General features: G+C 42.6%; 1 protein-coding gene and 2 non-coding genes across 3 annotated transcripts; 1 reads left to right on the top strand and 2 right to left on the bottom strand.

The window, feature by feature from the left end:
* Nucleotides 1–10,997: 10,997 nt before the first annotated feature.
* TRNAV-AAC (transfer RNA valine (anticodon AAC)) lies at nt 10,998–11,070 on the bottom strand. Its single transcript has one exon. It is a non-coding gene; the product is annotated as a tRNA-Val (tRNA).
* Nucleotides 11,071–13,953: 2,883 nt separating this feature from the next.
* Nucleotides 13,954–95,027, bottom strand: LOC149448675 (LIM homeobox transcription factor 1-alpha-like). The gene is made up of 9 exons (XM_089651749.1): nt 94,882–95,027; nt 92,097–92,185; nt 70,304–70,484; nt 34,688–34,920; nt 29,723–29,880; nt 28,088–28,165; nt 18,908–19,025; nt 18,172–18,324; nt 13,954–14,689 (listed from the first exon to the last, which is right to left on the bottom strand). Exons 2-9 carry the CDS (start codon nt 92,152–92,154, stop codon nt 14,538–14,540), a joined length of 1,131 nt encoding a protein of 376 aa, XP_089507875.1. The 5' UTR covers nt 92,155–92,185; nt 94,882–95,027; the 3' UTR covers nt 13,954–14,537.
* Nucleotides 95,028–112,348: 17,321 nt separating this feature from the next.
* Nucleotides 112,349–112,420, top strand: TRNAE-UUC (transfer RNA glutamic acid (anticodon UUC)). The gene has a single exon. It is a non-coding gene; the product is annotated as a tRNA-Glu (tRNA).
* Nucleotides 112,421–121,896: the final 9,476 nt, after the last annotated feature.

The raw sequence follows: 121,896 nt of genomic DNA, 5'->3' as shown, positions 1-121,896 counted from the left end.
ACCGAGTCCACACGATGGTCCGGCGGCCATCTTTGTAAGTGATTTGTTGCCTGCAATTTTGTTTTATGCTCCAAGTGGTTTTGATTACTTTTAAATAAAATACTACTCTATATTTCACTGTCTCTGGGCTGTGTGTGTGAGCTCTTTCCCCAGGAGGTACCTCACCCTGGATGGATCACTGACTGGTGAAGGGGAGGTTAGTTTGCAAGTATGCACACATAGGACCCCATAATACAGTGTAGGTCGTCAGGTCATTTCCCTTTTTCTCCTGCAGTGGATGGATACAAAGAACCAGCAAACACAAATGCTCCTGCGCTTGGGGATGGACTCGATACAGGCTACAACCACATAAGGAATGTCCTGGAACATGCACACCTTGCTGCCCTCAAATGGACCAGGGAAATCCAAATATACTGAATGAGGAAAGAAAAAACAGAGGGCGCACAGGCCTAGTGCATTACCATAAAAAATGTTTAATAAAAAATAAAGTATGTGTTGTACTCACAAACGACAATATAGTCAAGGCACATCATAAAGAACAGCTGGGTCAACACCGCGCTAACAGTCCGCAATAGGGAGTATAGACATCCAAAAGACTGACGCGTTTCGAAGACTTGCCTCTTCCTCAGAGCTCTGAGGTGTTGACCCAGCTGTTCTTTATGATGTGCCTTGACTATATTGTCGTTTGTGAGTACAACACATACTTTATTTTTTATTAAACATTTTATATGGTAATGCACTAGATCTGTGCGCCCTCTGTTTTTTCTTTCCTCATTCAGTGGATGGATACATCCTGAGGAGCGATTTCCATACAAGGCCTTTTTGCTTCTTGCTTCGGGTGAGTGCATAGTGCAGGAGGATTGTCACAGAAGCCACAGAAGTTACTTTTTATCATTGATCACTATTGGTTCACACAGTATGTTGGAAATTTGTATTGCTAGTCATTATTGATACACAAAGTATTGTTGGACACTGCAATACTGGACTTTATGAAAGTGAGTAATATTCAAATATTTGTTGTTTGGTTTTTGTTCACTTACCAGCGCTGCACTTTTATTTAAGAGGTAGGATTCAGCCTGTGTGTCTTCTCCAGGGTCTCCCTCAGCAGCGCAGGGGGTGGGAGGAGCTGAAAATCTGGACGGATAGTGAGAGCTGCCCAACTTATCATATTAACAAGCAGGTGACTACCAGCTTGTTAATATCAAAAGACTCCCACTCATCGGCAGCGGAGACAGTCATGGTCATATAGTGGCAGTTGACCGGCGACTGTGTTCGCTGGTTACCTCCCGCTGTGGGGCCTGGTCATTAACAGGACACATATCGGTACTGGTCTGCTGTCAGGGCTCCCGGGTATGACCAGAGGTGTGTGACTGACGCAGGGAAACGCAGACTTCAGATAAGTTATAAACAATTTATTAACACTAACAATACAAACATAAACGCAGTGCAATACTAAAACATAACACAGTGCAAACGAACCAAACCAAACCAACCACAGATAACAGTACATACAGTGCAAGCGTCAGGCAGGTCGGGTCAATATCAATCGGGCAGGTAGGTACAGGGGGAGCAAGCGGAGAATAGTCAGGTCACGAGAATGGTACAGCAACTAACAAGCAGGTAGGTACAGGGGGTCAGGCAGAGAATGGTCGGGGGCACAAGCCAGGGATCAGAACAGGAGAAATCAGCAGAGGTCAGAATCAAGCCGGGTCAGCAACAAGACAGGAACAGGAGCAGGAGCAGGAGCAGGATGCAGGATGCAGGAACAAGATACAGGGCCCAGGAAAAACACAACACCAAGGCAGAGTCTGCAGGTCTGAATGTCCCTTAAATACACCAGTATAATTAGTTCCAGGTGTTTGACTGGCTGCAAGGTTGAGTCTCTGATTGCTGGGAGCACCCGCTGGCCAGCCCTGGTACTGCAGCTCACAAGGCAGGTGAGTCCCACTATTGCTGGCCAGTCCATTCCTGACAGTACCCCCCCCTCAAGGAGCGGCCTCAGGACGCTCCAAACAGTCCTAACTGGGCAAAATGTTCCACCGCCCGGGTCTGGTAACTGGCGGGATATCAAAGACTGGCACTCCGGGCAGCGGCACACCGGGCAGAGGCACATCGGGCTGGACTCCGGGCAGAGGCCCATCGGGCTGGACTCCGGGCAGAGGCCCATCGGGCTGGACTCCGGGCAGAGGCCCATCGGGCTGGACTCCGGGCAGAGGCACATCGGATTACCAGGTGAAGCAGCAGGCACCGGGCCCCCAGGCGGGGTGACAGGCACCGGGCCCCCAGGCGGGGCAACAGGCACCGGGCCCCCAGGCGGGGCGACAGGCACCGGGCCCCCAGGCGGGGCGACAGGCATCGGGCCCCCAAGCGGAGGGGCGACAGGCATCGGGCCCCCAGGCGAGGCGACAGGCATCGGGCCCCCAGGCGGGGCGACAGGCATCGGGCCCCCAGGCGGGGCGACAGGCATCGGGCCCCCAAGCGGAGCGGCGGGCGCCGGGCACCCAGGAGGGGCGACGGGCATCGGGCCCCCAGGAGGGGCGACGGGCATCGGGCCCCCAGGAGGGGCGACGGGCATCGGGCCCCCAGGCGGAGCGGCGGGCACCGGACCCCCAGGCGGAGCGGCGGGCACCGGACCCCCAGGCGGAGCAACAGGTCTCGGGCCCCCAGGCGGAGCGACAGGTCTCGGGCCCCCAGGCGGAGCGGCGGGCACCGAGTCGTCTGGCAAGACTGCGGGCACCGAGTCGTCTGGCAAGACTGCAGGCACCGAGTCGTCTGGCAAGACTGCGGGCACCGAGTCGTCTGGCGGAACAGCGGGCACCGAGTCGTCTGGGAAGACTGCGGGCACCGAGTCGTCTGGCAAGACTGCGGGCACCGAGTCGTCTGGCAAGACTGCGGGCACCGAGTCAACTGGCGGAACAGCGGGCACCGAGTCGTCTGGCAAGACTGCGGGCACCGAGTCGTCTGGCAAGACTGCGGGCACCGAGTCAACTGGCGGAACTGCGGGCACCGAGTCGTCTGGCAAGACTGCGGGCACCGAGTCGTCTGGCAAGACTGCGGGCACCGAGTCGTCTGGCAAGACTGCGGGCACCGAGTCGTCTGGCAAGACTGCGGGCACCGAGTCGTCTGGCAAGACTGCGGGCATCGAGTCAACTGGCGGAACTGCGGGCACCGAGTCGTCTGGCAAGACTGCGGGCACCGAGTCGTCTGGCAAGACTGCGGGCACCGAGTCGTCTGGCAAGACTGCGGGCACCGAGTCGTCTGGCAAGACTGCGGGCATCGAGTCCACTGGCGGAACTGCGGGCACCGAGTCGTCTGGCAAGACTGCGGGCACCGAGTCGTCTGGCAAGACTGCGGGCACAGAGTCGTCTGGCAAGACTGCGGGCACCGAGTCGTCTGGCAAGACTGCGGGCACCGAGTCAACTGGCGGAACTGCGGGCACCGAGTCGTCTGGCAAGACTGCGGGCACCGAGTCGTCTGGCAAGACTGCGGGCACCGAGTCATCTGGCAAGACTGCGGGCACCGAGTCGTCTGGCAAGACTGCGGGCACCGAGTCAACTGGCGGAACAGCGGGCACCGAGTCGTCTGGCAAGACTGCGGGCACCGAGTCGTCTGGCAAGACTGCGGGCACCGAGTCGTCTGGCAAGACTGCGGGCACCGAGTCGTCTGGCATTGGATCGTCTGGCTCGACAGCGGGCATCGGGTCACCAGGTATGACAGCGGGCACTGGGTCACCAGGCATCAGGTCATTTGGCTCGCCAGCGGGCACCGCGTCATCTGGCAAGGCAGTGGGCACCGAGTCACCAGGTACGACAGCGGGCTCTGAGTCAATTGGCACGACAGCGGGCACCGGATCAGGTACCGGATTATCTGGATCAACAGCGGGCATCGAGTCAACTGGCCTAATAGGATCATCATGCTGGATCAGTTCATTATGCTGGGTAGAAGCATCCGGCTGAGTAGAGGCATCCGGCTGAGTAGAGGCTTCAGGCTGAAGAGAGGCATCAGGCTGAGTAGAGGCTTCAGGCTGAGTAGAGGCTTCAGGCTGAGTAGAGGCTTCAGGCTGAGTACAGGCATCAGGCTGAGTAGAGGCATCAGGCTGAAGAGAGGCATCAGGCTGAACCACGGAAGGCAGGTTCTCAGACGGTAGGCTCTCCGGTTTGGATACTGGCAGGATGGTACTGGTTGGAAAGAATTTTCGCTTTTTTCTGGTTTTAACTACTGGAGCACTGCAAGTAAACGCAGGTCTGCAAATGAATGGAGCAGCTGGAGACAGAGAAGAGCTGGAGGATGGAACAGGGGAAGGAACAGTCGCTACAGAGGGCTTCTTTACAGGGTTAAAGGCAGGATAGGTGTAGCGAGTGGGAACAGGGTACTGACATGCGGTAGATAGCAGGGCAGGAGGAGCTGTTGGGAATACAGGAGTAGAGCTTTGAGGAAATAGATTAGAAGCAGGACTGGGTTTTTGTAAGCTGACTGAGGCTGGGTGCAACAAATCTGTCCATGTCTGCAGTATGGGTTGAACAAAGCTGAGCTTACACAAAGCCTGTCTGACCAAAGACTGCACTGCGTTTATACAATCTCTTAGTGTCTGTGGTGAACATGTGGAATAACGCTCCAGAAAGTAACCCACATCATCCTCTAATAATCATACCAGGGACTCTACCTGGTCTGCACTAAATGGTGGCAAAAATTCATCCCTGCATTCGGGGGTACCAGATGAAACCAACTCAGCACAAACCTCAATCAATGGCTGCACCTCAGAGAACTCTGTGCCCTGATCTACTAGAACATGAGCGAGCCGTATACATTCTAGCAGTTCATCCCGGGGATACTCCCTCAGAGTTTGATAAGCATACTCCCTGTCATCAAACACTAGCAGATATAAATACGCAACCTCATCCAGATCCATCCTTCCCATCAACAAACCAAGATGGCTTCCCTGTGCAGCCACTTCTGGTCAGGATTGGCCTTGGTGTAATGTCAGGGCTCCCGGGTATGACCAGAGGTGTGTGACTGACGCAGGGAAACGCAGACTTCAGATAAGTTATAAACAATTTATTAACACTAACAATACAAACATAAACGCAGTGCAATACTAAAACATAACACAGTGCAAACGAACCAAACCAAACCACCCACAGATAACAGTACATACAGTGCAAGCGTCAGGCAGGTCGGGTCAATATCAATCGGGCAGGTAGGTACAGGGGGAGCAAGCGGAGAATAGTCAGGTCACGAGCAGGGTACAGCAACTAACAGGCAGGTAGGTACAGGGGGTCAGGCAGAGAATGGTCGGGGTCACAAGCCAGGGATCAGAACAGGAGAAGTCAGCAGAGGTCAGAATCAAGCCGGGTCAGCAACAAGACAGGAGCAGGAGCAGGATGCAGGATGCAGGATGCAGGGCCCAGGAAAAACACAACACCAAGGCAGAGTCTGCAGGTCTGAATGTCCCTTAAATACACCAGTATAATTAGTTCCAGGTGTTTGACTGGCTGCAAGGTTGAGTCTCTGATTGCTGGGAGCACCCGCTGGCCAGCCCTGGTACTGCAGCTCACAAGGCAGGTGAGTCCCACTATTGCTGGCCAGTCCATTCCTGACATCTGCGGCTCGGGGGTTGGGACCCCTGGTTTAGATTGTCTACAGTTCTTGTTTTGGCAATTCAAGGAATGGCTGCAAAGACCATCATATAATGGAGGCTGCTTAACTGGTTCAAAGCTTTTTTGGCTGAGCGTGAGAGTGGGATTAATGGTGATCTAGTTAATAAAACAAGTGATTTTGTGATTGTGATTAACATCCAATTTGGTAAACATCCAATGGGAATTGGTCCCACAAAAATTGAGGATCCTGATAGTTGTTTAAATTCTTCATTATGCTATTAAAAATAAAAAAAAAAAAAATTCTGAGCCATTTCTGTCTCTTGCTGGATATTGCGGATGTCTCTTGCTGGATATCTTTGCTGGATATGGGAGATGTCTCTTGCTAGATATGGGGCTGTCTCTTACTGGATATGAGACTGTTTCTTGCTGGATATTGGGAATGTCTCTTGCTGGATATTGTGGATGTCTCTCTCTGGATATGGGAGATGTCTCTTGCTAGATATGGGGCTGTCTCTTACTGGATATGAGACTGTTTCTTGCTGGATATTGGGAATGTCTCTTGCTGAATATGGGGACTGTCTCTTGCTGGATATTGTGGATGTCTCTCTCTGGATATTGGGGATTTCTCTTGCTAGATATGGGGCTGTCTCTTGCTGGATATGAGCCTGTCTATTTGCTGGATATGGGGATGTCTCTTTACTGGATATTAGGGATGTCTCTTGCTGGATATTGGGGATGTTCCTTGCTGGATATGGGACTGTCTCTTGCTGGATATTGGGGACTGTCTCTTTGCTGGAGATGGGCTGAAAGTGCCTCTGAGCTTACTTTGTTAAGTGCTGAATATTTCAAATTTTTTGTACATTTTACTATATTGTTTTTTATTAACAAATTTATTACAAATTACTTGTATAGCCCCGTAAATTACACTTGGTTCTCGGTTTTATAAAGGGGGTGGTGCTAGAAGGTGTGTAGCGGTGGAGACAAGGGGCAGTCCCAGGGGGCGGTTCTAGGGGTCGGTAGGAGGAGGAAATAGGCGTGACCTAGGGGTGGGGGGTGATTTCCTGCACCTTTTCTCTGAGAAAAAAAGCTCTGCTACTAATATTTATTCATATAGGGTTCCAATTAAAATGTCCCTAAAAAAGTAAAAATTATTTAGGTAGACAGATTAGTCATACAGTCATTGTCTCGCTAACCTGGGCATCTATGCTTTAACCACTTGCCGACCGCGCATAGCCGAATGACGGCTTCACCGCGGCCGGCCAGTTCTGAGTGGACGTCATATGACGTCCTCCCAGAACGCGCTCTCCTGCGCGCCCCAGGGGGCGCGCACCCGGCGATCTCCGTGATCGCTGTGTCCTACGGACACAGCTGATCACGAGATGTGGTGAAAGGCCGATCCCACCGGCCTTTTACCACGTGATCAGCGGTGTCCAATGACACGCTGATCACAGGAAAATGCAAGTGCCGGTTCTTGGCTGCACTTTCCTCACGCTGTCAGATCGTGAGGAAAGTACTGCCGAGAACCGGCAGTTGTCAGAGCGGGGATCGGCACCGATCATCAGGGCACTGATGATCAGTGCCCTGATGATCGGTGCCCAGCAGTGACCCCCGCAAGTTCCGATCAGCTGTGCGCCCACTAGCCCCGCCCACCCATTCCCAGCAGTGCCCCCACCTGTGCCCAGCAGTGCCCCCACCTGTGCCCAGCAGTGCCCCCACCTGTGCCACTCTGCAGTGCCACCTACATGTGCCCAGCAGTGCCACCCACCTGTGCCCACCCACCTGTGCCCACCAGCGCCACCCACCTGTGCCCACCAGTGCCGCCCACCTGTGCCCACCCACCAGTGCTGTCCACCAGTGCCACCCACCAGTGCCACCCACCAGTGCTGCCAGTCAGTGCCACCAGTCAGTGCCCAGGGGTTGTGCCAGTCAGTGCCGCCAGTCAGTGCCCAGAAGTGATGTCAGTCAGTGCCGTCTATCAGTACCCATCATCAGTGTCACCTATCAGTGCCGCCTATCAGTGCTGCATATCAGTGCCGCCTATCCGTGACCCCTAATTAGTGCTGTCTATCAGTGCCGCCTATCCGTGCCACCTCATTAGTACTGCCTATCAGTGCCCTTTAGTGCTGCCTATCAGTGCCCATCAGTGCCGCCTATCAGTGCCCATCAGTGCCGCCTCATCAACGCAAATCAGTGAAGGAGAAAAAATACCTGTTTGAAAAATTTTATAAAAGAAACAAATAAACTTTTTTTTTTTTTTCAAATTTTTTGCACTTTTTTTAATTTATAGCGCAAAAAGTAAAGTGCCCAGTGGCGATTAAATACCACCAAAAGAAAGCTCTATTTGTGAGAAAAAAATGATCAAAATTTCATATGGGTACAATGTTGCATGACCGCGCAATTGTCAATCAAAGTGCGGCAGCGCTGAAAGCTGAAAATTGGCCTGGTAAGGAAGGGGGTATAAGTGCCTGGTAGGCAAGTGGTTAATGACCCCTCGCCAGGAAAGGGTTAACTAAACATAATAGTAATGCAGGTTATATTGTTTTCAGAGTCAAGGAAAAAGTGGAAAGGTTCACAGCTCTAACCCTCCAAGTGCTTTCCTCCTATGTTGGAGTCAGGCGCTGGCTTGAGACCCTTAATTCCTTCACACATGGCTCAGTATCATCCAAAAAAAAGCTGCAGTCCAATGATATCTATCACAGACAAAACTTTAATCAGTCAACAAGATTCACCACAAGTCTGCCTTTTGCAAGAAAATAATAAATGCGCCAGTATGGGCATTTCATTTTTTTGCATAGGAGCCTGGCAGGCATTGCAACTGCGATCAGTGGATGACGGGTACAATGTTCTGGCTCCTGCAGACTCTGCAGACACTGGTTCTTACCAAGGTACGGATCTTCAGTTATGGAGCTAGAAGAAGTGTCATTGGGCTGCAAGTGCAGTGAAGTCTCCGCATTGTGCTCCTTGGAGAATTCCGAGTCAATCTGCTGCAGTGAAAGACGGAACTCCTAGTCTCTTTATTCACAGATTCCTATGAAGGAATGATGTGGCTGTATGGTCCACATTGATTGTAAACTTGACATTAGCAAGTGAGGAGCAGCACCCCAGACTTCTGTAGGAGAGCGTGGCCCTTTGATGGTGGAGGATGCAGATTCTGACTATACTTCATGTCACATCCAGGGGTGGACTGACCATTTGGAAACTCGGGCACTACCCCAGGGTCAGTAGGGGGCCCCATGAGATGCCCCTGGTACCTTTTTCATAGGCTTTTTTGAGTTTGGCTAAGGACACAGGGGCCCCATGATCCCCTATTGCCCAGGGGCCCCATGAGTTGTCAGTCCACCCCTGGTCACATCCTCAATATGGGTGTAATATGAAACATGCTCAGGTAGATGGAATTGTCCTTCAGGCCTCATGCACACTGGATGTTTTTAACACTGCTGTTAGGGATGCCTGGCTTTTTCCTTTCTGCCTCTAAATGCCCCTGCATGTTAGCCTTTGTGTCAATGTCTGCAGGCAAGGGCATGTAGGAGGGTGTAGTATGGCCTCCCTGCACTGTGACAGCCGCCGCCATGCAGAGAAGGCAGAGGACAGGAGGAAGTCTTGTTCCTCTGAAGCCTCCATAGGTGCTGTCAGGAGAGAAGCTGCCTGATTGGCAGCTGCTGTCCTGGATGATCATGGTGGCCATCATTAGTGTGGGCAGTAATAAATAGCACTGTCCCACAGCAATTGGTGAGCATTTGTGAAGTGGCTAGGATATGGATAGGAACCTGCTGGTTAGGGACAGGATGTCTAGCATAGGGAAAGGTTCCACTGGAGGAGGGACAGAATAGGGACTGCATGACTGTGTTTCCAGCAGGAGCTCTCCCCATCTTCAGGTGCCTTGTTGCCTGTAGACTGCCTTGCAGTTGCCTCCTTCATCAGATGTTGCTGGGCATCATAAGCCAATAAGATTGTCCTCTGTAATACTGAGATCTTCTGTAAAGTGCTGCTGTGTTACACACAGGGGCGGACTGACCATTTGGAAATTTGGGCACTGCCCGAGGGCCCGGGGTCAGTAGGGGGCCCTATGAGATGCCCCTGGAAACTTTTTTCATAGGCTTTTTTGAGTTTGGGCAAGGACACAGGGGCCCCATGATCCCCTATTGCCCGGGGGCCCCAAGAGTTGCCAGTCCACCCCTGGTTACACAGATCCTGGTACCACATTGTTGGAACATGTGACCATGTGCATACACTTTGCTGCATTCATAAGTCTCCGTGTATTTGCGCCACTCCAGGTACCAACCTTCTGGCCCCACCTACAGGCATTTAGAGGCAGAACAAAAACCACTGCCATTGTGTCCTGGAGTAGCTGTGTTTTGGCAGAAAAAAACACATGTAAACAAGTTTAAGCGTGCGTCAACGCTAGGTGCATTAAACACTTGAGTTTTCATTAATTTCAATGGCCAGAATAAATTATTTTTATTATCATTTCATTTAAATAAATCACGCCCCATCGCTTGATACACCTAAACACATTACAAAACCTAAAATCTAAACGCATTTCCAAGTGTCAAGTGTTTTTTCTGCCAAAACGCTGCTGCCAGGAGGAAAGATGTTGTAGGAAAGATGGCCAAACGTCCATGGAGACTTCAAATTGTGAAATACATTTTGAGATATCTCAGTCTCTGTTCACATCTAGTGACATGTGATTGCCACAATTCTGTCCATGATTCCAAATCGCACTGCAAAGCTAGACAACTGCACTATGCGTGTTTGTGTGCCATTCATTTTCATTGCACCAAAAATGCGGTGCGGTTTTGCCATGGTTGTAAATAAATCATGGCAAACCCCAACTGCTTTTTAGGTGCCATGAAAAATGAATGGCACACAAGCATGCTTGGTGCATTTTACACAGACATGCATGGTGCATTTTACACAAGCATGCATGGTGCATTTTACACAAGCATGCATGGTGCATTTTGCCAGCATTGCAGTGCGATTTGGAATTGCGGGCAAGAATTGCGGCAATACCACCCATGATCCCAAATCATTGGATGTTAACGGGGCCTCAATGTCTTGCACCTTCTGTTGATAGGACAGCCAGTGAAAATAATGCCTAAACTTTCATCCTGTCTGGGACTTCCCATGAAGGAGGAAGGTGAAAATAATATGCACTAGGTAGGACATCCCCTTACAATTGTACATTTATTTTAGATAAATCAAAAAAAGTAATTTAAAGCTCATAGACATTCTAAATGAGAACATGTCATGGTCCTTTCTGACTTATCGTGTGTGAAAATTGAGAATTGCAGCTGTCGTCTTGGGTGTCACTTGATCCTAATCCTTTTTGGCTGTTAGTTGATGGTAGCAGGTGCAGCATTGCCTTGGATCCCAATACTATGAGAATGAAAAAAAAAAAAGTGTTTCCGCCCGGTTTCGAACCGGGGACCTTTCGCGTGTTAGGCGAACGTGATAACCACTACACTACGGAAACTTCTGGTTAGGGTCTTTAGGGGAAAATAAAGGTATTTTTAACTCTATAGTAAAGCTCAATACATTAAAATGACACTAAATAATATCATTATTCTCCTAAAATAATACATATACATCTACTATTTATAGGCCCTGTAATCTATTTTTCATTAAATTGTTCCTTACTGTGTTTTTCTGCTTTCTTGTAACTTCCTCTCTGAGCACCGGAACCTCTCCTTCCCCCCCTCACTTCCGTTTGTTTGGAATGGGCAGTGCACGTTAGTTGTGGTCATGTGCACTGCTGTATGCCCACTATGTGATGGAAGTCACTTTGGGTGGGGGGGGCCCATGAAACCCAGCTCACTTTAGAGAGGTGGGGAGAACCCTGTCTCAGCTCCCCATATCCCTCATGTGTAAGTCACCCTGTGCCTGTTAGGGGTGCAGGGTGTCCTGATTTTGTGTAGACATGTCTAGGAGATCAGTGAGGTGGGGGGTTGTTGATTGTTAATGCCATGTGGTTGCATCCCATTGTTCTATTGTGTGTCTTCCTTGGGAACAAACTATTATGGGATATATGTGTTTGTGTGTATTGGCTTGGTGGGGGGTGTTTCCAGCAACCCTCCCCCCTGATGGGACTGTCTGCTGATGTGTCTCTTGTTACTGGGTGTGGATGGCCCCGCCCTGTGTATATATCTTGTATCTGTGTTAAAATAAAAGTAGTCTATTTCCTGGTTTTCCTTCAAGAGTGGTGTCCGTGGTTGGTGTTCGGACAGGGAAGCGGGAGTCTAACGGAAATACCCTAGTGCAGTCGGGGTCCGGTTCCGTTACACACTACAAACCCCATAGTTCATAATCCATGTCAGAGAACGTAGCCACCCTCTAACATGAAGTCAGATCACAGCAGCAAGAAAAAAGAAGGGATCTGGAGATTTAGAGGAGGCTGAGAGCAATAGAAGGGACTTTTTTGAGTTAAGAATACATAAGGGGTCTCCAAATTTTTCAATCCACAACATATATTTAACAAATAGAAATATAAAGTCATACCATAGCCATATCCATGCGTTGGATCAACTCTAGGCACCAAGTACGACACTGAAATGACACTTACTGAATTGTATGTAAATAGCCGGGAAGGAATTTTTTTTTTCTTTCATGAGCACAAGCATCATGGTGTAGTCGATGTACATAGGCTTTGAAAACACTGAGTGACATTTAGTTGGTTAAAGCTCTGTGTATCATAAACAATAATATGACTTCCTGCTCTTAGGTGTGGTGTTTAAGGGTGTAGTCCACCTGTCTGGCCTGTAGGTATGCAGCTGAAGGTCTTGCCGCCCTCTCAGGAATGTGGGTGTCCTTGCTTAACTGAAAATAATGATAAAAGACAGAGGGCGCACCGACCTAGTGCATTACCAAAAACACATGTTAAAGACAGGTATGCCATGGGATACATACGAGACTGCCTCTAGGGTCCACGGTACCAAATCAGTGGTATGTGAAGTCAGCGCAGCATCTTGAGGCTTATGCATTTCGAGGGATGGACCCTCTTCTTTAGAGCCAAAGCCATACCACTGACTAGAGGCAGTCTCGTCTGTAACCCATTACATGCCTGTCTTTAACATGTGTTTGAGAGTAGATGACCTACATTTAATCCTTAAATAAATGGGGTTTTTGCTAATGCACAAGGACAGTGCGCCCGCTTTCTTTTATCATTATTATCATAAACAACTGCCTATATTTAAATACAATGCTTGTCTTCACATTTTTCCATTCCTTTGTTAAACCTTGTTGCTGCCGATCACCTGCAGCCTCCTTGTCAGGTAAAAAGATTAGGAAGCCGGGGCAAATGCGCACAAAAGCGCACCGGCACATGCAGGGCGTGATAATTGCTGACACTCAATGGCCTTTATAAGGACTGCAGCGCCTCACAATAATTGCTGAATTATCATCAGCCCGTTCCCATGTTCCTGTGTGTTACTCTACTGCCGATTATCCGTTACCGACCCAGTTTGACCCCGATCTGCTTTGGTTCTCTTCCTGGCTCTCCACCCTGGCTTGATCCTGACCTTGCTCCTGTCTGCTGCTCTGTGTAAGACCCTGGGCTTGATCCTGACCTTGCTCCTGTCTGCTGCTCTGTGTAAGACCCTGGGCTTAATCCTGACCTTGCTCCTGTCTGCTGCTCTGTGTATGACCCCGGCTTGATCCTGACCTTGCTCCTACCTGATGCTCCGTGTTGACCCTGGCTTGATCCTGACCTTGCTCCTGTCTGCTGCTCTGTGTATGACCCTGGCTTAATCCTGACCTTGCTCCCGTCTGCTGCTCTGTGTATGACCCTGGATTGATCCTGACCTTGCTCCTGTCTGCTGCTCTGTGTATGACCCCGGCTTGATCCTGACCTTGCTCCTACCTGATGCTCCGTGTTGACCCTGGCTCTGGCTACTGACTTTGTTTCCTTCTCTACCCATCTACCTGGATCCACGTGTCCTCTGGAGGACCTCCTCCTGCATCTGGTCCACCCACGGGTACCATCTCACCAGGCACCACCAAGCATCCATACCATTGGCAACCCGTGCTTCTTTGGGCACTGCACCTTCTGTTACCACCTTCAGGGGTGCACTCCACTTAGCCATAAGACGAGCCCTCTCTCCATTCCAGCCTTCAGTCAGGTACATGACACTCCTACAACCACTTCCTGTCCTTATGCAATCCAGTGATGGCTGCATGGCATTTTGCATGGTGGGTTTCCTGATGGTGACAAGAGTGACCCATTCCTGTGTAATGTGCTTTAAAATAGCCACTTGTAACCTTCATTGGAAGCCTGTATGACTGCGTAATCAGGCAGGAACACAACTGGGACACAAGGACAGAGCATTGGCACCATATAAGAGGAAAAATCTGAACAAGGATCTTTGTGACTGGATCATCATTTACATAATTTTAATGAAAGCTGCAGATTTAAATTTACATTTCAAATTACTTTAACATTGCTACAGCTTGTATGAGATTTTAGTCATTGGGTTTACATCAACTTCAAGATAAATTTGAGATCAGTTTGTGCTTCTTCTATTATTTCTCTATTCAAATCACTGTGAATGCATGGTGAGTTAATATTATGGAAAATGCATCTCAAATGCATCAAAAAAGCCCCTACATACTCCACTACTCCACATTCAGGATTCTAGAAGTTCCGCATGTTATGCCTTTGCGTTTTGGAGATCAACTTCTGCAAACACAGGATTATGAATAAAGGCTTCCAATGATCTTTATCCAGGGCTACATCACAGGTGCACCATGGTAATGTTGTTGCTTTTTCTAGTGATTTTATCTTTGCACCATGCAATATAGGTACAGTATTTTCTTGGGCTTTATAGAAATTATTACTAAAACTAAAACAGACAACTCTATTTATAGTATTGTTCATACATATGTCAAATTTGAAAATATTTTCCAGTACACCATCTGAAGCATCCACAATCCATGTCATTTATCGTGTCAGGAGGCAAAATAGGAGTTCTGCATGGAGTACAGGCGGTCAATGGGTCCAATGCGGGCTTGTATGTTGTTGCTTTCTGAAGATGTCAGCAAAGATCCTCCAAGATAATTCAAACCTTCACTGTCCATGTCGTGGAAAACACTATCTGTGTCTGTTGGAATAAAGCAATTCATTTATTTAGAAGACTGTAGGCACATTCTGATGGCTAGTTCATTAGTGGGCCCGATGGTCTCACTCCTCCCAGGACATCTTATTCTCTAGCTCCCTTGTAACCTCCCCCATGCTCGCCTCCAGGACTTTTCCAGAACCTCTCCCATGCTCTAGAAGTCCCTACCCCAGTATGTCCAATAAGCCTCTACTTTGTCCATCTTTAGGCGATCCTTGAAAACTCATTTATTCATGGAAGCCTACCCCACATCCATGTTTAAAATCTGTACTTGAGTCACATCCATCAGATCATCCCCTGCAGAGTCACATCCATCAGATCATCCCCTGCAGCTATTACCTTTGTTCAACCTCCCCCTCCCTATAGATTGTAAGCTCCATAAGCAGAGCCCACAATACCTTCTGTATTGAGCTGTATTATAAATGTATTGTCCCCCTTTATATTGTAAAGTGCTGCACAAACGGTTAACTCTATATAAACCTGTATAATAATAATAATAATAACAACAATAATCATTCTTTGATAACATTATCATTACTTAAGGTAGGAACCCTGTGTCAGGAACTGGATCACCTGCTGGTGGCACTGTGGTTCCTGGACCTGAAAGGTGTAGTCCCAGTGTCCACCATCGGGTGTCTCTCAGCAGCCAGCAGATCCCAGCAATTAGTCTTCACTCGATACTGGCTGATGGGAGGTTATTAAGTCCCTCCTCTACTATTCCATAATGCCACAGTGTTTTACCTGTGTGTAAGCAGGTGCTTACAATGTGGGGCAAAATTAAAAATGTTTTTTAATTTTGAAAGACTTTGTACCAAGCTAATGTTTATTGCTGACTCATGATCACTTTGAGTTATGTGTATTGTATTAAGTCTAGCATGCTGCCAGGGAGTCAAGAATTTGCATTTTTCTGGGTTCTGCCCTCCACTCTGTGTTGCATATAAGAAGAGGGAGGGCCCTGCTCTATGGAGTTCCTGAACACATAGGAAGGAGTGCAAGCTGGGCTATGGTCTAATGAAGCCATCGCCTCTGAGGAGAACAAACACTTTGTAGGCACCTGAGCGGGGTGATCAAGTGGATTGTCTGAGCCAATGGACTTTATCATATGGAGAGGTATGAACTGGCAGCCTGGTGTAAGAGGAGAGGGTTATGCTGCAAGATATCTATGAGAGACTGTTTGAACTGACTGTATTTGAGTTCTTCAGAGAAAGCCATTAACTATCTGAAGTTCTTACCCAAAAGGGCATGCAGAGCACATCACGAACAGGGCTACAAAAAAGGATGAAGAGAAGATGTAACAGTGCCACCATGCAAGGGCTAAATATGGAGAAAGTTGGCGGAAGATGGGGCCATATTGCCGTTGTAACCAGTGCAGTGATGCAGAATGCTATAGCAGCAAGCAAGAGGTCGGTATCTGGCATGGCAGATGGATATCCCAGTAGTGAGGGGGCTGGTGAGCTTGATTCCCTCCCTAGTGATCGGTATCCCATACATGGGACTGATACTGGGGCACGGGGGACCCAGAGACCTCGTCTGGAGGTACAGGAGACAGAAGGGAAGTGGATCCAAGTCAAGTGTAAATCTCGTCAGCAACAGAGTTCTGCACCGAGTCTGGAGGGAACTCATATCACTGGGATGGAGGTGCCTGCGCTGATGAGCAGACACAGGCTCTGCGGTGTCCCCTCGGTACTCCTGCATTCGTGAGAGGAAGTGTACGGTGATATGGTATACATGCTTAACCATAAGGTGTTTGAGTCCAAAGAGTAGAACTGTGCAGTGGTGATAGGCTTGCTGCTGAGTTGGGGTGCCACTTTAATGCTTACTCCTCATTACCGCAGTCCCCATGCCCATGTTCCCAGGGCATTAGCAAGCACATTCGCGAGAGTCCCCATATGAGGTGCTAAGCCCTGCCTACATGTGCGCCCCAGGTACTTTGCTCCCTGCGACCTGTGACTTTGTTCCTGCCTCTTTTACTAATCCCGCTCCTGTCTGCTTGTACCTTCCCCCATTTTGGTGTATCCCTTGCTCCTCAACCTAATCCTGCTCTGCCCTGTTTTATCCTGCCATCTGTACATAGTCTAGTTTTGTTTAGTTGGTTAGTTTACGTAGGTTTCCTTAGTTCTCACTTTCACTCATTAGGTACACTTTATTTAGGTTTACTGGATTTTGTATTGTCAGGTGTATTGAATGTTTGGATGAAGCCCCAGTTCACATATATGTGAATTGGATGCGTTTTGAACAACATCCAGTTTGCATGACATGTGAACCAAACCAGCTTTCTATGGACTCGGTTCAAATATGTGCAGGCCGGCTGCAGTGCGATTTTCAGTCCAGTTCTGGTGCGATTTCCAGTGTCATACAGTTTAAACATTTGCACCTGAATCACACCTGAACCGCTAAATCTAACCACATCGGACTCTTTTTACAACTAACCCTGCACCTACTGTATGTGAACCTGGCCATATTGTGGTATTCACCATTTTTGCTGTTTTCTTAATAAACCACATTTACTTTCATTCAGTGTGGAGTCTGGGGATCTCTGTGCAGATCCATACACATCTGGTCACATCTGTTTTACAGAATACAAGCACTTGGTTTCTTGACACCCTGCCGTAAGCAATGGTGCCCTTAGTTTATTTTGTCTGCTTGAAACAGTTAGGCTGTAGTCAGCCAAAGCTCCTGCAAAATTGCAGATGATCAAGTTAAAGATTATTTCTGACTGCTGCTGTTCAGTAGTCTGACTTCTGGTTACACCAATGCATTTTTTTGTGATTTTTGCAGAAATGCACTACAGTCCATTTAACATGGTTTCCTACGGAACATGTTCACATCTATGCTTTTTTGAGCTGATGAGTTTTTGGAAAGGTTCAGGGACTTTTTTAAACGCAAAAAAACAGCGTTTTTGCTACAGTAAAGTTCAATGGAGAAGTTGAAATGCATGTAGTGCGTTTATGCCAAGTTTTGTACCGTGTTTTGCATTTTTTAACGCAGTAAAAATGCGGCAGAATGCGTAAAAACACAAAGCACAATGCAAAAAGCATTATAAAATGGATCAAAAGCAAAAAAGCATATATGTGAACCAAGCCTGAGAAAGAAGGATTAATAGCTTGGGTTATGAATATTTATACCACCAGTCTATTCCTGGTGAGTTAAGCTGGCCATACACTGATCGAAATTCGAATGGTTCAGCAAGGAGCCAATTTTAATCAGTGTGTGGCTGTCCCTGCTCCACAGAAGTAAGTCTTTTGGTCGATTTCTGTCAAAGGAACATGTTGAGAAACTTTCCTTAACCAGCGACTGCAGCCAATCAGAGTGCCGCAGTCAAAATACAATGTCCCTGCAGGGGGGATTTCTCCATCCACCTTGTTTGTGTGGATGGAGGAATCTAAACCTAACTGCGTAAGCAGGTGTATAAATATCATTGCTGTCTACAGAATTCTGTAAAATAACTGCCACTTCAAATTACTCACCATATGGATGAAGGTGGTCCCCTGGCATTTGTGGAGGTGTGAGGCCCTGTCTGTACAGGTCTGTATTGTAGACACTCTGATCCAATGGAAGAAGAGACTGCTGGGCCATTCTGGAGTATGGCAAAATTACACCTTCTATACCACTGCCACCATCTAGTAAATTTAGCAGAGAACAGGAGATGGGAAAAGAAAGGGAAACATAGTCTGCCTCTGCAAGCTAAAGTAAGGTCCCACACAAAGACAATTAATAGTAATATCTACAGCTACTCATCAAAAAAATATAGCATGCACAATGTCCCTTTGTCAGGCTGATAAAAATTAGAAATCAGAAATGTTATTTAAAGACCAACTCTGGGAAATTTGAACTTTGTAAGGATTACTGCTTGTTTAGCCTAGAAGACAGTAAAGGTTCTTTTACTTACCAGATTATCTACTCCCCTGGCAGATGGCACTCCCCCATGCTCCAGCAAAGGGCTATCCCTCTGCATCCTCACATGCAGTGCCAGGCTATGGACCCATCTTGATGAACTCAGGACTTTAGACCATCAGATCATGGGGGAGAAGATGCTGTGGGGACTGGTCTAGTATAATGAAGGAGTGGAGGATTGGGTATCGGGTACAGCTTTTCACTAGTCTGGCAGGCTGTACATGAAGTGCCAGGAAATTTACACTAGGCTTATAAATTACCTACAAATCTCAGTGTTCATGAACTTTCTAGTGTATTGACTTTTCTCACCTTCACTGTCTTCATTGCTTTGCCTGCTGTTCCTACGGTTTCTGCAGGCAGATCCCAGGCGTTGTGTTGCCAGCTGCTCATGATCTTGTTGTTGCTGCCTCCGTGCTATCTTCTTCATCTAAAAAGAAGTGGTTGCACAAACAGTGTATGGAGATGAGCAGCATAATCAGAAGGGTAATAAAAATATTTTTTGGCTTGTATAGGCAAGGATAATTTAAGAATCTAAAGTTAACATTTTTTAAAATCTATTTTGGATAAAAAAATTGTTGAAACTCGTTAGTTTTTTTTTGCCCTCTGTGTCCAACTGAGGAAATATCCCTTCATTTCTTGTCCTTTTAGTCTCTAAAGTGAATGCCTTTTTCAGACTTTTGTCCCCATGGTAAAATTTCCTGCTTTTTCTGTGTTAGTGAAAGCTCAAAATTGTGGATTTTCTATCACTTTCAGTCACAATGGCAGTTGTCACCAGGTATAATAGAGTGTGGATCACACTGGCAGTGATCCAGACAACAATTCAAGAACTGCCAGGGTTTGTAACTTCTCACCACTCTATCCAAACTAAAGACAAGGATTGGTTTTAGACACACTCTAAGTTTGGTCCATTGTAAGTTGGAAGTGCGAGTTTTGATGTTTAATAGAACTGGGTTTCCTAGTGTAAATTTTGCTATCACAAGTTAGCCTGCAGTTTTTTTGTGTATTCTTGCCTCCTTGCTGCAATGCTGTTCCTGATCCCTTTCACATGTGATTGTCTGTGCTCCCCTATGGGCATCATCTGCTATTCTCTGGGTTTTATTTCCTTCCCTTCCATCACTTCCTGGCCCGCCTCCTCATTTGCTTGCCTATACAAGACATGCTCAGTCTAGGCCACTTCGCCTGAGCAACTTCCTAGTTGTCTGAGCTCCTGTGTGTTGCTATCTCCTGTATCCTGCATTGGCTACTCGTGTACCGACCTCAGCTTCGTTCTCTGACTGTGCTTGTTTTCTGCCTGTCCTGACCTTGGCTAGTCTTTCAGATAGTCTCCTCCCATTGTACTCTGCTCCCATGAGCGGCCTCCTCATCCTCAGCTGGGCGTACCCGGGGGCCGAGACCTGGTCCCAGCTTGCTGCTAGTCCATCCTCACCATCAGGGGCTCTGGTGAAGAAGCAGGCTGGGGCTTAGACTCTGCGCCCTGGGGAACACTAGTTGACCATCTACAAAGGCTCACTACCACAGGTGCTGACATTTGCCTTTTCTTGGACCAAAAACAATGTGTGTCTGAGTAATTCATTACATGGACTTCAAAAACTTAGCACTGGATCCCAGTTGGGTCTTGACTCTCAGAAGGTTCCTCTCTTGTCTAATGCACCAGTATTAGAGTTATGATTAGAGATGAGCGAATCGAACTAGGCGAAGTGGAATTCGTTTCGAATATTAGGAAAATTTCGATTCGCGTCGAATCCGAAAATAAGCAGACTTCGGATGCGCGAATCGAAATTTTTCCTAAAATGACGGCGACATGTGCGGCGACGGAGCGGGGATGTCTGGGAAGGCGCGCAGACAAGGCGCGCTGACCCATAATGCATTCATTCATGACATGTGATCGCATTAGCCAATCAGCAGCCAGCCAGCCAGCACAGTGTAATGGTCGAGCTATAAATGGCGGCCATTTTAGAATTCTCCATTTGCCTCCAGTCATTCAACAGAGGCAGACCTGGCTGTATTCAGGGAGAGAGTTAGGGACACAGAAACATTACTTAGGGACACAGAAACGTTAGTTAGGGCCACAGAATCGTTACTTAGGGCCACAGAAACGTTACTTAGGGACACAGAAACGTTACTTAGGGACACAGAATTGTTACTTAGGGACAGACACAGAATTGTTACTGAGGGACACAGATTTGTTACTGAGGGCTACAGAACTGTTACTTAGGGCCACAGAAACGTTACTCAGGGACACAGAATTGTTACTCAGGGACAGACACAGAATTGTTACTGAGGGACACAGAATTGTTACTGAGGGACACAGAATTGTTACTGAGGGACACAGAATTGTTACTGAGGGACACAGAATTGTTACTGAGGGACACAGAATTGTTACTCAGGGACAGACACAGAATTGTTACTGAGGGACACAGAATTGTTACTGAGGGCCACAGAACTGTTACTTAGGGCCACAGAAACGTTACTCAGGGACACAGAATTGTTACTCAGGGACAGACACAGAATTGTTACTCAGGGACACAGAATCGTTTAATTAAAGAGTATGTCAGACAACATGCAGAGGAGTGGCAGAGGAGGCAATGTTTTAGGAGCGAGCAGACGTGGCAGCAGAGGAAGGGGTCGAGGCAGCACTAGTCGCAGCCAGAGGCCAGTGCTCCCGGTGTCATCCAGCGGTCGTGTCTCCACCGACAACCCTGCCGTCATCGATTGGTTGGCTCGGTCGTCTTCCTCTTCCCAGGTCACCTCTGACACCTACAGCCAACGGTCGGTGGGTACGTCAGACACAACCGTTAGTTGGCATGGCCCGGGAGCAAGCCCACTGAAATCACGTGTCCTCTACCTGCCCCTGTCCTTTGGTGTTCCCTCACCAAGCGAAGTATCGCATGCTGTGGGCTCAGCCCCACTGTACAGTGAGGAAGAGCTAACAGAGGGCGGTCAGGAACGGGGGGAGACATCCGCCTCTTCAGCAGCCAGGCGAAGAAGTAGTGGCGAGGAGAGTGGCTCGGTAGCCGGTCTAGAGACAGGTCTGTCTCCTGACCCACACGCAGCCGAGGGGGCTAGTAGTGAGGCGGAGACCCTAATTGATGATGATGAGTCTGATCGCACTTGGCAGCCTCGTCGTCATCAGGCTATTGCTTCCGCATCATCAGGAGAAGAGGGTGGCAGCTTGGCAGCGAGCAAAACAGTCGGTGGGTTGCCCAGGAGGCAGCAGGGTCGCAGCAGTGTCAGTGGAGGCAAACGGCCACGGAGTACAGCACCAGCTCCACTGCAGCCTACCACCACGGCCAGTAGTGGTGCCGGTGTGCACGGAGGAAGCAGCAGTCAGCCAGTGAGGAGTATCGGGGGCAAAGTTTCCTACTCGGCGGTGTGGCAATTTTTCGTCAAGCCGCCCGAGGAAGTAAACGTAGCCGTATGTCGACTATGTGGCCAGAAAGTCAAGCGTGGCCAGGGGGCCCATGTTGGGACTACAGCGTTGCGTCAGCATATGCAGCGTCGCCATTTGGTGGCCTGGGAAAACCGTGATAAAGATACGGCGGTTCTGCCTGCCCCAGCCCCCGCTCCATCACCCGCTCCGTTACTTGCTCCGTCACCCGACGTCAATCGCCCTCTATCAGCCAGTCAAGGCTCCAACACCTCTGCTGAGGGGAGTTGTCACTCGTTGGCATCTTCCGCTCGTTCAGATGCTCCTTCTCCTGCTACTCCTCTTCACGGATTCTGTCAGCAGTCTTTCTTGGAATCCGTTTCCAAGAGACAACAGTTTGCGAGCACGCACCCGACGGTGCAAAAGCTGAACGTCCTCCTGTCCAAGTTGCTGGTGCTGCAGTCCCTCCCTTTCCAAGTGGTGGACTCAGCACCTTTCCGAGAAATGATTGCTTGTGCCGCGCCGCGGTGGAGAGTGCCAAGCCATCATTTCTTCGCCAAAAAGGCAGTGCCAGCCCTGCATTCACATGTAGAAGAGATGGTGGGCCAGTCTTTGAGCATGTCGGTCTCTGCCAAAGTGCACGGCAGCGCCGACGTGTGGAGCTGTAACTACAGTCAGGGACAGTACATGTCATTTACGGCCCACTGGGTGAACGTGGTGCCGTCACAGCCGCACCAGCAACTTGGACAGGTCACGCCGCTTTTGCCTCCACGTTTGCACGTCCTTGGTCCACAAAAGATGTCCGCCTCTACCACCTCTTCTTCCGCCGTGTCCTCAGCCGCCACCCCCGTGCCAAGTCCCATTACCCGACCGGCATATCACATGTGCAGGGCGCAACGGTGTCACGCTGTGCTGCACCTGGTATGCCTTGGCGAACGTAGTCACACAGGGGAGGAACTTCTCAGTGTAATGAACAGAGAAATCGACAGATGGCTGTCTCCGCGCAAACTGAAAATCGGAACCATGTTGACCGACAACGGAAAGAACATGGTGTCTGCTCTGCGTCAAGGAAGGTTGTGCCATGCGCCATGCATGGCTCACGTCTTCAATCTGGTTGTCAAGCGGTTCCTAAAATCCACCATCCCACTGCAAGACATCCTTAAAATGTCACGTAAACTTTGCATGCATTTCAGCCATTCCTACACCGCAAAGCACACCCTCCTTGAGCTGCAGCGGCAGAACAGAATTCCACAGCATCGCCTGATCTGCGACGTTGCAACAAGGTGGAATTCAACCCTACACATGTTAGACCGCCTTTACGAACAGCGAAAGGCCATCACCGATTTCCTGATGTTACAAGCGGATAAAGGTACTCCCCTGTGTAACTTCGATGTCAGCCATTGGCAGCTCATGCGTGACACCTGCCGCTTGCTGAGGCCCTTTGAGGAGGCCACGCTATTCGTGAGTCGGCAGGACTATGGGATGAACGACGTCATTCCTCTGTTGCACGTCCTGGAACAAATGCTGTTAACAATGGCTGGTCAGGGTGCGGTAGACGTGGCGCACAGATCTCAACGCCACATGACCCCTGTGGGGGCAGGACAGGAAGAAGAGGAGGAGGTAGAGGAGGACATTTGTGCTCAGGAATTGAGTGAAATGGGTGGTTTTTCCACTCAGCGGACAGGAGTGGAGGAGCAGGAGCATCTGGTAGAGGAGGAGGAGGAGGAGACAGAGGACCCAGACGCACCGTGGCAGTATGCTGTGGAGATGGAGGCAGGGAGTCCCTCGCATTCCTTGGCACAAATGGCCCATAGCATGCTCGCTTGCTTGCGTAGCGACAGCCGAATAATAACCATCAGACAGAGGGATGACTTTTGGCTGTCCACCTTGTTGGACCCTCGCTACCGTTCAAAAATGGTGGCCTTTTTCACACCTCCTGAGAGGGAGGCCAAAATAACGTACTATAAAAACCACCTATGTAGTCAGCTGGTCTCTGCCTTTCTGCGCCAACGTCCATCCTCAGACACTGTGGGCCCTGTGCGCTCGCGTTCCGCTGCCATGGCAGCAGGGGAGGGGTGGGGTGGTAGGAGCAGTGGCAGCTCCACCAGCAGCGGCTGCCTCAGTCTGCAGTCGATGATTATTATTATTATTATTATTATTCAGTATTTATAAAGCGCCAATAGTTCGCTCAGCGCTGTACATTACAAAGGGGGACAGAACATGTGACAGAACAATACCAATACAATGCAAAACATGAGGGGATCGAGGGCCCTGATGATGAGTAGCTTTCTTCACCAGCGCAGTGAGGAAACTACTAACCAGCCGCAGCAGCAGCAGCATCAGGTGGACCTGGAGCAGGACCTCAAACAACAGGCTTAGGCCTACTTGGACAGCACCCTGCTAACCGAGGTAGACAATCCCCTTGACTACTGGGCAACGAAACTTGACCTTTGGCCCCAACTAGCTGAATTTGCCCTTGAAAGGCTGTCATGCCCGGCCAGTAGCGTGGCATCGGAGCGCGTGTTTAGTGCGGCAGGAGGTATTGTAACTCCGCGGAGGACACGACTGTCCACCCAAAGTGTGGAGAGACTCACGTTTGTGAAAATGAATCAGGCGTGGATTAGTCTGGATTTCAAACCACCAGTTCCTGACACAACTGACTAAATCCGCCATGAATCATGCCCCAAACATGTGCCACTTTCAGGTCTCCTCACACTGCTGGTGTGTTCCATTTTTTGTCATAGGGTGCTGGCAGATTACGGGCCTCCCATTGCTGCTGCCAGGCCCCTAATCTGCCATGGGCCCCTGTACCGCCTCCTCATGCTGCTGCCAGGTCCACAGTCTCTCATGGGTCCCTGTACGGCCTCCCATTGCTGCTGTCTCCATTGCCACACTCTGCCATGTGCCACTTTCAGGTCTCCTCACACACTGCTGGTGTGTTCCATTTTTTGTCATAGGGTGCTGGCAGATTACGGGCCTCCCATAGCTGCTGCCAGGCCCCTAATCTGCCATGGGCCCCTGTACCGCCTCCTCATGCTGCTGCCAGGTCCACAGTGTCTCATGCCATGTGCCACTTTCAGGTCTCCTCACACTGCTGGTGTGTTCCATTTTTTGTCATAGGGTGCTGGCAGATTACGGGCCTCCCATTGCTGCTGCCAGGCCCCTAATCTGCCATGGGCCCCTGTACCGCCTCCTCATGCTGCTGCCAGGTCCAGAGTCTCTCATGGGTCCCTGTACGGCCTCCCATTGCTGCTGTCTCCATCGCCACACTCTGCCATGTGCCACTTTCAGGTCTCCTCACACACTGCTGGTGTGTTCCATTTTTTGTCATAGGGTGCTGGCAGATTACGGGCCTCCCATAGCTGCTGCCAGGCCCCTAATCTGCCATGGGCCCCTGTACCGCCTCCTCATGCTGCTTCCAGGTCCACAGTGTCTCATGCCATGTGCCACTTTCAGGTCTCCTCACACTGCTGGTATGTTCCATTTTTTGTCATAGGGTGCTGGCAAATTACGGGCCTCCCATTGCTGCTGCCAGGCCCCTAATCTGCCATGGGCCCCTGTACCGCCTCCTCATGCTGCTGCCAGGTCCAGAGTGTGTCATGGGTCCCTGTACGGCCTCCCATTGCTGCTGTCTCCATCGCCACACTCTGCCATGTGTCACTTTCAGGTCTCCTCACACACTGCTGGTGTGTTCCATTTTTTGTCATAGGGTGCTGGCAGATTACGGGCCTCCCATTGCTGCTGCCAGGCCCGTAATCTGCCATGGGCCCCCGTACCGACTCCTCATGCTGCTGCCAGGCCCGTAATCTGTCATGGGCCCCTGTTGTCGCTTGTTGGCATATTCCGCTCGTTCAGATGCTCCTTCTCCTGCTACTCCTCTTCACGGATTCCGTCAGCAGTCTTTCTTGGAATCCGTTTCCAAGAGACAACAGTTTGCGAGCACGCACCCGACGGTGCAGAAGCTGAACGTCCTCCTGTCCAAGTTGCTGATGCCAGGCTCGTAATCTGTCATGCGCCCCTGTACCGCCTCCTCATGCTGCTGCCAGGTCCAGAGTGTGTCATGGGCCCCCCGTATCGACTCCTCATGCTGCTGCCAGGCCCGTAATCTGTCATGGGCCCCTGTACCGCCTCCTCATGCTGCTGCCAGGTCCAGAGTGTGTCATGGGTCCCTGTACGGCCTCCCATTGCTGCTGCCAGGCCCGTAATCTGCCATGGGCCCCCGTACCGACTCCTCATGCTGCTGCCAGGCCCGTAATCTGTCATGGGCCCCTGTACCGCCTCCTCATGCTGCTGCCAGGTCCAGAGTGTGTCATGGGTCCCTGTACGGCCTCCCATTGCTGCTGTCTCCATCGCCACACTCTGCCATGTGCCACTTTCAGGTCTCCTCACACTGCTGGTGGTTTCCATTTTTGTCATAGGGTGCTGTATGGCCTCCCATTGCTGCTGCCTCCACTGCCACACTGTGGCTCCACACTCTGGTTTTGGCCCCGTGACTGCCCAAATGAGTGAAGTGTGCGGTGATTCTAAGATCGACGGCACTCATCTGCATGTCATACTGACTGACAGTATTATTTCTCTTCCCCAGCAGACTCCAAGGGCATTTAAATTAAAGGTACAGTGTTCTGCACTATTATAAAGGCTCTCTGAAGCCTAGAAACACCCTTTTATAAGTTAAATTCGCAGCGAATATATTCGCATCGAATCGAAATTTTTTCACGAATTCGCTGAATCAGTCGAATCGAATTTTTGAATACTTCGCTCATCTCTAGTTATGATCACAGGTACTTTGCCTTTTGGTCTACTTTTCAAGAACATTACAAATCTTCCATGCTCTGATTGATGCAAAGCTGCAACAAACTTTGAGAATATTAAAGAATACACAGCTAAGGAAAGGTAGATCTGGAATTACTTTCTCTAGCTGCTGCCTCCTCAGTCCCCACTTAGAGAAGCAAAGGGATGCCACAATGATGGTGGTGAGGATGAAAAACTGGTGATAGTAGCTATAAGATTCCTGCAGTGACAGGCCTGTTGGGTTTTTTGGTGGTATGACTACATTCAGATCAAAATGCTAATGATGTGTGGAGCGTAGCTAAACAATGCACAGCGTTCAGTGCCAGCATACAGTATTTAGGTGAAAAATGTCAGTCCACCAAAAAGTGATCTTTCAGTAATAAGTGGTGGGTTAAGCCAGCTCCTGGTTCCTATATGTAATTGATACTTTGATACAGTAGTGAGATTTTCCTACCACAATTCCTGACTCTATTCCTGTCTACCTGGGAGTTTTAGATTTTGTTCCAGGTCCTCCTGCTTCATTCTCTGAAATATAACATGAATACAAAAGTCAACTGGAGAGTGTAAGCCTCTTATAATGGCCACAGCAGGTGTTCCGATCCAGGAACTTTAAGTGGAGAGACGTCACCACTGGAGTCCCACAAAAGATATAAAAAAAATTGGGCAGGGGATTTAGTTTTCCAGCATCAACCAAAAAACAGAGATTTTAATTTTTGGTGGACTATTCCTTTAAAGGGACTCTAATGAAAGCAGTCATATCCTGACTCAGTAGATCTAGGATAGCAAGCCAATGAGTAGGCAGCCAAAGTCAATGTAAAATATTTTGAAACAATTGATGCACTATATAGTACACCAGATACAAACAAATTTAACATGTTTCATTCCTACGTGCAGCTTATTTGTAAAAAATCAAGAACCTCTATGTAGGACTGTACGTGTTAGGGTTGTTTGTGTTTGGTGGACTACATGCATTGGTTGTTTCAATACATTTTACATTGGCTTTAACGTGAGAAGCTTCCTTTCCCCTGTTCTAGGGACTGGAGTATTGAATGTGAAGCAATTCACAGCCATGGGCAGCCTGCTCCTGATACCCGTGGAGTGTAGAGAAGGGTTAAGCCTGTAGTGGAACAGTACGTCCTTGGTGCACAAGCCAATTAATTGGTTTAACTTTACTGCCTCACTAACTATTACCTAGTAAATTATAAATGAGTTCTGGAATACTTGGTTCCATCTGGGCTAGATTACACATTTTGATTTGATACATTTCCTTATATAAAAGGAGAAGTGGAATTTTAGGCTTAGACTTTGGTCCATTGTACCCGTGGCTGTACCTTGGCTCTCTGGTTCTGGAACCAAACCTGAACAACGCGAACGGTCAGCCCTGTCTCTGCTGCCAGTGTCTCCCTCACCTGCACAGAAAAAAAAGAAGTATTTTGGTATCAATAATAGATACAATTATGTATATTGATATATATAAAACACAAGATTGTGTATAATATATAGGAGCATGCAGGGGTGGACTGACAACTCATGGGGCCCCCGAGCAATAGGGGATCATGGGGCCCCTGTGTCCTTGCCCAAACTCAAAAAAGCCTATGAAAAAGGTACCAGGGGCTTCTCATGGGGCCCCCTACTGACCCTGGGCCCTCAGGCAGTGCCCGAGTTTCCAAATGGTCAGTCCGCCCCTGGAAGCATGTGGTCAACATGTTTGCTAAGCACTAAATACAAACAGGAGAGCCAGTATTTCTGATGGCAAAAAAACAAATAGGCTGATCTTCATTGATTAGATAGAGGTAGACATGTTATAAAGGTCTTGTAAACAAGGCTTCATAAAAGGTAAATTCTTTCTGGTTTTTCTGTTCTTTGTTAATATATACCAGCAGCTGATAGTGGCACTGTGATCTCAGAATTAAGATCATACACAGGTGCATGCTCCTAGTTTTAAAATGGAAGATTGACATTCTTTCTGCACAGAAAGTGTCTCAATGCTTAAAATTGAAAGTTATATTTGCTGTGGAGCTCTCCCTGCACTGCGAAGGTTTGTCGGTGTGAACATCTACAGGAAGAGGGAGAAATTGGGCGCACCAGCCTAGTGCATTATCTTAAGGATCTTTATTGTAAAATAACTAGAGTTACTACTCACAAGCATAAAAGAGAAGCACACTTCAAGCCACACATCCGTGGCCGAATACAACAGTCTTCTAGACCAAGGGGGGACCTCACCAGGGTCCCTGAAGGCTGACCTTTGTGACCCTTGCGACCATCTTGGGTTAAGCAGAGTCTATTTAATACTCTGACCCTGGGTTTTGGAATGCTTTGTGTGAGTGACTAGTGTAAGAACCGGTTACCCGTCTGTCAGGGGCAGCACTAGTGGTAGGGAGAGAGACGTCTACCGTCTCAGGAAGCTTCACCTTTGGGTTGGACTGGCCAGGCCGCACTCCTCTCCTCTTGGCAGATACTGTCAATAACTCCGAGTCTACAAAATGCTGTCTCTACACTGTTGTAAGTGTTCCTGTTCGGGTGAACCTACCCGCCTGGCCTGTTTGTGCTGTTGAACTATTTTTCCAACAGATTTTTTCTGGCAATTGGGGCTTCATGTGCATACTGCCCGCCACACCACGCTACACCTACCCAACACACAGGGACTTTGGAGGAGCCTCTGCAGGTCAAACAGGGGAGTGAGTGAAGGTGTTGACAGTAGAGGGGCCAGCTATTCAAGAACCCCATCACTTTTCCCTGAATGGAGAAGCACAGTTGTGCATGAAGCATACTCTACTTGTATTTGTGATTCTCATAGATACCAAATTCTTTAAATCTTCTGAAGAAAGTTATATAATAAAACAAAAATTTGATGGATTGCTAAGGATCTCAGTATATTTTCTCTTGTATTATGCTCTAAAAATAATTGGATCATTTGAAGTGTGACAAAAAATGTATTGCAATATGAGGTAGGTTGCAACGTCTACCTTTCTGCATGGCTTGGAAGACACTTCGAATGATGCTTTGAATGCCCTTCTTTGCTGTGTGGTCAGTATTGTCCTTGGTCTTTTGGAGCGTTTAACATCTTTTGCATCGTCGCTTCCTTTACTATGGGTGTGACATCCATCTTCATCCTCACTTTTAACTAAGAGAAAAAAAAAAAATCACAGATGGCATGGAACATTTGTTGCCTAGTCATGTCTTTCTTTTGTTGTTTTTTTTATCTTACTGGTTATCTTCTCATTCTCTACATTAAGATTCCCGTACATCTAGGTTATGGTTAAAAATGCGTCCCTCTCCCTGTGCTCCCCTGATGCAGGATTAGGCACCCAAGCAGACAATGGCCTTGTCCAAGTAATGACATGAGGAGTAATCTTTTGCAAAGCGTCTTTTTGAATTGCTGAGGTGGAAAACCACACTTCTAGTAAGTTAATACATATGTCAAGGCTAGAAAACATTTAATACATCTGCAGATTACACATTTTCCCATGTGTTATTCCTTTAAACACACTGCATGTACAGAAAAGTAAATGTTGATGTATCAGAAATATAATATGTTCTTAAGCACGTGGTGTCAGCCCTGCCTACTTAATTTCTGATCAGGGGTGGACTGACAACGCATGGGGCCCCTGAGTAATCGGGGATCATGGAGCCCCTGTGTCCTTGCCCACACTCAAAGCACACCCAAAAAAGCCAATAAAAAAAAAAGGGTACCAGGGGCATTTCATGGGGCCCCCCACTGACCCTGGGCCCTCGGGCAGTGCCCGAGTGCTCGAATGGTCAGTCCGCCCCTGTTTCTGATTAATTACAAATAATACAGACCCCTTCTCATCTCCACCCCTTCCTGTTTCCATAACCCCTCCTTGTTCACAAGTAGAGAGCACTGACATTATCAGCTTCAGGGCTAGACTGAGGGGTAGGCAAAAAGGGCAACCACCTTGGGCACTTCAGCAGGACAAGAGTGCATAATGGGCAGGGCCTGCAACCTATACTGTTGAAGTAGTTCCCAGCTCCTTGGTGAGGATGCTGTTTTGCTTTTTCACTTTGGGTGCTAAAAGGACTTTGCCCCATCACTCATCAGCTCATATGTTTTCAAGAAATCAACAGGTAAATTGTGCACTTATCTAGTATATATAACAAAACAATATCAAAAGAATCTTCATTAGACCAAAAGGGAGAAAGTAAGTGAAGTTCATTGTTAGGGTTTGCATACACTAAGGGGAGTATTTTTAAAAAGTTATTCATCCTGTGAAGCTGTATGTACATTTGTTCTGTTCAAATCAAGGCAAAATCAAATGTTATTAGACTACTAGGCTGTCTTCTCCTGAATTTGAATGTTTTTCATTCATTCAGAATGAGGTGAATCATAAAAATACAGCATTAGGGCCACATGGAGCTGATGATCATAGGAAACAAATATTTATTTCCTAATATTGAATTCTATAGGAATGAAAAATATTTGACCTGGAGAAAAAATAGCCAAGGGACCCATGCAAAGAGGTGTCTTCTCTAGTACTGTGTAAACAAACTAGTGTATTTTGGTGCCCAGGAGACCCTAGTGCTGCGTACTGCTGTTCATAGACAAATGGTTGCCAGCTGCTGTACAGGCGTATATTGGATCATGCTTTGCTGAGGTTATTTTTTGCCTTCCTCTGGATCAATTGTGGGTATAGGATTATAACTTTTCTTTTTTTTTTAATTTGTTGAACTGGATGGACTTTTGTCTTTTTTCAGCCAAACTAACTATGTAACGTTTTGCCCCCATTCGGACAGAATAAATTAACATGCCGTTTCACACTAGATCTCCAATTTTTTGGGAAATGCACCTATAAGGGTGCATTTTTTTAATCTTTTGGATATACCTGTAATTGAATACAACTAAATCCACCAGTAGGTGGTGCTGCAGATGAAGTAAAACGGTTTCTCAATACCCTAGTGCAGTGGTGGGCAACCTTTTTTTTCAACTGAGCCAAATCTCGCCAAAACCACGATTGAAATTTATTTTGAGAGCCACATTTTTAAAACTGAAAATACATCCCCCATATAGTAATTCATCCCCCATAGTAATTCATCCCCCATATAGTAATTCATCCCCCATATAGTAATTCATCCCCCATAGTAATTCATCCCCCATATAGTAATTCATCCCCCATATAGTAATTCATCCCCCATATAGCAATTCATCCCCCATATAGCAATTCATCCCCCATATAGCAATTCATCCCCCATAGCAATTCATCCCCCATATAGTAATTCATCCCCCATAGTAATTCATCCCCCATATAGTAATTCATCCCCCATATTAATTCATCCCCCATAGTAATTCATCCCCCATAGTAATTCATCCCCCATATTAATTCATCCCCCATAGTAATTCATCCCCCATAGTAATTCATCCCCCATAGTAATTCATCCCCCCATAGTAATTCATCCCCCATATAGTAATTCATCCCCCATATAGTAATTCATCCCCCCCATAGTAATTCATCCCCCATATAGTAATTCATCCCCCATATAGTAATTCACCCCCCATAGTAATTCATCCCCCATATAGTAATTCATCCCCCATATAGTAATTCATCCCCCATAGTAATTCATCCCCCATAGTAATTCATCCCCCATATAGTAATTCATCCCCCATATTAATTCATCCCCCATAGTAATTCATCCCCCATAGTAATTCATCCCCCATATTAATTCATCCCCCATAGTAATTCATCCCCCATAGTAATTCATCCCCCATAGTAATTCATCCCCCCATAGTAATTCATCCCCCATATAGTAATTCATCCCCCATATAGTAATTCATCCCCCCCATAGTAATTCATCCCCCATATAGTAATTCATCCCCCATATAGTAATTCATCCCCCATATAGTAATTCATCCCCCATATAGTAATTCACCCCCCATAGTAATTCATCCCCCATATAGTAATTCATCCCCCATATAGTAATTCATCCCCCATATAGTAATTCATCCCCCATAGTAATTCATCCCCCATAGTAATTCATCCTCCATATAGTAATTCATCCCCCATATAGTAATTCATCCCCCATAGTAATTCATCCCCCATAGTAATTCATCCTCCATATAGTAATTCATCCTCCATATAGTAATTCATCCCCCATATAGTAATTCATCCCCCATATAGTAAGTCCCCCATATAGTAAGTCCCCCCCCCATATAGTAAGTCCCCCCCCCATATAGTAATTCATCCCCCATATAGTAAGTCCCCCATATAGTAATTCATCCCCCATATAGTAAGTCCTCCCCCATATAGTAAGTCCCCCCCATATAGTAAGTCCCCCATATAGTAATTCATCCCCCATATAGTAAGTCCCCCCCTGTGTCAATTCACTTACCTTTGCTCCGCGCGTTCCTCTCGCCGTGCTTCCCGCGCCGTTCTGGTCTTCAGGGCGGACTGTGAGAGGAGAGGAGTTCGTCACGCTGCCCCGCCTACATCCTGGCTGCCCCGCCTACATCCTGACAGCTGCAGAGTCCTGACTTTTGGGGCGGCCGCCCGAGAGGAGGGAGGGGAGCGGGCGGCCGTCCGAGAGGAGGGAGGGGAGGTGAGGGGGCGGCCGCCCGGCACACGCCCGTCCGAGAGGAGGGAGAGGAGGGAGAGGAGGGAGGGGAGCGGGCGCCCGGCACACAGAAGAGCCGCATTTAAGCTTGTAAAGAGCCGCATGTGGCTCGCGAGCCGCGGCTTGCCGACCACTGCCCTAGTGCAGTGGTCTCCAAACTGCAGCTTGGGGACAGATGTGGCCCTTTGTTTTCTTTTATCTGGCCCTTGGGGCACTTTTCCTCCCACTGATACCAACAATGAGGCATAATTCCTACTACTGACATCAACAACCGGGCACTATTCCTCTCATTGACACCAACGATGAGGCACTTTTCCTCTCACTGACAACAATGATATGATGGGGCTCTATTCCTCCCATTGACACCAGTCATGAAGCACCATTTCTTCAAATGACACCAACAATAAAGCACTATTCCTCCCACTGACACCAATGATGGGGCACTATTCCTCTCACTGATACCAACAATGGGGTATAATTCCTACTACTGACATAAACAACCAGGCACTATTCCTCTCATTGACACAATGATGGGGCACTTTTCCTCCCACTGACAACAATGATGGGGCTCTATTCCTCCCATTGACACCAATCATGAAGCACTATTCCTTCCACTGACACCAACAACAGAGCACTATTCCTTCCACTGACACCAACAATGGGGCACCATTCCTCCCACTGACACCAACAATGGGGCACCATTCCTCCCACTGACACCAACAATGGGGCACTATTCCTCCCACTGATACCAATGATGAGGCACTATTACTCCCAGTGACACCAACGATCGGGTGCTATTCTGCACCCTAATACCAAAGATGCATTGTTTACTCCCTTTGATGCCAGGACAATTTCTATTCCCGATGACCACAGTATGGCCCCCCTAAAACCTTAAGGACAGTAAATTGGCCCTTTGTTTAAAAAGTTTGCAGACCCTTGCCCAAGTGAAAGTGCAGCTGCAGAGAAGGAACCCCTTTGATGTTGCCACCTTCTAAATTTTTATAGGTTTTTAACCTCTTGCTGACTGAGTAATGCATATGTGCGGCAAGAAAGATGGATTTTAATGCCCAGGCGCTGCACATATGCAATCACGGCAGCAGGAGGTTGTGTGCTGAAAGTGCATTCCCAGCATAGTGATCGAGCTGTCACCGACAGCTCTTGGTCAAGGCTTCTGATTTGGAGCCAGTGGGACAGGCTGGTGATCATGTGACCGCTGTGAGAGCCAATCATAGCAGTCACGCTATTCACAAGGCACACTACCTCCTGGGCATTAAAGCCCACTTAAAGGTCCACCGGAAGGCAGCTTTAAGGGGTATTAACTCTCTTGGTTCTGTGATATTGTAAATATATGTATCTGCTGACTTTACCTGATCCAGCGGGCGTTAAACTAAACGCACTGAGCATCTCTCTCTCCCTCTCATAGTCACTGCGACATAACAGCTGTCCTTCTTTTAAGACGAACTCGTCTCCTCGCTCCAGTTTCTTCTCACACTCACAGCAGTAGAAGCAAGCCACATGGTAGACATTGTCAAGGACACGCATGATGAGTTCCGATGGCATTACCGCTTTCAAGCAACTGTTACATTTAGTGGTGAACAACCTGAAAAGAAGAGGATCTTATGAGTCTTTAACGGCCAGTTAAACCTGAGTCATACTTTACAATGGAGTCACAATGAAATACTATGGCATTAACCTCCCTAACGGTCTAAATATCTCCATATTTCTGTGCTCAAAGTGGTACTTTTTTGCATGGAAAATTTAGTTTTTTTTTTATTGTAGGCTGTAATATTTAGGAATAACTCACTGAAATCTGTCCGAACAAGAGTCTAGTAAACATCCCGGGTAGGATAAAACTTGAAACACGAAATCATAAATTATAATATAATAAATAATAATATAATAATAATAAATTTAATTCAAGAATATAATCAAACCAAAAACACTGAAATTTGAAATAGAGCGCCAAGTTTGCACATCACTGAGCAAAGTCGCAAAATCGTATTCAGCGTCTAATGATGAATTTCCCCCACGAATCATTATCACTCAATTCTGCAAGTGGTTCTGATTTACTATCGCTGTTCTCTAGCCGGTCTAAAACCGCATTTGACCTAAAAGGGATGGTTTTTGGACACCATGGACGTTTCTAAGTTTCCAGGCAGAAAGGACAGTAAAAATGCAGGCAGGGCACAGGACAAAGCACTCGGGACAAAATGTATGTGAAATGCTTTGATACAGTAATGTTATACTATTTGATTTTAGTGTATTGAGTGAATGTTACTTTTAAAATTTTTGTATTTCCTCCCGGTTCTGTTCCCCGTGCGTCCGGACGCTCGAAGGGACCGGAACCCGGAAGACGGATGTGGCATCGGCCGGAGGAGATGGCCGGGAACACTGCAGGGGGAACATCGCGGGAGCGCAGGACAAGGTAAGTGAAACAGAGATTCCGGAGCAACGCTGCAGGGTATTCCCGAGTGTAGCTCGGGGTTGCTGCTTTTGGTACTGAATGTTTACCTCGAGCTACAAACAGGAATACCGCCAGGGGGGTTAATACCATGGCCAAGTCACTGCAGACTACACTGCACCCTTAAGCTGGGTACACACTATAAGAAAATCGGGCGACCGATCGTTTCACAGAAAGTCGAACCCGAAGATGGTACAAATTGTATGAAAATTCTCGGACGACAAAGGCTTTTTTTTTTGTGACATAGAAACGTTGTAGCGTAGCTTATTGTTTATGATCATGCACAGTCTTTCGAAACCAGATTTTTCTCAGTACACATTAAACAAAAACTGTTAGTTCTGTTCACATACAAGAAAAATTATGGCATTTGTCCCTTTGGGAATTTTTGTTTGGAGAGTCTGAATCAGATGTCAAAAGTTGTGTACACTACGAAAATCAAATGATCGGTCCTCGCATGGAATTTTTCTTCCAATTTTCTCATAGTGCGTATCCCATTTTACATTGACCATCTGGGCAATAAAGGCATTATTCCTGTAGGGGGTCTGGACATAGATCACTCCGCAAGGAGTTCCCATACAGAATGAAGAATCATCAATGCAAAGAGTTGCTTATAAGGTGGAAGAAAGTTTTCAGGAAGCAAAAAAGTTATCTTAGGCTGTCAATTTGCAAAATAATCTGACCTTTAGATTACCAGAAAGAGCCTCTTAAATTTGCCATGAACAGAGCCAGAGAATTCCAACCAGTTCCTGATATATTTGCTGACATTCGAGCCAAAAAAGGTCCTGTTAACCTCCTCCTGCCTGATATCCTTTGATCTGAAAGTCAAAGGAGCTGGGTGGAAAATTGTCAGCTGAACAGTGGCTGCATCCAATCAAATTCAGGCAATGTTTGGGTATTCTGACAGCCATAAGTACTGGCAATCTAAATATAATAGCCTTCAGGAAAGGTTTGTCCATCCATACATATAGCCAGCTAAAGTTTTAAAACGTACAAGAAAGTTTTAATTAATACACTAGGTGGCGCCATCCACACCTACAAAATCATGTGAAAAAAGTGTAAATGAGTGCAAAATAAATACATATATATATATACATACATACACACACACATACACAATATATACATACACACATATACACAGTGCATCCAGAAAGTATTCACAGTGCTTAACTTTTGCCAAATTTGTTATGTTACAGCCTTTTTCCAAAATGGATTAAATTAATTTTTTTCCTCAACACTCTACAAACAATACCCCATAATCACAATGTGGAAGAAGTTAGTTTTGAAATCTTTGCAATTTATTAAAAATAAAAAACGAAAAAAAAAAACACATGTACATAAGTATTCACAGCCTTTGCCATGACACTCAAAATTGAGCTCTGGTGCACCCTGTTCCCACTGATCATCCTTGAGATGTTTCCACAACTTGATTGGAGTCCACCTGTGGGAAATTCAGTTGATTGGACATGATTAGGAAAGGCATAAACCTGTCTATATAAGGTCCCACAGTTAATAGAGCATGTCAGAGCACAAACCAAGCCATGAAGTCCAGTGGCCTCCATCATCTGTAAATGGAAGAGGTTTGGAGCCACCTGGAATCTTTCTAGAACGGGCCGCCTGGCCAAAATGAGCGATCAAGGGAGAAGTACCTTAGCCAGGGAGGTAACCAAGCACCCGATGGTCACTCTGAAAGAGCTCCAGCATTTCTCTGTGGAGAGAGGAGAATCTTCCTTCTGAAGAACCATCTCTGCAGTACTCCACTACTCAGGCTTGTATGGCAACGTGGCCAGATGGAAGCCACTCCTCTGTAAAAGGAAAATGGCAGCCCACCTGGAGTTTGCCAAAAGGTACCTGAGGGACTCTCAGACCATGAGAAACAAAACTCTCTGGTCTGATGAAACAAAGATTGAACTCTTTGGCCTGAATTCCAAGCATCATGTCTGGAAGAAACGAGGTGCCACTCACCACCTGGCCAATACCATCCCTACAGTGAAGCATGGTGGTGGCAGCATCATGCTGTGGGGATGTTTTTCAGCGGCAGGAACTGGGAGACTAGTCAGGATTGAAGGAAAGATGAAGGCAGCAATGTACAGAGACATCCTTGATGAAAACCTGTTCCAGAGCGCTCTGGACCTTAGACTGGGGCAACCGGTTCATCTTTCAACAGGACAATGACCCTAAGCACACAGCCCACATAACAAAGGAGTGTCTACGAGTCAACTCTGTGAATGTCCTGAAGTGGCCCAGCCAGAGCCCAGACTTGAACATCTCTGGAGAGATCTGAAAATGGCTGTGCACCGACGCTCCCTATCCAACCTGATGGAGCTTGAGAGGTACTGCAATGAAGAATGGGAGAAATTACCCAAAAATGGTATGCCAAGCTTGTAGCATCATACTCCAAATGACTTGAGGCTGGAATTGGTGCTAAAGGGGCTTCAACAAAGTATTGAGCAAAGGCTGGGAATACTTATGTACATGTGTTTTTTTTTGTTTTTTTTTCTATTTTTAATAAATTTCCAAAACAAACTTCTTTCACGTTGTGATTACGGGGCATTGTTTGTAGAATGTGGAGGAAAAAATGTATTTAATCCATTTTGGAATAAGGCTGTAACATAAAATGTGGCAAAAGTTAAGCGCTGTGAATACTTTCTGAATGCACTGTATATACGTATATAGGGAAGCAGCTCTTAACAGAGTTTAGATGTCCTTTTTTTTTTTCTCAAAGCTCAAATACACGAAGAGTATATATATTCATATAAAGATAGTTTTCCTGTACAGTGAAGGAAATAAGTATTTGATCCCCTGCTGATTTTGAATGTTTGCCCACTCACAAAGAAATGATCAGTCCAAAAATCGAATGGTAGGTGTATTGTAACACAGAGACAGAATAGCAACAAAAAATTCTAAAGAAATGCATGTCTAACAAATGATGCACTGATTTGCATGTTCATGAGGGAAATAGGTATTTAATCCTCTGTCATTCAGCAGGATTTCTGGCTACCAGGTGTCTTTCATACAGGTAACAAGCTGAGAGTAGAAGCAGTCTCTTAAAGGGAGTGCTGCTAATCTCATTTTGTTACCTGTATAAAAGACACCTGACCACAGAAGCAATCAAACAGATTCCAAACTCTCCACCATGGCAAAGACCAAAGAGCTGTCAAAGGATGCCAGGGACAGGATTGTAGACCTACATAAGGCTGGACTGGGCTACCAAACAATCGCCAAGCAGCTTGGTGAGAAGGTGACAACAGTTAGTGCAATCATTCGCAAATGGAAGAAACACAAAACAACTGTCAGTCTCCCTAGGTTTGGTGCACCATGCAAGATCTCACCTCGTGGAGTGTCAATGATCATGAGAACAGTAAGGAATCATCCCAGAACTACACGTGAGGATCTTGTCAATGATCTCCAGGCAGCTGGGACCACAGTCACCAAGAAAACAATTGGTAACACACTACGCCAACAAGGACTGAAATCCTGCAGTGCCCGCAAGGTCCCTCTGCTCAAGAAAGCACATGTCCAGGCCCATCCAAAGTTTGCCACAGAACATCTGAATGATGCAGAGGAGGACTGGTTGAAATTGTGGGCAGATTTTTCAGTAATAAAAATAAATAACCCAAATTAGTTTCTAACCAAAAGTTATATTTTTTCAACATTTGTTTTTACATTTTCATATTATTATTTATGTTTTTTTTTTAACATACTGTCACCCTAGCAGTACAGTGTCACCACAGTGACACTACTACTTGTGGAAGGTGATGAAGATTTTTTTTTCTTTTTTTACACTGATTGCTTTTACACAGATAAAGGCTGTAAAAGCAATCATTTCTCCTTCTCTCTGGCTGCATTCTTGCAGCCATTGAGAAATACTGTGAGAGCTGTGATTGGTCACAGCTTGTCACATGGTACAAGGCTGTTGTGAATAACCTTGTACCATGTGACCTATGTGATCATTCACAGATTTCACTAGTAGCACGCAATGATGTCAGCAAGTGACATCTTGTTTACTACTATTCATGTGATCACTGTGCGCACAGGCAAAGGATGCAGGGGGACATTTAGAAACGGCCACTTGCTTCGGCATTGCTTCCATCTGGCCGTTTATGTACATGGGCTGGACGGGAAGTGGTTAATAGCCTTAAGGGTTTAGCGCTTTTATATAATTATTGGTAAAAAGAGTATCTAAACTCTGTTAAGAGCTGCTTCCCTAATGTATACATATATACATATATACACACACACAGTTAGGTCCATATATATTTGGACACAGGCACAATTTTAGATTTTTTCAGGTATTTACCAAAACATATTCAATCTATGGTTACATAATGGATATGGTCTGAAAGTGCACACTCTCAGGTTTAATTTGAGGGTATGTACATTCAAATTAGAGGAAGGGTTTAGGAATTACAGCTCTTAAGAGAAGCCATCCCCCCTTTTTCAAGGGACCAAAAGTAATTGGACAATTGAAGCAAAAGCTGTTTCATGGCCAGGAGTGGGCTACTCCTTCATTATTTCTTCATCAATTAAGCAGGTGAAAAGTCTGGAGTTGATTCAAAGTGTGGTATTTGCATTTGGAATCTATTGCTGTGAACCTACATCATGCGTTCAAAGGAGCTGTCCATGCAAGTGAAACAGGCCATTGTAAGGCTTCAGAAATGAAACAAATCCATCAGAGATAGCAGCAACATTAGGAGTGGCCAAAACAACAGTTTTGCAAGAGGTGGGCGGTATCATTGTCAAAGTCTACAATCAAGAGAAGACTTCATGAGAGCAAATACAGAGGGTTCACCACAAGGTGCAAACCATTCATAAGCCTGAAGAATAGAAAAGCCAAATTAGACTTTGCCAAAAAACATCTAAAAAAGCCAGACCAGTTCTGGAAAAGCATTCTTTGGACGGAAACTAAGATGAATCTGTACCAGAATGCCGTGAAGAAAAAGGTTTGGAGAAGGCTTGGAACAGCTCATGATCCAAAGCACACAACGTCATCTGTAAAACATGGTGGAGGCAGTATGATGGCATGGGCATGCATGGCTTCCAGTGGCACTGGGTCAATGGTGTTTATTGATGTGACAGAAGACAGAAGCAGCCGAATGAATGCTGCAATGTTTACAGATATACTGTCAGCCCAGATTCAGCCAAATGCAGCAAAGTTGATTGGACAGCGCTTCACAGTACAGATGGACAATGATCTAAAACACACTGCAACAAGACATATATGGAAGAATAAAAAACCTAGAACATCCTATAAATTAAGTAGAAATAAAGAGAAGGGTGGATTCTGATTGCCAGATATTAAGAGATACTACAGGGCAGTTGTTTTAGCGAGAATTTTTGATTGGACGCATAATCCAAAAGGGAAAAGTTGGGTCAAAATTGAAAATGTATTTAGTGGAACTAATTTGAGTAAAATTATATGGGTGCCAACACAATATAGAGGATTAAAAGATAGCACAAATGTATATACTTTAAATGTCTTAAGTGTGTGGGTTATATTGCACAAACAAATGAAGTGGGATTTTAATTCTTTATTAATGCCACTAAGGAACACAGAGTTTTTCCCTCCAGGTAGGGAGGAGATTACAGGAAAATGGTTTAAGAAGGAGGATATCCAGTTGAGAGGCATAATGGTGGGGGGGGGGGGGAATTGAGAACACTAAAGGATTTGGAAAAGGAAAAGGGGGAAATTTTCACTAAGGTAGATGAGTGGCGGTATCACCAATTAAAACATTTTGTCGGGAATCTTCCGAAACCCTTGAGAATTAGAAAGGATTGGAACTTGTTTGAGAGGTTGTTGGAATCACGGGGAGATGGGAAACACGGCACTGTAAAAATATATGAGATTCTCACTGAATTAGACACAAACACAAAGTCAATGTATATAGCAAAATGGGAAAGAGATTTGGGGGTTGGGATAGAAGAGGATAAACAGAAGAAAATATACAGATTAACTCACAAAAATATAAGTATGCGAGAGGTGGAAATAAATTATAAGTGTTTGATAAGATGGCACATTACACCGAATGTTGAACACAAGATGAGTTGGGAGAATTCACCGTGGTGTGGAGAGATAGGCACTTTATATCACATATGGTGGGAGTGTCCAAAAAAAAGTATTTTGGAAGATAATAGTTCATTTAATTGGGATGATTACTGGGATGAATATGGGATTGGATCCAGAGATTTTCCTATTACATAGTACAGAGTTATCAGTGAATAAATACAAGGAATCGGGTATATGGTACTATCTAAATGCAGCAAAAGGTTTGATACCCAAGTTTTGGCGTAAGATAGAGGTGCCGAAGGAAGTAGATTGGGTAGATAGAGTGAACCAGATTTGTAGGATGGAGAAACTTTATCATATGCAGGAAGACAAGATGGAGTTATATTATGTGAAATGGAAAAAATGGGAAGAATTTGTACTGAAGGCAAAAGATATGAAGCTTTAGGGTGTGATATGTGAAAGAGCCTCTTACTTTTGTAGGGAAGACGTTGAGAAATGCAGGGTGGGTAGTATGGAGGAGGGGGCGGGGGGAGGAAGGGATGTAAGGGAATTTAGTTGGGAGGGGGTGGGAAATAGATATAGGAAGGGAAAAAGAAAGAAAAATAATGGTTTTGTATGTTTTATGAGAATATGATGGAAATATGTAATTTTTTTTATCTGGAAAACTAATAAATAAATAAAAAAAAAAATAAAACACTGCAAAAGCAACCCAGGAACTTTTGAAGGAAAAGAAGTGGAATATTCTACAATGGCCGAGTCAATCACCTGATCTCAACCCAACTGAGCATGCATTTCACTTGCTGAAGGCAAAACTAAAAGGTAGAATGGCCCACAAACAGAGAACAACTGAAGACAGCTGCAGTTAGAGCCCGGCAAAGCATCAGAAAGGAGGAAACCCAGTTTTTGGTAATGTCCATAGGTTCCAGACTTCAGGCAGTCATTGCCAGTAAAGGATTCTCAACATTAAAAATTAAAATTTCATTTATGATTATATTCATTTGTCCAATTACATTTCAGCCCCTGAAAATGGAGGAACGATGTATAAATGGTTGCAGTTCCTAAAATGTGCACTTGATATATATGTTCAACCCCTTGAATTAAAGCTGAAAGTCTGCACTTCAAATTCATTTGGATTGTTTCATTGTAATTTATTCTGGTGGCATACAGAGCCAACAGAATGAACATTGTGCCTGTGTACAAATATATATGGACCTAACTATATATATATATATATATATATATATATATATATATATATATATATATATATATATATATATACACACACACATACACACACACATACACACATACCTACACAGTATCTCACAGAGGCGAGTCCACCCCTCACATTTTTGTAAATAATTGATTCTATCTTTTCATGTGAACACTGAAGAAATGACACTTTGCTACAATGTGACGTAGTGAGTGTACAGCTTGTATAACATGGAAATTTGCTGTCCCCTCAAAATAACTCAACACAGCCATTAATGTCTAAATCGCTGGCAACAAAAGTGAGTACACCCCTAAGTGACAATGTCCAAATTGAGCCCAATTAGCCATTTTCCCTCCCCAGTGTATCTATGAGATACTGTGTGTGTGTGTGTGTGTGTATATATATATATATATATATATATATATATATATATATATATATATATAGTAAAAATATGGCAACCATATTTGCTAATTCTGCTAAAATATGTTTTCTTTTATCCTCTCATCTCAATGAGGGTCTACCAGACATGAGTTGCCTGGTGGAAAGCAGTAGATTCTGTGTCTCTGAAGTTTGGAAGAAATGAGGTTCTGCACATGATTTAGGTAGGAACAACTTTATTAGCCTTTGTTTATTACTCAAGACTGTATTTGGAATTTACAAATGCATTATAAGTGGAAAAAGTGACTCTGTCAACACTGGTCTGACTGACTGGTCTGGCTGACAAATGGTTAACAGATGAAAAGGCCTTTTCTTGGATGTCTGCAATGCATAGCTGCCTTCCCAAGCTATAATTAGACAACACAGGCAGCTTCCAGCTAATAAACACCATGTCAGCCTACATTATGCCATGAGGCCTCTGCACTGGCTATGGTGTCACAAGCGCCTGAACAGCCTCTCTTTTTAATATTGCTGGAATCCAGTTAAGGCGATGTAATAATGTCTGGATTACCGGAGCCTGCACATAATAAATCTCTACGGTGTAACCCTGTATCAACAGGAGAGCACAATGACATTATTGCTGGATTAAACACTAACGGGAATCTGACAGCAATATATTTACTAGGTGTGGATTTTTTTGTATATATGATTCCAAGCAAGCCATATAAAAATAGACAAATGAGAGAGAGAGAAAACATAGAGAGGGAAAGAAAAAGCCAAAAGGAAAGGAAGCAAAAAGGATGAAAGCTAAAAAAAAGGGTAAAGGGAAAAAGAAAATGAAAAGAAAGGAAAGGATGAGGGAAGAAGAAAATAAAAAGAAAGGAAAGGATGAAGAAAGGATATGAAAAGAAAGGAAAAGGTGAATGAAGACGGAAAAGATGAAGAAAAGGAAAGGATGAAATAAAAAAGGATGAGGGAAAGGAAAAAAGAAAGGGAAAGGAGAAGGAAAAGGGAGAAGGAAAGGAAAGGGCATTTGATTCCATCAGGCACAGACTATTCAGCTAGATTCCACTGGTGGCTTCATAGGGATTCATGGATATGCACTCTCTGCTTACTTTTGAATGCATTAAATCCTTTCAATATTTCCAGGAAACTCATGAAGCTCCTAATTGTGAGCTTTATTAATATATACAATTTCAACATTTTCTTCTCGTGGACTACAATTCCACTTGTGTTGACAGCCTTTGAAAGTAAGTGCTGCTCTGACCGGATCCTGTGGGTCTTCTCTATTTAATACAGGCCCCCATTCATTCTCCTAAATCCTATCCTAAAACACAATCCCTGGAATTCATAAAGATTGGTGAAGGCAGATTTTGTGAAAGTGTCTTTCGTGCATGCTAAAAGTGGTGAACGCTCCAAATTCATGTACCTGTCTGGAACTTGACCTATACTGCGCCATTTTTAAAATGCATGTGAGACACTTTTGCAAAATCTGTCTGAGCCAGTTTTTCTCTCTGTTCTCCAAATGATAGTTGGTTTTAATTAGATTCACTTTTACATTTGGTGCATTCAATACGACACAATGTAAAAGTGGCCCATTCAATGCAAAAGTGGTGCATTTTAGTACTATCTGAATTTGGTGCACGAATTGCTGTCAGAACCAAAAATGTCACAAATGCTTCATGAATTTGGTGCAATACATTAACAAGAGGGATTAACTCCAGAAAAGTGGTGCAACACCTTTATTGAATGTGCTGTTGAGAGAAGGAACTTGGTAAATCTGTGGGATTGAAGTGAGATATAGGCTTCCTCAACCAAAGGCTCATCCAATATTTTAGCCTTGAGAACTTATACAATGTTTTCTTTCACTGCCTTACTACCCCCTTTAGAATCTCCAAATTGTGCGCCAACATTCACCCTTATGCTTTTGTACTTGTAGACAGAAGGATACAATTTTACATGTATGGTGGACGTGTCCTAAAGCTTGCAAATTATGGATTCGAGCTTACGCATTGATATACACAGTTCTTGGCTGTAATTTCTGTGAGGATCCAGAAGAATCTTTATTGAATATTTTTATATATAGCACCTTAAAAGGTAGCTTCTCAAAGTGCTTTACAAAGAAAACAAATAAGAAACATACAAGATAAAACAAAGGAAAAAAGGACCATTAAGTGAAAGCTTGTGTAAAGAAAAACGTTTTTAGATTTGATTTGAATGAGTTTAAAGAAGTTGACTCTCTGATGATCCTTGGAAGATAATTCCAGAGTTTTGGGGTATAGGAGGAGAAGGCCCTGTCTCTCATTGAGTGTAGGTGAGTAGGGGACACACACGGAAGGCCCAAATCTGAAGAGCAGAGGTTACAAGGGGTGGAGTAAGTTGATAAAAGGTCAGAGAGATAATGGGGTGCCAAGCCATGAAGCGCCTTTTAGGTGAGCAAGAGGATCTTAAAGTCTATGTGAAAACCGATGGGTAGCCAGTGCAAAGACTCCAGGATAGGAGTAATATGGTCACTTGTACCAGATCTAGTCAGGATTCTGGCTGCGGAATTTTGTATATATTGTAGTTGATCAATAATGGATTTAGGTACACCAGTGAGTAAAGCATTGCAATAGTCAGCACGGGGCGCAGCCAAGCTATGTTTCTCAAGTAGAAAAAAAGATGTTCTGACAACATTTTGTACATGTGGATCAAAAGGTCAAGCTAGCATCAAGTATCACCCCTAGATTTTTCAATTTAGACTGAAGCTCAAGTAAAGTGCCATTGATAGGCTACCAGGACTGGCCTTACACAATTGATAGGGAAGGGGGGGGGGGGGGGGGGCAATAAGCATGACTTCAGTCTTCTCACAGTTTAATTGAGGGAAATTATGGGCCATCCAAGTTTTTATATCACAAATACAGTTAGATAGGAGAGAAGCAGCCAAAGTAGGATTCAGTTTATTGTGGATGTATATTTGAGCGTCATCAGCATACAAGTGCTAATTGAACCCATGTGATCTAAGCAGTTGGCCAAGTGGAAACATGTAATTGCTAAAAAGTAAGAGACCCAAGATTGAGCCCTGAGGAACACCGTACTTGACTGGACCAACTTCAGACTGAAATCCGCCAAGAGAAACAAAGTGACAGCGATCAGTAAGATATGACTTAATTCATTTCAAAGCCAATTCTGAGACTCCAAATATGGTTTCAAGGCGAAAGAGTAAAAGATTGTGGTCTACAGTATCAAAGGCAGAACTGGAAGATCCAGTAGAATGTTATGTTTCATATTCATATAAAATCAAAAGCCTGTGGATCCTGATGAAGCACTGGAATTATGCGAAACGTGTTGATCCACTAGGCTTTTTCATTGTATCAGCTTAAATATATCTTTTAGGATATGGATCACTTTTAACTTATGAATGTATTTTATGGCATTGTATAAATTAAGGTATATTTTTCTTTTATATTTTGTGTTAAGTGACACTTTATACATCTTCCCCACTCCAGTCTCCGTTGTTGGAGAATTGAAGTTCTTCTTTTACTTTTAAGCTTTATTGAATAATTCTCTCCAAAATGTCCCATGATTAGTTGTAAAATTAATTACTTTCATCTTTGATGCCACTAAGCAATCTATAGCCTGCTACTGGAAGTCCAATACAAAATTCCTCAAAACTTGCTCCCCATGGAAATCCTTCTCCATACAAGATCATAGGGCGTTAAATCTATGGAACATGTAGGTACTTGGACTGCACAAAGGGGAGGGAACTAATTGCCCCTGTCTTTATTACCCTTACCTCCCCACCTCCCTTTCCCAGCTCCGTTCTTTTCTGACTGCTTCTTTTTCTCTCTTCTCTGATTCATTCTGCTGTCCTGGTCTTCCTTTTTCTGCTTTTTTTTTTATACTCATACTTCGATTTGTGGTTTTGTGTACTCACTTATTTCTGAAGTCCTTCCGAAACAATGTCTGAAATACTCACCTTAGGTCCTATCCTGAACTATCACCTTATATTGCACACCACAGATGATTATACACACATCAACCGCTTGGTGTAATATTAACTATAGTAATAATATATAACCTAATGATTAGATCTCTGTTCATCTTTGTTTCCTTATAAATTCATATGACACTGTTGCTTTATAGTTTAATGGCAGATGTATTGTCTCTGTCAGAGGATGAAGAACTGGCATAGTTGCCAACACTCAACATGATGGTTCTAGTGTGCACAGAAATGCAAGCAGATGTACAGATGCTTGGGCGCATGCCTGTGTGCATTCACATGTGCATGCAATTGCACACACCTGTGCACTATGGCGGACGCAAACGTGACAGATTCTGATGCCCAGTGGCCTATTTAAAGACAGCAGAATGGCTCACAAGTTGTTGGATGATTATCAGCCCTCTGTTTCCAATGCTTCTGTGTTGCTGTTTTCTTGGATTTCCTGTTGCTGACCTGGCTTGCCCTTGGACCTGTCTTGGCTTCTCTCCTGGCTCACCTTGGCTTGTTCACACGGACTTCACTTGCTGCCTGTCTACTGTGTATGACCCTAGTTTGATCTTGAGTATGCTTCTGTTCCTGGCTGACTTCATATGCATGACCCCTCTGCTGGCTCCTGACTCAGCTTCCTATTCCATTCATCTGTCAAAATCTGCCTGTACAGCTAGTGCGTCACCTGCCCTGCTGATATCTCTGCAGAGTCAAGAAGTCACCTGCACCTCTAAAGTGCCATTTACTTCGCTGACATCGCTGTTTGGTTAAGTCTCCCTCTGGTGCCTCATCTACTCTGATATTCAGGCAACTACACAGCTGGCAACCTGTGCTTCTTTGATGCAGCAGTCCCTGTGCTCCCCTCACTTCTCGGGGTGCTCTGCAACAAAGGGAGCCCTCTCATCACCTCGCCTCCAACCACGCACGTGACAGTCTCTAACTTTAGTGTATGTTGTATTTGCGATAACTTGTGTTGTGCATTTGTATGTATAACTGTTTCTTCATGTGTCTGTCTTTTGTATTGTATATAGGATAAAGGATGCAGGAAGGAAAGAAAAAGTGGGGAAATGAGAGGAAATGAAATAATGAAGGAAGGAAAGGCAAGGTTGAAGGAAGAAAATTGAGGAAATGAGAGAAAAGGAGATGATGATGGAAGGAATGGATGAAGGATGCAGGAAGGATAGAAATTGAGAAAATAAGAAAAAAGAAAATCATGACTGAAGAAAAGGATGAAGGATGCAGGAAGGATAAACATTGAGAAAATGAGAGGAAAGAAAATGATGAAGGAATTAAAGATTGAAAGCTGGAGGAAGGTATCAAAAAGAGAATAAATGATGAAGAAAGTAAAGGGTAAAAAATGAAGGAAGGAAAGAAAAAGAGATTAAATGAGAAGAAAGAAAATAATGATGGAATGAAAAGCATGGGTAAAGGATGCAGGAAGGACAGAAAATGAAAGAAATGAGAGGAATAAAATTGATGCAGGATGTAAAAGGATAAAAGGCTGGAGGAAGGAAAGAAAAATAGAGGAAATGAGAGGAAAGGAAATAATGAAGGAAGGAAAGGCAAGGTTGAAGGAAGAAAATTGAGAAAATTAGAGAAAAGGAGATGATGATGATGGAAGGAATGGATGAAGGATGAAGGAAGGATAGAAAATTGAGAAAATAAGAGAAAGGAAAATCATGATGGAAGAAAAGGATGAAGGATGCAGAAAGGACAAAATTTAGAAAATGAGAGGAAAGAAAATGATGAAGGAATTAAAGAATAAATGTTGGAGGAAGGTATCAAAAGAGAGGAACTGATGAAGAAAGTAAAGGAAACGGAATGCAGGAAGGAAAGAAAAAAAGAGAAAATGAAAAGAAAGAAAATAAATGATGGAGTGAAAAGCATGGGTAAAGGATGCAGGAAGGACAGAAAATGAAAGAAATGAGAGGAAAAACAATTGATGAAACAGGTAAAAGAATGAAGAGTGGAGGAAGGAAAAAAAATAGAGGAAATGAGAAGAAAGGAAATGATAAAGGAAGGAAATAAATATGGATACAGTAACAAAAGAAAAAAAAAGAGGAAATTATATAGAATGAAGTCATGAAGGAAGGAAAAGCAAGGATGAAGGAAGGACAAAAAATGAAAGGAATGATGAAGAAAGTAAAGGATGATGCGTCAACGAAGGAATGAAAAAGAGAGGAAATTAGACAAATGGAAATCATGAAAGAATTATAGGATAAAGGATGCAGGGAGGAAAGAAAGAGAAATGAGAGGAAAGAAAGTAAAGGATGAAGGGTGGAAGAAGGAAAGAGAAATAGAGGAAACGAGGAAAAAAATGATGAAGGAAGTATAGGATGAAGGGTGGAAGAAGGAAAGTAAAAGAGAGATAAAGAGAGGAAAGGAAATGTTAAAGTAAGTAAAGGATGAAGAAAGCCGGAAGGAAAGAAAAAAAAAAGAGCTATTGACAGCAAAGGAAATGATGAATAAATTAAAGGATGAAGGGTGGAGGAAGGAAAGAAAGAGAGGGGAAATGAAAGAAATTGTAATAGTGAAGCAAGAAAAGGCAAGGGTGAATGATGAAGAAAGGAAAGAAAAAAAAGAGAGAGCTAATCATACATATGGAAATGATGATGAAAGTACAGAATGAAGGATTCAGGAAGGAAAAAAAGATAGAAAATGAGAAGAAAGATACAATTAGAGAAAATAAATTTATAAAGGGAGCAAAGAAGAAAGAGTGTAGGAAAGAAAAAAAAAAGCAGAAATGAGAGAAAAGGAAACGATGAAGGAAATAAAGGATGAAACATGCAGGACGAAAGTAAAAAGATAAAAGATGAGAAGAAAGGAAATAATTAAGGAAATACTGTAAATGCAAGAATGAAGGATGCAGGAAGGACGGTAAATGGAGGAAATGAGAGGCAAGAAAATGATAAAGGGAGTAAATGAGGAAGAGTGGAAGAAGGAAAGAAAAAGAGAGGAAATGAGAAGAAAGGAAAAATGAAGGCAGGAAGGAGGGGCAACGATAAAGAAAAGGAAAAGAATAGAACACTGCAGAGGTTCAGACTGCAGAGCTGCCTCCATCCGGTATTGGATTCAGTTGCAGAGCTGCCTCAACCCTGCATTGGTTTTTAGTACTAAAACAAAGAATTAAAAAGTTGTAGTGACATATGACATACATTTAATAGATACATCATTTATTACTTTCCATTTTCCTCCTCTCTTTCCTTCCCCCCCTACCCATCCTTCTTTTCCCATCCTCTCCTCTTGTTTTTTTCATCTCTCCTCTCTCCTCTTGTTCCTTCTTTTCGTTTCTCTCTCTTCTCCTCTGAGCTGGGAACGATTTCAATGAATCCATGAAGCCCCCAGATTTTCCTAAGGGAACAACACTATCTCTGAAGTGGGCAATTCTATTCAGAGAGCCAGGCCTCACTTCCTTGTTGGGTGTTTGAGTAGGTGACGTCCCTGCAATTTTTATGAGATCTGTGACTCTGAGGCATCAGGTAATCTGATCAGACATTTGATTACATTTCACAGCCTTGTCTCCTTTATTAAAATTTCCCAGAATCCTCGGCGGCTGTCTTATTGCTGCTCAATGCTAATAAAAGTCTCTCCCCCTGGGACAAACAATAAATGAAAAAGCTCTACTACCAAAACATACCACCCTCGGCTTATACCTCCACATGGATTCAATGCTTTCTGAGTCCCGCTCTAATGAAAAACACTAGTAATGGTTTAATAATAACAACAAATATTTTACATTTCTCTTTTCCGTTATATAGACAGATTAAACCAAATATAGCTTGTATTCATAGAATGTATATATTTTTTATGTAATAAGTGGTAAAATGCACAAACAATGTAAAATAGGATTTATATTTCAACATCAAAACGGTTTGTTGTCAAAGTATGCATTTTATGATCAAATCCGAAGCAGATTTCTGAAGGTACAGTGTGCAGCTTGGATTAAAGTGGAAATGAACTAACAAAATGACGGTTTGCTATGCTATGCACTGAAAGGGAAAAGCACAGTTTTGCAATAAAGTGGAACTGTGAGCAAATTAAGAAAGGACATTAATTAATTATCTGGTGACCTGGCCTGTAATTTTTCAACTTCCCTTAACAGACCAAGAGGGGAATATACAGTGCCTTGAAAAAGTATTCATACCCCTTGAAATTTTCCACATTTTGTCATGTTACAACCAAAAACGTAAACGTATTTTATTGGGATTTTATGTGATAGACCAACACAAAGTGGCACATAATTGTGAAGTGGAAGGAAAATGATAAATGGTTTTCAAATTATTTTACAAATAAATCTGTGAAACATGTGGTGTGCATTTGTATTCAGCCCCCCGGAGTCAATACTTTGTAGAACCTTTCACTGCAATTACAGCTGCAAGTCTTTTTGGGGATGTCTCTACCAGGTTTACCACATCTAGAGAGTGACATTTTTGCCCATTCTTTTTTGCAGAATAGCTCAATTTCTGTCAGATTGGATGGAGAGCGTCTGTGAACAGCAATTTTCAAGTCTTACCACAGATTCTCAATTGGATTTAGGTCTGGGCTAAAGTCTTAAAAGGAGAAGTAGGTCCAAAGATCTTTTGGCTGTACTTCTACGGGTCACAGGAGTGCACTTTGTTCTGCACTCCTGTCACCCGCTAAAGCCCGCTGTCGGCTTATGTCACTAAGCCTGTCCAGGCTCTGTAGAGATCCCAACTTTAAAGTCATGATCTACCCAGCTTCCTGACCTGCAGCTGGCTCAGCCTCTCAGTGTGCCTGCTGACAGCCTGAGCCAACCGCTCCAACCCCCTTCACAATCTGGAGCTCCAGTGAGTGCTGGAAGGGCAAAGCAGAGAGCTGGTCACTTACAGTCACTATTCTCTGCTCACTGAAGACTGAGACCTAAGCAATCAGTGGTCTTTGATTGCTTTTTTCTCAGTTTTAAATTTGGCAGGGACATCCAACTAGGAGAGCATGTATGCTTGCTTTTTTTTTTTTTTTTTTTAATTCCCGAACTTCTATTTTAAAAAAAAAACTGCAAGTTGGCAGGCAGGCTGTATATTGCAGAAGAGACATGCAATTTCTGTTCTGCAATACACTTTATTTACCTTTCTGTTTGCATTCTTCTTAAGAATGTACACTGAGCTGAGCATGTGCAGTTCAGTTTACATTCAGGCACAATGCTTGTGTGCCAAGATGGCCATACTGCTGAGCATGCTTGGAGGTGATGTCATCCCATGCTGGCCAATCAAGATGGCTGAAAACCTGCACCTGGAAGAAGCTGTGGAGAAGATGCCAACAACAGCAAGGACCTCAGGCCATTGAAGCAGCGGTAAGTATTGTGACTTTAGTTAAATCACTCTTCATGGTGCTTAAGTCTTAAATGGCTATTCTTGGTTTCTTAAAGTCTTGGTGCTCTATAGACAGAAATAAATATATATTTTTTTAGCATAGTAGATTGAATTCTTGTCAGATTTATGGTGTAGTTTGAGTCTCCATTGCAGATCATATCTGTCCTGTCTGGTTACCATGACAATAATTGAGGTGAAATCTCACTAACAAACCCTGGAGAGCAGTAAAAATCTGGCATGGTCTCTAATCTGTCTCCAACAACAAATAAAAATTGGTTGGACTTTAAATTGGTAATTAAGTAGTCTTAATCAGTAAAATTTCTTCTGCTACTGAACTGGTACTGGAACTTTGGGGAAACTCAATCAACCCAGGTTCCAGCTCCAGGTATTATATAGTTCCCAATAGCCATCAATGCCCAGAAACCTAAAGATAGGTTGCCCAAGCCCCCAAATTGAACTGGATGTATTTTTATGGGATTACCAATAAAAACTAGAAATCAAGTTTTATGACTCTTTGTACACCTCACCCAACAAATACCAATGTAAGTTTGCCTAGGAACCAGAATCTAGAGTAGGTTTTCAAGGATTTGTTGAACGAGGTCCTAGGTGAGGCTTTGCTTTGCATGTGTCCAAAATAACAAAGTTTTATTACAATGTTGGAGTTTTTGGTGTGCAACTGGTTTTCTGTTGTGGGCTTCCTGAAGTTGAACAGCAAGGGTCCAGTACATGTGTAAGACATGGCTGCTATTCAACAACTAACTTTGGATTCAAGATATCAGTATGACATAGACTGGCTCTTAAGCACACCACAGGCTTCCAAATTTATACACTTTAAATAAACCCAAGAAATATTTTACTTTTTCGTAAGATTTCAACCTGCTACATTTTTCAGAGATACAGGATTAGAAGTAAACCCAATATCCTGTGCACTAGGTGTGATCTACTGAAATGCCAGGGGCTATTGCCACAAGGAATGAATGATTCCCATGGGGCCAGTCTCAAAATTGTCTTTTATTACAGCTGTAATATAGTGAGCGGGAAATGGAAGACATTAAACATGTATGAGGAGACTTTAATTACATTTTGAGGCTATGGATTAATATTATGAAAAAGGGTTACATAGCAAGTCAAACAAAAATTAAGTCAGATGAAAGGCGATATTTAAATATGAAGCCCGAGAAAAAGAAATGCTGCAAATTTATGAAAGTAATTAGCAGGTGGGAGCGGGAAAAACACACACACGAGAACAAAGAATAAATGTACTTTTAGTGCGGTTATCCTTTAAAAGTCCCTCAGAACCCGTCTCAAGATTAACACATCCCCATTTCACCGAGATACCCCCATACCTAGAAGATTCAGATATTAGCAGGGGAGTGGCCCCACAGGGGTTGGGGGGGGGGGGGTTGACACCAGTGGCAGGGGAGCTAAAGAAAAGAGTATATGTTGGGGGGACAGGGGACTTGGGAGGGGGGTATTAGTTAAACTTTTTAAATCACCATAGACAAAACAAAGCTTTTTAAATTGGAAATAAAAAGGATGAGTGGGCAGACAGACAGGTCTGCAGCATTCCAAGGTTCTCCTTTAAAATGTGTATGCCCAGGCATTACCCAAGTTACCCCAAAATTTCATGCACAATTTCATTGGTCACATTTAGGGCAGTCCATTTAAAGCGTACCTTACCTGTAAAATATGCAGAGAAAAAAGTGGAAGAACCATTTTATTAATTGTACTGCACTAAAATACTAAAATGGTGCTAACATGTAAGGTAAAGTCTACGGGCTTGGAAAAATCAGTATATAAATGGATAGAAAACTGGCTAAAAGATTGTATTCAGAGAGTAATGGTTAATGATTCATACTCTGAATGGTCTAGGATTGTCAGTGGTGTACCCCAAGGTTCAGTGTTGGGACTCTTACTTTTTAATATATTTATAAACGATATAGGGTCTGAGATTAAAAATCCCATTTCAGTCTTTGCAGATGACACCAAGCTGTGCAGTGGAATAACGTCCTTACAGGATGTCTCCAATTTACAAGCCGACCTCAATGCTCTGTTTAATTGGGCAACTATGTGGCAAATGAGGTTTAATGTTAATAAATGTAAGGTTCTGCACTGGGGGGCTAAGAATATGCATGCATCATACATACTAGGGGGGGTACAACTGGGGGAATCAATGGTGGAGAAGGATCTGAGGGTTATGGTAGATCACAAGCTGAATAATGGCATGCAATGCCAAGCTGCAGTTTCTAAAGCGAGCAAAATCCTCTCTTGTAATAAAAGAGGTATAGACTCCAGAGAGAGAGATATCATATTACCCCCGGTACAAATCATTAGTAAGACCTCATCTGGAATATGCAGTTCAGTTTTGGGTACCAATTTGGAAAAAGAAGATTGGGGACCTGAGAAAGTACAGAGAAGGGCAACTAAACTGATAAGAGTCATGGAGGAGCTCAGCTATGAGGAAAGATTAGAGGAACTGAATTTATTCTCTCTTGAGAAGAGGAGATTAAGGGGGGATATGATCTCCATGTATAATACATAAGGGGGGATATGATCTCCATGTATAAATACATCAGTGGTTCATATAGTGAACTCAGTGTAGAGCTATTCACCCTGAGGTCATCAGAGAGGACAAGGGGGCACTCTTTACGTCTGAAAGAAAAGAAATTTAATCTCCAAAACACGGAAAGGTTTCTTCACAGTGAGAGCTGTGAAAATGTGGAATAAACTCCCTCAAGAGTTGGTTCTGGCCAGCTCATTGGATTGCTTCAAAAAAGGCCTGGATTGTTTTTTAGATACACAGAATATAAACTGGAAACTAACATTTATAGGTAAAGCTGATCCAGGGAATATCAGATTGCCTCTCGGGGGATCAGGCAGGAGCAAATTGGATCATGCTTTGCTGGGTTTTTTTGCCTTTCTCTGAATCAACTGTAGGTGTAGGATTATAACTTTTTTTTTTGCTATGGTTGAACTGGATGGACTTTTGTCTTTTTTCAGCCAGACTAACTACGTAACCATGCGTTTTGGTGCATGTGTTAATAAGGTGTGTTGTGGTGTCATGAAATATTAATATCACCTGCACACCTACACAAGCGATGCAGGTTTTTCTGTGTAATGAGGGGACCATTTGTGATTTTGTACACACTCCTACAACGAATAAATGTGAACCTAGCCTAATTACTCCATGTGATATCAGCCCAAGGCTAATGGAATTGTAGCAGGAGCTACTGCACAGAGGCTAGATTCTATTGCAGGCATGTTTCCCAGAACTACATCTTCCAAGACTCCTTTCCTTACACACAGATAGGAGAACTCAGTAAAGCTGTTTTTTGTTGGTAGCTCCCTTTAGAACTACCTGCACCTAATTTAAGGCAAGCATTTACGTCTGTGTTGGTAACATTGTCAGATGCACGGAATTCAGCTAGTTCTAACTGCTGCCACTTTAGGAACCTGTCGCTATGGCAGTGACAGATTCTGAAAAAATTACCACCAGTTTGCAGATTGGGAAACTGTCAATAATTAACACAAGCTCCAACCTGGCATTTCTGTGCTGGGAAGCGGTCATGAAGGTGACAGCTTTCTGCACAGGGCCTTATACCCAGTCCCATTTGTGACGGGCGCTGCGCCAGACCCCAGCCCTTCTAACCAAACTCGTGACCGAAGGACTAGCCAATCTAAAAGCGCGATGTCACGTGCGTAACAATGCCACACCCAGCTGCACCCTGCACACAGATTTTCCAGCTAATTGGACCACAATTGACGTACCAGCAGCCTGAATGCGATTGTTACTGGGTCAGGTTAATTACACGATTAACCCTTCACACTGCCACCACCTCCTTTTTATACAGAGAAAGAGGAAACTCAGCAATACACTAGGATGATTGTTTAACCGTCAGCATCCCGCTATCTCCACAGACAGGTTATACAGAGGGTTAAACACTCATAGTAGCGCTCTTCAGCAGCAGGGATTCATAAGTTACATTCAAGAACTATAGAAACAGTTCAACACTTTCAGAAAGTAAGATTTATTACTAAAAGGTCAAAAAGGGTGCAGTAGAAATATTTACAGAAAAAGATGTAACCAATATATATATAAATATACAGAGCACAACAGCACAGCAAACAGATAACAGAAAGAAGTTTAGGTAAATAAGTACTTGCCAAATAAATGCCTGGGGTTAAGCAGTTTCAAGTCTGATGAGCTAAAAAGGGATTTCTGGTCTCGCACTCAGTTTTGTTGGTACCGCACGATTCCCCTTTCTCTAGGTCTGCTAGATGTTAAAACGCAGACGGTCCGCACTTCTCTGACTACACACCAAGTATAACAGCTTCTTTTCTACAAAAAGCAATTGGTATCTTCTTACAACAGACAAGCCTAATGCCTTATTTGGGAAAAGGATGGCATAGACAGCTACACTGAATGCATTCCTGAGGCAGGGGGAATGAGGGGATACATGAAGACTTCTTAATACAGTGAGAGCCGTGCCTGGCTCTTGTATGCACGATTACTACACCTCCCCCCCCCTCAGGTGATGGCATATGAGTTTAAGAGCAATACCAAAATGTAGAAGTTTGGAGCAAAATGGAGAACCGCACCTCTCCCTGTGGGCATGATTGTGACACCATTCAGCTGTCAACTGGGTCATTCCCAGGCTGAAAGCTAAATGTAATTAAAGGGGGCTAGGGATAGTGATGATGTCATGACTCAGACTTGCCAATGGTCACATTTGGGAATCAACTTGTGTCACTGGGTGGAAGTAGCCTGATGGGGAACTGAGAGACTAGTTCCCATTCAGGTCGGCCCTACTTTTGATTGACAGTGGATGGCAGTAAGCAATTCGAAATCCACTACTGGATGGAATAGCGGCTATGGATCTGCCAACTGCCATGCTCTGTCAATCAATAGCAACTTGATGAGAACTAGTCTCTTAGCTTCCCAACAGGCTCTGTCCACCCCATACTGCAAAACTGCTCCTGTTAGTGTGATGGGCACAGTGGCTGGAGAGCAGGGTTGGGCTGGGGCATTACCAGGCTGAAAGATAAATGTAATAAAAGGGGCTGGGGATAGTGATGATGCCATGACTCAGATTTGCCAATGGCCATATTTGGGAATCAACTTGAGTCACTGGGTGGATGTAGCCTGATGGGGATCTGAGAGACTAGTTACCATTTAGGCCCACCCTACTTTTGATTGACAATGGATAGTAGTGAGCAAGTTTGAAATCTGCTACTGGATGGAATAGCCAACTGGATCTGCCAACTGACATGCACTGTCAATCAACAACCTGATGGGAACTAGTCTTAGTTCCCCATCAGGCTCTGCCCACCCCATACTACAGAACTGCTCCTGTTAGTGTAATGGGCACAGTGACTGGAGAGCAGGGTTGCCAATCATCAGTAACTTTACTGACAGTTTGTAAAAACCAGCAATTTTTACAGCTGTCAGTATATATCCGTTAGAGAAATTTTATGTCAGTAAAAATCAGTCAGGTTAGTGTTAGCTCAGCAAGTGTAAGACAGAACCTTCTGACAGGTTGATGCAGCACCCACAGCCACTTATCTAGGCAGAGTTTGGAGCTAGTTGGGATTATCTCTAAAGAGAAGCGGGCTGGAACCAGCTACGGAAGGAGCAGGTGGCCACATTTGCTGATCCCACTCCTCTAATTACAGTTGCGGAGTGATCTCAGCTGTGCTCTGCCTGCTGCCTCTCTGCATAGATAGGTAGTTGGAACCCAGTGCTTGTTTGGCAGCAGCAGCTCCTGAATTACGATTTGGGAGAAAAGGGGGCACCCCTGTACTCTGCACTGTGTACATAGTGCTCACCTGAACCCTGCACTTTGTATGCAGCGCACCCCTGAACCCTGCACTCTGTATACAGCGCACCCCTGGAACCTACAATCTTTATGTAGCACACACTTGAACCCTGTATTCTGTATGTAGCACAAACTTGAACCCTGTACTCTGTACTTAATGCAACCTGAACCCTGTACTTATTAATGCACACTCCTGGTAATGTATGCCCCATTCAGACCCTCCCACTGTTAGATTAAAAAGTGATACTGCTGCCTCCTAAATGTGTTTTTTTCCAGCCGAATGGGAATTTTGCATTGAAAAGTTGTGTCACAACTACAAGCCAAGCATTTGGTTTGTGGCTGCTGCGTAGTCCCATTGAGCTTAACGGGCAAGCTTGAGAGACGATGCTGCCTGTGAAACTTGACATGCTGAGTGAAAATTGCTGCACTATGTAGCCAAGCATCGAGGCCATGGCAATGTGTACTCACCCAAGCAGCTGCTAAGTTCATTTAAAGGCAGGTGGTCCGGGAGTGGTTCTGTTTAATCCTTTAGGCCAAACCCACTATTAGACACTCCCACTATTAGATACAATCTGGTCATGCTTATTGCTTTCTTTGGCATGCATAACAGAACTTATAAAAAAATGTAAAAAAAATCAAAGTTCATCATAAATTAAGGCCAAAATGTATTCTGCTACGTTTGCTAAAAAAAAAAAACCCAATACGTGTAAATTAATTGGTTTACGTGAAAGTTATAGCGTCTAAAAAATGGGGGTGGGGGGAGGACTAACTGTCACTGACATCCCCAGTGACACCAATAGAGTGATCAGTGCTAATAAAAAGCACTGACACTGTACTAATGACACTGAGCAGGATCTGGGCAATCAAAGGATTAAGTGTGTGCTTTACACTGTAAGCACACTGCTTTGTATGGCTCTGCATAGCAAAGCCATACAAAGCAGTGTGCAGGAGCTGACTGGGGAGAGATCTGTATCGTTTACATACAGGTCTCTCCCCCCGTCGGTGATACACGGTGAATGTCGGGTGCTGGTGGGGAATCACCAGGCAGGACCCAATGATCACCAGGTGAGGCCGCCAATGGTGCAAAATCACATATATATACACACACACACACGTGATTTTGTGCACCCCTGCTGCCCTGTAGCAATATTTCTGCTTTAGTGTGGCTGGAAAGATTCATTTAGTTTCTAATAGGAGTTCTGTAATTTTTCAGGTTGTCAGTAAAAATTTTATGTCAGTAATTTCCCCAAGTTCTGTCAGTAAAAAAAGTTCAGGGAGGTTTGCAGCCCTGTTTCTTACAGGTAAATGAATCAGGAGCAAGCACCTACAATTTTAATATGGTGCCCCGACAGAATTTTAGAGTGCAAATTTCCTCAGTGCTTAGGCAGGCTGCCTTGGAATCTAAGGCAGTAGAAAAATAGCAAAATAATTGCTAGTGGGCCGGGAAATTACTTTTATTGCAGAACAGACAGAGTTTATCCTGCCATAAATCCTTACCTGCTAGCAATTATTTTAAAGTTTCAATTATAGTTTAAAACAAAAAGCCATTCTGAATGTGCCTAACCTTTGCAACGTCTAATAAATGTTCATCTGAAACCAGAAATGTAAGTAAATAAGAAATAACTTGGCATATATAAATAAGAAACTTGTTGGCTCAACACTGCAAATAGTTTGGCAAAAGAAACCCCAAGGAGTTTGATTGCCTCTAATATTTATTATCATTGCAATTACCATAGTGTATTTATAAATCACCAACCTCTCACATCTAATTATATGCATTAGCGGATACAATATATTCTATAGATACGCTAGAACAAAAATATGATTATAGTTACTTTGTGTGATCTGATCTGATCAAAAAGTAGTGTTCAAAGTTTGTGTATGTGGAGGAGGGCTGGACAGTCCAGGGTTTTCTGACAGTCCACCATCCCTTCCTCCTTTGAGATAAGGCCAGTCTGTGCCTTCAAGGATCTCGCTCTTTATATCACATGCCAAGAAAAGTCTGTGGACTGAGAGAGGAGGAGAGGAAGGGGGTATGAGTATGGGATTAAAGGATTTCATCACCCTGTGTTACATGCAACGTCCTATGGCCCTACTGCAGCTGTGAGATTATCTTCCCAGTCCTCCTCCTACATGTCTTCATTCAACCACAGCTTGGGAATAACAAGACACTGCTGCTGTGAGTGCCATGGGCCCATTAAACTTTTCATGTGTCAGTGCATAATGGATAGCAAATACATTTTGCTGTAAAATAATGCTAAAGTTTAAAGCATTATTATTCATATACTAAGTACACAGTGTAAAACAACTAGCATCATAAAGGGTATATAATATCTAACAATGATTTTCTCCAATTTCCTCCTTTTTGGTCTGTTAAAATTTATCATTTAAATTTTTTTTATATCTGTCAATAAGTGCAAAAATATATGTCTGGGGGAACGGGGTTTAGAGGAGGGTGGAATAGGGGGAGAAGTGGGGCATAAACTAGACGTCATAGAAATAGCATCACCTAAGATCTATAGAATCAAGTTATAGCTCATAAATTAGTACTAATATACATACAAAATGAAAATGTTTGTTCATGAATATAAGATGCCTGGGAAACACAGAGGATGACTAAAATTTCTGTTATTCAAGGAGCACTTTGATTTTATAGGAATATTGGAAACCTGGTTGGACTCACAAGACTAAGCAGCTAATATCGAGGGGTAAACTCTATTTCAGAAGGACAAAATTGGCAGAAGAGGTGGGGGGGTATGTATGTATGTATGTGAACAGCAATCAAAAAATCAGTTTGAAGGATGATATCACTAACAAGAACTGTGATGGTGCAGAGCCAAGATGGCTGGCACTCCGTAAGAGTGCAACACATGTGGAAGAGTTTAGAGACTGAAATGGCTGGGAAGCAGGGTGATATTATTTGGCCGATTTTCATTTTTCCTGATATTGATGGGGCAAATGATACTGCACACTCAACAAAGGGTTGCCATTTCTTAAACTTATTGCAGAACAATTTTATTAAAAAACAGATGGTGGAAGCCCCTATGAGGAAAAATGCTCTGATGGGTCTATTCATTTAAAACAACACAGGGTTTATTACAGATGTGCAATTTAGGGATAACCTGGGTAATAGTGATCATGTAATCACGTTTGCCATAAGTTACAGGAAAGCAAAGTATGGAGAAGAGCTCGATTAAAAAAAAAAAAAAAAAAAAAAAAAAAACTAACTCCAGTAAGCTGAGATCTTTACTGCACACTACTCAATGGGACCAAATATTTGCAACAAAGAGCACACAAGGCAAGTGGAAATATTTTATAGACAAAATAAACAAGAGCAGGAGTCATTGTATTCTGCTGGGTAACAAATACAAAATTAAAATCTATGTGGCTAAATTGTAGTGTAAAAAAATACAAATAAATAAAAAAAAAAACTACTTTAAAAAGTACAAAGTAGAATGGACATCCTTGTCATTCCAGACTTACAAGGAATATAACAAGAAATGCAAGTCAACAATCAGGGTGGCTCAAATAGAGTATGAGAAACACATTGCTAAAACAAGAAGACAATCCAATACATTATATCAATTAGATCAGTGGCAGAATTGTTGAAATTACAAATAGGCCCCATTACAGATGAACATGGGAATTGGACACAAATGACAGATGAAAATAATGGGTTTGTAGTTGTATACTAATGATGTTTGACCGAAGGTACTGTATCTCTGTGGTTGACTGGAAAGCAGGTACAAAAGAGACTAAAGAAACTTATGTGAACAAATCACCAGGTCCAGATGGCTTACATCAGGGGGTCTCCAAACTTTTGAAACAAAGGGCCTGTTTACTGCCCTTCAAACTTTAGGGGGGCTGGATTGTGGCCAGTGGGAGTAGAAAATGCCCTGGCATCAGTGGGAGTAAACAATACCCTAGGCTTGGTGGTCAATGAGAGGAACAGTGCCCCATTGTTGGTGTCAGTGGGAAAATCAGTTCCCCATTTCTGGTATCAGTGGGAAGAACAGTGCCCTATCACTTGTGTCAGTGGGAGTAATGGTGCCCCGGCACTGGTGTCAGTGGGAGTAACAGTGCCCTATCGCTGGTGTCAGTGGGAGGTACAGTGCCCCGTCGTTGGGGTCAGTTGGAAGAACAGTGCCCCATTATTGGGGTCAGTGGGAGGAACAGTGCCCCATCATTGGGGTCAGTGGGAGGAACAGCACCCAATTGTTTGTGTCAGTGGGAGGAATAGCACCCCATCATTGGTGTAAGTGGGAGGAATAGTGCCCCTATCATTGGTGTCAGTGGGTGGAATAACGCCCCATAGTTTGTGTCAGTGGGAGGAATAGTGCCCAATCATTGGTGTCAGTGGGAGGAATAACGTTCCACCATTGGTGTCTGGGAAGAATAGCGCCCCATCGTTGATGTCAATGAAAAGAATAGTGCTTTGTGTCAGTGGAAGGAAAAGTGCCCCAAGGCCAGGTAAAAAACAAGCAAAGGGTCACATTAAGCCCTTGGACTGCAGTTTGGAGACCCCTGTCTTACATCATTGAGTCCTTAGAGAACTTAGCTCTGTTATAGCAAAGCTGCTATTTCTCATTTTTAAAGACACCTTACCGACTGGAATGGTACCAGCTGCATGGTGTAGAGCAAATATGGTACCAGTTTACAAAAAATGATCACAATGTATACCAGGAAGCTATAACAGTCAGCCTAACATTAACAGTATGTAAGGTATTTCAGGGAATGGAATAAGACTCTATACAGACATTTGTCTGGGGTAAGGTATCATAAGTTGGGCAACTACATCGCAGATAAGGTTCAATAGTGAGAAATGTAAAGTTATGTAGGTGCCAAAAATACACATTAGGAGGGGCTCGCCTGGGAGAATCATTGATGGAAAAGGGTTCTAGGGTGCTTGTAAAAGACAGACTTAGCAATAGCTTGCAATGCCAAGCCACAGCTAACAAGGCTAGAAAAGTGCCGTCAGATGCTAAAAAGGCCATACCTTCCAGAGATATATTGCTAATTCTACCCCTTTACATCACACTGGATAGATCTCATCTTGAATATGCAGTTCAGTTTTGGTCACCAATCCTCAGGAAAGACATTGTTGAAATAGAAAGAGTTCAGTGAAGGGCAACAAAGTTATTAAGGAGGTTGGAGGACCTCAGCTATGAGGATTGATTACATAGATTACAGTTATTCACTCTAGAGTAGAGGTGGTTACAAAGGGATAGGATTATGTACAAATATATCAAACATGACTTCAGTAACTGTAATAAAGTGTTTACTCTAAGGTTCCTAAAGAGGACACATGGCCTTAGATTGAGGAAAGGTTCTTTACTGTTAGAGCAGTAATAGTGTGGCACTCCCTCCCCCTGGTAGCTGTACTAGGTAGTGTCAATAACTTAAAAAAACTCTCAGGAAGCATATAATATAGTACAGGGCTATGGGAATTGTTAAAGAATAAAAATCACACACACTTAAGTTGAACTGGATGGATCTGTGTCTTTTTTCACCCTTATAAATTATGTAATTACATTGATCCTGCCAGAAATCTTGTGGGCTGATAGGGTTCAAGGGGTGATAATGCTAATTCTTTATAGATACGGTACAGTGGGTGTTGTCACCCTAGGACAGAAAAAAAGTGTTACTGGCAGGATCATCAGCAAAAGCTAAGACAAAAGAAGGCTGAGAAAAATAATGTAAAATAATGAACTTTTTAGTAACTATAATGCTGAAGTATGGCAAAAAATTATTTTTGTACATTTGAATAGTATGTGTGTGTATATATATATATATATACACACACACATACCGGCACTGCTGGATTAGCAGCCCCTGAACCTGGATACGGCACAAGTGAGAGAGACCTGGAAGATGGAGTATATCAGGGGCGGACTGACAACTCATGGGGCCCCTGGGCAATAGGGGATCATGGGGCCCCTGTGTCCTTGCCCAAACTCAAAAAAGCCTATGAAAAAAGGTACCAGGGGCATCTCATGGGGCCCCCTACTGACCCCGGGCCCTCGGGCAGTGCCCGAGTTTCCAAATGGTCAGTCCACTCCCGGAGTATATATTTGTTCAAGTTAATGGAAAAAAAAACATGCAGTGATTTAGAGGGAGCTGTGAGGGTACTGTAATATCAGTGAAAGGTAATATATACCTGGAAGTGTAAAACATTAGTTAACATGCATGCAATTTTTAGACGCAACCTTTGACAGATTGGTGAATCTCTGCCCATCTTTACTTCTGAGACATTCTTACTCTCTAGGATGCTCTTTTTATACCCCATCATACCACATACTTTGCCAGGTTTTTGTTGCAGTGTCCAGACTTTTTTTGAGATTTGTTGCTGCCATCAATTTCAAACTTACCTTATTTTTTTTTCTTAAAATGGTATATTTTCTCAGTTTAAACATTTGATATATTTTCAGTTTTTTATTGTGAATAAAATGTGAGTTTTTGAGATTTGCAAATCATTACACTCTATTTTTATGTAGATTTTACACAGCATCCCAATTTTTTTGGAATTGGGGTTTTGGAAGCTCGGCATCAGATGGGAGTACATAAAGTAAAAACACCAGCTGTAGATGAATTTAAAGCTGAACAACTAAATACAGATATAATGTTATATATATATATATATATATATATATATATATAGCTAGGGTGGATCTACTATTGTTGATGGAGGGCTATTTTGTTGTGGGGGGTCCATTGTTGGTGGGAGGGTCTGCTGTTGCTGTGGGATCTGTTGTTGCTGGCTACAGGAAACTAAATGTACTTCTTTTCTTGTTATTACCAAATTCTATACAAATTTAGCTCCACAAAATGATACTTGGTTCTGTATTCTTTAAAAGGGGCATTACTGGGAGTTGGGTTGAGGGAGGAACCAAGTAACGAAGCTCCGACGTGGGTAGGGGTGGAGACAAGAGGTAACTTGTAAGGGGGGAGTTCCTGCACCTCTTCTCTGAGAAAAAAGGCATATATATATATATATATATATATACAGTCATGGCCGAAATTGTTGGCACCCTTGATATTTCTCCAGGAAATCATGTATTTCTCACGAAACGTATTGCATTAACACATGTTTTGCTATACACATGTTTATTCCCTTTGTGTGTATTGGGACAAAACAAAAAAAGGGAGGAAAGAAAGCAAATTCGACATAATGTCACACAAACCTCCAAAAATGGGCTGGACAAAAGTATTGGCACCCTTTCACAACTGCGGATAAATAAGAATGTTACAAGCATGTGATGCTCCTGTAAACTCACCTGGGGCAAGTAACAGGTGTGGGCAATATAGAAATCACACCTGAAAGCAGATAAAAAGGAGAGACGTTCACTTAACCTTTGCATTGTGTGTCTGTCTGTGCCACACTAAGCATGGACAACAGAAAGAGGAGACGAGAACTGTCTGAGGACCTGAGAACCAAAATTGTGGCAAAATATCAACAATCTCAAGGTTACAAGTCCATCTCCAGAGAACTAGATTTGCCTTTGTCCACAGTGCGCAACATTATCAAGAAGTTTGCAACCCATGGCACTGTAGCTAATCTCCCTGGTCGTGGACGGATGAGGAAAATTGATGAAAGATTGCAACGCAGAATAGTCCGGATGGTGGATAAGCAGCCCCAAACATGTTCCAAAGACATTCAAGCTGTCCTGCAGGCTCAGGGAGCATCAGTGTCAGCGCGAACTATCCGTCGACATTTAAATGAAATGAAACGCTATGGCAGGAGACCCAGGAGGACCCCACTGCTGACACAGAGACATAAAAAAGCAAGACTACAGTTTGCCAAAATGTACTTGAGTAAGCCAAAAGCCTTCTGGGAAAACGTCTTGTGGACAGATGAGACCAAGATAGAGCTTTTCGGTAAAGCACATCATTCTACTGTTTACCGAAAACGGAATGAGGCCTACAAAGAACAAAACACAGTACCTACGGTAAAATATGGTGGAGGTTCAATGATGTTTTGGGGTTGTTTTGCTGCCTCTGGCACTGGGTGCCTTGACTGTGTGCAAGGCATCATGAAATCTGAGGATTACCAAAGGATTTTGGGTCGCACTGTAGGGCCCAGTGTCAGAAAGCTGGGTTTGCGTCCAAGATCCTGGGTCTTCCAGCAGGACAATGACCCCAAACATACGTCAAAAAGCACTCAGAAATGGATGGCAAAGAAGCGCTGGAGAGTTCTGAAGTGGCCAGCAATGAGCCCAGATCTAAATCCCATTGAACACCTGTGGAGAGATCTTAAAATTGCTGTTGGGAAAAGGTGTCCTTCCAATAAGAGAGACCTGGAGCTGTTTGCAAAGGAAGAGTGGTCCAAAATTCCGGGTGAGAGGTGTCAGAAGCTTATTGATGGTTATAGGAAGCGACTGATTTCAGTTATGTTTTCCAAAGGGTGTGCAACCAAATATTAAGTTAAGGGTGCCAATACTTTTGTCCAGCCCATTTTTGGGGTTTTGTGTGACATTATGTCATATTTGCTTTTCTGCCTCTGTTTTATATTTGTTCCAATACATACAAAGGGAATAAACATGTGTATAGCAAAACATGTGTTAATGCAATACCTTTTTTGTGTGAAATACTTGATTTTCAGGAAAAATATCAAGGGTGCCAACAATTTCGGCCATGACTGTATATATATATATTTATTTTTTTTTTACTGTCTTTTTTTTTGCTTTGGATTTCTAAAACATAAGCACAACTTTAAGCCCAATCTTGCCAGTTTATTATATAGCCCAGTAAATTTTAAATAAAAAATACAGCCCACAATATTGTTCTTTGTGTACCGTGTTCACAACATAACACTAGCATCAGGTGTAGATGTTTTTCTGCACAGGAATCTGCAACATGCATAAAACTCATTGAAACACACATGAAAACTGATGTAAACTTAAATCTCTGCTTGTTTTTTTCCATCAGTTGTTCTTCACGTATGGTGTGTACAAGGCCTAAGCTGTCCTACACAATTGGCAGTTAGAGGGCTGAAACAAACCATTTAACACTGACAGGTGTCCTTACAATGGACAGCTTTTATTAATTTATGTAAAACTGTGATCTGAAGTTTGTCCTTAATTTGTCTGTCAAGTCCATCTAACTCTGCTAGAGCATCTAACACTATCCTCTCCCCAGACTGACAATGCTGCTGTCCAAGGGTGGCTCCATTGCTCCTCTTGTGGAATGGAGATACCATAAGACAGGAAGTGTTTTACTGGCAGCATTGCCAGATGATAATAAAGAAATAAAAAGCCTAAAATGAATGCAGCCACCATATTAAAAGTGATACTAAACCTAAAAATGCATTGCTTGGATTAAGGTAAAAAATGTTTTTACATTCCCTGTGCTCCCCCTTCCCTGTGTGAAGGGGAAGAGAGGGGAGAAGAGATCAGTGCTGTGCATCTTTTCTCCGCTTGCTTCCTCTTCACACAGGACTCGAACAGCAGCAGGAGCCATTGGCTCTAGCTGTCGTCAATCAAGTGAAGAGGAAGTGGGGGGGCAGGGCTAAGTCCCTCTGTGTGTTTCTATGGAGTGTTTGTACCCATAGCAAACAGCTTGCTATGGGGACACATAAAGAAGAGGAGGAGCCAGCATTGCCAGTGGGGGACCTGAGAAGAGGAGGACTGGGGCCAATCTGTGCAATGCCACTGTGGCTCCATGAGTATAACATGTTTGTTATTTTAATTAAAAAAAAATGCCTTTAGTAACACTTTAAGGATTGTTAAGCTGCAACATATTACATCTTTGCTTTTGGGCTTGTAGGGATCTGCTGCCCTCTACTGTCTGAATTTGCAAATGCCTGTAAATGTATTATGCATGCACTTCCTGTCCCTGGGTTGTTGGCTTTGAAACACTGGAAGGAGGAATGGCAGAGAGAGACAAAGTCTCAGCCACATGTCCTATTGTTATGCTGCTAAACCCCAAGCCAGAAGGGACTATTATGCAAGTATTCCTATGATCCAATAGTTTAACTGCAGCTTCTGAGGGTATCTCTAAATCCTTGTGACAGACAGGGTATTTCTTTTCTGTCCTTGTTATTTCACATGCATAGTGTCAGATAGCTAGGTCTGCGCTAATGTATGTGTAGTGGTCACCTTTTCAGTACATTGATAAATTAACTTGTTTAATGCAATATAATTTATATGCAGCTGCTGTTATTCTAGTTAACCCTGTCCCTCTTGGTGTCTGGGATTCTATAGCTAGTTGTAGCTTAATGGATAAGTTCACCTTTTGTAACATGTTACATGTTACACCCATATTCAGGGTGTAACATGTTATGAAAGGATCGACCCCCCAATCCCCTGTTTTGACAGCTAGTGGGTGGTCTTCAACCCTGCCTAGCTGTCACAATTTTTAAAAAAGTGGCAATGCGGGGCTCTGCCCACCTGGCCACGTCACTCATTCACCGTATTCTGTGAATGGAAAAACTACAAGTTTCAACAGCCTTTGCGTTGTAGTTCTCAAACTAGCACGGTGCTGTGGTAGTTCATTGATTCTTTCTGTCAAAATGTATCTGCTTGCCTGGACGAAGAACGAGCACACAGATACACTAATAGGTTTGCAGGAGTTCTGCATTAGCAATCTGCTGATTGCTGGTGCAATGCCTTACAGACCTCCAAAACAAAAAATAGTAAATGCACATTTTTATATCTTTTAAGGGTCAATAATCAACATAGGCTGGAGCCAAATTAGGCTTCCAGTGGCCATTTCAGGAACATTAGCTTGGAGATCTGGTTGCATATCAGATTAGAAGCTATTATGTAGGGACTAAAGAGCAGAGTAGATAGGCTGAATCTAAGTTCCAGTGCCACACCACAATTCCTGCCAGTGAGAAGCTGCAATCCAGGCTGGTTGGACAACAGTTGGAGGATCTCCCCATGACCTCAGGTTTTTTGTTTTTTAGGTATTCAACACATACACAGATCCTGCATCATCCTCAGAGGCCCCTGCAGCTTGACTTTGCTGCAACATCTGGGAGCATCTTTATTAATAACTATATATACTAGGGTATATGTGCACAATTCCACCAGGACTCCTATGGGGCTATTTTCTAACAATACCTGTTTGTACATTGGATGTATGTACTTCCATTAACATCTTCCTATACAAAGCTTGTATTCTTTCTATACTGGTGTGCATCTATATACTTATGATTCTAACCCTATTGTTTTGAATTTGTATTGTTGTGGTTTTGTCTCACTTTATATTGTATAGTGCAGTGCAAACTGTTGGTGCTATATAAATCCTGTAAAATAATATACTGCAATAATAATGTTATATGCTGGTTGCAGTAGTTCTTTTGCTCCCAATTTTTTTTATTAGTTTACTGGTTAATTTACTTGTTAATTTCCTCCACCCAGGACAGCGGTCTTGTACTGGGTTCAGGCAATGGAAACTTTATTAGCTAACTCACTCTTCCACTTAACGAAGGTTCTGGTTCTCTTGTTTTCCTACAGGTTTAGTGCAATATTCTGTTTGGAGAGGGCCATTTCTCCTAACCCCCCACCCTCTACCAAAAGAGGGCTACAGGTTTAATGCCGCTGTAAATCTGATCTCCAGTCACACAACAAATCTTTTACCCAATTTGTATGTTGGGGTTTATTTTATCAAAGTATCTATGACATGACCAATCAAGGCTGTAATCCACTGAATATATGGCCAGACAAGAGAAAGAAGCCAGGTCTGTGGCTACTCAGATAAATTCCTAACAAGCAGTAAATACACTTTAAAACAAGTTATCACTGACCTCTGTAGCTGCAGACACTTTGGCGTAATTTAAGAGAATATAAATGCTGTACTTACTTTTCATAGTCATCCTTGCAGTAAAGTTGACGGTTACGGTAGTAGCAGGTTCCAGAAAGAATCTGTAAACACACTGCACACTTTACACAGCATTCGTGCCACAATCTATCATTTACTCGCAGCAGGAAGCGGTCGGAGATGGGGTTGCTGCAGCCGGCACACATCTCATTCACTTTTTGATCTGAAAATGATAGAGATTTCATTTTAAACCAATGTATGTATCCTAATTGGTGCAGAGGATGCAAATGATACTGGGTCCATGAGATCTAGGTGCCCATGTGGAACTTTATAACTGCTATTTTTTTTTAATTTGAAAAGCAGGTGAGCTTTGTGAAATAAGTGACATTTTAGACTGTAAACTCTCATAAGCAGGATTTTGAACTGTAGTGAAACGGTTTTCTTTCCCTTTACTTTGGCCCTGTGCAAACTGTTGGCTCTATATAAATCCTGTATACTTCACTATTACTACTACTACTTCTTTTATTACTACTACTAATAATAATAATAACTTGCTGGCTGCCCTGTAGCAGTTTTACGGCTACAGGGAGGCCACTCTGCGCAAAATCCTGTATATATACACGTGATTCTGCTCTTCCGGGTAGGGGGCGCACATGCCATCCTACCCGTGCTGTCATTGGCTCCTGTAGGTGTCAATCACTGGGTCCCAGCCAGTAATTCATGCCCAGGGCTGGGTGATCAGTGGAGCAGCTAACAGGAGAGAGATCTGTGAGTATAAACAAAACAGATCTCTCTCTTGTCAGTGGGGATGTACAAGTTTTTATCTCTCTGCAAAGCATAGAGATAAAAGCCAGCACGTCCCCTAGTAAAACACCACACAGTGCACAGTTAAATCACTCCCTAACACAGTTAACCCTTTGATTGCCCCAGATGTCAACCCCTTCCTGCCTAGTATCAGTACATTGTTGGTGCTTTTTATTAGCACTGATCACTGTATTAGTGTCACTGGGGATGTCACTGGCAGTTAGTCAGTTCCCACACAGTGTCAGTTAGTGTCAGAATGCCTGCTGTACTATTGCAGTTCTACTATTAGTCACTGATTGCCACCATTACTAGTATTAAATAAATACATTTAGTATAAAATAAATAAATAAAAAATTCCAGTATGCATATCACCATTTGTAGACGCTATAACTTTCACACAAACCAATTAATATACACTTATTGTATATTATTATTATTATTGTATATTAATATTTTTTTAACAAAGACATGTAGCAGAATACATTTTGGCCTAAATTTACGAAGAAAATTTTTTATTGGATATGTTTTATAGCAAAAGTAGAAAATATTGTTTTTTTTTTAAATTTCGGTCTTTTTTCATTTATAGCACAAAAAAAACACAGTGATGATCAAATACCACCAAAAGAAAGCTCTATTTGTGTGAAAAAAATGATATAAATTTCATTTGTTTATAGTGTCAATTGTCAGCTAATGTAGCACTGAGCCGTATAGCAAAAAAAGGCCCGGTTATGAAGGGGGTAAATCATCTGGAGGGCAAGTGGTTAAATATACAAAACATTACATGTTGCTTTGGTTTTGAGATAATGATCACCTGGTGTCACAGGGAGTAAGGGTAACATAGAAATATAAAGTAAGAAGGAAGGGGGAGCAAAAGGGGGTGAGTCACTTCTGATCATTCAGCTGTGTGATGTAAATCTAAGCTTGAGTTATTGAGTTTTATAATTCACAGACTTTTTTTCAGGAAAGCAGTTTACCATTTTTAGATTAGCATGAGTAGCATAGGACTCCATTTGGGAAATATACATCCAACACCATGCACCATATAAATGCATTTCTAATGTTTTTATAAAGGTGGACTTAGCCTTCAAATTTACTTGAATAAAAGGGGAAGAATGCATTCTCTGTAATAAGATAAAAAACACTTCCAATACCTGTTCCCACATCCCTAAAAACATATCTAAGTTCTCTCACGATCCAGCGCTGCTCCCTCTACCTAGTCTTACAGGACACACAGAAAGCAGCAGGAGCTATAGGACTAGAGGAGGAAGCAGGGGGCGTGACTGAGCCACGCTGTGTGTGTCTACTGATGCCCACAACCCGACTCAGGAGCATGCCTACATGGGTGCCCTCTTGCATGACTTGTTGAGGGGGCATCCACAGGAAAGGACAGCACTGTTGAGGGACTCCAAAAGAAGGGGTAAGTAACTGCTCAGGTAAGTATACCTTGTTTATTATTTTAATAAAAAATACCTTTACATTTGCTTTAACCACCTGCCCTCCAGAGGATTTACCCCCCTTCCTGACCAGGCCATTTTTTGCGATATGGCGCTGTGTTATTTAACTGACAATTGCGCGGTCATGCAGTGCTGGACCCAAATGAAATGTACGTCCTTTTTTTTCCCACAAATAGAGCTTTCTTTCGGTGGTATTTGATTGCCTGTGTGTTTTTTAATTTTTGCGCTATAAACAAACAAAGCCCAAAATTTTGAAAAAAAAAAATTTTTTTGACTCTTTGCTATTAAACATGTCCAGTAAAATAAAAGTGTAATAAATTTAGCCCAAAATGTATTCTGCTACATGTCTGCGCTAAAAAAAATCCCAATATGTGTAAATTAATTGGTTTATGTGAAAGTTATAGCTTTTACAAATGGCGGTAAATATACTGGAATTTTTTCTTTTTTTTACTAGTAATGGTGGTGATCAGCGACTTATAGCAGACTGCGGGACTGTGGCGGGCTTTCGGACACTGGATGGAACTGACTTGGTGTCAATGACATCCCAAGTGACACAAATACAGTGGTCAGTGCTAATAAATAGCACTGACACTGTACTAATGGCACTAGGCAGGAAGGGGTTAACATCTGGGGCGATCAAAGGGTTAACTGTGCTGTTTTACTGTGTGCTGTGTGTGTGCTTTATACTGTAAGCACACTGCTTTTTATGGCTCTGCTATGCAGAGCCATACAAAGCAGTGTGCAGAAGCTGACAGGGGAGAGATCTGTGTTTATACACTCGTCTCTCCCCCGTCGGTAATACTCAGAGATCGCGGGTGCCAGCAGGGAATCACCGGCCAGGATCCGGTGATTGACAGCCGAGGCCACGAATGGCGGCCCTACCAAGAACTGCAAAATCACGTCATATATATATATATATATATATATATATATATATATATATATACACACACACATATATGTGATTTTGCATACCCACGCCGCCCTGTAGCAGTATTTCTGCTATAGGGCAGCATGGAAGCGGTTAAAGTGGAACACTAGTTCTGCTTTAATGCCTCCCTCCCACTCGTCTTTCACATTTGGCAATCTTTTTGGGAGGGGGAGAAAGGGTACCTGGTTTTTAAGTTCTCTTTCCCCCCTCCCGCCCTGCAGTCTTCTAGAATACTGCGGACCAATCACAATGCGTGGCGTGAATCACGCATGCACAGTGGACACTTGGCTGTGAAGCTGCAAGCTGTAACAGCCGGGTGCCCACAGCTAAGGTGCCATCTCTGGGGACTGAAGATGGTCCCTGGAGCCCCCTCAGGTGAGTACACCACTGGATCCTAGGACAGGTAAGTGTCTGTTTATTAAAAATCAGTAGCTACAGTTTTTGTAGCTGCTGAGTTAATTTTTACAAAACCTACTACAGTAAAGAAATATATCCAACAACACCATCTTTTTTTTTTAAATACATACATTTAAATACAGTAGTTCCAGAAATTAGGTTTCCAGTAACGCAGACCATAGGCAGTAATTGGGTATTATATACTATATAATGTATTCAACCGGAAGCATTTAAAGTAGATGTAAACCCTAACTGAAGTGTATTTAACTTGTTAAAGCACTGTGTATGATAAACAATTAATATTTTTTTTAATTATCAGTGCGTGTGATCTCCTGCATCCTCTATGCAGCTACTTCCATGCTGCATGCACCCCAGCAATGGATCAGAATGGGATTCCTGATGGCAACAACAGTGGACTACACCTATGTAATTTGTACTGAACTGGGAGCCTTTTTAACAGGCTGACAACCAGGGGCGGACTGACCATTTGAGCACTCAAGTCAGTAGGGGGCCCCATGAGATGCCCCAGGTACCTTTCATTGGCTTTTTCGGGTGTGGGCGAGGACACAGGGGCTCCATGATCCCCTATTGCCCGGGGGCCCATGAGTTGTCAGTCCGCCCCTGCTGACAACAGATGAGTACAATTTAGGGAGAGGGATAGAGCATTGTCATCCTATAATAGGAAGGACCTGAATAGGGACTTACATGGCAGGATCTTTCAATAATTTTTCACTACTACAAAATTTCAGTTGTCACCAAAACTGAAATAGAGGGGAAATCTTCTAGTGGAGACAGTTATTTTAGTGACAACTAAGAGGGGATTTACCTCGTTTTGTAGAGATTTTCTCTCACTTTCTGTTGCTGGACAGGAAGTGAACAGAAATCTCTGGAACAGAACACAGAGAGCAAAAATAAAAACAAACGACTTTACCATTTTACCATTCCCTTCTCTATCCCAAAAAAAATAGCTTTAGAGATTCTTTAACATCTCTGCACACGGGGACACAGTATGTTGCAGTTTTCAATTGGTCTGTTCACATTTTCTAGCCATAATGTGGCTCTATACATAAGAATCTCAGTGGATATCATGATTAGTCTACAATTAAGCCCTTTTTGGGTGAAACGTGTTAGTATGAAGCAGCATCCATACAGAATGATTTGACCACTAGCATGTATTTTGCAATACAGTGACCATTCCGGAATGTGGCCTATCAGTCTTTGCATTAGTCTTGTGGAAGGAGTGGGGACGTGCTTGTAGGCAGGTACCCGGAGCTGTATTTCTGCTTGGTGGGGAGGACAAGTACACTTGGGAACAGTGGCAGACTGACCATTCGAGCACTCGGGCACTGCCCGAGGGCCCGGGGTCAGTAGGGGGCCCCATGAAATGCCCCTGGTACCTTTTTTATAGGCTTTTTTGAGTGTGGGCAAGGACACAGGGGCCCCATGATCCCCTATTGCCCGGGGGCCCCATGAGTTGTCAGTCCGCCGCTGCTTGGGAACAATGTTCCTCTACATGTCTACTATTTGTGGAGACAGGGTCGTGTTAAGTTTTAAAGAGAGTCAGGAACTTAACACACAGTTACCTTGATAGTGATACTAAAGTGATACTAAAGCTTCATTTTTTATTTTTTTTTAATAAAATAACAAACATGTCACACTTGCTCTGTGCAGTAGTTTTGAACACACCTGCCCCTATCCTTTTCTTTTTGGGCTTCCCACAAGCTCCTGGCTCCTCCCTCTCGAGCAGTACCCCCAGGGTAAACAGCTTGCCCTGGGGGCACCGATACGTGCTCTCTCCCAAGCCGCTGCTCTATGCATCCATAAGACACCTAGAACCATGGCTCCGCCCCGCTCCACCCCCTTTATTGGCTCACTAGTTGTGATTGACATTGGCTCCCACTGCTGTCTCAGCTAATGAAGAGGGAAAGTCCCCATACAGCTGAGGCTATTGTGAACGTCTCTGAATCGAAGGAGACTCAGGTAAGGATTGGGGGGGAATGCATGAAGGTAAAAAACCTTCAGCCTTTACAACCACTTTAATCTACGCACCATGGAATGTGTCAAGGTAGATCTCTATACAGGTGGTTTGATTCACACCATCAGCCATGTAATTGGAAGGAAGAACACCTGTCCCAGACTTCATGGCATCATGGGATTGCATTATCTAATCGGAAGGGGATGGCTTCACAAACTTTTATACCTCTAAACATGTTCTGGACCAGGGGTCTTCAAACTTTCCAGGGTCAGTTTACTGTCCTTTAGACTTTAGGGGGACTAGACTGTGTCCAGGGAGAGTAAAGAATGTCCAGGGAGAATAAACAATGCACAATCTTTGGTATTAGGGGGAGAAATAGTTGATGTCAGTGGTAGGAATAGTACCCCATTGTTGATGTCAGTGGCAGGAATTATGCCCCACTGTTGGTGTCAGTGGCAGGAATTATGCCCCACTGTTGGTGTCAGTGGCAGGAATTATGCCTCAAGGGCCATATAAAGGCAAGCTGCATCCGGCCCCAGGGCTACAGTTTGCAGACCACTGTTCTGGACAATCAGCATCTGCCTAGGCACATTTCATGGTGATTGGATTAAGGTGAGTGAGATACCCTTGTGGCTATAAATGCCAGGGTATGTCTCTGACCCCCATTAAAACTGAAGAAGGTAATGCACAAGTAGCAAAGCATCTTCAACATTACATGACAGGTCCAGTTGGTTAGGAGTATGTGCTACTAGCTAGTTTACCAAATGCTGCCCAGATAAATCTTCATGCAGCCAGGCAATACTTCCTCACTTGGCCTGCTAGGCCCCATAACACCGCTTCATGCTCTGTATGGGGTAGTTATTGTGGGTATGAACTTTGTTCTGTATTAAATGGACTTGTAGCCACATTAAAAACAAAATGTATCTCTGCAGTTTTTATGGTTCTTAGTGACCTTCAATGCCACCACCTGATTCTCTGTTTTCAAGTGTAAAATTCAAACACATCTGTTTACCACAGGAAATCAGAGTTTGTAGTTTTGAATCTGATTTTATCTAGTAGCTCATCTCTGGCATACCTTCAAAGTCAGTGATGAAGCATTTGAAATGTGGAGGCAGAGAGACTATCCATCCTATGTACACATGGCTAAACTTGACCTTCATAAAGTCAATCTTCTGTACAAACACAACTGTAAGGAGTTTCAGCTTTGTATCCTTGGCAGTGTTAACTCCTTGAAGTGACTCTTTTATAAAAACAAAAACATGTGCATTTTCATTTTTTAGGACTATTCTCAAGGGCAACCAAGACATTAGGGCTTTGAATACAGAGGAAATATAAAGAGGCCAACCCTGTTCAACTTGCCAGCCAGCTAACCGACAGCATTGGTCAGCAACCCCAGTCTAAAAAATGGCTTTTATCAGCAAGGAACATGGATAGGTATCACTTATCCAGAAGGGGGATAAGAAAGCCAGTTCAATTTGCCAGCCAGTTAGCCAACTATCAAAAAACCAGATTGACCTGTCTAACAACATGCGTTTAAAAACAGGGGTTTAGTTAGCACACATTTCCAAATACATACGGAAGCCACGGGGCCACATCACGGCACCCTGAATTTCTGTGGTCCTAACTCTAGAAATCTTGAGAGTCCTCATAGTAGAGGCACATGCATTTAATGGAGAGACCAAGGGCAGGTGGACCTGAGGGAGCCCACCCCTCGTTAAAGGTACAGGAGCGCACTGGACACCCAGCATATAGCACGATGGCAGCTAGGGTATCCAATGCACCCACAAAACTTATTTTTTGAGGTTTGTGGGTGCATTGGATACCCTAGCTGCCATCGTGCTATATGCTGGGTGTCCAGTGCGCTCCTGTACCTTTAACGAGGGGTGGGCTCCCTCAGGTCCACCTGCCCTTGGTCTCTCCATTAAATGCATGTGCCTCTACTATGAGGACTCTCAAGATTTCTAGAGTTAGGACCACAGATACTCAGGGTCCCGTGATGTGGCCCCGTGGCTTCCGTATGTATTTGCAAATGTGTGCTAACTAAACCGTTTTTAAACGCATGTTGTTAGACAGGTCAATCTGGTTTTTGATAGTTGGCTAACTGGCTGGCAGATTGAACTGGCTTTCTTATCCCCCTTCTTGATAAGTGATACCTATCCATGTTCCTTGCTGATAAAAGCCATTTTTTAGACTGGGGTTGCTGACCAATGCTGTCGGTTAGCTGGCTGGCAAGTTGAACAGGGTAGCCCTATTTATATTTTGCATGCAATGCCCGTCCGTGTTCACTGCTGAAAAAGCCAGTTATAGACCTGGGTCTTTGAATACAAAGGCAACAAAATGGCACATTGGTTTTTGCCAACAGGAGACTTTAGTTCTTAGTGCAGCCTTTGTCAGTGGTGTGTTTTGGTTTTGGGCTGCCCTAGGCAAGGCAAATTGGGTGCCCCTCCCCCCCCCATTCAAATTGGAGCCAGTGATGGATCGAGGAAAGTAATCTAAGGTTTTCACAAAGCTGGGTTTCAAACAGTGTGGCCATCAAGGGCCCCTGGGGGACTTGTACCACCATGACCTCCAGGAACTAAAGTTGATAGCTGAGGATGTGACCCCACAATCTCCAACTAGTGAAGGACTACAAGTCCCAGCATGAACCCCTGAGATCTAAGGATGTGACCACCCCCCGAAAAAATTTGTGGACTACAAGTCCCAGCATGAACCCCTCAGAGCTGAAGGTGTGACCCCCCCCTCCCCAACTAGTGAAGGACTGGAAATCCCAGTATGAACACCTGAGATCTAAGAATGTGCCCCCTCCCTTAAATCGAAGGACTACAAGTCCCAGCATGAACCCCTGAGATCTAAGTATGTGACTTCCTCCCCCCAAAAAATTGAAGGACCACAAGTCCCAGAATGAACCCCTGAGATCTAAGGATGTAACCCCCCTAAAAAAAATCGAAGGACTACAAGTCCCAGCATTAACCCCTGAGATCTAAGGATTTAACATTCCCAAAACTGAAGGACAACAAGTTCAGCTTGAGCCCCTGAGATCTAAGGATGTGACCCCCCCAAATTGAAGGACTACAAGTCCCAGCATGAAGCCCTGAGAGCTAAGGATTTAACATCCCCCAAACGGAAGGACTACAAGTCCCAGCATGAACCCCTGAGATCTAAGGATTTGACATTTCCCAAACTGAAGGACTACAAGTCCCAGCATGAGCCCCTGAGATCTAAGGATGTGACCCCCCCCCCAAATTGAAGGACTACAAGTCCCAGCGTGAACCCCTGAGATCTAAGGTTGTGACCCCTTAGAGCTCATGAGTTCATGCTGGGACCTGTAGTCCTGCACTAGTTGGGGGGTTTGTGGGGGTGTCACATTCTCAGCTCTGAGGGGTTCATTCTGGGACCTGTAGTTCTTCACTTTTGAGGGGGTCACAACACCCAAAAGTGAAGGACTACAGGTCCCAGCATGAACCCCTGAGATCTAAGGATGTGTCCTCCTCCTCCCCCCATCCTTCCAGGGGTGTCAACTGTCCTCTGCTGTCAGCTCATCTGCCATCCTCTCTGTATAGGTCTCTGCCTGGCTTCTTCAGTCACAACACACATGGTTCCATCCCACCTCGGAGTTGAGACCCAGATCCCTTCCCTCTGAGCAATGCTGCTGCAGATGCTGGAGGAGGTGGGCGGAGCTAACCAATAGCAGCAAAGGAGGAAGTAAACGCCTCCTCCGCTTTCATTGCTTGGGCCTCGGGCTCACTCTGCATTAGGTGACGTCACTGGTTACTAGATGCCAGGCGGTCCTAGAAACTAAGAGGCAGTAGCGTCAGCATTGGGACAAGTGAAAATATGTTCCGGTCGGCCGGGACACTAATACTTGATTACTGTCTGTGAGTAAAGAAGCGCTGTGGAGGCCTTTTTTGGAGCATCAGATCAACCCGCGTGTCCCTGCTGCCTGGAGGCAGTGCCGCCCCCCTGAAAAATGCCGCCCTAGGCAAATGCCTTGTTTGCCTTGCGGTAGATGCGCCCCTGGCCTTTGTGGCTGACAACAGGAGGGAGATCTTCCTGCCATGATTTCCAAATTCTGGGCACTTTAGTATTTTTGGTGTTCCTGCTCACCCTTCTATGCTCCAGTTTCTCCTAAAAAAAGAAGACTGAACAGGAAGCATGGGAGCACCTCTTAATACTCTGTAGGTGTGCAGACTCCGGAATTTAAAGTGACACTATGCAATATCCTTACTCTCTTAAAATAATCCATACACATCCACTACTTAAAGTGATTCTAAGGGCTTAAATAAATAAATAAAAAAACATGTCATACTTACCTGCTCTGTGCAGTGGTTTTACACAGAGCAGCCTAGATCCTCCTCTTCTTGGGTCCCCTGTCGGCGCTCCTGGCCCCTCCCTCCTGTTGGGTGCCCCCACAGCAAGCAGCTTGCATGCACACTCCACAGCCGCTCTTTCATGTGTCCATTCACACACAGAGCCATGGCTCGGCCCACCCCTTCTCTCTTCCCATTGGCTCTTTGGCTGTGATTGACAGCAGCGGGAGCCAATGGCATAGAATGCATGAAGGTAAAAAGCCTTGGGCTTTTACAACAACTTTAATGGCAGTTAAATCTATTTTTCATTATTTCTTATTGTTTTTATGTCTCATTGGAACATCCTCTGTGACCTCCGAAACAAAAAATGTCCCTTTCTTTAAAAAATGGCTTCAGAGAATCAACCATATTTGTTATGTGGAAGAACCCACACATGATAACTGTAATTATTCTGCTCACTACTGTAAAATATGTACTGACATTTATTACAGGTACTTATATAGCACCATCATTTCACATATACTGTATATTATACATTCACATCAGACCCTAACCATCAAGGAGCATACAATCCAAGGTCCCTAACTCACATTCATACAGACTAGGGCCAATTTTTTTAGACAGGAGCCAATTAACCTACCAGCATGTCTTTGGAGTGTGGGAGCAAATTGGAGTACCCGGAGGAAACCCATGCAGCCACAGGGAGAACATGCAAATTCCAGGCAGGTCTGCTAGGCAGAAGGGCTAACCATTTAGCCACGGTGCTGCCCAACATAAAACCTATTAAACAGCACCAGGGTACCATCGACCTCACCATAGTTATTTATAAACAAAACACATATCTGTACTGCCTGGCCTTATGGGCCGCCAATAGTTGTCACCGGTCTCTTTTATGTGCTCTATAGAGACATGTTAGAGCATAGGAACATGGGATTGTGATCTATTTGATAATATATATGGTGTGTATCTAATATACACTCACTGGCCACTTTAATAGGTACACCTTGCTAGTACCAAGAAAATATCCCCCCCCCACCATTACACCACCACCACCAGCCAGAACTGTTGATACAAGAATTAGTATTCTGCATACCTTAGTTGTAATGAGTGATTATTTGAGTTGCTGTTGCCTTTCTATCAACTCAAACCAGACTGCCCATTCTCCTCTGACCTCTGACATCAACAAGGCGTTTTTATCCACACAACTGCCACTCATTGAATATTTTCTCTTTTTCAGACCATTCTCTGCAAACCCTATAGATGGTTGTGTGTGAAATCCCAGTAGATCAGTAGTTTTTGAAATACTCAGACCAGCCCATCTGGCACCAACAACCATGCCACGTTCAAAGTCACTTAAATCTCCTTTCTTCCCCTTTCTGATGCTTGGTTTGAACGTCAGCAAGTTGTCTTCACCACATCTAGATGCCTAAATGCATTGAGTTGCTGCCATGTGATTGGCTGATTACAATTTGTGTTACCATGCAATTGAAGAGGTGTACCTAATAATGTGACCGGTGAGTATATATTTCTTTAGTCAGGTTACACTTCCTTGAAGGCACATTAAGGTCCTGTGGAATCAATCTTGCGAAACGCGGTGACCTTTTCAGCCAGTCATCTTTGAAGTTATGTTCAATTCTCTGAATAATTTTGTAATAAGGACGTAGTAACTGTATAGTGGGGACTACATAGCCCCTACTTTTAATGTTACTCTTTTTAACATTCGTGGAAATAAAACGTATGAATTTTTAAGGGTAAGTTCACCTTTTGCACAAAAGTAAAAAATGCAAATTTTTTGCAGTTAAAAAAATGTGCGTTTATTATTTTTCACTGCAGGAGCCTGTAAAGCATTGCACCAACGAACAGCAGATTGCTGGTGCCATGCAGGTCTCCTGCAGGCCAGTCAGTATATCTGCTTGCCCATACGGGATGTACGTGCAAGCAGACATACTGATAGGAAGATTCACATTGAGAACTACAATCAACAGCTGCTTAGGCTGTCGGGACTTGTAATTCATTTATTCACAGAACTCTGTGAATGAATGACACGGCCGTGTGGGCGGAGCCCTGCACGGCCACGCTGTTTTTAAAAACTGAAAAACTAGTGCGGGGAACTTCTCCCGATACTGCAGTCACAGGGAGGGGGGGGGGGAGGCAGCTGGCAGCAGCTTCAGCATTGGGAACATGTTACATGTTCCACCCTAAAAACAGTAAAAAGTAATTGTGTCGTCCCTTGGTACCAGTAAAGTCCTTTTTGTTTTCTCTGTTGGATGTTTTTTTAGATAAACAAACAGACTTTTATCATGGGACTTTTTAGGTACCAAAAAATGAACAAATGAAGTTTAAAAGATAACAATTTATTGACTATATAAAAAGCAGAATCACAAGATTAAAATCTTGCAAAATAGTAGTAGTCCTTGTGATTCATGTTAGCTCGGAGTGAATACTCCAACATGTTTTGCCTCCTGTGGCTCCTTCATGGAGATTTATTGACTAGATGGATGTATACTATATAAATGAAACAAGAATAATATCTACTTAATAATATCTACAGTACATGAAAACTAAAGTTAATCACAAGGACTACTACTATGATTTTAATGTTATGATTCTGATTTTATGTAATCAGTAAATTGTTTTTTTTAACTTTTTTTTGGTACCTAAAAATCCCATAATAAAATTCTGTTTGTTTATAAATACAGTAAATAATAGGCTTGCTGATTTGCTTTTAAAATTACTCCCACTTATCTGGATGTTGCCTCAAACCCATCTTAATCATTCAGTAATATATTATGTTTAGCCTGAATGAGTGTTTTTTTTATGTTCTTATGGTTGTATTGAGACCAGAATTCCCTATTCCCCAATCCCTACACCTCCCTACCTCCCCTATTTCTTTTCCTATTCCTACTCTGGCTTATTTCTTTTTTCCTCTTTTTACATATTTATTTTTAATCAGCACTAACATATCCTTAATGAATATATCCAAGTATCTCATATACTCAAGTAGTATTGTCAGTTGTGGATACACAGAGGTTGATTTACTAAAACCGGAGAGTGAAAAATCTGGTGCAGCTCTGCATAGAAACCAATCAGATTCCAGGTTTTATTGTCAAAGCTTAACTGAACAAGCTGAAGTTAGAAGCTCATTGGCTACCATGAACAGCTACACCAGATTCTGCATTCTCCAATTTTAGTAAATCAACCCCATTGTGTTACTTCTTTCCTGAACAAGGGTCTTCATTGCAGGGTAACCAGGTGTTTTTTCCTGAAAACTGGAGATTTAAAATGACTGAAAATTATTTAAACATTACCATAACACTATTAATGCATTTTATAATATAATAATATATTATATATTTAACCAGTTCCCGCCCAGCCAATAATAAAATGACGACTGGATGGAACTTTCGTTGATCCGGATGGATGTCATATGAAGACCTCACGTGTGCCCATAGAGCTGATGACCGATTTGTGTACTGGCCCATTGACCAATCACAGCAGGTCACATGACAATTGTAAACAATGGATGGCTTCCTTTCATCATTTCATTCATTGTATACTATTGTGTTGCTACCTGTGATTGGTCACAGTAATCATATGGTACAGACTGGGCCAATCACAGCCCATCTGTGCCATGTGATTACCTATGGCCAATCACAGCTAATCACAACAAAAACACTATGGTAGACCATATGGGAATACATAAACCACTCTATGCCTGGCCTATTGTAATATGACAGCCATGTGACACTTTCCTTCTTCTTCCCAGAACGTGCCCTGCACACAGCCATGCAGCCATGCTGCTGGGTCCATCGCAGGTACCATGGGATCGCTGTGACCAATCATAACAGATCACATGACAATTGTAAACAATGAATGGCTTCGATTCATGCCATTCATTGTGTACAATTGTGTTGCTAGCTGTGATTGGTCACAGTGTTCACATGGTACAGACAGGGCCAGTCATAGCCCATCTGTACCATGTGATTAGCCGTGGCCAATCACAGCTAATCACAACAAAAACAGTGAATGAATCGATTTCATTCAGTTAAATGCTTGCCTATAGCAGTGAAATGCATTGCTACAGACAATCAAAATATCTAAAAGAAAAACTACTGATCACTTCCCCAGAGTAGTACAATGTTACTTGTTACAATGTTACAGAGTAGTACAATGTAAAAAGTGTGTGTGTGTGTATATATATATATATATATATATATATATATATATGTATATGTGTGTGTGTGTGTGTGTGTTTTTTCACACAGTCAGCAGTCAGTTATATGATGACACTGCACTGGTGACAGTATATAAAACAAAATGGTGACTTTTTTTTTTTTTTATTCTTCAGCTTCCAAAAAATTGGGACAAAAAAGTACAATATCAAAAAACTTGCCACATCTCTCACTAAATACAGCAGACTGTATACTTTCCAAAAAGGGGTCATTTGGGGGATATCTGCACCATCAGACACTTTTGGGCCTCAAGAAATGAGATCAGCACATCAGGATTGATCGATTTTCAGACATATACCATAGTTTGTAAACTCTATAACTTTCCTACAGATTACATATTATATACTAATTTGGGTTATTTTTCACCAAATAAATGTAGCAGAATACATTTTGGTTTAAATTTATGAACAACAATTATTTATTTGCAAACTTTTACAACAGAAAGGAAGAAAAACTTTTTTTTTTTTCAAAATTTGTGGACTTTTTTTGTTATTTTAACAAAAAATAAAAACCACAGTGGTGATGAAATAGTACCAAAAGAAAGTTCTAGTTGTGTGAACAAAATGATAAAAATTTAGTTTGGGTACAGTGTCACATGACCACGCAACCTTTCAATCAAACTGTGAGACCGCTGAAAGCTGAAAATTGGCATGGGCAGGAAGGGGGCAAAAGCATCTATTTAAGTGGTTAATATAATAAAATAGTAAAGTATTAAAATAATATAAAAAGTAATATAATGATATATTAGCTTGAGATTTTCGTGATTGTGTTTAGATCTCCTAGACTTGCTTTGTGAACCATCTCCAGCAAATGTACAAATTTTTTGTGGGGTAAAGTTTGATGTCATTAACCACTTCCCGACCGGCCGTTGCATATAAACGGCCGGACGGTGGCACTGCAGGGTCGGGTGGCCGTCTATAAACGGCCTCCCCGCACCCTGCTTGTGCGCGCTCCCTGGGAGCGCGCAGCACCGCGATCCGGTGCCCGCTGTGTCCTCCGGACACAGTGAAACACCGATCGTCGGACGGGACCTCTGTACGAGGTCCCGATCATGTGATCACTGATTGGCCAATCAGTGATCACATGCAAAGTAGTAAGCAAGATGTCACTTGTGACATCATTGCTTACTACGTGTGAAATCTGTGAATGATCACAGAGGTCACATGGTACAAGCCTATTCACAACAGGCTTGTACCATGTGACAAGCTGTGACCAATCACAGCTCAGTCAGTAATTCTCAATGACTGCAGGAATGCACACAGAGAGAAAGAGAAATGATTGCTTTTATATCCTATATGGTTGTAAAAGCAATGTGTAAAAAAAAAAAAAATTATCACCCCCCCACAAGTAGTACAGTGTCACCATGGTGACACTGTACTGCTAGGGTGACAGTATGTAAAAAAAAAATAAAAAAAATAAAAAATAATATAAAAAAATAAAATAAAAATGTAAAAAAAAATGTTTAAAAATTATAATTTTTGTTATAAACTAATTTGGATTTTTTTTTTTTTACTAAAAAGATAACGGAATAAATTTTGGCAAAGATTTATGATGAAATATTCATTATTTGCAAAATTTTATAAAAAAAACACTTTTTTTCAAAATTTGTGGACTTTTTCATTTACATAGCAAAAAAAATAAAAATCCCAGCGGTGAATAAATACCACCAAAATAAAGCCTTATCTGTTTCAAAAAAATGGTAAAAAATTCATTTGGGTACAGTATTGCATGACCGCGCAATTGTCATTCAAAGCGTGATAGCGCTGAAAGCTGAAAATTGCCCTGGTCAGGAAGGGGGTAAAAGTGTCCGGTCTTGAAGTGGTTAAGGACAGCAGTTGGAATTAGCAATTTTAACAGTATCCTTCAGGCGAACAGGATTTTTTAATTCTGTACAGCCAGTTTTGTTATCCAGCTATCAGGGATTAGTTTTGTGATCTGTGACGGCTCCAGTTTCAACTAGTAATCAAGAACTAAAATAGTTATGGCATGGTGATCAAATGAAGTTTGTTAGCAAACATTTCTCTTCCAGTGCCAGAAGTCACAGAATTTCTTTCTGTGCTTAATATGAGCCCGGGTTCACACTGATGCGGTGTGGAATTCTCAGTGTTTTCTGTGTGAATTTTTGTCGCATCAGAATCGCACCCCATTCATGTGAACCGCTGCGGGTGTGTATGTTAAGTTAACAACACCCTGAAATCAGTTTGCAAAATGCAGTGTGATGTGCAGAATCGGATCGCATGTTTATTCACACCTATGCGATCCGATTCTGCACATCACACTAGTGTTGTCCAAAAAAAGGGTTCTGCACCTTTTTGGTGCGTATGCGGTGCGATTTGAGCCATACAAAATGTATGGCTCCAATTGCATCCCACACAATTCGCATGTGATTTGCACAGGAATGCGGTGCGGTTCCTGTGTGAATCACATGCAATATACCGCACAAGTGTGAATCCAGCCTCAATCATTTAAAAGCTGTTACAGTGTTAAAAAAAAAAAAATGTTCCCGTGTATCAAACCTGAGCACAATATTTATTACATCAGGGTACAATTAATAACCTTAGTCCTTAAAGTGAACCTGTGCCCAAACCATGCATTGTATAACTTGGTCTCCTCTCTCTGTAGCCATAAGCGCTGTGAAGAAATGTGTCTTCAAAGTTCACAACAGAGGCACAGAAAACCATTTTTTTTCTATTGCTTTCTACTTCATCAGAATCCTTCTGCCATCCTTCTAATGTTAGCACACAGCAAATGTTTCTAAGCTGCTAGAAACTGACTAAAACCCAGCTTTAGAGTTTTTGTTGTGATCTTTAAGGGTCTTGAGAATAAATTACTCCATAGTAAAAAGCAGCTATAGAGGTCATGGATGGTTTGCTTGAAAGTTCTTTTACTATTTGTTAAGATAATCTTAAAAAAGCAGAAAAAAATATTTAGGTTTAAAAAGTAGTCATGGAGCTTTCATCAATTTAACTGACACCTACTAATGCTGCTAAATTTTTGGGCATCTTTGCATCAGTGATCTCTAGTTATGAAGGGGTTAATGTTTTCTTTGCAATGCTTTTTGTTATATCCTAATTCCAGGACCTTACCTCTACCTGTGTACCATCTACCTGTTCGAGTTGACATTTTCTCAATATCCTTTTTTTATATCTACAGTATATCCTATCAAGTCAAAATAATTCTACATCATTTCTTGCTATTAGTAATAATGGCAAAACCTCTTTCTACATCATCCACCAGATCCTTAATAAATACTGAGAAGAACTGGGCCCAACATTTATCCCTGGGATACACCATTGCTAACTTTGCCTATTTTGAATATGTTCTGTTCACAATGACTCTTTGTTTTCTGTCCTTAGAGTAGAAGAAAAGGCATAATATAAAAATATTCCGAATGCTACCTCCAGCATTGCTTTCATGCTCATTTGCATTTAAAGAGGATCTTCACCCCCTTTATTTTTTTTCTATCCCCTTTTGTCTTATCTTTGGAAGACATACTCATGTCCAGTGAATCCAGTATTGTTCTGCTGAGGTCTCCACCTTGCTGCCAAATGCCAGGTCTCAGACCATCAACTTCCATTCCTATGTCCTGAAGAGCTGACAGTCTCTTCCAGGTTCTTGTAGACACCAGGGGCGGACTGACCATTTGGAAACTCAGGCACTGCCCGAGGGCCCAGGGTCAGTAGGGGGCCCCATGAGATGCCCCTGGTACCTTTTTCATAGGCTTTTTTGAGTTTGGGAAAGGACACAGGGGCCCCATGATCCCCTATTGCCCGGGGCCCCATGAGTTGTCAGTCCGCCCCTGGTAGACACCCCACAATTACTGACCACCATGTCTGCTCTCCAGTCACTGTAAGTCCCTGCTCCTACAGACTCCTGTGATGGGAGAGGGGTATTCAAGGAGGCTGCTGGAGCAGGACACATTATTCTTGCCTAGGTGACAACAGTGTCAGGGGGCAAACCAGGAGTAAAAAAAAAATAACAATTGTCTATTTTAAATTGCAGAGGGCTGCAGTGGGGAAAAGTCCATCTGTGGAGTGAAGACCCACTTCCGCTAATACAAATCTGCATTTAAATACCTTTTTGTTGCTTTATATGCGGTCACATGACTGCTACCCATTGGTTCTCATGCTGTGCTTGGTGAGAAGCAGTTAGAACTTCATCACTGACATGAAAACAGGAAAAGAGTTGGGGAAGAGCTATAATTGACTGTGTACTCAGGGATGTTGGAGCAAATACTGGCGAATGCACCCAAGATTTACTGTATGTTCCCCTCATCTCTGAGCATTGCTAGAGCATGGCAATAGGTGACTGGATGGGCCCAGAATTTTTGAATGGATTATGAAGAGCCAAAACTTTCAGGTACTAATAGTGCTGGGGAGGTCAGCCATTTCAATAGCAACTGAATGGCATTGTAGGCCCAGAGCAGAAAGAATATTATTAGCAGGTAAATGTCAGGATAACCAGGTAATTGATTTTCACTTTCTTAAAGTGATTTTAAAGGCTCTGGTTTTTTTTCATAAAATAAAAAAAATAAGTTATAATTACCTGCTCTATGCAAGGATATTGCACAGAGTGGTCCCTTACCTTATCTTCTGAGGTCCCTCTGCTGGTGCTGTCCACTCCTCTTCTTCTCCTATTGCCCCCTCAGCAAGCAATGCGCTGAGAAGGAACTTATGCACTTGCTCCCAAACTGGGCTGCGTGCGTACGTAGACACACACAGTGTGGCTCAGCCCTGTCCCCTGCTCCCTCATCACTGGATTTGACTGACAGCAGCAGCAGCCATTGGCTCCCACTGCTCTCAGTGCCTCCAGTGAATAAAGGAAGAGGGGAGAAGAGCTACAACAAATGAGCACAGCACTGGATTAAAACCTTTTGACTTTAAACCACTTTAATCTAAGAAGACAATCATATATATCTAATGTCCATATTTTATTTGAAACGTGCAATAGAATTTTTTTAATGTTTGCCTGGAGAGACACTTTAATGTGTATTAAAAAAAAGCTCTTTTTTATTTTATTTTTGGATAGCATACAGAAGGTTTATAATTCCAGCTAGGTTTTTATTACTGTCTGTATTCCCATTAGGGAGAATTACTCTCCCTGTTTGTCCTGCGACCATTGTCAGTGGGACTGAAATAGAGGAAAAAGTCAGGTCAGCTCAGGAAGATTTTCATAGGAAATCTCCCCCTTTAAGACATAAGCCTGAGAAATACAAATCCATCAGGAAATGGAAGCTGTGTGACCCTTATGTGGTCCCTCAGAAAGCACAAAGAGGGAATCTGACTGCCGAACAGAAGTAGTTACGTTTAGATAACACCTTAGACACTAGCAAAAAAAACCTGGAGTTTGACTTAATGGGGAGGAGTTATAACTTGAAGGGGACTTCCTCGCTTATCTTTTTTGCCAGTGTCCAATCACCTGATGGTGCCAGCATAACATATTTGAACATGCTATGTGTCCAAGGATGTATGAAAAACAAATCCAAAATTTATTTCTGTTGTCACCAGAATATGAACAGAAGGTTAATCTTCCTCCCAAAAAACGTGTTCCTTCACTTTGAATTTCCCTCACAGGCAGGGCCGCTGCTTCCACTAGGCAAACTAGGTAGCTGCCTAGGATGCACTGTCACCTAGGGGAGCCTGGGCGCAGTGCAGGTCGGCACTCTCTCTGCGTGGCCTATGGACCTCTTGTATGAATTCTTTATTTCTCTGCATAGTCCCCCTCTCCTCATACACAGGGAATGATGAGATCTTTACTCTACACAATTGTCTCACAGCCTGTCCACACACATGACCATTTAGACAGAGGAAGATGCCGGGTGTCTGGGGCCAGTGTAGCAGCTGAGCTGCTGCTCCTTCCAGTGTTCTTGTCAGACTCGGTCCCTTACTGCAAGCCAGCTGGTGGCTGCTGATCACTGTGGAGGTTTTTAAACTGTCTCCTTTTTTTTTGTTTCTCTGATTGGTTAATACAGTTAATTTATATTTGGTTAATATATATATTGTATTTAATATTAGTGCTGGTGGTATCTTATTGCACTTATTTTTGCAAACTAAAATAAATTTTGCAGCTTCATGTTTTTTTATTTATAATCTTCTACTGTTTTTTAAAATCTTTATGTATTCATTTTTTTTTCGGGTGCTGGAAGTAGCTGGTCTTGCCTATGGTGCAAAATAGTCAAGCACCGGCCCTGCTCACAGAAAATTTCCTTAATTATTGAGAGATTCTACAGGAAATACAGTGAAGGAAAATCTACCCAATAGGACATGATAAAAGTCTGACAACAGCTCCAAACATTTTTCTTCTATATCCAAAAACAAGTAAAATTTTTGGCCGAAGTTGGGCAATACATTACACTCAATCAGGCAGACCCTCACAATGCACAATTGGTAAATGTCAATCTAACAGGTCAGATCTGAAAAAGAAAATCTCACTCTGTGGGGCCAGCATTACCTTGGAGGCATGGATTGATTTCTAATTTATTCAGAACAGAGCTGTGCCTGAAGCAATATTGTAAAGGTCAATCTGAATCCTGCACAGAAAAAAACAGCTGAACCCCTGGCTTCGGGTCTGGGGATAGTGGTGCAGGCTCCATATTTGGTGTTTGGACATAAAGCTAAGTTCAGCACCATCTGAATCTCTTCCAAACTACAGTTTTTGTGTTTTTTTTTTTAAGTGCTCGCGTTAATCAGAATGTGTTGTTCCTGGAAATGGTGATGAACTCATGGTGTAATCTATAAGCTATCCATTGGTGGTGTCTCATCGCATTTTCAGCTTTATGAGCTTATTTAAAGGAAACCTGTGCTAAGAAAACTAGGTAGACTCTCACTGATGATGTCCTTTGCTAAATATCAATTATTTAGCAGGAAATGAGGATCCATGAATAACAGGATCAGATCATATACAGGGCCTAGATTCTTTCCCAAGCCAATATTTAAGTATATATAAAGCCAAATCTTTTTTTTGGTATTGGGTTGGGTAGGAATGGCTTAGATGTGGAACTGCTTTTAGAGGGGTAAATAACATTTTGTATTGTGAATATTAAAAACTCCCTTTGGTTACCAATGGTTGCTACATTGAAAAACAGATAAAAATGAAGTATTTTATCTCTTAGATTGTAAGCTCCAAGGTCCTCCTAACCCTCATGTATTGAACTGTATTGTTGTTGTATTGTCTCCCGTTATATTGTAAAGTGCTGCGCAAACTGTTGGCGCTATATAAATCCTGTATAATAATAATAATATTAACCTCAAGTTCAGAATTGTCAATATAATATGGGTGGAGCTATTGCTGACCTCCATCTAAAAATGCTAGTTTCCTGGCTATATCAGGGTTAAATACTTCCTGAAACACTTATTTAGAACAAGCATGCAATGTAGAAAAGTTCTAACTTCTTATCTGCATACTTTTTCTGAGTCTGTGACTTAAAAAATACAGAAGGTAATGGCTCAACTTGGCAGTCATGGTTTTTTAGAGAACAATGTCAGCATTGGCAGCCTGTTTTTCTCAATTCAGGATTCCCTAAAAAACAGAAGTTATGAATATGCTATTGATTTTATTACAAATCTAAAAATGTAGGGTGTTATGCCTCATTTAAAGACAATTGGATACAATAGGATAACATTCCTGACTTCCATATGAACAAGCTAGCTGCCTGGCTGTTAGGCTGATCCTGTATTTATCATGCTCTTTAAGTTCCTGTATGCAACAAATCAGGACTCCAGATTTCAGTCACTTACCAATTCCAAGGAACGATGTATGTTCTCGGCATGAGGATGGAGTGTTTTCTGTCTTCATTCTAAGTGATTTTATTATTTAAATTTAATACCTAAAAAGCAGAGGAATCGTGGGTTAAAATTCTTTAAATTCATAAATTAAATGTAATTGTATGTTGGCATTTATCAAATTAATGTCAATATTTTATAAATTTGATAAATGATAAAAAGCCGTTAAAATGCTCAGCAGCATGAGATTAAACTCTCTTAGGTAGATTAGCAGGAGATAGGATTAGATTTGATTTACAAAAAATATTAACAATGTATGTGCATAATATTTTCAGCCAAAAATGAATGCTTATCCACTAAGGAGGACAGCCATATCCATGTAAACAATGATTCCCCAGGAAAACCTATATTCGTCAAGTGGTCTCTCCCCTGAAATTGGTCAAACAAGGGGTGTCTGTAGAGGTCACAGTGTGACCATGAACACATGACCATTTCCTGATCCAATCATGTCATATATATGGGTAATCCTGAAGAATATGCAAGTAAGTAAGATTCGTGCTTCAATTTATTTATCAAAATGTATTATTTAAGTTGCAAATTTGCATTTAACAGGTAGGAATAGCCTACTAAACCGAGCAAAGGTAGACACACAATTAAAGTGACAAAGGTAGGTACAACTAGAAATACATTTGTAGAAATAATTGGGTAGTAAGGAGAAGTCACAATGCAAAATATATACAGATACACAGCTGAAAGAATACTGCAATGGCCAAGTGCTGGATACCATGTAGTTTTGATGATTAAAAAATAATAATGATTTTTAATATTGCTTGTGCTTTTTAATGAATTACAAATACGGGTGACATTTGTATTTCAAGGAAAGGGAGATCACAAATTGCAATAAATACTCATCTACTGTATAATACTACACTATATTATTATTATTATTAATATTATAAGACATTTTTTGTTATCAGTTAAAATAATTGCTAATAATACAAAACAGTACAATATAGTATTATTACTATTGGTTGTTATTGTTGTTATTATTACTTATAATGATAATAATTATTATTATTATTATTGTTATTGGTATTATTATTATTATTATTATTTTACCTTGGGTTGTAATATTCATTCTATCTTCCTAGATTGTAAGCTCCAAGGAGCAGGGCCCTCCTATCCCTCTTGTATTGAACTGTATTGTTACTGTATTGTCTCCCGTTATATTGTAGAGTGCTGAGTAAACTGTTGATGCTATATAAATCCTGTATTATAATAATAATAATACTTCGTGATTTCACACAAGATTCACACATTTTCTAATTGCATTCAACTGGGAAAATGTGTAAATCCTAGAGGGAGTTGTATGAATTTTGAGTGAAAACATTTATGAATAGACCTATTTTTACTTAATGTGATAAGTTATTTGGATCCAGCAAGATTATAAATAAACAGTAAATTTAAGTACATGAAAAAAAAACTTTATTACTTAAGTCATTGTTAAGAAACATGTATTATAAATTACTGAAAATGTTTCATTTAATATGTAACCAAAATGAACAAGATATAGTTCTATATTTTTTTCCTTAAATATACAATAAATTAACGGATGCAATATGAGCTTTATTAAATATGTTTTGCATTGTACATGCTTTTTTTTGTGGTAATATTGTGGAATAAAATATAATATTTCGGTAGATCTTAAAATGTTAGAGATCAATTTAAATTATTAACAAAATACAATATTACAAAATTATCCAAAACTATCCATTTATATATATTTAATTCAATGTATATAACTTATATAATATATTATATAATTGATACAATGTAACACAGACATTTTAGTTTAAAAAAATAGGCAGACACAAGGATAGCATATGATAATAATACCAATAACACTTCAACAGTCATTAGAGCAATGATAAATTGATTCCCTTTATCAAACCTAAAATATGCAAAAGATTTTTGTTTTTTTTATCATATAGGAGCACTGAATATTTTCATGTTAATATTATCATTGTTATTAGATCTAGGAGTGAAAGTGACAAAATATTTCTATTTCTTATTTTCATTATGTTAAAAGTATTCATCTTATATGTTCTAGTAATTACTTTCCAATTACAGTCTGTAAAATAAATAATCCCCTATGTGTATTTTAAGATATATATATATATATATATATATATATATATATATCTTAATAATAAAAAATATTGCAAAGAAAACACATACTTTAAATGATTAATATTATTATAATTATTATTAGTGGTAGTGTTAGTAGTAGTATTAAATAATAATAATACTTTATTTTTCTTATGTTTTTTACAATAATGCTCATAGCGAATAGAATATACAAAGAATTCAGATTTTTACACCTCCACCTCTATTTATTCTGCCATATATTATGCTTTTATAAAACATATCTTAAAAGTATGCTGTTCAATGCATTTGTTATATTGTCTCTACCAATTAAGACATATTGGCCCATAGGGAAAATGAAGATCTCAAGCTTTATATTAAAAGTGAGTGAATGGCTCTCTACTTCTGGTGCATGGGTGATTTAAATAGTTAGGATTTATGAAGACAGCTATCAACTGACAATCTTAGCAGCTCATTATATTTAATTAAATGATGAATGGCTAATATGTGTATCTTTTTGCCAGATACAATTTTAAAAAAATGATGTGTTGGGGCTCAAATGATTTCCACAATGTAATAAGTTAAAGTCCAATATATAATCCAGCACAAGTCAAAAATACGTCAATTTATCTAGCACTGATAACCCTCTTCTTACCTGATCTGTATTTTTCTGCTTCTCCAGACACTCTATTGTATTCCACTATTTCTGTTTTTATCTCTATGCAAGATGTTTAATTCCTTCTCAAAAGCAGGAAGATTCTTTCCCAGTTCATCATGACAACTTGCAGCATCCATCATCTGAGGGTTCTGAAAAGCGAAGAGAAAAGGAGAGGGAGGGGTGGAAGATAAAGGAGGGCTGGTCAAATATTCTGACATGGGGAAAATAGATGGTTAATCAAAAAGATTAGTTGTTGCTTATCGACAATGGGTTAATCATTTTTTTTTAATCTATTACATTAGTAAAAAGATGGAAACTTGAATTGATTGTAGCCGTATTAGTGCATTTGCGACAGAAACAATTGAGTACTGACGTGATACTTTTTTTATTTGCACTAACATACAATTTTGAGGACAAGCTTTTGGGGAATGTCCCCTTCTTCAAGGTCCAGGCAGGTAACAATTTAGTATTTTTGTAAATTTTTGCTATTAATGAATATATTATTTAGCAAGTTATTTTCTCATAAAAACAAACAAAAATACAGTATTGAACTGTAACGTATAAGGCCTCATGCACACTGGATATTTTTGATGCTGCTCTTAGGGGCGTCTGCCGTTTCTTTGGGGGTTTTTTCTGCCTCTAAATGCCCCTGCAAGGTAGCTTATGTGTCCATGCACACATAGGCAATTAGAGGAGTTTAGAGGCAGGGGCATTTAGAGGTAGAAAAAACCCTACTGCCAGTGCATCAAAGAGCAGAAAAAACACCTGGGTGTGAAAACACGTATTAACCACTTGAGCTCCAGAGGATTTACCCCCCTTAATGACCAGGCCTCTTTTTGCTACTCGGCACTGCACTAATTCAACTGATAATTGCACCGTAATGCAATGCTGCACCCAAACAAAATTTACGTCCTTTTTTTCACACAAATTGAGCTTTCTTTCGGTGGTATTTGATCACCTGTGCGCTTTTTATTTTTCACGCTATAAATAAAAAAAGGACAAAAATTTTGAAGAAAAACAGTATTTTTTACTTTCAGCTATAAAAAAATATATAGTAAACTAAAAGTTAGTTATAAATTTAGGCCAAAATGTATTCTGCTACATGTTTTTGGTAAAAAAAATCCCAATAAGTGTATATTGATTGCTTTGTGTGAAAGTTATAGTGTCTACAAACTATTGTATAGATACTGCAATTTACGCCATTTGTTTGCTATACAGCACTGCGCTAGTTTAACGGACAATTGCGCGGTCATGCAATATGGTACATAAATAAAATTGATGTCCTTTTTTACACACAAATAGAGCTTTCTTTTGGTGGTATTTGATCACCTGTGCAATTTTTATTTTTGGTGCTATAACCAGAAAACCTTTGAAGAAAAAACTTTTTTTTGAAAAAAACAATATTTTCTCATTTCGGTCATAAAAAAAATCCCAAAAAATAAAATTTCATCATAAATTTAGGCAAAAATGTATTCTGCTACATGTTTTTGTTAAAAAATTCCCAATAAGTGTGTGAAAGTTATAGCGTCTGCAAAATATGGTATAGATAATGGAATTTACACAGCTTTTACTTTCTGACTGCCCATCACATTTCTTGAGGTGCTAAAATACCCTCAAATGACCCCTTTTCGGAATGTAGACACCCTAAGCTATCTGCTGAGAGGCATATTGAGTCCATGGAAGATTTATTTTTTTGACACAAGTTTCTGGAAAATGACAAAACATTTTTTTTCTTTTTTTTTTACACAAAGTTGTCATTTAAATTATTTATTTCTCGCACAAGCCATGGGTATATGTGGAAATACACCCCAAAATACATTCTGCTACTTCTACCGAGTATGGGGATACCACGTGTGTTAGACTTTTTGGGAGCCTAGCCACATACAGGAGCCTGAAATCCAATGACCACTTTGAAAGCCTGAAGGTGCGCGTACTTCCTCATTTCACTTCCTCACCACCTATCACAGTTTTGAAGGCCCTGACATGCCAGGATAGCACCAAACCCCCCCAAATGACCCCTTTCTGGAAAGTAGACACACCAAGGAATTTAAAAAGAGGCATGGTGAATATTTTGCAGATCTCATTTTTTTCTGACAAGGTTTTGAAATATAAAAAAAAATGGAAAAAATAAGTTTTTGTTTTTTTTCTTCATTTTCCAAAAACTCGTGGCAACAAATGAGATCTGCAAAATACTTACAGTTCTTTTTATCAAATTCCTTGGGGTGTCTACTTTCCAAAAAGGGGTCATTTGGGGGGGGGGGGTTAGGTGCTATCCTGGCATTTCAGGGCCTCCGAAACTGTGATAGGTAGTCTGGAAGTGTAATGAGGAAATAAAGCCCTTTAAAAGCCTGAAGGTGCTTATTGGATTTTGGGGTCCTGTGCGCGGCTAGACTACCAAAATGTCTCTGACATGTGATACCCCCATACTCGGTAGAAGTAGCAGAATGTATTTTGGGGAGTAATTCCACATATACCCATGGCATGTGTGAGCAGTAAATCATTTAAGTGACAATTTTGTGTAAAAAAATTAAAATATATTTTTTTGTCATTTTCCAAAAACTTGTGGTAAAAAAATGAATTCCTCTATTGATTCAACATGCCTCTCAGCAAATAGTTTGGGGTGTCCACTTTCCAAAAAGGGGTCGTTTTGGGGGGTGGGGGTGTTTTATGCCCAGCATTAAAGTTTATGCCACACATCACTCACTCTTCTAACCACCTTAAGACCAAGCCTTTTCTGACACTTTTTGTTCACATGAAAAAAATCAGTATTTTTTGCTAGGAAATTAATTTAAACCCCCAAACATTATATATTTTTTTAAAGCAGACAGCCTAGTGAATAAAATGGTGGGTACTACAATTTTTTATAGCACATAGTACTTGTGCAGCGATTTTTCAAAGCAAATTTAAAAAAAAAAACACACTTTTTTTACTTTTAATGCACGAAAACACAATATATTGGCCAATTATTTCATAAAATATAAAAGATAATGGTATGCCGAGTAAATAGATACTAAACATGACATGCTTTAAAACTGTGCATGCCCCGTGCAATGGCGACAAACTGCATACATTTTTAATATCCATAGGCAACGCTTTAAAAGCTACCATTTTAGATTTACAGAGGAGGTCTAGCATTAGAATTACTGCCCTTGATCTGCCGTTCACGGCAATACCTCACATGCATGGTGCAACCGCTGTTTACATACCGGCACAGGGTCAAGGCTTGTGCACACAGGTGTGCACGCATGGGAGGGGCAATTTTTTTTTTCTTTAGTTATTTTGATTCTTTTTTATTATTTTTACATTTGTACCTTTCATTTTTTTTTTTTTTTTCACTTTTAATGCTATAACAGGGAATGCAAATATCCCCTATAACTTCAATGGGCATTGTCATGTATTCTTTTTTGAGAAATATGGGGTCTGTCAGGCTCTAGATATCTCCTCTGCCCTTACATTATCTAATCAAACCAAGATCGGTGTGATCAGATGCTTTCCCAATTTACAAATGGCCCTGTTTACATCCTGCGAAACTGAAGAGATGAAATGCTTGTAGCTTCCGATTTCTTAGGCTATAGAGATGATTGGCACCATTCTGGTCTCCAATCAGCTCTATGGTCAGCTGGCAGAAACACCGGCTGCATTCTCAGGTTCCCCCGATGGCACGAGACTGCCCGAGAAGGCCATGGAAGGCAGTGGGGGAGGGGGGGCATCATCTCCCGCTGCTTGTAAAAGCAATCCTGCAGCTAACTAGCCACTAGGATTGCTTTTACATGAAAGCCCATCGCCGGCTGAAAAAAAACGATACCAAGATGATGCCTGCAGCTGTAGGCATCATCCTGGTATAACCATTCAAAGTCCAGTGATGTACCAGTACGTCGCTGGTCCTTGTTGGTTATATATGCTATGTTCTTTTTTTTTTTTTTATGCAGCCTGTGGACTGAATTACAAAAATGAGAAGAAATCTCTGCCAGAAAAAGTGTGTGATATGCCCACCACTAGAATATACCGCCCTGCATCCATCCACTTCTAATGGTGGGCACACATTAGGTCACACTTTGCCACAAGTGCCAGTTCCAAGATTGAACAAATGTCTAAATAGTGGCACGCTTGATTAAAAATTGTCCACGTATAAGTGGTACCGCATATGGAAAAAGGATGACACCAAGTCCCAAACTATCTTGCTACTGCTCCCCATGTAGTCTGGGCATCCAGGGGGCTCCTCGTGACTATCTTTTCCCTCGTGAATCCGAAACTTATAAGTATAGCCTGTTGTCCTCTCACAGGTCTTCTACATCTTGACCCCATATCTGGCACGCTTGCAGGGGAGAAATTGTTTGAAAAATTAATGAGGGGCTCATCAACACAGATGTTTTGCTGGGGAGTATAGACATCTGCACATTTTTGGTTAAGGTGATTTGCGAGGGGCTGAATTTTGTGGAGCCGATCAAATTCATGGTCACTCCGAGGACGACAGAGTGTATTGTCATTGAAATGCATAAAACACATTATACTCTCATATCTATGCCTGGCCATGGCAGCAGAGAACACGGGATATGATGAATCGGGTCTGTGGACCAATACAACCACAATTCATCTCTTTTAGTAATGCCCATGTTGAGGGTTAGGCTAAAAAAAAATGTAAATTCTAAAACCGTAATGAGTTTCCATGCGACTGGTCTGGCAAGGTTTGAATTTGGGTTGGCGGCGATAAATTGTTGTGCATATAAATTGCTTTGATCCACAATCAACGCATACAGATATTCTGTGAAAAACAGCTCCAAAAATCAAGGAGGTATGTGAAAGACCAAGATGTACTAGACCGCTGGTACTCGCCAGTTCACCAAAAGGTAGCGCGGCACTAGTACTGGCACTCTGCTGCATATGAGAGTCATCAAAATTTACCGGCAAGTGCTGACAGAGATCAGGCCTGATTCTGCGAACACTGCGGTGTTGTTTGCAATGTATCAAGTGACAGGGACGTACTGATACTGCACTTGCTGGGGGAGAAGGTGGGGGGTAAGCGTAGGGGCTAAACGCAGGTGATGGCAGGTGCTGGGGCTGATCCTGCTAATGCTGCAGTTTTGGGGATGCTATACTAATGTGGACGCTGCTATAGTGCTGATCTGATCAAAGATATTGACCCGTTCAGACACTATACTAGCAATGGAGGATTATTGTACATGAGCGTGCTTCTGGCAATCAAGGGGTTAAATGTGATGACTGGTGTACTGATGGGCAATCTGACGCTATCTGGGAGGGGCGTAAAAACCATGGGAGTGCAAATCATGTATATTTATATATTTGTGATTTTGCGCACCCATGCTGCCCTGTAGCAGTATTTCTGCTATAGGGTGGTCAGGAAGCGGTTACAGAAGATGTTTGTGATACGGCGCTGCGTTATTTTAACGGACAATTGTGCGGTCATGCAATGCTGCACCCAAATTAAATTTACGTCCTTTTTTCCCCACAAATTGAGCTTTCTTTCGGTGGTATTTGATCGCCTGTGTGTTTTTTTATTTTTTGCGCTATATAAAAAAAAGGCTGACAATTTTGAGAAAAAAAAAACAATATTTTGGACTTTTTGCTATAAAACATGTCCAGTGAAAAAATTTAAAAATCAAATTTCGGCATAAATTTCAGCCAAAATGTATTCTGCGACATGTCTTTGCTATAAAAAACCCCAATACGTGTCAATTAATTGGTTTACGTGAAAGCTATAGCGTTTACAAATGGCGGGAAAGATACTGGGATTTTAAATTTTTTCTTATACTAATAATGGCAGCGATCAGCGACTTATGGCGGCGATCAGTGACTTATGGCAGCGATCAGCGACTTATGGCAGGACTGTGGGACTGCGGCGGACATTCTGACACTGGGGGGGAACTGACTTGGAGTCACTGACATCCCCAGTGACACCAATACAGTGATCAGTGCAAAAAAAAAAAACACTGACACTGTATTAATGGCACTGGGAAGGAAGGGGTTAACGTTTTTATTCAATAAAAGGGTTAACTGTGTGAGGGTAGTGTTTTACTAGGGGGCGGGGGTGTGTACTGCACGGGAACACTCTGATCCGGAGAGATACACTCTTCTCTCCGGATCAGCATGTCAGGAGCTGACAGGGAACCGACAGAAAGCAGAGGTGCAGTGTACACACTGCAGCTGTGCTCTCTGTCAGTGATTGCCGCTAATCGCCGGGACACGGCAGGTAATGACCGGCCGTGATCCGGCGACTGACACCTGCGGCCGCGATCGGCGGCGCTAGGTAGGGCGGTGGCTCCCTAACTGTTTTGCAAAAGCGCGTTTTAAAACGTGGTTTTGCGCAGCCGTGCCGCCCTGCCACCATATTTCTATAGTGGCTGGTCGGCAAGAAGTTAAACTCATCCTATCGCAAAAATCAACTTTGTCCTCCAGTTATTTCAGGGGCAGGCAAAAGGAAACACAGTGCTCGGTAGGGACTATGAATTCAATATTCTCCGATGGGTATCAGATGAAGAGTATTCTTCAGCCACCATAGTACTTAATGAGAACAAATAATAATTGGGTCCACAGGCTGGGTTATTCCTAATCCTCCCCCCCCCCCCCCTTTTGGTGACAAAGTGAAGGACATGAAGGTGGCAACCTGTTTTTGTTTGTTTTTATGAGAAAGACAACTACTTCATCCTTTGATATGATTTACAACCATTGGACTGTGTACGCTCATGGTGCCATGTTGTATGTTCTAAAAATATATCCTCTGATTTTACATTAGATCAAACTGAATTGCTTGCCGAGGTATCCCTGAAGAAGGAGCCTTCTGTCTCTGAAACGCAGTAGTTAATCTATATGATCTCTCCATATGTAAAACTATGTACAAATAAGTATATATGTATTGTACCTCTGTGATTCAAATACTAATTCGACTATATAGATTTTTTCATGTAATACATTGTATAACAAACAATTATTCATTTTATTCATTTTATGCAATCAGAATAAAGTTAATATATTTTAAATAAAACATTTTTTGTGCTATTAAAGTCCCACCAAACGGGGGGTATTTTTGCATTATGCTTCAAATATAGGGATGTTGGCCAGTACAACAGCAGTCTTCAAATTTTATTAATGAGAACAAAGAGTGGTGTAGGCAGTAGGATAGGTAAGTATAATATATTTTTCTAAAGCCTGGTCTAGGATTCACTCCAGCGTTATGGGATCATCACTTTTTTTCTCAGGAACTTCGCAATGTTACAGTACTGTGCAATGCAGTACAGCAGGGCCTCCAAACTATGGCATTCCAGGTGTTAAGGAACTGCAAGTCCCATGAGGCCTTGCAAGACTCTTGACAGCTACAGGTAAGACTCCCAGAGACACGATGGGACTTGTAGTACTTCAACAGCTGGAGGGCCATAGTTTGGAGACCCCTGCAGTACAGCCTGATTGTTTTCTAGAGATACCCCTTCCTCTCTCAGTCCTAGCAGAGTTCACAGGGGTTGATATCAAGACAGGTTAACACCTCGTCTCTACATAGGTACATTTCAGGGGCGGACTGACCATTTGGAAACTCAGGCACTGCCCGAGGGCCCGGGGTCAGTAGGGGGCCCCATGAGATGCCCGTGGTACCTTTTTCATAGGCTTTTTTGAGTTTGGGCAAGGACACATGGGCCCCATGATCCTCTATTGCCCGGGGGCCTCATGAGTTGTCAGTCCGCCCCTGGTACATTTATAAATGGCATGGTAAATAAGTGGTCAATGCAAGCAGTTGCCATGAGCTTCTTTAACAGCCAGCAAAGAGTTTTCAGATAAAAGTTGCTTTTAAGGGGTGTTCCTATGGAAAGCCTGGGACCATAGGAAGCTGCTCCTACAGTCAGAACAGAACGTGATTGGGGAACATTCGAGTAATGAACCTGGAAGAGATGTGTATTATGTAATTTCTTGTTCACAACTGTCATTTCTCAGCTACAATAGCTAAATAAAGAAAAAAGTGTGAAAAAATTGTTCAAAAAAGGAATAATAATAATACAATATATTAAGCATTCTTGTCACCTCAGTACACATCCCAATTCAAATGCACTGTGTAAGGTGAGCATGTGTATGCAAACATGAATTGTGCAACACATGTGAGGTATTGTTTCAAAGGCTGGAGTGAGAGCAACAATTCTATGGCCATAATTCATGTTTAACTGTAAAATGATAACCTGTAAAAGATTTAAAAGCATTACCTATGGAGAATTTTGGGTACCATTGTTAATTTTTTTTGCAATTTCACAAGCATGTGCAATTTTAAAACTTGACATGTATCTGGTGTCTATTTACTCAACTGGGTTCATCTTTTATATTTTACCAAAATATTGGGTATATTATTGTGCTTGTTTGCACTAAAATTAATTTTAGTGTATTTTTTTCCTGGAAAATATGTGCTTGATAAATAGCAGCGCAAATATAATGGAAAATAAAATATAGAAACTACCACCATTTTTTTTTTCAGGGTCTCTGCTTTCAGAAAATATATACTTTTTGGAAGGTTTAAAGTAATTTCTAGCAGAAAATGCCTATTTTAACATGTTTGTAAAAAGTTAAAAACTTGTCGCGGTGGACAAGTTGTTAAACTAGATTGGGTGGCTGCACATACTCTAAACAATATTTATAATTTAAGGAATCTATTAACCTCCCTAGCGGTCTGATTATGTCAGTATTTCTGTGCTCAAAGCGGTACTTTTTTTGCATGGAAATATGTTGTTTTTTTATTGTAGACCTGTAATTCTTAGGAATAACTCACTGAAATCTGTCCGAACAAGAGTCTAGTACACATGATAAATTTTGAAACACAAAATCATAAATTATAATATAATAAATAATCATAAAAGATAATATATTAATAAATTTAAGTCAATAATGTAATCAAACCAAAAACATGGAAATTTGAAATATAATGCCAAGTTCGCACATCACTGAGCAAAGTCGCAAAATCGTTTTCAGTGTCTGATGAGGAATTTCCCCCACGAATCATTATCACTCAATTCTGCAAGTGGTTCTGATTTACTATCGCTGTTCTCTAGCTGGTCTAAAACCGCTTTTGACCTAAAGGGACTCTTTTTGGACGCCATGGACTTTTCTCAGTTTCCAGGCAGACAGAACAGTAAAAATGCAGGCAGGGCACAGGACAAAGCACTCGGGACAAAATGTATGTGAAATGGTTTGATACAGTAATTTAATACTTTCAGATTTTAGTGTATTGTGTATGTAAAATTTTGACATTTTTGAATCTCCCGCCAGTTCCATCCCCTGTACGTCCCGACGCTCGCAGGGTACAGAACCCGGATGACGGATGCCAGCATCGGCCTGAGGACATGGCCGGGGACACAGCAGGAGGACAGAGCGGACCGCGGGACAAGGTAAGTGATCCAGGGATCCCAGAGCAACGCTGCAGTGTAATACCGAATGTAGCTTGGGGTTACCGCTTCTGGTACTGAAACTTAACCCCGAGCTACACTCGGGAATACCACCTGGGGGGTTAATGTATAATACTTCTTTTTAAATCACTTGGATTTCAAATTTAAAGCCCAGTTGAGTTCACTGAAATGCTGTATATAAACATTGTACTAATAAACTCCCACTGGCAATAATCACTGTGTTCTCCTGGCAGAAAGGGCTCCCCTCCTGCCTCCTCATAGGAAATACACAATAGCTCCACAGCAGGGATTCCCCCATCAACACTGACTGTGTGTGATTTTAATCAAAAATACATTGTCTATGGCCAGGTTTTAGGTAGAAGAAATAGTATGACACACCCTCTGAACTCAATAAAAACTGCAATAAAAGTCTGTGTGGGGATGTCAGGGAGCGAGGAGCCAGACACACAAGGAGGTGCAATTAAAGGTAGGTTTATTAATATAAAAATAAGACAAGAGTCTATGCAAGTCCAAAAGCAGAAATTGTAGCCAAAGCCGGGGTCAAGAGCCAGGAAGAATTGTTGCCAGAGCCGGGATCATGAGCCAGGAAGAATCGTCGCCAGAGCCGGGGTCAGAAGCCAGGAGGAGTCTTAGCCAAAGCCGAGTTGGTATCCAGAAAAGCAATGAGTAGCTAAACAGGAGCTTGCTGTTGTGCAAGAGACAGGACACAAATGCAATGGACAGCCACAAACAGCAGACTTATATGTGATAAGCCGCCACCTCCTGGGGGAGGAGCCGCAGAGGGCTGAAAGCATAAAGGATCCCACAATGCTTTGCAGACACCTAAGATGGATGCCAGCACATGGAGCAGCACAAGGTCTGAGGAAAGGTAGGACCTTGACAGGGGACACTAGTTTCGAGAGGTGTGGCTGTTACTTAACTCTGGCAGCACAGAGCACTGAAGCGGGAGAGCAGAAAGCTGCAATCACACTGATAAATCTGATCATTCTTTAGCAGGGGAAGGGAGAATAGGCATAATGCAATCTTGACTTATATTAAATCTGTGCTCAGCCTATGTTAAAGTATTTACAGTTGCAAGAAAAAGTATGTGAACCCCTTGGGATTACGTGGAGTTTTGCATGAATTGGGCATAAAATGTGCTCTGAACGTCATCTAAGTCACAACAATAGAAGAACACAGTCTGCTGAACATAATACTACACAAACATTAGATGTTACCATGGTTTAATTGCACATAACATGTAAACATTCACAGTGCAGGGAGAAAAAAGTATGTGAGGCCCTAGCTTAATGACTTCTCCCAGAGGTAATTGGAGCCAGGAGTGAGCCAACCTTGACTCCAATCAGTGTGATGATATTGGATGTGTTGCTGACAGCTGTCCTGCCCTTAAAAAACACACACCTGTTTTGGGTTTACTGATGTGAACCATGCCTCGCAGAAAAGAGCTCTCAGAAGACCTACGATCAAGAATTGTTGACTTGCATGAAGCTGGAAAGGGTTACAAAAGTATCTCCAAAAGCCTTGATGTTCATGTGTCCACGGTAAGACAGACTGTCTACAAATGGAGAAAGTTTAGCACTGTTGCTACTCTCCCTAGGCGAGGTCGTCCTGTAAAAATGACTGCAAGAGCACAGCGCAGAATGCTGCATGAGGTAAAGAAGAATCCCAGAGTGTCAGCTAAAGACCTACAGAAATCTCTGACACATGCTAACATTTGTGTTGACACATCTACAATAAGGAAAACATTAAACAAGAATGGAGTACATGGGAGGACACCACGGAGGAAGCCATTGCTGTCCAAAAAGAAGATTGCAGCACGTTTGAAGTTTGCAAAAGAGCACCGGGATGTTCCACAGCACTACTGGCAAAATATACTGTGGACAGATGAAACCAAGATTGAGTTGTTTGGGAAGAACATACAACACTATGTGTGGAGAAAAAAAGGCACAGCACACCAACATCAAAACCTCATCCCCACTGTGAAACATGGCGGAGGGAGCATCATGGTTTGGGGCTGCTTTGCTGCCTCAGGGCCTGGATGGATTGTTGTCATTGATGGGAAAATGAATTCCAGAGTTTATCAAGACATTTTGCAGGAAAACATACGACCATCTGTCCGCCAACTGAAGCTCCGCAGAGGATGGGTGATGCAACAGGACAATGACCCAAAGCATACAAGTCATTCAACAAAACAATGGCTGCAACAGCACAGAATACGCCTTCTGGAGTGGCCCAGTCAGAGTCCTGACCTCAACCCGATTGAAATGCTGTGGCATGACCTTAAGAGAGCGATTCACACCAGACATCCCAAGAATATTGCTACACTGAAACAGTTTTGTGAAGAGGAGTGGTCCAAAATGACTCCAGATCATTGTGCAGGTCTGATCTGCAACTACAGGAAACATTTGGTTGAGGTTATTGCTGCCAAAGGACGGTCAACCAGTTATTAAGTCCAAAGCTTCACATACTTTTTCCTCCCTGCACTGTGAATGTTTACATGTTATGTGCAATTAAACCATGGCAACATCTATTGTTTGTGTAGTATTATGTTCAGCAGACTGTGTTCTTCTATTGTTGTGACTTAGATGACGTTCAGAGCACATTTTATGCCCAATTCATGCAAAACTCCACGTAATCCCAAGGGGTTCACATACTTTTTCTTGCAACTGTACCTATTCCTAACAATAGTTAGAAGTACTTTAACCACTTGCCCCTCCAGAAGATTTACCCCTCTTCCTTACCAGGTCATTTTTTGCGTTACTTTAACTGACAATTGCGCGGTCATGCAACGATGTACCCAAATTAAATTTACGTCCTTTTTTCCCACGAATTGAGTTTTCTTTCAGTGGTATTTGATCGCCTGTGCGTTTTTTTTATTTTTTGCTTTATAAAAAAAAGGAGAAATTGCTGTCAGGATAGGGACTTCTTATCTCAATCCAAATTGATTGTGGAAAGGTTTGTTGAAAAAGGCTATGATCAAGGGTCTCTCCAGGACACTGTTGATGAGGTATTCTATATACCTAGGGAACAGTGTCTGGAAGATAAACAAATGAATACAACTAGTGAAAATGACCAATGGGGATCTATATCCAATTTTCATGCTCAGTTTAAGGAAGTATAAAATATATTTGTTAAGCACTGGCATGTACTGTGAATGGATAAAGTATTAGATCCAGTACTACCGGACAGACCGGTCTTTATATACAGAAAGGCTCCTACACATCTATCCAGAAGGATCCATGGCCCTTTGATAATGTGCTCTTGCCACGAAACGCGTTAGGGATAAGGATACCTCTCATACTACTTGTTACCCACATGGTCCATGCATCTGACTGTCGGCCATCTTTTTGGATTCTGTTAATCAGCTTTTCTGGATATCATTATGTAAGTGTGCTACTTGTTCTTTAGCAACCTTTTGAATAAAAATTACTACACTATCAAGATTTCTCTCTTTTGGGTCTTATTGCTGAGTCCCTAAGGTGATCTCCTGATACGAAAGCACACCACCCCTGGCGAAAGATGATATAAGGCAAATTCGTGTAACTGTAAGGAGGCGTACCCCCCCCTGGTGGTAGGAGACGGCATGATTGATGCAAAGTTGTTCCTGAGGTCCCTTCGCTGATGATCTTTGGGCTGTGACCGGGAGTAGGTCATTATACTCCAATGCGCTTTTTCTTGCGCTATCTGGTTAGTGCGTTTTGCAGCTATTCTCCTATCACGGAAGTCACGAATTTGATTGATACACGGATGCACTTCTAATGACTCTAACATCCCTATCACTATATGCACTTTGTTTTGGTCGGATGAATCATTAATACTTACCCGTCCATTGTTTGCATTAATTTGTGCGTTTAAGTTGGTGCATGTTATACCTTTAATGTATTTCTTTTAATCCGGATGTGCATACGCTAATTTCTTCTCACTACATGCTCAAGCGCTGCATTTTTGGTGTTTTTAAGGATCCATGGGTATGTTTTTTCTATAGAACAGAGTTGTCAGTAAAACAATATAAAAACAGTTTATTATATCATCTGATTGGTGCGGCAAAGAGTTTAATTCCTAGGTTTTGGAAGGCCCAGGATCCACCAACAATGAGAAATTGGATAGACAGAGTAGAATATGTTAGTAGGATGGAGGAACTTTGTTATATGGAGAAAGATGAAATGGAAAAGTTTAGAAAGATTTGGGGTAAATGGCATGAATTTAGAACTTCAGAAAAATACTTAAAAATGAAAGGTCCCCCGATAGTAGTACCAGAGAATTTAAATGGTTAAAGAGATTAAGGTAAGGTATTTTTTTCTTAAAGGAAAATTTTATAAAAGATATAACAGAAAAAAAAGAAAGGCTCCTACATAGAATTTAAATGGTTAAAGAGATTAAGGTAAGGTATTTTTTTCTTAAAGGAAAATTTTATAAAAGATATAACAGAAAAAAAAGAAAGGCTCCTACATTTGGAGACAAAGGAGCCAAAAAAATTGGAAATGTTTTGGAATAAAAAAGGTTTTTTTCTCATGTAGAAAATGCTCTGCATGTTAGATGGTGAAAAGTAGGTTGAAGGGACTTACTAAATTCAAATCAATATCTAATGGTAAAGAATTTGATATTCCCGTCTTTATAACTTGTGAGACTACTCATGTTGTTTATGCATTGGAGTGTCCTTGTGGCCTTATTTATGTAGGCCGCACTAAAAGACATCTTAGAAAAAGAATTCATGAACACTTACATAATATTTCTATAGGATACAAGTATCATTTTGTGTCTATGCACTTTAGGAAGTATCATAATAGGGACCCTTCTTGTGAGAAATTCTGGGGAATAGACACCATTCCCCCTTCCTAGCGAGGTTCTAATAGAGTGAGAGAATTATCAAAAAGGGAAACTAAATGGATTTATCTCACGGATGCATTAACACCTAATGGCTTGAACGTAGAACTAGACATCAATTGTTTTATTAGTGATTACTGACAGCTTATTATTATCTTTATTTTTTCCTTTCTAGAGCATGTTTTGAGTTATGGCTAGTCAATTTATTAAATTAATTAAATTAATTATTATACAGTATTAATTTATTTATTTACTTATTTTGATTTATTTTATTAATTAATAATGGTATGGTTTTTAATGACTTTTTGATTCATGTTTTAAATTTATGTATTAAACATATTGTATTGCTGATGATTATAATTTAATATATTTTACATGTCAGATTCCTAATGCCTATGAGTGTTCACCATCTATTAGGCATTCAGTCATTTTAATACCATCATGGTATTTATTTACATGATAGTAGTAATGAGTTTAATTTATCAACTTATTGGAGCGTTTTTTTCCATCTAATAGACATTTGGCTGAGATTACCATTGCAAATACCATTATGATATCTATCCACATGATGGCAGCAATGAGTTTAATTGATCAACCTATGCCAATAGGAGCAGCCTTTTATAAGACTGATTGTTCTCAGGCATGGCCACACCCTCAGAGGAAGTCGGAATGACGAAACGCGTCAGATGGTGACCATCTGTGACATCATCTGTGACGTCAGCGCGCACGCTGGGATTACGTGGTGAGATCACATGACCGCTGCTGCAGGATTCCTTATACACAGGCGTGAAGTGAGATTGTCACTTGGGAGTTTATTTACTAAAGCTGGAGAGTCCAAAATCAGACTCACTTCTGCATAGAAACCAATCAGCTTCCAGGTTTCATTGCCAAAGCCTCATTGAACAAGCTGAGGTTAGAAGCTGATTGGTTTCTATGCAGAAGGGAGTCTGATTTTGGACTCTCCAGCTTTAGTAAATAAACCCCTTGCTGTCTAAACGGCTAGTTGGAACATTTTGAAGTTTATACCTATACAATGTGCTTATTTATCTGACCTAATGTGAGTTGCTTTGTAAGGGGGGTTCTTGGTAATAAATGTTTTCTATGGAATCACACTATGTGGTTGTCTTTCACTTTGCCCACATATGGAGTTGAATCACTTATAATCTAGTGTGATGATGATGAAGCTAGAGGCAGATTGATCAATATCTACTGGAGAAAAAGGGCGTCTTGGTCTTTGGTATTCCTGGTCTGACTCCAATCATATAACATCAAGGAGGTTGATTTTCCACTGCTGGTTAATCACCAGCATCTGGTGAGTGCACATTCTGATGGGGTGTTAATCACGGCAAGATCACTATGATGGTGGATGAAATTATTTGAACTGGATGAACTGAACTTTCTTCACATTTGTGCAACGGTGGAAGTTTTAATTTTTATTTTAATTTTCTGTTATGATTTTTTGTTACCTTTTTTTTAGGCGATATTTGTATACTTAATTTTTGTGAAGCTGAGCGCTGCTTATGAGGACAGTTCTAACACTCATTCATTCATTTATTTTAGTTATTTGAAACGGCTGCTCTGTTAGAGTTTATTACATTTGATTAATCAATAATTAATTGAGAGTTTTTCACTCTTTCCATTTAAGCGAGGAGATATAGGTTGTTTATGCAGCTTGTAAAAAAAAAGAGACTGACAATTTTGAGGAAAAAAAACAATATTTTTGACATATTGCTATTAAACATGTCCAGTAAAAAAAAATTTAAAAAATCAAATTTCGTCATAAATTTAGGCTAAAATGTATTCTGCTACATGCCTTTGCAAAAAAAAAAAAAATCTCAATACGTGTAAATTAATTGGTTTACATGAAAGTTATAGTGTTTACAAATGGCGGTATATATACTGGGTTTTTGTTTTTGTTATTTTTACTAGTAATGGTGGCGATCAGTGATTTATAGCGGGACTGCGGCGGGCATTCTGACACTGGGCGAAATTGACTTGGTGTCACTGACATCCCCAGGGACACCAATACAGTGATCAGTGCTAAGAAAAAGCACAGACACTCTACTAATGGCACTGGGCAGGAAAGGGTTAACATGAGGGGCGATCAAAGGGTTAACTGTGTGCTGTTTTACTGTGTGCTGTCTGTGTGCTTTACACTGTAAGCACACTGCTTTGTAAGGCTCTGCTATGCTGTTTTACTATGTGTGGTGTCCGTGTGTTCACTGTAAGCACACTGTATTGCACAGTGCTGTGCACAGCCATCCAAAGCAGTGCGCACAAGCTGACAGGGAGAACTGTCCTCTGCGTCGGAGATGCTTGGCAATCACTTGGTGCTGGCAAGTAATCACCAGCCGGGACCCAGTGATTGACAGCAATGGCCACAAACGGCTGCACTGGTGGGGCGTGCGCACTCCTTGCGTGCGCCCCCTACCTGGAATTGCAAAATCATATATATATATATATATATATATATATGATTTTGCTCACTTGTTCCACCCTGTTACAGTATTTCTGCTATGGGGTGGTTGGGAAGCAGTTAATATATCCCCTCATTCACCTCTGTAGCCTTGTAATAGTGATCTAGTGGCTAGTTAGCTGCTCAGATTGCTATTACAAGAGAGCGACCGTTGGCTGCAGCTGCAGGAATCATCCCGGTACAACCACTTAACACCAAATGACATATGATCAGTAGATTGCTGATGCCATGCAGGTCTCCTGCAGACCTGTCAGAGTATCTGCTAGCCATACGGGATGTGCGACCAAGCAGATCTACTGACAGGAAGCTTGAATGAAATACCGCGGCGCTCCACAGCACCAGCCACTCTTTTGTCAAATCTGACAGACAGGGGTGGATTGACAACTCATGGGGCCCCCGGGCAATAGGGGATCATGGGGGCCCTGTGTCCTTGCCCACACTCAAAAAAAGCCTATGAAAGGTACCTGGGGCATTTCATGGGGACCCTTACTGATCCCGGGCCCTCGGGCAGTGCCTGAGTTCTCCAATGGTCAGTCCGTCCCTGCTGACAGATGGTACGGGGAAACTTCTCCCTATACTATCTGTCAGAGAGAGGAGGGGGCGGCGGGCACGGCTGCGGCTATGGGAACATGTTACATGTTCCACCCTAAAAACAGGTGGAACATGTAACATGTTCCAAAGATTATCTTAACCTTTAAATTGATAACCATTGTACAATCATCAAATCACCATTGCCTTAGTAGATTACATGACAACACCATTCACAAGAAGTTCCCATATGGTCTAGCGGTTAGGATTCCTGGTTTTCACCCAGGCGGCCCGGGTTCGACTCCCGGTATGGGAATAATACATTTTAATCAGTCTTTTCATCTGTAATGGAAAACATTATCCTAAATAAGCAGACCAATTTTAGGTAGAGATTCATTAATATCAGGCTTATATCTAATATCAATTACCATAGGTTGTCAGGAGCATCAACTTAAATTCATAGCACTTTTAACTTCTATACAAACTTCAGAGGCTATAAGAAAACACCAGCCATTATTCTTTTGGCTCTAAGGGCTGTACACTCAGGTCAGTGTGCCCAACTTACCCCTGTACTACACTCTCTTGCTAATTCTAAGTATACCGTATTTTTTGCTCCATAAGACACACCTGACCATAAGACGCACCTAGATTTTAGAGGGGGAAAACAAGAAAAATAAAATTCTGAACCAATGGACTGCAGACATAGTACAGGAGATGATCAGAGACTGCGGAACCAGTACAGGAGATGACCAGAGACTGCGGAACCAGTACAGGAGATGACCAGAGACTGCGCACACAGTACAAGGGATGACCAGAGACTGCAGACACAGTACAGGAGATGACCAGAGACTGCAGACACAGTACAGGAGATGACCAGAGACTGCGGACACAGTACAGGGGATGACCAGAGACTGCGGACACAGTACAGGGGATGACCAGAGACTGCGGACACAGTACAGGAGATGACCAGAGACTGGGGCACAGTACAGGAGGTGACCAGAGACTGCGGACACAGTACAAGGGATGACCAGAGACTGCGGACACAGTACAGGAGATGACCAGAGACTGCGGACACAGTACAAGGGATGACCAGAGACTGCGGACACAGTACAAGGGATGACCAGAGACTGCGGACACAGTACAGGAGATGACCAGAGACTGCGGACACAGTACAGGGATGACCAGAGACTGCGGACACAGTACAGGGATGACCAGAGACTGTGGACACAGTACAGGAGATGACCAGAGACTGCAGACACAGTACAAGGGATGACCAGAGACTGTGGACATAGTACACTGGACCGAGGAACAGGTAGGGCAGAGGAGTCGGTTGTTCTGCACAGTAGAGCTGAGCGGCCGGCCCGGTATTCTAACATGGCGGCGGCTGGAATACCGGGCCAGCCATTCCATATTCGCTCCATAAGATGCACAGACATTGCCCCCCATTTTTTGGGGGTGAAAAATACGGTAATTATATTGATCCAGCTTGGACCCATGTAAGTATGCATATACCACACCAGTGGGATCCTTGTGGAAGGGGACAATCGCTGTAGTAGTCACCATTACTACAGCAATCATTGCTATCTTCCTATGCCTAGTGGCTCTTCTGGGGCATAGTGTAGAAAGTTACTCGCTTGGCCACTTATAGAACGCCTTGTATTTTTCCCAATAAATGCAGGACATGTTTTAACCACTTCCAGTCAAGGCCAATTCTGACATTCCTTTCCTACATATAAAAATTAGCTTTTTTTTGCTAGAAAACTTCGTACCCCCAAATATTATATATATTTTATATTAACCCCTTCACGCCAACATAACACAAATATGCGGCCTCACAGAACTGGGCTTTTTTCCATGGAGCCGCATATTTGCATACCTGCCTTTGTGCTGGGAGTGCGCCACACAGCGCGCTCCCAGCACAAAGATTGGGGTGTCACTGAGAGCCTCGAATCCCATTCTAACGGTCAAGACCTGGGACTCCTGATTCCGGGTCACAAGATCGCTGTGATAGCCTCTGATTGGCTATCACAGTGATCATGCACTGTGAAGCCAGCCCCCCTTGTTTTTTTTTCTCTCTGAATGGAGGAGAGAGATACAATGTATCTCTCTATCTACTTGCAGAGAAAAAAAAATTGTTTGTAAAACAAACAAAAAAAAAGAAAAGATAAAAAAATAAATAAAAAATATCTAGATCAAGGTTTGATGTAGTTCAGTGCCAGGGTTTGTGTTTGGGTCAAGGTCAGGGTCAAAGGTCAAAGTCGAAGGATTTTTTTTTTAAATTGGTATCAGTGTCAGTGTGTTTTAGGTAAAAAAAGACAAATACAAAAATACGCACTATTGTTTCTGGGCTGTACTACGGGTACAAACAACACATAACATACACATGTATGGTATCGCTGTGATTGTCAAGAACTGGAAAATTTATTTCGGGTTGTTCTTTGGTGGTAGGTTATGGTACTAACAAGAAACACACAGCTGAATTAAAAACAAAAATATTTTTTTACTATTTTGGGCCAGTTTTCCTTTGATAATGAAAAAAAAATTAGGAGATATCCATTACCATTTACCACCAAATGAAAGCCCAATTTGTCCTGAAAAAAACAAGGTATAATTCACCTGGATGTACAAAGTTGTAAAATTTTACTTAGGCGTTAAGATTTGTTTTACCCTTAGGCGTGAAGGGGTTAAGCAGAGACCCTAGAGAATAAAATAGTGCTGCATATTTTTATGTCACACAGTTTTTTTTTCTCTTTAAAAGAACACTTTAATGAATTTAATGCACAAAAACACAATATAATACCCAATTGTTTGGTAAAATATAAAAGATGATGGTGTGTAGAGTAAATACATAGCAAACATGTCATGTTTTAAAATTGTGTATGCCCATGGAATGGCATCATACTACAGTACCTACAAATCTCCATAGGTAATGTTTTAAAAGCCTTTACAGGTTACCAGTTTGGAGTTACACAGATCTGAAGCTAGAATTATTACTCTCTCTCTGATGTTCACAGCAATACTTCACGTGTGTGGGGTGATCACCAATTACATATGTGTGCAGGACCTACGTGCACGTTCGTGTTTGTGCGTGAGCATGGGAGAAAGGGGCACTTTAAACTTTTTTAAATTTAATTTTATTGATTTTATTTAATTTTTTTGTACATTGTGCCTTTACAACTAGAAATGATGCTCTGCTAGACCTAGCAATCTAAGAAATTGAGGCGCTTATTACTAATGTTTGTATAAAAGAACAGTGTTATCTGTTAATGTTATCTGTAAACAACAAACACATACTGAAAAGATAAGAACAATTTATTTTAATCGGGGCCAATTTTCCAAGTCTGAGGGCTGCTCTCCAAGACTTAGACTGAGAGGGAATATTGTCAGAACAGAAATGGGAATGCTTCAAATCGACTGTTTGCAAACACACTTAAAAATATATTCCCATGCGCAATACATCTAAAAGGCTAAAAATAAAACCTCACTTCCAAAGTTAAAAAGCTATGAATAATTAGAAAAATACAAAAAAAAAAAATAAAAACTGAAAGAACACTATCATCATTTAATGGAATAAATACAAACAATATAGCAGAATTTGTAAAAAAGAAATCAAGGCTGCAAAAACTCACAATGAATGACAGGTTCTGAAAGAGAGTAGGACAACCACCCCCAAATTCTTCAAATATATTAATAGTAAAAATGTTATGTGTAAGCATGTAGGCCCTTTACAAAATAATTTTGAATGGGTGACTGGGGACAAAGAAAAGGCAAATGTTTTAAAACGCCTAATGAGCACGGGGGCTCTCGAATCCATAACGAGGATGATATTAGCATAGCCCCAAATGAACCATTATAGCTCAAAATTGACATGATCCTAGGAATCTCCTAGGACTGGTTCACACCTATGTGTGTTGCGATTGATGTATTTTTTCAGCATGTTTTGTGCTGCGTTTTCCTTTTTTGAACATGCTTTTTTTATGTGTTTGTTTTGCCAACATGAAAGCATTGGGTATGACTTTGATGTGACTTTACTCTCTCTGGCACTAAAAGTAGCATCAAAGTTATGCAGGAATCTTATCAAAGTCACTGTGACTTTAATTTGCATATATTTGATAGGGTTCCATTGCCATCAAGGAGCTGTGACTTGTCATGCGACTTTATGTGTTAAAAGTTGCATGTTAGGGTTAAGGGCTACGGTTAGTGTTAAGGGTTAGTGTTAAAAGTTAGCATTAAATGTTAGGGTTAAGAATAGGAATGGTCTATATCAGTGATGGCGAACCTTTTAGAGACCGAGTGCCCAAACTGCAACCCAAAACCCACTTATTTATCGCAAAGTGCCAACACTGCAATTAAACCTGAATACTGAGGTTTTAGTTTAGAAAAAAACAACTCATACATACACAACATACATCTTTTGTCTGAAAAGAAAAACACAATAACAGAGCTTCCACTGGCCACCATCACAAGGGGGCAAAGTTCCACTGGCCACCAGCACAAGGGGGCAAAGTTCCACTGGCCACCAGCACAAGGGGGCAAAGTTCCACTGACCTCCAGAACAAGGAGGCAAAGTTCCATTGACCATCAGCACAAGGGGGCAAAGTTCCACTGACCATCGGCACAAGGGGGCAAAGTTCCATTGACCATCGGCACAAGGGGGCATAGTTCCATTGACCATCAGCACAAGGGGGCAAAGTTCCATTGACCATCAGCACAAGGGGACAAACTTCTACTGACCAGCAGCACAAGGGGGCAAAGTTCAACTAACCACCAGCACAAGGGGGTAACGTTCCACTGACCTCCAGAACAAGGGGGCAAAGTTCCATTGACCATCAGCACAAGGGGGCAAAGTTCCATTGACCATCAGCACAAGGGGGGGGGGGGAAGTTCCACTTACCACCAGCACAAGGGGGCAAAGTTTCACTGACCACCAGAACAAGGGGGCAAAGTTCCACTTCCCACCAGCACAAGGAGGCAAAGTTCCACTGACCACCAGCACAAGGGGGCAAAGTTCCATTGACCATCAGCACAAGGGGGGGGAAGTTCCACTTTCCACCAGAACAAGGAGGCAAAGTTTCACTGACCACCAGAACAAGGGGCAAAGTTCCACTTACCACCAGCACAAGGAGGCAAAGTTCCACTGACCACCAGCACAAGGGGGTAAAGTTCCACTGACCTCCAGAACAAGGGGGCAAAGTTCCACTGACCACCAGCACAAGGGGACAAAGTTCCATTGACCATCAGCACAAGGGGGCAAAGTTCCACTTACCACCAGCACAAGGGGGCAAAGTTTCACTGACCACCAGAACAAGGGGGCAAAGTTCCACTTCCCACCAGCACAAGGAGGCAAAGTTCCACTGACCACCAGCACAAGGGGGTAAAGTTCCACTGACCTCCAGAACAAGGGGGCAAAGTTCCACTGACCACCAGCACAAGGGGACAAAGTTCCATTGACCATCAGCACAAGGGGGCAAAGTTCCACTTACCACCAGAAAAGGAGGCAAAGTTTCACTGACCATCAGAACAAGGGGGCAAAGTTCCACTGACCACCAGCACAAGCTAAAATCTTATGTTAATAAAAACAAATGTATTAAAAGTCACAGCCAGTCCAATATATATATCCTTGGTAGCGCGACCGGCCATGCAAAAGCTCAGACGATTCAAGGCTATTGAGTCGGGGGTCATGATGTCATTGCCTGGCACTGCTACTCCTTTCCAAGCATGTGCATGGCCCCTATTGCGCTGTTATCCGATGCTCGGGTGCTGGGGCAACTTGGCTTGCGTGTTGACAGACAGGGCTCTGTGTGCCCGCTGCGGCATGTGTGCCATATGTTCGCCACCACTGGTCTAGGGGTTGTCTTTTTTGTAGTTTATTGCTTTAGGAACTTTAACAAGAGACGGGGTTAAAGCATGGAATACTCCAAAACGCTCAGCACTTAGAGATTAGAGGACAATCTTCTCCTAGAGCAGTGATGGTGAACCATTTTGAGCCCGAGTGCCCAAACTGCAACACAACCTTATCACTGACCGCACTGGGTGCGCACCCCTGTGGGCGCACAGTTCCATGAGGACGTCCATGGAAGCCTTCCCAGAACTAGACAACCGCACTGTAGCCTGCTTTCGGCTATAGCATGGTTGGGAAGCAGTTAATCTCACCTCTGCAGGGTCGGTATGGCTTCCAATCCACCAGCTCATTCCCATCCATACTGAGCATGTTGCCCCTGGCCCCGGAGTAGTGTTGGAGCCGTTTACTTTCATCCATGCTAGACACGTCACCACTGGCCCTAGAGCAGTGTGGGAGCTGCTTCCTGTCATCCATGTCCATCCCCGGGTATGTCACCCGTGACACCAGAGCCATGTGGGAGCCACTTCATCTCATCCACGCCCATCCCCGGATATGTCACCCCTGACGCCAGAGATGTGTGGGAGCCGCTTCCTCTCATCCATGCCCACCCTGGCCCCAGAGACATGTGGGAAATGTAGTTCAAAGGGGAGTGTGAACAAGATCTGGATGGCCAGTCAGTGTGTGTGGTCCGTATGCGCTCATCTTCCTCTTCTTCCTGGCATGCCCACTGAGATGGCTCTCCGTGCCAGCTCAGGCATGAGTGCCATAGGTTCGCCATCACTGACCTAGAATGACAAAATTCCTGCCTGGCCATCAATAGACTGGGTGGGAAGTATTTAACCCCTTGGCACCGGTGCCTCTAAGGGGTTTGTGATGTCGGTAGGCAGGGCAGGGTTTATGGTCATGTGACCACCATGATTGGCTGTCACAGTAGTCATATGATCAGAAATCTCCCGACTGCAAGTAGCTATTGGAACCTTTCTGTGAGGTGCCGATAAATGTGCAGGGTGCTTACTCTCAGCACATCTTTTGTTTACATTGGGTACCCCAGCCGCTGAGAGGTCACATATTTGCGTACACTCAGTGCCAAGGAGTTAAAGAAATGTCAGGGAAATGGAGGAATCCCAGATCCACAAACCGAAAGAAGTAGATGCAGGGAGATCCATGTCTGCAGATCCTCAGGTACAGCATCCACTCCATCAATGAGAACTGTGAGCAGCACAGGACAGACATCATGAAACTTGAAAAACGAGCAGTCAAAGGGAGCAGTGCCTTAGATCTCACACTGCAGATATACAGCTATGAGGCTCTAGACATGAGTATCTAGGCCAGTGTTTTTTCACCTTTTGGTCGCAGAACCTTTTGCAAAATCTCAAGGCACCCCAGTCTAAAATATAAAAAATGAAAATGTTACTTATTAATGGGAAACCTGATTTTGGAATGCTGCACACAATCACTTTGATCAACTTAACTTCACATCAGAAGCCTCCCTTAAAATCAGAAGTCCTTCACATCAACGTTCTCCTATTCTGTTAGAAGCCCCACCTCCCCATCACATCAAAGTCCCTCAATCACATCAAAGTCTCCTCTATACATGAGGGCCTCCATCACAGCAAAGAACCCTCATGACAGTGTCTCCCCATCACTCCAGAGTCTCCCTATAAATCAGAGTCCCCCATCACCACAGAGTTCCCCTCTCATCCATCATCCAGGGCATCTCTGATCTCTGTCTTACACCCTGAGGGAACTCAATTAGCACCCCGGTTGAGAAACACTGGTCTAGGTACAGTCACATGTTGGGAAGTGCTATTTTCCAGAGGAATCCAAAACACAAGGCAGATTTTCTGGGTACTGCTTACAAGACTTCTAGATGCTCCCTATAAGATAGGAAATTGGAGGTCCATGTTTACATGCTCAGGCTTCACATTATAACACAGTAATAATACTGCACACTGCATAATTTATCGCTACCAAGAACCGCTCCCAGCATTAATTGTAAAAACGTCCTCCCTGAACATATTCAGGATTTTTCAATCATGGAATTAACTCTAGCTAAATAGCTAGCCATTCACCCTATACACTTCAATGTTTTCTTTTCCTCTCACTGCCTACCATGACAAGTGTAAAGTATACTCAGCAATCCAAAACCGAGTATATGGTTTAGGGCTCGTTAAAACCAATTGTGGTGTTTGAAGTGTGCATTTCTTTGTGAGTTTGCAGGACCGCATGGGAACACACTGCACTGGTTATATGCATGGCGAGTGCCATTAAATGTTAATGGCACCCCAAGTGCATCTAGGAAACGAGCACATGTTGCGCACACCAAACTACATGGATTGGAAGTTGCAGCTGCTGGACTTTTTGCGCAGTTTGGCAGCCTTTTGAAATTAATGGGCTATCTAAAAAATCCATGCAGGAAAAAACACGTGTGCATGGACATTCACACCAATGGCTGCGCAAGAAATGCACATTTTCTGCACTGCATGGGAACACACTGACCTTGTTAGATGCACACGGGTGCAATTAATTGTTAATGGTAACCTAAACTAGGGTTGCTATCTCATCCTTTTTAAACCAAACACATATTAATTGCACAGCTTCTCAGGCAAATTTATTGCAGATAATGCACCAGGTGAGTTTAATTACCACCTTAATCAGCCACAGAAGCTGTGTAATCAATATGTGATTGGGTTTAAAAGGATGAGGTGGCAAGCCTACCCTAAACGCATATTGCAGGCACCAAATTGCATGGTACCACAGCACATTGTGGTTTGGTGCAGCTTTGTCCTCCAGTCCCGTTAAGGATTGGCACCTTAAGGAGCAGTGGGGGTACCCAAATTTGATAGGTAAGTTGGCCTCCCCCCTCCGTAGTCTACTGGAACATGTGATAGGTCCCAGAAGACTACAAGACCATTCACAAAGTGCAGCGCTTCTTGCGCATGTGCAATGGGCACCTGGCTGTGAAGCCTCAAACTGTCACAGCCGGGTGCCAATGCTGAAGATGCCGATGCCAAGGAGAATGGACAGCTGGTCAACCTAGCCAGTGTGAGGACACCGCGGGATCATGGGACAGGCTAGTGTCCTTTTTTTTATTATTTTAAATTCCAACTGGACCTCCGCTTTGAGTTCACCTTTTGGTACACGTTGTTTATTACACCCATATTTAGGCTCTCCGGTGTGATGTTCTCCCGGCTCCAGTGGGAAAAAATAATAAATTAACTTTTTTGTGGGTATATGTAAGGGTTTACAACCACTTTTAGCTTCAGGAGTCACGGACCAGACATTATAAAACATGCAGCAAATGTGAATAGCGCAAAATGCATTTTTTCATTTTGGATAGAGTCAGGCTACTTTCACACTGAGGCGTTTTTAGAGCGTTTTTGCGTTAAAAAAAGCGCCTGAAAAGCTCAAGAAAAATGCTTCCCTATGTATGTGAATGTACATCTATGTATGTTTTCACACTGAGGTGTTGCGCTTGCGGTGCGATGTAAAAACTCCTGCTTGCAGCATCTTCGGGGCATGTTTGGTGAGTTAAAAAATACGACCCAAAAACGCCTTTTCCCATTGAAACCAATGGAAAACACCTTAAAAACACAAACACCTTAAAAAACGCCTGAAAAGCGCCTCAAACGTCTTTGAGAAGCGTTTTTGGTGCAGTTTCAGTTCTCATGCACACGGTATGTTTTGATAACGCTGGTAACATTAGCTGTGTAAATTCACGTTAAAACCTGAGTTTTTCAGCTTTTTTTTTAGCATTTTTGCATTAGTGTTTAGTGGCGTTTTGCCGTGTTTAGTGGCGTTTTTCCACGTTTACATTTTTTAGTGTTTTTTTTTTTTTTTTACCAAAAAAATTTTTTGGGGGGTCAAAAAAATGTCCAAAAATGCCGGTTTACGGCATTTCACCGAGTTTTGCCATGTTTTACTGCGTTTTGGTGTGTTTTTCAGCATTA

The sequence above is a fragment of the Staurois parvus genome, unplaced genomic scaffold, assembly GCF_062004578.1.
Source record: "Staurois parvus isolate SC_StPar_1 unplaced genomic scaffold, SC_StPar_1.0 ptg000662l, whole genome shotgun sequence".
In the NCBI taxonomy this organism is placed as follows: Eukaryota; Metazoa; Chordata; class Amphibia; order Anura; family Ranidae; genus Staurois; species Staurois parvus.
Note: the sequence above shows the minus strand (reverse complement) of the source record. Positions and strands in the feature narration are given on the sequence as shown.

What these genes read in the sequence shown, in the direction of transcription:
- LOC149448675 (XM_089651749.1), bottom strand. Translation starts at nt 92,154, where the DNA reads ATGAAGACAGAAAACACTCCATCCTCATGCCGAGAACATACATCGTTC. An exon ending in TTTAACGCCCGCTGGATCAG is followed by an intron (nt 29,881 to 34,687) that starts GTAAAGTCAGCA and finishes TTTTTCTCTTAG; the next exon opens with TTAAAAGTGAGGATGAAGAT. An exon ending in GGACCACCTTCATCCATATG is followed by an intron (nt 14,690 to 18,171) that starts GTGAGTAATTTG and finishes TTATTCCAACAG; the next exon opens with ACACAGATAGTGTTTTCCAC.